Source organism: Aphelocoma coerulescens, chromosome 4, assembly GCF_041296385.1.
Source record: "Aphelocoma coerulescens isolate FSJ_1873_10779 chromosome 4, UR_Acoe_1.0, whole genome shotgun sequence".
Classification (NCBI taxonomy): domain Eukaryota; kingdom Metazoa; phylum Chordata; class Aves; order Passeriformes; family Corvidae; genus Aphelocoma; species Aphelocoma coerulescens.
This window is the reverse complement of record NC_091017.1, coordinates 33,598,942-33,743,120: the sequence shown is the minus strand read 5'-3', so window position 1 is coordinate 33,743,120 and position 144,179 is coordinate 33,598,942. Positions and strand designations below refer to the sequence as shown.

The following is a 144,179-nucleotide window of genomic DNA, read 5'->3' as shown; positions in this document are numbered from 1 at the left end:
TCATCTCATCTCTTATGCTCTTCCCACTGTATTCCTCCTTCTTCTCTCTCAAAAAAAAAAAAAAATAAATAGCAAAGCTTTGTTTCCAACATGCGGCAGTAGAGCCAGATTCTTCACTAGGAAGCATCAGGATTCTACTTCTCAAAAGCTCAGAATATCAAAAACTACCAGAAAAGCAGCACAGCTTTGTGAAACAGTCTGAAGAAAGGAGGGAGTCTTCAGGATATTTTCTATTAGATACCATAACCATACGCATTTCCTTCAACCAAAGTGCCTTCACATAAAGTAGACCTCTACCTTGTATTTTGGACACCTCATGGTACATTTCACTAGTTAGACCCAGGTGCATCCCAAAAGGAAGCCCTCGGTTCACATGCTGGGCTATGTTGCAGTGTCAAGCAATTAAGACGTCATCTGGCAGTGAGGAGTCCTGCAGTCACACTGTTAACTTCAGGGTGTGCCATTCACATGGCCCCAGCTGGCCATCCTGAAACAAGACAGCTTGGCTGTGACTGTTGACTATTCCTAGCGGATACAAGGCACCTCTGGGATGGGCCAAGAGGAACACAAGCATAATCCTATTATGACAAATAAACTGATAAAAGACAGGGCAGAAAAAAAAAATTGGGGCACACTGAGCTTTCTCATCCATGAAAACAAAGTGCTTGCATCCAGCTTGCAGAGCTGAGCACTGATTTGGGGGCACTGGGAATAAGTTTGCTGGGGGTCCAAGGCCCCAACCATGCTCACCTGTGTGCCCCTCTGTGGGGAGGGCAGAAAGCAGAGGTGGGAGCTATACTGCCTCCTGTGCCTGGCGGGACTGTGGCCTCGGCTTGGTCATTGCTAAGTATCAGGGATATATGACCTGTGCTTCACCTCTGTCAGCCTACAGTCACCCTGGGAGCATCCCCTCCCCAAAGGATCTGCTCCCTGGCATGAGGCTCTGGGGCTCCCTCCAGCAAGCCAGGCAACCGACCAAGAGATCTTGCTTCTTTGTCTTTCCCCAGCCCTGTGTAGCTCCTCAAAAATCATTTATGGCCATATTTGTGCATAAAGCAGGCCTGAGAGAGCTGTGGGATCATAAACAACTTGTTTCCTCTGTGCTCAGAACATTTCCAAACACTTTGGCTTTTCAGCCACTTCAGTGAAGAACATCTCAACCCCCCTCTTCCATTTATAGCCATAATGCAAAGATTTTAGCTCCTTGCCCACCTCCTCATCTCTAAAGCTTTCAGAGAGCATAGACCACCTTGGGGAACCAGCTGCCAGTGCTGCCCTTCCATCCCCCGTAGGAGTGAAATCTGGAAAGCAGCAACTACCCCGCACCCCTTCTCATGCACACACACTCTGGCTTTTTTAAAGTGGGCTCAACAGAAAAATATCAGAATTTTCAAGATTACCCAACATGCTGCAGGGAAAGCTGTTGAGACACCTCTCCCAATGTGCAAGCCTTGTGTCATTTGCTGCACTTGGGCAGCACCACGCACGCTGTGGTTATGACTCAAATGAGCGAGCACAGCAGCTAAGGAAAGTCCTTTCAAAAGGCTCCAGATTCACCTCCATGGAGCAGGCACGTTCAGAGTTCACCAAGCCTGAATTTGATGTTAGCTGCCTGATGTCATCACAATTGCAGTTCACTTCCTTAAAACCCTGCAAGCCAGAACAGAGCTGGTATTCGCAGAGGCTGTGCAAATCGTGCCCTTGGTGCTCCAGCTCTGGCTTGGGCCATGCCCAGATGCACCCTTCCCCAGCAAAGTAGCTCTCCTGGGAAAGGTAGAGAGGCTTTAACCTGATAGCTTCCATCTTACCTACAAAATCATTAGAGAGCTTCTCAGGTCATGCAGTGCATCCCACAGGCTTCTTTGTTCTAGTGTAGCAGCTCATCCCTTTTACTAACTAAGCAATTCAGCTGCCATGAGATCAATAAATGTTGAAACCAGAAGCTGAACAGAAGAAGGAAACAGCAGGCCAATTTTCACAAGTGTTTCAGGTGTGGTGCTTGATACCATTGCACCAACCTGCTGCTGAGAACCACCACATTCATCCTCATTTGAGATTTTCACAAGGCTTTACCGTGACACAAGACATTATCAGGCCTGGGGAAGGGAAAATTAATGGATGTGAGCTGGGTGGTGCTATTTGATGGTCGACAGTGAGGAAGTCCCTTCTGGGATCATTTTCTTCAGTCCTATCAGTGCTTACCCCAATGATTTCATTATCTAACCCGTGCTTGTTACATGTGGTTAGCCACCAACATACACCTAACAGAGTCAAGGAATGGAAAGCAGCTGCCAACATACTACTTTGGGGATTGTCAGCACTATCCAATTAGCACCAACACGTGTGGATGCCTTGCCCAGGAAGAGGGATGATGGCCAACACTCACAGTTCAAGGAGTGAATATGTGCAGGAGTTGAGCCCTGCTGACTGCTCCTCACTGCCGCCCACTAGCTTCCCACACATGCTTTAGAGCCAGCAGATATGGCATCTGGAAACCCCAGGGATCTCTGGGAATAAATTTCCTCCACTTTCTCCTGAGATCTGAACTCCAGCTGACAGCAATAGCAGCAAGAAACAGCTTTGAGCTGCTTCATTGTCATAGATGCAAATTCCAACTTCATCAAATCCACCCCCCAATCTTTCTTAACCAAAAAAAAAGAGTTGATTTTTAATTTTTGTAAAATGATCTGCCTTGTACAATTTCAAGATGATTTTAAAAAGTCTACCAATTTTCTGCATTGGTTTTGATTTTAGAACTCCATGCATTTAAAATAACTAACACTTTTCATAGCATTTAAAGATTTGTCTTACAAGATGGAGCACAATGTTATTTTTTATATTTGAAATCAGGGAAGACCACTTGATGGCTGCTCAGAAATCAGCAAGTTCCTAGAAATAACAACAAATTCAATGGAAATGGAAAACTGCCACAAATTAATTATTTAGAAGAGACAAAAGCACTTTATTTCAGCTGGAGAAAAACTTGAGTAAATCCTTTAGCTGGGTTTGGCAAGTGAGTTTGAACCGGTATTACAGCAACTCAGCTCCATGGGCTGGACACAGTGTGCAAAGATTACATCATCAGACTTCACGTTGTGATCACTCGAAACAGGCAGTACCACTTGGAGAATCATAAAAGGAGACAAAAACAGTCAATGCTAAGAGAGTTGCTTAAAGCTAAGTCCTTTGTAGACCCTGTGCCATATCATTCCTCCTGGCCTTACAAGCTTTGTTATGAAAGCCACTTCAGGTCAATTCTTTGTATATTGCAGTATCTTCCTGTCTTCCTTCCTTTCTTCCTTCCCTGCGAGAAGGATCTTTGCCGTGTTTGGTCCTGTAACATTGAATCACATGCCTGATTAGGTCACCTGAAAGCTCTTTGCTGGGATGCCATGTTCCTGGCTTCAGGAGCAGAGTTCCACGTGACTTTATCCTTATTCCGCTCAGCAGGCAATGAGATCATCCTTCTGGTGGCCCAGGAATTGTTGCAAGTCCTCTCAGGCTGCAGTGATTCATGGGGAGGCTGCTGGAGGTGGCTTTGGTGGAGCATGGCACCCGTGACTCACCGCAGTGCTGGATAAACACCTGCGCTGGCAGGGCGCTGGCACCGGCTGCAGCAGGGCTGGTCCCCACCAGCAATCGCAGAGTCCTTCATCCCTCCGCCCCACTCCAGCTCCAGAGGGTGCAACTCCTTTGGTTGCCATAGCACGGGACTCTGCAATAACATCAATAAAGGAGAATGACCCGAGATGAGGGCACCTGTTTTATAGTCCCGTTGAGGCACTGCAGCAAACACGTTGTGCTCAACTGAGAGACGTTTCACTTCCATAGCACAGGGACCAGGAGCAATCTGGGAGCAGCACAGCTCCTGTTTGCTCGAAAAAAAAAGTAAAAAGATTGGGGGGAAAAGGAAAAGAAAAAAAAGAGTTCCCTCTTCTAAAATGCACCCTTAAAATAGAGAAAATGGTCACCAGTCAAAAAATGGTCAAGTGAGAAGGAAGTGGAATAGCTGCCATTTAATCTGTAGGATAGCTCAAGGTTTCTCATCAGCTTTAGTGGAAGGGAAGGAGGGAAGGAAATCCAGGAGAAGAGGGGACAGAGTTCCCTTTTAAAAGGATATCAGTAAATGAATCATTAGACATTATCACAGTCTCCTTAATTATGGAATGCTCAACACAGTCATGAGGGGAAAGGAGAGAGGTTTACTGGAAAATACATGTTCCTTGCTTAGGGACAGGGGGACCAGGCCAAAGAGCTGCAGGCCAGCTGCAGAAGACAACAAGGGGAAAGTCATAGGGTTTATCAGCATCCACAGTGTCCCCATCAGGGAGAAAGGAACGGCAAGTACAACAGGTCTGGCCAAAGACGACCCTGGTGATTTCCAGCAGCATGAGAACTCTAACTGGCCAGATAGTGGATGCCTGGTTAAATAACCTTTTAAACACAACCATCATGTAGTTCTGAAACAAGTCCCTTTTGTTAGGCACATTTTTAATGCAACAGAGACTGAACTTGGGTTACCTAGAATGGTTTTAAAACCACTGCAGGAAACAGTGATCACAGATCCAACCTCCCAGAACTTCCGTTTAACTTTGCTGTCAAATTTAACTCTGCTGAACAGGTTTCTAAATTGTTCCTGTGGGTCTCCCAAGGCCAGCGGGCAGGCAGCACCCTGCCAGCCAGAGCTGCTATCCCACGGCAGCCTCCGACTGCATGGAGCTGAGGGGGGACCAGCCTGAGGCTAAGAGCCAGTGCCTGTGAGCAGCAACAATGCCCCCAATGCCAAAAGCCACCATGGCCTGCTGAGAACAAGGTTCCCCCATCCCAGCTTGGCAGTGGGAGCACACTGGGACTCCATCTCCCAAGTGTTTCCACACCCCACGCTGTCCCTGGAGCACGGGCTGACACCTGAGCCACTGTGGATCCTCAGCGGGGCAAATCACAACTCCTTTCCTGCAAAGGCTTAATCAAGCAGAAATATGATAATAAGAGCTTGCCAGTTTGGCACACAGCAATGTAACAGATCCAGTTACCAGCAATTAGACACTCCACCCCGATTAATTTGTGCTAGAAGTCCTATGACAGTTTTAAACAGAGAGCGTGATTATGTATTCGAACTATTTACCAAAGGTTGGGGTGATTTTACTGTCATTTAAAATGTTGTATATTAAGGCTGGACATTTTATTCAGAGATATGTACTGCACTTTCAATGAGACTTATTCAGAGAAGTACTTTCATTAAACAAGAGTTTAAACTCAGTCATACAATGGACCTCTTGATCAGCCATGGACCCCAGTGCCAATTTATGCTAAATTTTCAAGCTACACATTCTTGCAAATCTCTGCCTTGTGGTCTTTTCTAATATTGTTGGTTGCTTCTACAATTACAAAACGTCTCCTGCTGTATTTCCATATGCCCTTCTCCCATGTGTTGCTTGTGCCACATCTCACATTATTTCAGATTCTGTCTTTGGGCAGGGTTGGGGACACCACAATGTCTGGGATGCCATGGACACAGGTCTGTGCCCAGGGGCCTTGCTCCTCTGCTTGTTGCACAGATGAGGAATAGACGAAGATTCCAGGGATATTCCTCACAATTGTTTAAAGAGCTCCCCTTGCTAACACTCCACTCACGGCCTCTGTGCTGTACCTTCAACTGGCAAATAATTTGTAAATTGTCTTGCAGAGTCTGGTTTGGTGGTTACATCTTTTAGTAGATCCAAGTGGTCAGTGAAAATTGGTTACATTCCTACTGCAAGGCACACACAGAGAGGGCAGGGATTAAGATCTGGCTTGTGCGATTCATATTCTCCCTACTGCCATCTCCTTTGCTGCCTTACTCCATATGAGGTCCTTCAGAGCATGAACTCTGATCTGGGACCATCTCCACTGGCATATGAACCAGTCTCATTATTTTTTAGATGCCACTAAAAGCACCATCAGGAGCTGCCAGATGATCCAGCCCATGCTCCATCCAGTTGAGTTTCAAGTCTCTGGCAACAGATTGCATAAAATCCATCACAGCAGCTTGGGCAGTATTTTGCAGCAGTGTAGAAATAGTTGCTAGATTTCTAGGCTTCCTGGTTAGCTGCCATTTTGCACTCTCCATATGAGTATTTGTACTACTTGGGATGACCACAGCAGCTCTACTGTAAGTGTGAGGGTGCTGGTTTCATTCATAAAGCCACACTGCAAGAAAAAACAAGCATCAGAAGTATCACATTTATCAGGAGACCTGCTGCTTAACTGTATATGTATTTATATGTATTTAAAGATGTATCACATCCTGCAGGACACAAGTTAGTCACTGGGAGCACTTACTGTAACTTACTATTCTATTTGGCACTTAATTCCTTTAAGAAGAGGGCAAGTAAACTTTTGCCAGGAAGAGTTGAGCTGTTGAGCTCACAAGGGTCATTCCTCAGTCTCCCACAGATCGATTATGGAGCTGCCAGCACCTGTCCACATTCACCTGTGCTCAGGTTAACAGTGCTGGATCGATTCTCAGCCTGGCTAGCCTGGCTCACCTCTCCTCTTTCTGCATCCAAACTGCAAATGTCCACTGTTCCCACAAGCCTTTGCAACATTCACTGTTCTTTTTTTTCCTCTGGTGTCCCTTAAGCAACAAACTTCTTTCTTTCTTGCATTCAGTAGGTTCCCTGCTGCTTTTGAGTTTTCTCTCGCATTTCTTGCCAAGCTCCTGTCCTTACTTGCTTTATTGACTTCACATCAGCCTCAGACAGGCTAGCATTAAAAATTGCAATATATTCCTTGAACTAGGTGGCAAACAGCTTTCAAGCCATAGCCTACAGAAGACCAGCATTTTCCTTAGGGTTTTCCCATCTTCAGAACCCTTATTTCAGTAGCAAAATCATACTCCTCCCTCTTATAACTACTTTGTGCTAAGAACAACACCCTATGGCCCTCAGCAAAGTGACCTGTGTGTGAAGTTAGCTTTTCTTGGAGCAGGAGGCTGGGCTGGGCGACCTCTGCAGACGCCTTCTCAGCTCAATTATTCAATTGCTTAGGCTATAACCTGCTGGGAGGAAAGACTGTCTTAAACAGGATTCCATTCTTTTCAGAAAGAACACATGAGCACCAAGTACTTGCAGCAATAAGCAGTGCTTATTGTATGAATACACTGCATGTGTTCCAAGTGCTCTCCCTTTCACAGAGTGATTACTTTCAGCAGAAGGAAAATTGAGTATACGTTCCTCAAGAGCCATCATTGGGCTTTCATGTGCTCTTATAAAAAGGTTGTTGTCCTTACCCTATCAAAGAAACCCAAAATATACTGGAGCCTTAGTCCATACCATGAAAAGCTACGTGCAAATTTAAGAAACAGTAATACAATTATTTTGCTCTGGTGCGCAGGGAAGCAGCACCAAACTGACAGCACAAATGTATTTGCTTGTGGTACCAAGACTATGGGTGGGGTTAGAAATCACTTCACCAAATGGCTTTTGAAGCTGTCGTCGACAGTCTTTCATTAGGGCTTTTTAGACACCGCAAAGCTAAATTAGTCACACCTTTATTTGAACAGACTTTCCTCACCCACCTCTGCAAAATCACCCCATGCGCTCAGATTCTCAGCTCCATCATGAGCTGCTCGGCGTAGGGGGTGAGCGACGTTCACACGGAAAAGATGCAAAGATGCACTTCTCGGTAACAGCCTCCCCCAGCGACAGGGACAAGGCAAAGCTGCAAAATACAGACATGCGAGCCTTAAAAGCCTGACTTCATTTTGTTCCCTTATTCCCACACCTCACTGGAAGCTGGCAGCAAAAAGTCTCAGTTTGCAGATTTTGCAGACAGACGTTTGGGAAGGACTCACACTGGCAGAAAGAAGAAAGCGATGGAGCAAAACAGCCACTGGAATTGAGAAACGGAGAGAAAGCAGGATGAAGCAAATGGAAGAGTACAGAAAGCCTGCCACGTGAAAATAAGATAAAGAGAGGGATGAGTTATTAGCAGATGATGGAAAATTTAAGAGGAAGATGGAAGATTATAACAGAGGAAACAAAAGTGGGAGGAAGCAGTCATGGGACATATAGGGATAAATACAGCTGTAAAAGGGTGGGGAAAAAAATCAAAACCACATTTACACCCATTTTTCTTCCTAACAACAGGGATTAAAGATTTGCATAGGGAATACGTCTGAATCAGTTTAAAATGCTGCGTGAGAAACACCAGAAACCAAAACATGAGGTTAGCAACGTGTCCTGTTTTCAGCCCCAGAACTCAAGCGACTCCAGCAGCTCTCAGGCAATTGCTTTCTGCAGTGATTCAGTGGAGTCAGGCACAGGGGAGTTCTGGTTTCTCCTGGAGACTGTAGTTTAAACCTGGAGTTGCCAGAAACAGCAGACAGAAAGGGACCTGTATGGGCTCTGAACACTTGTCTCCACTTGTGCTTATTTTTTGTTGTCACTTTTTTCCTTATGCACTTTTCCCTACAAAGCACACCAGTTACTGGGCTTTGGTAATTCCTAACACCAATTGAGCCTTAGATATATATCTAACACCAATATCCACCGTAGATATATATTTAGTTTCTTCCCACAACTTGTGCTAGCCCACCTGAAAGATGTAAAATCTTACTCTTTTGAAGAAACTACCAAAAATGCACATAGAGGGTCTATTAATCTGCTTCCCCAAAACTACAGAAAAGGACCACGAGGAGCAAGCACCAGGGAAGTGAAGGTGATAGTAGGTTTGCAGCCCTCAGCCCTGCTTTACTGCTCTCTTGAAGGTCACCTTTTTACTTCTAATGACAATGAAATGGAAGAGTAAAGGGAAGTAAAATTAATTGTAAATAAATATTTAGAAGTGGAATAAAGTATTTTCTATCCAGCTCCTCTTGGGTGCCCAAATGAACATTGTCTGGGTTCAGTTGCTAGGGTTTGTTTTCAGAGCAAAGAGGAAACAATCACTGGGATGTGCTCTGGAGCTAAAGAGTTCTTGCTTTTGTGCTTATTTTGCTGCTGGATCACTGCAGCCACTGAAAATATCTGCTGCCCCTGTGCAACAGAGAGTTATTTGAAGCTAACAGCTCTATTTATGAGTCAAAGTCCTATTGTTTAAAAAAGACAAAAACCAAAGTAGGTAGAGTTCGTATCTTTGCTCCACTTGACCCACAATGAAGCATCAAAGTTTCTCGCTTTTTTCCACCTCCTCTTCCCAACAAATAAGGATAGAATAGGACAAACAAGGAGCTATTGTTCAGACCTGATCAAAAGCAGAAGAGGCACATCTCTGTTCAAAGAGAGTCTGTCTGCTTCAGATGGTGTGAACGGTCTCAGAAACTCGTGGGACTCTCTCCCCTCCATGCCGACAAGGCCACCCTTGCTGAGCATTTGCTCAGCCACTGCCAACCTCACCCTAAACACCACCACTAAGGTCAACATGCTCATATCCCCAGTGCTTCAATGCTGAAAGTAAGGACATCAACAGCTGGAGATCGAGGATTTTTGTTCTTTTTCTTTTTTTTTTTTTTTTTTTTTTTTTTTTTAAGCAGAGCAAGTTGCCAGCCGAGGCAACCATTGCCTACCCTGCAACCTCAGCCTTCAGGCTGAAAAGGCATTGGAAACGAGTTACACAGCAGGGAACAACCACTGGCTAGAAACAATTTTCTGAGTGCAAGTAGTTGATGCTGGTGGTGCCAATCACACACCTTGCAACAAGTACCTTCACATGTCTCTCGCCTCAGTGTCACTTTCTTTTAGAGTTACACAGACTATTTGCTCAGCTGCCAGTTTTAACAGCACACAAGATTTCCAGAAGGCATCTTTCAACCAGGAGAACATGACAGAGTTGTTAATATCAGCTTACAAGTAATAAAAAAGTAACGTATTTTTGGCTATTTAGATAGTGACGTGGCTAAAACAAACTCCTTTGTTTCCAGCAGCTGTTAACAATACCTGTAGGGAGCTGTTCCCAAGGCAGTTATCTCTGGCACTGGCCGCAGTAGGATGTAAACAGCATGTATCAAGTTAATGGAAAACATTGTGCAGCCAAATCTGAAAGGAGCAGTGTTTAGCTGGGCCTCTCTCACAGGGATTGCGTTCTCACACGCAGCAGCGGGCAGGCCTTGCTGGCGGCGGGCAGCCGGGGCTCTGGGCAGCGCTGGCAGAGCAGCGGGGCCAGAGGCACCGAGCCCGGGAGGATGTGCAGTGACAGCCCCGGGGTGGGAGCTCAGGGTCAGCGCCCAGGGAACGCCTCCAGCACGGAGCTGGCTCAGGAAGGGTTAGGCTGGAGCCAGCGTGTGGCTCTCTGCATCCATCCACGCAGACGGACCCTAAGATTGGAAAGATACTGATGGGTTATTTTGAATGACATAGTCCGGGCTTGTACACTGTGGGAGGTGTGACGGGAACCCTTTCTGTCTTTCTTGATAATTTAATGAGCTGTTGTAATGAGGGATGCACTGAGCCCCTCATTTGTATGCAGTTCCCACATGAGATGTGAATATTAAATTCCTCCAAGTATGAATCAGTACCTCTTACTCCCACAGCTTCCCTCTATCTCTCAATCTTCACCAGCTCCACAGCTCCAGATTCCCCTCACAGTCCCCTGGGCTCCCCCACTTCACTGCCACCTCAGTAGTGACCAGAGGAGATTGATGCACCCTGGTCACAGTCAGAAGCATCAGCCATTCAGTAGAACAAAGCTGGAGAAAAGGCATTGGTTCTTTCTTGAAAGCCAACTGCAACCAGGTGAGTGCTGTGCCCTACTAGCCTTCAGGAAAATTGTATGACATGGGAAATTTAACCTACAGGGCATCGCTGTCTCTGACACCTGGTAGTTTAAATAATGAATTGGTAATTATAAACCCTTTTGACATAAAAATGAAATTTAAAAAGCATAAACTTTTGAGACACACCTTTTGATGGTGAAGGGCTTTCCCATGTAGATTCCACCAGCAGCCATCACTCAGCACTGGCAGACAGCAGGTGCTTGCCACTCCAAATGGGGAGAGACACTCACCAAACTAGAAAAGTCAGGGGCTAAACAAGTTTGCAAAAAGCAGCAATTCCAGTCCAGAAATCATTTCCATAGCAGAGAGGAGGAAGTGCTCCCTGAGGACAAGGAGGCTGGCTGGATTTCGCTTTTTTTCTGCTGAATAGATGTTCTTTTGTATGCAGTAAAGAAGGAAAAATAATGGGAGAATGGGACAAAATTGAAAAATTCACAATTGCAGTGCAAAAGTCACCACCCGCTCCTGCAAAACAGGCTGTTCTGTATTTCCACAGTCCTGGGAGTTGTAGACCAGAATTTCTCAATAAAGTGTGCTAAGCTCAAAGGCATGAAGATAGCGACAGATCCAGACTTGTTAGTGCCATGAACATTTGTCTTGGCCACAACATCCAGTGTGTACACAAAGTGCTGCGTCTACCATCTAATGCCTTCCATGTTATACCCAAACCCATGCTGAAAGTCTCACCCCAAAAACGTTCAGAAACTGAAGTTCAATTGCATGTCTTAGTATAAAAACAAACCACAGTTTCTGCTATGAAGTCCTTCCCACAGTCACCCACCCAGATTCAGTTGCTTGAGATCTTCAGGACCAAAGCCAAGAGTGTAACAGGAAGGAGAAAGTACAAACCTCATACCCAGTAAATGGGAACTTTATTAAACTACTCAGTTACTCCGAAATGTATAAATGTTCCATTAAATACAGTCAGTTTTCTTTTACACGGATTTATAGAAATTTATTTACATGTTCCAAACACATTTAAATTATTTTTCAAGCTTGCTACCAATAAAATTTGTTGGTTTCTTAAAAAAAAAAAAGGAAAAAAGTCAATCATCTGCTCTTGCAGATGTGCATACATCCACACAGGTACAAATAAGAAGGGAGATGCTTTTGTATCTAACCCACAAGGGAGGCAGTATCCGAAAAGCTTATCCAAAAAGCAGAATATTTGCCCTTGCAGAAAAGCGGGCTCTATAAATTCTCCCTGTGGGACAGACTCAAACAAGAGGCCCTATGCAATACTTTTTGGTGTTTGGGTATGATGTCTGCATCAAGATTGGCTGGTATGTGGGAGGAACTAAAGGCCCCTTGCCAGATTCAAAGTTAGCTGTCCCTGATACCAGCCCGTGAGAAGCATGTGAGCTCATTCTCACTGAATTACACTCTCCCAGCACGAAGGGATAGAGCAGACAAACAGCTCTATCACTAGTATGTCAATGCCACTTGTCCAAAGAGAATTTCCCTTTTTAAAAAATTTTATTCTTAAATGAGGCTTCATTTGTAAGTGAACAAAAGGCAACTCTTTAAATAAAATGCTTAGGAGAACAGCACTTTCCCCACCTAAATACATTTCTCTTGGGAAGATGCACAGCATGCTGAATGAGTTTTCCCTCATTCTCTGTATCTTAAGTCTGGCAGAAGTTAAAATTCGTATCTGCAGGGAAAAAGGGGTGTTTTTACTTTGCAAAAAGCTTATCAAATGCTAGTTTAATTCCTTTAAAGTCTTTTAACATTAAAAACCACATTTGAAGCAACCAAAGAACTCTACAAAAACATTGTCATGCATAAGCTCTGTGTTTCATGCTAAATATTCTTGTTGACAAGGAGAGGGAATGGAGGAGGAGGAGGAGGCAGGGAAACTAATGGCTCAATCAGAGCCATTGCAACATTCAAGTAGTTTGGTAGTATACAAACCAGTGGAAACATGGAATGGTAAGAAAGTGCTCAGCACTGCACTGCAGCTTTCTAGAGCTGAACTGCAAACATCCTGATATGTATCATAAATATATGGCACTTCTGTATGACCAAAAGCTGGCAAGTTTGCTTGTGATCAAAACAAGTCAGGAGTAGTCGTCATGCCAATGGCCCTTCCAACAGGCACAGCCTCCAGCTGTGCTATCCTATGCAGCACCGGCCATATCTACTTGTGCATGCAAGACAATGCTGCCACATTCTTGGAGAACAAGCCTCCTGCCCAGCAGAAAGCCTTCCCCAGACACACATACACATTCATAAAACATGCCATAAATTCTTCAGGGACGTGAAAGACAGCCACAAACAGCAAATGTCTTGTTTTACAATTTTTTGGCCAGCAGTTCCCAGTCTGTCCAATTGCCAGCAATGGACTTTGCAACAGGCAAAAAGAGCTCCCGAATCCAAGGAATTGAAAGCAATGGAAAGCACAATCGCCTAAGTTCATTTCAGTACTGTTCCACAGAATTCATTTTGACATCAAATAAGAAACCAACAAGCACAAAGGCTTGAGTCCTAGGAAGAATCTTATGTACACAAAAAAACTGGCCTTTATCCATGTTTTTTGTCACAAAGTGTTTCATCTTGTAGTTAAAACTTCTTAAAACTTTCCGGCTTTTGGTGACCTTTTTTATCACAAATGCAAAGATTTGCTGTTCTGCTCACATTCCATCACAGTAGCTTTAAATACATTCAGATTAATAAAAAAGGATTTAGACCAGAACACAACTACTTGCCCTTTTCCAACAGTGTGCTGTACTTCAATGAGCACATGATGCCATGTATTGGCAAGGTTACTGTTTTAAGGAATTTCACTACACAGACATCCAGTGCTTGGACAAGTGTTCACATTCCAAGGTTAGAAAACCCCTCTCCCTTATTTCAATAATGGCTTTAGTATTTTACCAATTGTGGTTCGGTTTGCATCCTTCAGTTTAAGAGATGCCTTTTCCACTGTTCCCTGTTCCTTTGGTGCAGGCTCTGCTTTTGTGCTGACAGCTTCTCCCTGCAGGATGCTCCTTCCAACCACTCTGGCACTACTCGCTCTCTTTAAGGTACTCACACTATTCTCCTTTGGATTTGGATCATCAGAGGTTGCTGCTGGCTTCACTTTAGGCAGCCTCTGGGACACAGACCTGGTAATGGGTGGAGGTCTGGATGAGCTGGATAGATCCACTTTTGCACGCTTTGAAGAAGAGGCCACTGTATTCCTCGCAAAGTTTGGGACAGCGGGTGGTGCTTTGGGAACACTGACTGTGGCAACCTTGGTGTCCTCTGCAGGGGTCTGGGGTTTTACACTGGAGCGACACATCTTTGTTTCATCTGTCTTTGATTTGACATTACTCCTAATGGGTTTCGAGCTTGGCTTCTTGAGAGCGACTCTGTCCCTCTCAAAGTGAGCACTGCTTGAGGTGACAGTGCCCCTTCGTAACTTTGGCTCTTCCACTGACATGCTGTGCCTGTAGGGACTTCTTGGCAGCGTGTCTGTTGTGCCTCGGACAGAGCTGCGGTGAGACAGCCGGCTTTCCACTGTACTGCTTTCACGAAGGGCTGGCTTGGGTTCTGGCTTTTTCACGCTGCTTGGTGCCCTGTTTGACCGAGAAATAGGTACCACTTTCCTCATACTTTCGTTCTCAGAGGCATTCAAAGTTCTGACAGGTCTGGAAGGAGCTGTGTGGCTAGGCCGAGTGCCACTGGGTTTTGTGGAGCTTTGAGATCGATCTTTTAGAGAGTTTGTCTTTGGTCCTGATAGATCTTTATTTTTTATGGGTTTTTCTTTAGGAGGGGTGTGCTCGCTATCGGCATCATCCTTATCATTTGCAGAAGCGGGAAGTGGCAGCTCCTTGTCAGAGGTGGAATTCAGATTTGAGAAGAATGACCTAGCCTTGTGTTGAGCATCATTGCCAGAAGAGCATGCTTTGCCAGCCTCACTTCTTATTTCGTTGCCTGCTGATTTAAAATCATTTCCCTCTTCAGAGTCCAATGTCAAAGAACAATCAGTCGTGGTATCTGACATGTAGCACACTGGCCCATCTTCCCTACTTCCTGAAACACTTGTATCCATAGACATAGGGCTGCTGCTGCTGGGCTCTAAAGCTTCATTCTTGCAACCCGCTGCCTTGGCTTGATGGTTGCGGGCGTCTCTGGAACTTCTGGAAGCTGGAGGCAGCTCATCATCGGCAGTGCTCAGGGAATGAAAGCTGAGATCATCCAGAGTCTCCAGGTCTGTCCCACCAGCATCCTCTAAATATGTTAAAGGTGCATTCTCTGCACGCTTTGCTCCTCGAATATCAAACTTACATAGCCCTTTAACAAGTTCATGCTCCTCAATTGCAAGGGCCAGAGCATTTATATCTGTGGACTCCTCGCAGGACACGTTGGAAGTGTGCACGTTGTAGTCAGTGCTCCTCTGTGAGTAATGGGCACCAGGACCAGACGAGCCACTGAGGTGAGTGGGCTGAGCTGGAGGCACCTGCTCTGGGCCACCATTTTTCGCTTCCATTTCAGACTGTTGGTGTAAGTGCAAGGTATTTAAGTTGAGATCTCTTGTTTCTTTGGATTCCGCCCAGGCTACATTTGGTCTTGCTTGTCGGGTGTTTGCACGGGGAAGGCTGTTAAACTTGTTTGGATCCTCGTCTTTTGAGATTTCCAGGAAACTCTGCAACTCCCTGTCTGCAGTCATCCCCAAAGAAAGTCGAGAACGTCTGGAATTTGTGTTTCTGTACAAAGGGCTTTGAGGCCTCTGCTGCAAGAAGGGAAGAAATTCTCCAAGTCCGTTTTTAGCCAACATCTCTACATCATTTTCACTGCTGCTCCGCCCAAAGCTCCCAAGCTCTCCAGCTGCCCAGGATCGACGCTTCTCCTCCAGCTCCTTTCGTCTTTGCAGACTATGAAGTTCCTGGATCTCTCGTTCCCTGTTTTCCTGAACGACAAAAATCACAAATATATGTCTCAGAGGACAGTGTCCTGTGCATGAGAACAAGACACATTCCTTTCTCTCTCCCTTTGTTTCTTCCCATCTAAGTTAGCTCCTACTGCTATCACCCACTCCCAACCTCCAACACGTACACACACATGAAATCACCGTGGCAACCACAGCCTGCAACCATTAACCCTATGGAGAGCAGCTCCCTGCATAACTAATGGTGACGAAACATCCAGCCAGTCAGCGTACGCAAAAGAAATGCACCAGACCTTGCAAAGACCAACAACATGACCCATCAAACCCAAGCAGATGTCACATCTTAGAATCACAGAAAATGCTGAGTTGGAAGGGACCCACAGGGATCACTGAATTCAACCCCTGGCCCTGCACAGCACCACCCCCAAGAGTCACACCATGTGCCTGAGAGCGTTGTCCAAATGCTTCCTGAACTCTGTCAGCCTTGGTGCTGTGACCTCTTCCCTGGGGAGCCTGTTCCAGTGCCCGACCACTCTTTGGTTGAGCCAAAGAGTTGCGGATGTAAGATGGAGAGCATCAAGCCCCCACTAAGTGTAAAGGTGGTGGTCTTATCAGGTGAGTAAACCTCTACCTAATCATTACATTCATATTTTAAGACAAACTTGTCTGACCAGCGCACAGCCAACACGGTTCTTCCAACCTACCTTACTACAATTGCAATCATTCCTCAACAAGTGCAATTTCTACACAGTGCTACTTTCCTCTAACATTACAGATTGAGAATTTTGCAAAAAGGCATTGCTTAATTGCATATGAAAGCAAACAGAAAAGTTAACACAATGCTTCACGATATTTAGATATCAAGTGACACCACTCAAGGACCATTACTCAATGTCTCGCTCAAATTTTGGATCTCATAATCACTGTTGGTTTCAAAAACGGGCAACTGTTGTACAGCGATTGCCCAGGGTAGGATGGAGATTTTGGCAGCTAAACTGAGGGATTTTGGTTCAGGAAGCCATAGAAGAGGTAGTTTGAATTTGAAAGACAACACAGTAAATGCCTTTTTAATAAAACAATTAGCAGTGATTTACTGTGAATATCAGCATTTCAACTGTTACCTCTAGGCTTCAGATTTAATCTAACTGTACCTTTGGTTGAACTTTCTGCATTACTTTCTGAAATGAAGAACCTGGCTTGCTGCAGCCAGTACAGCTGTAGCAAAAGAAAGAAGGGGGAGGCTAGTCTTGACAGAGGATTCAAAAACTGCACGATTTTCCAGCATGTTGCTAAATCTGTTCTGATCAATGACACGCTGTTTAAAAAATCACACCTATATTTGTCTAAAGTTCTGTGTAGTTTGATCTTCCTGTTGTTGTGACAACAGAAGAGCTGCACAGCTAGAAGAAGTCACCTGAAAGCTTTCAGTAAACAAAAGCCTAATGCTTTGTGATGAATGGATTAATCTACACCTCTTAAAGTGGATTTGAGCCTACACTGGGCTCTGAAAGATAAGATGCATTAGAGACCTAAGAAACCTGAACATCTAAGAAAGGAAAAACTTGCATTTCAGGAAAAATGTTTGGCAGGAGCTTTCTTTCACAGGTATGGGATTACAGAATTTCTTGCCAAATGCTAAAGCTCAACTTTAAATATCCCCTTGTGAAGAGAAATGGTTAAAAAAAATTGCAGATATTATTACCATATTCCATATTAGAAAAAGAACATTTTAACCTCACCTAGAATATGTTTCAGGAAATTTTATTCAAAGGAAAAATCTACTTTATGCACATAGTTAAGCATGTCAAAAAACTGCAAAAAAACGTTTAAACATTTGAAATATGTACACATGGCCACTGTGGTACAAGCCATCTTTTTAGACTGTTGGATGTGCTGTCTACCCATGACATTCTTTTGTCAGAACTGCCATTTTTATTCCCAATTGTTCTGCTAATTTTGTAGGAACAACGGTCAATCCACAGTTAGCAAGCAAATCTTCTCAAAATTTGCAAGCAAGAGTCTAATTTGTAATTTTTTTGAGTCTAATTTGTAATTTTTTAGAGCGTAGCTGCTTACTACAGAGAGAGGACCTCAAAAGCCATAGCTATCCAACAACCACTTGTAATATGTGACTATGAATGAAATCCTCAACCCCAAATATTTGAACATATATGGATGAAGTCACCTCTTGCTTAACTGACTGCAATAGCTATCACCATTTGGTTTTATACATTTGTGCAATGTTCACCCACATGTAACTACGTGCTGTCTTGGGTGGTAAAGGTTAGGTAAGCTAATGGTACCACAGACACATTAGCTGAACATCCTGTCAGCTCACTACGAATCAGGACTGTTCTCTTCTTTCTGAACTAAAGCTTTTATCCAAAGTGCTGCCGAATGTAGATTGCATAAGGGCATGGATCCAATTAATGCATGCTATTTGTAAAGACCTAAGAAATATCTGTAACAATAGACAGACTTTGCTGAACCAAAACTGTAACCAATGCCAATACTGACTCCTCCACCTTAGTACAGTTCCTGAATTATTTAGGACCAATTCAGGGTACTTGGTGAATGAATGCTCACACTGGAGATAAGGTATCTTGCTGCCATAGGCCCGTTCCACTTCTTAAGTTTTCGCCCACAAAAATCATTTGGAAGGACAAAGCAGAATAAACAGCCCTTACTTTACTTGGTAAAGTGCCTCTAGTCATGTAAAGGAAGGCAGTGGAGAACCCGAGCTAGTGTGGATTCAGGCTGGTAAGTACATCCAAGGAATGGCGTGCCACACCTCAAGGCCTTTCCAGTGATCCAACACTACCAGTCCAAGCCCTGAACAGCGAGCAATAGTCAGGAAGTCTGTGCAATCTGTCTCACAGCTCAGCTTAGCAGTCACCAGGCTTCCTCACCAAAAGAGGAGGAAGGGGCCCACTTACAAGCAGGCAAATGAACAAACCTGATGTATCATCCCAGTGGTCTCGCCTGCCTGAAACAGAAGATGCAGAGCTGCTCACAATGGCCATTTCCTACCTGGCTTCTGGCAAGGAATGCTTACAGGAGTGCAGTTTTCTGTAGCCATTTGAGCAAATAAATCAAATACTACAAGATAAAAAATGCCCCTTAAGCAGAAAAACCAACTTAATTCACATGAGCCAATATCCATTTGAAAAGAGTGAGAATCTCATTCAACGCTCTTACCTTAACAGCCGTGTTGAATCTTACACAGAAGTCCCTAAATATCTGGAAACATTCATCCAACTTCATAGTTTCTTTGTCTTCACAGAAAAAGTCAATGAGAGCATTTCCCTCCTTTTGCAATTCTCGTTTCTGGTGTTCAAGCTCCTTTAGATGCCTTACAGCAAACTGTAGCAAAAACCATACACACATGAACCAGACAGAAAAATTAAAGTCACAACAGGTCATGTATATATTAGGAACTTAAGAAATTCATGTTCCAACCCAGAAATTGTTACAGAGCCCAGGAAATTAACATTTTGAAGGAGAGCTCCTACTAACAAAAGAAAACATGCCATTTCAGCAAACTGAGTAAACAAGGTCAAGAAAAATGGACCGATCAAAATGTCCACTCTAGTGACTAGGACAGAAACCAGGAAAAAGTTCAAAAGCCCTTGAACAAACTTACAGCTTTAATTTTTAGATGAGTAAAACCAAAGACTCTACTTGAACATTGACAGACCACCTGGGAGATCCTTAAAAGCTCCTCATTCCTTATTTTCCCAGTTCCTCTTCAACCTTCAACTAAGCATAAAGGATTAATTCCTCCTCCTCACTTTTCCAAGAACACATGTGACCTGATTCCTGGATACACATCCCAAAATCAATTCCTTCCTAAGGTGACCCTAGACCACAATAAAAAAGGTTTTCATGCTTGAAAGGTAAGGAACCGCTGGAAATATGTATATTTTAAGACATCCAGAAAATATTCCTATAAAGTAGCATTTTGAATCATAAGTGTAGAGCAATACAGACAGGATGGGAGTAGTTTAGTGGAAGAAGATTCAAGAGGAAGAGAATAAGGCTGTGATTAGACTTTGAGCAGCAGACTGCTTAAAACACTTTGATCAGGTGCCCCTGCCTCTTCTATCTGCATCACCAGCTATCCACTTCCATTCTTGCACAACCCCACATCTGATACCACCTGTCGCTCAAAGTAACCTGATGAGAAAAGTTAATTTTTCACACAAATCTGCTCTCTAATTCATGGTTGCCTAAATATTTTTCATAATGTAGCACTGGGGTGGGAAAATGCAGCTGGAGGCACTTGTGACCACTTAATCCAACCCTGCTTTCAGGAATTACTTGGAAAATTATACCACTAGGATAGGAACAAATACGACTTGCTAGTCTTAAGAAAAAAAAGAAAAGAGAGGAAAAAGAAAAAAGCCCACAATAAAACCTGAAGATAAACTGGACAACTGATAAAAGCATACATTAAAAATTAGTTCCTCCACATATTTCATTAATTATTTCACAAGGGTGAAATAATCAAAGCTGACTTCTATATCAGCTTGGTTATCACCTGTAATTTAGAAACAAAAACTGGAAGTGTTTATGTAAGGTATGCATTTGTAAATTTTTTTTCCCCCCAACATTTCTTTTGGAATGTGGCCTAAACAAGATTGTCGTGTTACACAGAGCAAGCTATTAAATTTTAAAAAATCCCAAACATGTTAAAACATAACATTAAAGAGTCTGGGTGCAATGGATAAAAGCCAACAATTCAGAGTGAATGAGGACAGGTATCTCAATCTTAACCTGCCCCTTTCTTCATCAGCTTTTCATCTCCTGAAAAACTACAGAGACTATTAACTACATTTGCAAGTTGAAAATCAGGGCGGGTTAAGTTCCAGATCAACACCTGCCTCCTTTTAATAATTACCTATAGTGTGAAACAGAAAAAAATCATTTAATTGAAGTATAATATGTATCTCTCCAGGCATCACCACGTACTCAGAAAATCCCAAGAACTCTGCTTCCACTATATGCATCCAGACCTGTAAAATCTCTGCAGTACCTAATAAAAAAAAAAAAAAAAAAGGAGAACCCACACAGAAATAATGGTGTGTCTCTGAATAAGAGACTCTGTGCTAAGGGTAAATTAGTAGAGAAAACAGTCCCTTAACCTTACAGCTTCTAACAATATCTCTTCAGTCACCCAGCAATCAAGATTCATATGCACAGCACAGCCTCAGCTAAAACTGATGTGCTCCAGAATAACATCACATGCAGACACTATTCTTTGGGCAGCTGCAAAATACAAAACCAGAGACCACTCCAAATTGTCTTGTATTTTAACTACTGATCTTCATCAGTAATTTCGCACGCACCAAACGTGCTTGCCTAACAAGCCTAGGGCAATGTACACTCAATATCCCTCCCTGTAAAAACACAGTCCTTCCAACACTCTTACTCGACAAACAGCAAGAGGCTGGAACACCTTTGTACAACTGACAGGGCAGGCATATAAAAACAATGCTTCTGTTTATTAACAGGTCCACACAAATTACATTCAACTGAGGAATGTTGCTGTGTTCAGGCGACAGTAACACATTAAACACGGATATCCTACAAACCTGGAGAAAGCTTTCCATCTGGTGAAAGAGCTTTGGGTCTCTTCGGATGCTGTCTTTAACAGATCTTGTCTTGACAGACAGTGAGTGGAGCTCTGCTTCTACATTATCAATGGATAACCTAAAAATAGCATATACAGAGAATGTTTATCAAAGGAGAAGGAGTGGCCCACAGGTTAGCCACAACATGCTGCAAAAGCGGATGCTTTACATGAGGTGCAAACGGGCTAACAAGACCTGCCTGTTCAGGAAATCTTTCCACAGTAGACACTGAAAGTTAGGAGAGAGATAAGCACATTTCTCCTTATTTGCAACCTGAAAAGATTCCCATGGGGTGTGGTTTCATGATTAACTCCAGCCAGTCCTACCCACCCTACCCACCTAACCTTAGAAAGGTTAATGCTGCCCTGCCTTTGACTAGGTGTTCCTTTTCTCTCCTGGTGCCTGTCCTAGCACTCATTTTTGAGATGGCCAGCCATATCTGTGAACTGAAAATTAACCTAGAAAAAGTAAAAAGCCAATTTGCTTCCAGATGGATCCTTTGCTTGGTCCAATTGATTACATGACTGTTTGAGTGCAGCAGCTACCACAAAAAGGGGGCCACAAGAGACTGTCAGCCAGGAGTACCAATTTTGGCAGTAGCATTTGGCATCACGAAATTGCATGTTACACTCTTCTAAGCAGTCATAGCAATGCAACCTACACAGTCTCAACACAGTTAGAATATTTCATCCTTCTACCATATACCAGCAGCAGAGCTGCTGCTGTGAAAAGGGAACTCAGAAATTGAAGATCACAGGAAAGAGCTCTGATCTGGTGTAATCTAAGTGTTCTCCTGGGAGACCCACGTTCCACCTAAATGTCCCAGTCACTTCAAGGGTAAATGCTTCTAAACCTATGGCACTTCCTTCATAAGAGAACTAAGCTTTGCCTAGGAATTGAAGCACTACAGTTTGCCAAATGATAAGAACTAACAACTGTACACGTGCTCCTCCTAAGGTTGTTTCACCAGCAGCATGGCTTTCAAACAGTAAAGCTGAAGAACTTGTGGCAGCCTGATTAAAATGCACATGGCAGCAGACGGTGACACATGTGTAAGTTTGTCAGTAGACACATGAATATAATGTGTGCTGGTTTTTCTTTGCTTACTTCACCTGCAAAGTTTAGTTCCCTGTTTTGGGAAAACATGGTGTTTCTGCAACTAAGGAAAGCAGTAGGAAATACAGGCTACATTTTTCTGAACGTGAAGGAGGAAGAGGGTGGCCTACAAGTAAAGAAGGCAAGACAACAAAAAATAAAGAACATAATGGTAGTTGTTTTAACATGCTCTAATTGAGAAGATTTATGAGCAACTTGTACATGACAGTTCTCTCTAAAGACCTTCCTCATGCCCAGTGGTGAGGTACATATTTAATTTTGTTTCATTTTCCTGTACAGAGTGCACTCCCTGAATAGACTTCAGCATGAGTTACAGCAGAAGACTTCCAGCATTAACAAATGTGATCAAAGGACAAAGTGGTTAGAAAATAAGTATCACGAAATTTGGGATTCTGCCTGTTCCTCTCCTGTTTGCCAGGGGGATTGGATGCTGAGGAAAGCCACATTCCCCAGCAGGCCACATGGCAAACTGCCAAAAAGGTGTGTGGGTTGGATGGCAGAGAGCCACACAGGTGGTCCCTCAAAAATTTTCTGATTAACTCCACGGCCACTCCTTTCCTCAGAAGATTTCAGTCTTTTGCAGACATTATTTAACCCTCCATCAGATCTAAGAAACGGGATCCACTGTGCAGCTGGGAAAAGAATGTAAATAGATTGCCCTAAGCTCAAGAGTAAGGAAGTAGCAAAACTGGGAACAGAACTTCAGCATTGCTAGCTACCAGGTTTCAGACTTAGATCACACTGTCTCACAAAAGTAAGTACAATTATCGAGGTACGAATCAGGTTCAGTTTAAAATTATGCAGCTTAGGAGTTGAAGCTGAAAAAATTCAGAGCCACAAACCCTTCAGATTTTCCAACCAAGACAGCAAATGAAACCTCAAAAAGCATCTATGTGAAGCCAGGACCAGCACCTGTCTCTGGTACCAGATTTGGAAAAGTATTGTAGCCTACTCAGAGACTGATGAAAATTGGTTTAAGGAAAAACAGTAAACATGCTTTTAGTTCAATCCCTTAAAAGTAATGAACAGGCACACGTATTTGACAGAGACAGAAATACCAAAAACCTATGGAGATCATGTAATAAAAAAACCTCATACCTGAAGGCACATTGCAGGCATACTTCTGCTAGTAAATGGAAATGAAGACCTCAGAGCTGCAGTAAACATTTGTAAGAATCTGTTTTTGAGCCAAGACTTTCCTGAATAAGCCTCACTGCTTCACAAATGAGAAAATTCCAAGTCACAGTGTAACCATAAGTTTTCAGTTTTCTTTTAACTCACCTGGCAGCATCGTGAACACTCCTAATTTTTTCTGAGAAGTTGAGAAGAGCAGCATCTTTCTTTTGAGCTTCCTGAAACAAACAGAACAAAACCAAAACACACACAATCCATTAACATTCCACCACCATGCCGAAGTCCCTAAGTCTGGCAGTTCTAAAGCTTCTGGGAGGGCACTTAAAGGTTTCTCTCCTGCACTGTTTTTCTTCCCATTCAATCCTAACACCACTGAGTGGAAGACACCCCTTAAAGAAAGGCAGGGATCAGAACTGAAGACTTTAAACTACAGCTTCCATTTTGCAGTGTACAATAATAGCTGTTTCTGCCAGTGAACACAAGCCAGATGTATCAATAAGGAATGTTAGGGAAAGAATGATTTACTGATGCCATTGTCTGAGCAGATATGATGCTTCCTGCACAAACATCAATTAATACCCTATTGTTTGCTGGTTGGAAATCTGTTAAGCCAGTTTATACACAGATAACCAAAGTCATATAGATGCATTTAAATTCTCTCCCTTCTAAAATCAAGACATTTGAAAGGAAGGAAAAATAGCTTGAAAAAAGACTTCAGCAGCTTTAAAAAACACAAATCAGTCATCAAGGGAGAAAATAAAGCTATCAAAAAGGCTGCTCAGAAGATTCAATGGGAAGATTGAGAGAATATTTATCAAAATAAGACACTTCTACAGTGTAAGAATTTGGGACAATAAGAAAAAATCTAAAATGAAGAGGTTTGATGAAGGCAAGTTTCTACATGATATAAAAACTAAAGCTTTCCATGAGGTTCCAGATAGGATGACCAGGTAGAGGTTATTTTTCGTGAATTCTGTGGCAGGAGAAGAAAGGTGAAGATTAGATCAAACCTGTGAGAAAGCTGCTTTTTTTCTGAGGCACATGGTCCCTTTTATTGTCTATCAATTAATGGACCTATATTTGTAGAAGTTGCTTATACCAGCAAAATAGTTTTTCTATACCAGAGCAACAAAATGCAGCAGACTCATCCCAGGTTTGTTTGCTTTCGTGTCCGCCAGCTTGAGCAGTGACGACAGTTTAAATCCAACAGCATTGCCAGCATAACCTCCCTAAAAGACACAGTTTGCAAAAGAGCACATGAGAAGCTGAGGAATGACATGAGAGCACTGCAATACTAACAAGGAAGTATGGTCCATCAGCCATCTCCCTTTGGGATGTCACTTACCGCATTCATAATATTCCCAGCCTGAAGGACCAAGTGCAATATGGAATGCAGTTCCTCACAAGTCATTAACTCTGTAAGGAACAAGAAAATTGCTGTCTAACAATTGTTTGTTTAGAAATATAGTCAGTTACCAAGCTCCTCTTCAGCTTTTTTTTAAAATTTGACAGGAAACTATAATAAACTGAAGAGGTCGTGGGAAAAATAATGGCACTATATACTTCCAATTCACAAGCACAACTAACAGACCTCAAGTGTATGTTCAGACTTTAACTTAGCAAGTGTAGTATTTCCAAGGCAACCTCCAGCAGCTAAGGAAACATTTGGGGCCTAATCCTGCAATGTGTGAAGTGTCTTATGCAAGTGGTTCAGTATCCTCACCACCTACTCATTGTTCCAGTATGAGGCAAGTGCTCTGCACCCAGCAGGATCCATTTGCCATCTGCCAGGATTGGGCTTTTGAACAATTATGCTTTTTTTAGGAGACTTGGCCATAAGGCTTGAAAAGATAACAGGCAATGTTTAAATTTCCTTGCTTATCCCGCTCCCACTATGAATCATCATTTTATTTCTGTATGATCACCAACTCAGAGCAGCATTTATTTTACTTGTCATATCAAAGATGATTTAGCACAAAGTTATGTTCTGTGTGACAAAGAGTCAAATGGAATAAAACTGCCTTTTAAAGCTTTCCCATCACACAAGCCATTTGTAACATTGAACATTTGTAAATATGTTCATTCATGTGCAAAATGCACAGCAGTGTTCCATCTGAATTCATACACTTTTTCACCCAGCTATATATGAGCAAAAAACAATATATGTGCAAAAAAAAAATATATGTGCACCAGAGGGATTGCCTTAGAAATAACATGTGGAAATTCAACACTATAAAGAGTTAATAAATGTGGTACAGCAAACCAAGTAACTCCAAATTTGCAAGTGCCCATGTTGCAAGAAAATCACCATGAGCTGGTTTTAATGTAAGGTACTATATTTTACATTAATGAACAAAATAAAAGGTGGAATCCTTTTGATTGCAGTGTAAATACTTTTAAAAACTATTTTGCTTCCAAGTCCACATTCTATAATCTACCCTGCATTCAGCCGCTCAACACAATACAGTAATCAATCATTTTGGAAGCACACAGCCCTTGTACATTTGGATTTCAATACTGACAGCCTAAAGACACAGAAATAATTAAATAACCTTCGATCTAACAAGCTATAGGTGAGGAAGCAAGGAGGAAGAAAGAGGAGAGAATAAATCAGAGAATAGCAAATTTCACAAGGCCAAGAGGAGAAGGCAACTTCTAAAGACTTCCCACAGTAAGAGCCTGCTCCGCATCACTGTGACCATACATCCATTTGCAGGCTAGATGAGAATCCACCAGGCTGTTTAGACCATCCTAACCCTTAGTGATTACCAGCATTAGAATTGAAGTAAATATTCTCTCAGTTTAATTACAGGAAAGAAGCCTAGGAGACAGCAGTAGAAAAGGAGACATAATTCCTAAACAACTTCAGGCTATCAACAAGCCCTGAAGTGAGAAGAGCAAATGGAGAAGTGCACATGACAAAGTGGACTGAACACAGGGACAGCCCAGTCAGTGATTTGTGTGACTGGCCTGATGCAGGAGTTGGAGACCAAAGTGTCTCCTCTCTGGAGGGAATTAATTCACCAGTTTACATACGTCCTGGGTGAAGGACAAGAAGGACATGAAGGCGTGGCTGCTTTTATACATTACATATTCCCTCACATACGTCTGTTGCTCAAAACACAAAGAACAATGATTTGAAAGAGATCCTAATAAAAGGCCAAACTCAGACCTAATCCTAAGGTACTGCACACTTTCCTGAGTCAAGGACAAGTTCAATCCCCACTGGTGGGAAAAGGCTTTTTTCCCTTTGCTTTCACTTGAAAGGACTATTCTAATCACCAGCACTCATAGTTGAATATTATACTTACTGCACCTTTTTATACCACTAGAAGCAGTCTAAGCAGTGATCTACTACCCTGTCAAAAAATTTCCAACATGAAATAGGAATTTCATAGTGAGGGACAGGACAAAGAGGTACTCAAGACACTGTAAAGGGTCAACATTAATGTTTAACTGAAACCAGGCAATCAACTGTTTTCTTGCAGAGTACAAGACACTACATTACCCCAAAAAATAACCAGCTGCAGCAGTTCAAAACTTGTGAAATGTAAAGAACAAAACAGGTAGAGAAACACAGAAAACATTAGCAGAAAACAAAAGAATAGCAACAGTATTCTCTACAATAAGATTTTAACCTATCAATACTGACACCTCAAAAGGAAATGGCATACAGAGAAACTTAGAAAACAGTCATTTTTTTATATGGATCTCTGAAAGAATGAGCAGAGAGGTGTAACAACCACATTCCATCAGAGGGAGAGCAGTGCAGGAATGAGCAAACTGTACTCAAAAGATGACATCCTAATTTGGTCATGGACACCTTTGCTTCTGTAAATTTAGGATACATTACTTATAGGCTTCGAAAATGAGTTTGTTGCTAGTGTATGCAAAGTCTCCAGATTCTTGATTTTGGATGGAAAGATCCACCCTGATGGCATTTGTCATTTGGCATTTGATGGGAGTTAGCTTCCTTTTAATAGCTAAGGTACCTGAAATTCAAGCTCTGGTCTTCGTAATGCAGACTAATTAACATGCTAACAAAAACAAGAGTATTAGGCATGTCCCAACATATTTAATTACCTTTTGTTGCCCGTCTTATAATTTTCATGTCATCCTGTAGAGAAGCACAGGAGGGTGAGAACTCCCTCTCCAACACCATGGCTTCAATCCGAAGAGCATAGCTGGAGTACACAAACAGGTTTAGAACTGACAGCCAAAAAAGAACACTTATCATAAACAGAATAAACCTACTATCTCCTTACTTTGGCACCTGGATTAGTAAATACATGAAGGAATCAGCTTGAGACAGTTTTGATACATCTCCATCAAAGGCTTTTAATTTCTTTACCTAGAAAAGAGAAAAAAACACTAGCAAAGAATTTTATCAAAGATCAAGATTAACTTGACTTTGGAAGGCAACACCTTGAAAAGCAGTAAATTTAACAGAAGGCATTGAAAAGTCCACCCAGTGACTGAATGGCTTCACTGTCCCAAGCTCCTGTAATTTGCACACACCCCAACCACAAAAAAATCTAAAAAATAATGTCACTCTTCTCCCAAAAACTAGCGACACAGTCCAGCAGAAAAAAACATGATGCCATCACTTGGATTGGTGATTTTGATTTCTGATCAGTGATTGCTTTCATCATTATGTTTAGGATACTGATGATGATCTGAAAAATGACCCTCAACTCTTCCACAACTGTGATGTACATAATTTAACTGTGTTCAGAATATCCAGCATAGGACTGCCTTGATCTTACTAGCATGATGCAACTAAACTTTAAGTTACGGGGTTTTTTCTCAAGATACTTGCTTCAACCATTTCCCCTAAAATGCTCTTAAGGGGTAAACTTCATCATCTTGAGTTTATATTTTTTTCATTCATATGAAATATTTTAAAGATAAATGCACTCTTGCATTTTAAGTAATTTGTTGTCAGCCCTCTCAGTACTCTGAGGACACCATTTACATGCAAAGGAAATACCACTGCTTTAATTTTGTTGATCTTCCTTCCCAGCTCCACCAAAATCCATATATTTGCATGATCTGGAAGCCACTGATCCACCCACATACTTACTATTTGTTTATACAGAAGAACTGAAAAATACATGCACATATGTTTAAGCGTAACTGGAATTTCTTCCACATCTTCCAACACAGCAACTGTGTCCAAAAGCAGAGCTCACTCTCAGTTACACTATTTCTTCATTTCTTCATTCTTCATTCAACCAGACCAACAAGTTCACACCTAGCAGCACTTGTATGTTTCCACTGATTTAGACACCAGCCCATCATCCTTCCTGTATGTAACATCACACTTAAAGCCCATTCACAGCCACATTTACACAGATGGTCTTCAGTTTTAGAAAGCATATTCAGCTATTCGAGAGAGGGACACTACACCAGGGCATCAACAGTTACCCCACTGCCATGATTTAGCAAGATATCCACAACTTTTTTTTTAAAGAATCAGCCTACAAATTAATCACTTGAGGTATTTTTCTGCTTTGACAGTAAAAAAGTAACTGATCTGCAGTGAAAGACAAATACGCTATGCCAAATCAGGGTTCTGAACTAGTAGCAGAAAAGGATTCTTTTAACAGCTTTTTTCTGCTTTATTCCCATTTTTCCACATCATAAAAAATGGAAATGCTGAGAACACATAAAGAGAAAACAAAAAATACAAATTAAACCCAGAATAAAAAAGAATTCCTTTTCGAATTAAAAAACACATCAACAAGCAAATGAGCAGGAAAAAAACCTAACAAACACTTATGACCAAGAAAGAGACCTCTAATCAGAGAGCAATTTTTATTCAGGCTATCTAACTCCATTTCCTAACACTGCCAGCCCCCCATTTAACTCAAGACACTCAGACAAAAGCTCCTTCTAAAGATAAACAGCATACCCATTTTTTTTAGGCCTGAGAAAACTCCTAATTTACTGAGTAATTCAAGAAGTCTGCCAACAAAAAAACAGGAAAGACCAGACTTGACATTCCTGATAATTCTAAGGTGTTAAACGAGCAAGAAACAAACCCAAAATAAACACTTTTTCTACATCATTAAGTGGGGAGTGGGAGATGTCTCCTATCTCAGTCTTTCAAGGTGTTCTTTAACCTAGCTTCCCAAAAATAGTGGTCTGCAACCTAAACAAAAAAGCCTGCAAGTTCTCCAACTCATTTTAGTATCTTGCAAATATCAGATTTTGCCTGAAAAGGATACAGGCATTCAGATATGGGAGAGAGGGAGGAAAGAAAGAAAAGCAGCCCACCAAAAAAACCCACGCCACCTCATCAAATTCATAGCATATAAGCCATAGGTAATTATAGGAAGATGCAATTTGAAGACTTAAATATACAAAAAGTGAACAACAAGAGATCCTGAGACACTGACAGGAATATTAAGTTACTCATGCTACCAGTACTATATTTAAATATACTTTCAACAGTAAGTAGCAATCAATGTTTTCTATGTGGAATTTTAGTTTTACATGCACTAGATGAAAACCTCTTTCTTCTACCCCAGTAGGAAAAACGCCTGAAGTGGTACAAGGGATTCTAAATCCCAGAATTAGTTCAGAGGAGGAACATTCCTACACACGCACAACAGAAGACATTGACTGAGCCTGCCTTCTGATGGGTAGGATGGGGTGTGAATGTCACTATGCAGAAAGCTTTGGCCAATAGTCAACCCAGAAGTCTGTGTAATCAGACTTGAAACAAAAATGTGCTCACCACCCGCTTACACTTTCCCCAGCCTACATCTACCACCTAACCCTAACACTGTCTCCTCCTTAGATACCCCAAACTACCTTTGTAAGAAGCATCAAGGCAGCTCACCCAAGAAGCCCAAAACCCTAGGATGGTGGAGAACAGTGACCCATTCCACAAACAGACAAAACAGGAACATGACAGAGTTGTAAGGTCCCTTCCACCATGGAATTTGGCAAACATAGCCTGGTTCTCCATACATGTCTTAAGTTTTTCACAGACAAGACTAAATAATCTCTTATCTTGGCCTTAAAACAGTAAATAGTCTGGGAAGTAGCTACAGTAAAGATAGGATAGCAATCTTTGTGTTCCCTCTTTCTTAAAAATTTCATAATTGAAAAATAATTCTCACCATGCAGGAAAAAAAAAAGTTATTTGACTTTATCAACACTACCAATAAACTAAAAAAAACAACTTCTGAACCCCAAAGCTAAAAATTACAGGAACACATTTTGGATGTCTGCCATTACACATTCCTAGGGAGACTATTCAAAATCCCATGGGACTGTCTCTACTCGCTGCTGCCATATTGTCCAAGTATTCCAGAAGAAAACTTAGATTCTCTGATGGCTCCCAGAAGTGGGGGTCAAATTCAAATACCAATTGCAGCCAGGAGCTGCAAAGAAACTATGTTCACTATTAATCATGTTAACAGATATAGTAGATAGGTTTATAATTAGTCCAAGAACATAAGAGCTAAAAAATGTGGTTTATTATAAAATTTTAATGAATAACCCTATCAGTTCTGTTCTTGACCTCCTCTCTCCAAGCACAAGAAAACTTTTCCACGAGAGTAGGCAGGCATGTACCAAGATATGGAAGTGTAATGTGTATATGCAAGAGAGAATAATTACATTGTATGCTCAGCTCTCTACTACTCAAATTGGGTGCAGAGCTACTAATTTAATTTTTCATTATATTTGTATATGGAATATGCATTTGCACTGTCCATGCATGCCCATGCACACTAAGTCTGATTTTAGATACACAAGGTTCTCACATCTGTAATTTGCTTAATTTCAAGAACACTTATGAAACATAGAAAGCCTGATCTTTGATTTGATTTGTGAACAATTGCAGTAGAGATGCCCATTGCAAGTATGTCATTATACCTTGCAGATACGAAAGCTACTGTATTCAAGTTCTTGGTAATTTTTGAGCTACCAGTAGCACTTATAGTGGGATTTTACTTTATGGCATACAACAGGTACCTTGCAGATCCTGTATCTATGCAGGATCTTTGAAGAAGAGGAATAAACATTTTCTCTGTGTTTTTTTTATTATTATTTAATATGTCCATACCTCTGCAAATAATCAGGGCACTAACAAAAAAGAGAGTTAAAAAATACCAAAGCCCCAAAAGGCATCACAGTGGAATCCAACTGCAAGGGCATGTGGGAAACCAGCTGATGGATGAGGCAGTGAGGTACCATGGGGTTCACAAGCCTGGGCAGTGGCAAACAACTATCAGCAAATGATAAAACAAAATGGAGAAAAACCTGCAGGTAATCATAAAGGGCAAAAAAGGAAGAGGAGATGAAAGCTCTGAAGGATGGTCAGCCCTATAAAGCACTAGCTGAGGAAAGGAGGGAGCAGTTAACTACAGACAGGGTTCATAAAGGGTAGAGCTGTTCCAGTAAAGCAGGTGACGGATGACCAGGGTTTGAAATCAGAGTACACAAGCAAAGGACAGGCTTGAGACATTATTAAGGAAGTTAAGACATTGTGTTGATAACCTGGGCGTGCATGTGTGTAGGTGAGCTGATTGCCAGTATGATATGCTCTCTTCTGTATATATTTTAAGTACAAATTCTGGCTACTCTAGCTCGTTAAACACTGGACTCTCTCAACTTTTTCCAGTCTGGGCCTGCTGAAGACTGCAATGATATGCACATAAAAGCAGCTAAAAGCTTCTTCTCTGCTTTAGTCAGGATTCCAGTAAATTAAAGCTGTCAGCCATTTCAACAGGATATCATTCAGAAACAGCTAGGAATCTTTTCAGAAGTGATACAGCAGAGAAGACCAGTGCTTCAGTCAAGGTTCCCTAGAAAAAAACCAAACTGAAAAAAGGGATGAAGCAGATGAGATTCCAAATAGGTGTTTCTTTCTCCTTACAAAACTTCTAAGCACAGTATGGTACAAACAGCAGGAGGTCTAAGAAGGCTTAAACAAAATCAGTGATCTTATCGTACTTTTTAATGTGTTGAGAATTTTTACACGTTTGCTTGGACTTTTTTCTAACCACTGTATAGTGGCCAGGCCATACACCCACAAACAGCCCTGAACAAAACGTTGACTGGAGCCTTGCAGCAAGCTCCATGATGGCCAGCTTCAAGTATTTGTCAAGTTTTTCAAATTAAACATTTGAAAATACCCAAACGTTTTAAGTTGTAGGAAAGACTTCACAGCAGTGCCAATACTTCAATTATAGTCTTATTCAGTTTGAGAAAAACATTCAGTAAGGAGCTGGTATTTGTCATTTACATGCAAAAATCTCAACAGCTTTGATAGCTGTTGGGATTTTTCATAGAAAACAGCTAGAAAATTAGTAGTACTGACACCTATTTCTGCGTGCAAATAGAGTTGCCACATTAGAGTACTGCAAATAGAATAATTTTAAAGACAACAGATATTAAATGTATTTGTTAGTCCAAGTACCTGGCCTCCATTGTCAAAAATCTGGAATACCATCTCAGGTGCCTGAGATACTATAAACTGAAATGATCTAAAATATGTCAAAAACATCAAACAAGTGACATGGGGCACATTCATGTAATGTGACTGTGTATCACAACACTTCTAGAGAAGATAAGATTGGAGTTCAAAGCTGGTGTTTATTCATACTAGGTAAACTGTAAACTTAAACTTCTTGCTAAGAAAGAAGAAACAAAATAGTTCAGAGTTGCCCTTGCTAAAGCTTTGAGCAGGAATGGCATTCCTCTCCCTCCTTTCACTTTTACAGTTTAAGAATTTATGGTAAAATGGTAAAGAAAAAGCAGAAGACATCTCAAAGCACAGTTACTGGTGCAGAGCACAAGCCTAGCAGAAGGCACTTGGCTCTCCTTCCAGCTTGCAAGAAACCTGTGCACACAGGCAAATGTGACTGCAAATACCTGAGCTACGGCAAAGGGCATACAGAGAGGAACTGCAGAAGCCCACCCATGGTTACACGAGACAGTTTGCCCTGGTAACTGAATAGCCACCAACCTTTTAGTGCTTAAGTCTCTGCTCAGAGTAATTGCCAACTCTTACAACAACAAAGCAGGTCTTTAGGAGAACAGGAAGTATCTAAAGGGCAATCCCAGGGAATCCTTGCTGAGGATGGGTGCAACATTGTGCAACGCCAATGTGATGACAGCTTGCCAAAGCTATCTCATGTGATATGGCAAAAAGACATAAGTGAGTATTAAACAGAAGAGGGAACAGCAGAACAAATAACACCACTTCACCTGGTATCTCTAGTGATTCTGGATTATTTGTATATGGGGCCATAAATTTCTGATGCCTTTCCCTTAGCAAATGGTGAATCACTATTCTAGGAGACAGCTATTCAGACTAGGAGCAGACAATAAACTAAGAAAAACTAAGGGGACATAGCACGAGAACAATGAACATACATTTAGGGGGAAAATAGTGAAAAAGAAATCAAAAGCTCTGAGGCTCCTAAAAAGAACGAATTTTTTAACTGCCTCCACTAAAATTTTAGGAGCCACTGTAGTGAGCGACTTACTGGACCCACTTATTCCTTGGCCACATCAAGCATGAAGACGTGAAGGCATGGAAACATTTTTCCATACCAGCAGAAGCATCAGTCCCTTACATTCAGGATTTTCTCCCTGTCTTGCCTGCCACCACCCACCCAGCTCTCAAGGGGAAAAATCCAAAAAGGTTAAACAGTTTCCTTTTTCTGATGCATGAAATCAATTAAATACATACAAACACCTGCACACTGGAAAGTAGCCTCTTTCCACCCTTCCCATGGGAACAGCATGTCTGATATCTCATGTCTGATATCCCTTTATTTCTAATACTCTCCTGTATCACAGAATATCTTCCATTAATTTCTCAAGTGACTCCTTAAAAGCACTTAGTAAGTTCTCTGGCCCCACGGGACAGATCTGTTGTCAAATCAATAAACACACCTTTTTACTCTTAGCAGTACCTATTGGGTAGCTAATGCATCCAGCTGAGCATTGCAGACAAAATTGATAAAATTCAACAACTTACATTACAATTCTAGCTGAATGACAACAGTTATATCACACAGACTACATTAATAGAAAGATTTTCTACTTGTCATAAAATAACAACCGAGATCTAAGCCAGAAAGAGGAAAAGAAGAAAAAGTACTTTTCTTTCAGTCTAATTTTCTGACTATACACAAAGTTAACTAGAAGTCACTCTCTTTCAAGTGAGCACTCCATTGTTCTCCTCTGTCTGACTTTCAGAGGAAGGAGATAAGTTCTGTTTATATAATGGAATATGTACTAAAATGCAAACAAAGAGGGAAGAGGGAATAGTTTTGAGGTCCCAGAACTACTGTCACCTATTTTTTTTTGATTAATTACCTTTCAACTTGTTGATACCCCCCTAACTCTAAGAGATATATTAATCAAGTATAAAATAACACAATTTTTACAAGATTCTCTGCAAAGGCAGCCCAATTTAGGGTCATAAATTTGACAGCAAAGATTGTAACATGTTCTACTGATGACTGGACCTGAGATTTGCTGCTGTACAGAGGAAACAAAGTGCTTTGACAGTATGACCTTGAAATAGTGAAGCATGTGAGTTGAGGTTGATCTGTATGTGGACCTTAACTTAGCAATTTCCCAAGTTTCAGCCACTCACTTTGATGTGAAGCACTCAGGCAATTCTAATGCTAATTTTGTCAGGTTTGTGGTTTACATTTCTCTCAAGTACATACAAATGGGTCAGTGCCAATAGCGAGTAGCCAAGGAACTGTACATCATTAAGCAGGGCTCCCAGGTCAGTTGATGAAGCTTCACCTCTTTAATCATGTGAATAGACTTGAAGTTTGGGACTGGAAGGGGAAAAGCTGCTCTTGGATGTTGGTCATACGGTGATCACAGGAACATTGAGAAGGTCATGCTAGTAATTCTGTGCCTTCTAACACATCTCCTTTGAGCACTAAGCCATGGTAGCAAATTCCATGGGTGCTGCACTATTGGAACCCAGTGATCAGGCCCAGGAACAGACAGATCCCGGATGCACCAAGCAGGCAGTGAACCAGACGGCAAAAAGGCAGCAGCACAGGGCTACCAATATCCAACTCACAGGCACTGCAATGAGACAGCATGAGGCAGGTGCCTAAGAAGGGAAATTTGTTTGCTTAGAATATACTTGGATTCTGAATTTTCTGACCTCCCTAGAGCAGTTACCTGCACATAGGAAGGTTCCAGGTCTTGCTGTCTATGGGACAAAAGGGACATCATAAAAACAAAAAAATGTCTTATCAGCTCCCTAAAAGCAAGTCAAATTACTTGATGTGAAGGGAATGACTACTGCGACCTCAATACCACAAGTCAAATGAAGATTAAATTTTTGCACTCAGTGGTTCCCTATTCCCTAGCCTCAGGAAGGCATTGAGATTCCTGTTTTACAGAGCTTCATGTTGGAATCCCAGTAAGCAAAACTCTACCAAAAGTAAGTTCCATGTAAAACCATTATTTTACCTCCTCTGCTTCTGGTAACAATTTAAGAAATTCATGTAGCAGTTCAGAACCATAGGGCTGACTCCTTCCATGATAAATATCTTCGATGATGGATTCGGCAGACCTTGAAAAAACAATTGAGCATATACATTTCTAACACTTGCAGGGCAAACAGTTGCACAGATTCAAAAAGCCATGCCTGGGCTACTCAAGGAGTTATAAAGAGGTTGTGGATGCATCAGTGTCCACAGCAGCACTGCTCCAACACCATTTCGGTGATGCCTTTATCAAAGGGCAACATTATCAGTGAATACAGGCAGCAGTGAAACAGCTGGCTCTTAAAAAAGTTCCTCACATTACCCCTTTCTAATTGTTTCTAAGAGAGGAAAGGCAGTTCACGGGCAGTGTTACATGAGGTTACATGAGGCTTCCCTCAACCATACCTGAAAACTCCCTTCAACTGGTTAACATCAGCAAACTCCAAATGTTTGCTGCTAAGTCATAAAGGCGCTCAAAACTAAACATCCTAGAAAACAAATTATTTCAAATTACTTTTGAGAAAACTACACAAAACTGAAAACCCCACAAGGAACAGAGCACAATGTATATATTTTATGAGAACTACAAAGAATTCTTACTTTTTGAATTGTTTGAGAAATATCCCAATGTTCATACTTCGTTTTGCATCCAAAATGGAAACCTGGGAGAGAAAGAAAGAGAGATTAATCTAACAATACCTAAGAAAATAGCGTATAATGCAGATATCATTTCTTAAATTGCTACAGATAACTGTTTGCAGTTGCCACCAAATCCCAGGCCAAATATACAGTCACTTCTTATCAACAAAGCTCCTATACTGCAAAACTAGTTTATACCACAGAAATACACAGCACACTCACATCACCTTTTTCCAAGTGAAGCAAAAAATTCCATAGCAACATATAAGGAAGGAAGGAATCAATATTTCTATTTCATTACAAAGTAAAAACATTCTTCTTGCTTATTTCATAACCCTGCATCGGCAAAATGTTGCTTATGCAGTAATACACTATTGCAGTATTGCATTTGAAGGCCCCAAGATTAGTGAACACCACACTTCAAAACCCATGTAAATTCAGAGGTTTTCTGAAAAATGTGAGGATGGGATTTCTAAGCAGAGGTCAGGTGGATTACTGATTTAATTCATGCCAACTAACAGCCACACTGTTTCAGGGGAAGGTAAGTAAGTCAATCTTGAATCAAACCCTGAAACAGATGATGCTCAAAACTGTTTGCTTTACCTAGAAGCAAACAGAAATCCGTAATAAAATAACAGTCTCTCCCAGCTTTGTATTTCAAAGTTGGTTTGCTGTATCATCTTACATGTACAATTCTGAGGATTAGGCAGAGGGGAAAAAAAAAACCAAACAAAACACCCCGCAATATTCTCCCCTAATTTTGTAAAAAAATTTTAAATAAAAGTGCCTCTTATACTACTTTTTCTTCCTGTAACAGCATACAAGTTTAAACCTGAGAGGTTTGCCCTGTTTCAGCAAATTGTGTCCTTAAGGTTAAAATTTTACCACAGCTATTCTAGTGATAACAGCTACAAAAGTCATGAGATTTACAAGGACAAGAGAATTGTTTCACCTTAACAGTTCCACCTGACTGCTACAATAAAAGAGCTCAGTACATATAGATGTTCAAGACTACTCTTGGACTCGCATGCTGTTTGTGGTTTTGACAACTGGAAAGGCATTTTGACCTTTGTAACAGTGCTCAGATTAGAAGTAGATATATAAATGCAACATTGGCATTGTCACGAAATTGAATTAGCCTGCAGTCAGCTGGTGACAGTGAAAATAAAGGTATGATTAATGGGCTATCCTCAACATACACCTCTGCTGAAATAGTGAGTCATATTGAAAAGTTTTCTGAAATCCTGGAATTTCCTCTCTTCTGAAAACAGCAAAGACTAGAAAACACAGGAAATATCAGCATATTAGTTTTAATTAGATGATTGGTAGCCTGAAGACCTTCAGTTTTGGCATAGGCAGAGATAAGGGGACAGATTGTGGTTTATTCTCCTGTTATCTTAAGAGCTGAGAGGCCCCCAACAGATCATTAAAGAAAAGCCCCTTAACACAGGACAGGTTCAACTATCTCTCCCCCTGCAGTATCTAATCTTTTTCAAATGTTTTACTGCAGAGACCTCTCACTGACCTCTCTAACTGTAGCTCCAGTCTCCAGTTGCTCCGGTCACCCCTAATTCTCTGATTTCTCTGTACTACTTTAAGCCTATAAGCTTTACCATCATTTGGCTTTTGGTTTGTTTGGGGTATTTAAGCATACTCAGAGTTAATCTTGTGCACATTTTTTAAATCACAGTCAGTAACTGCTACAAGAAGACTGATTGTCAGCTGAGTAAACCTCTGTTTTCCATGGCACAACTCAGATTTACAGTACAACCTCAAACAAATTACAGAATTTTTTTTTTAGTATCTTCCCTTGAAGAAAAACAACAGACGGGAACATACACAGCTGCATTTGTCTTATCAGCACAACATAAATATGTCATAGCTGTTCTCAAGTACCAGGATTTTACACACACTTCTTGCTCTGTATATGACTGTACTCTATTTCTCCCGATTTCTTGTTTAAGCACACAATCAGAACAAGGCTCAGTTTTTGGTCACTCTTTGCTTGGTGTCTACTTCAAGCTTATCAAAAGTGTTTGAAAATGCTGTCATCATGTAACTACCTTCGAGGAGTTTCCAGATGGGAGCACAAGGAGGAGAAAAGGGGAACCTGGCAGACACTCCATAAATACAAGTTCCTACTCCTTGCACACAAATACATTATCTTCCATCTCACATTCAGTTGCATATTAGATTCATAACCTCAGCCTGAACATCTGTTCACAATGTCCACTCTTCTCCACTGAGATTTCATTTGATTTCACTCATGCAGAGCACTGTCTGCCGTTGCTTTTTACCCTTTAAACATTACTGCAGCTTTTTCTAAATTCTGCTCAGTCTGCTCCTGTCTTCTGCTCACACATTGCTGCCAGCACAGCACGTTTCAGGGCTCTGTTCACCACCCAAAGAGGCTTTGAAGTGCTGTCCACCAGTAATACCTCCGGAGTTCTTGACTCAAAAAGTTACACTGGAGTGTAACTAAGAATTGAGAACAGGCATTCCTAGTCTCACCGGCATTCTCTATAGCAAAAAACCCTCTCATATCGTTTCTTATGATTTACTTTAGATAAATTCATGAGAGCTTTCTCCATTCTCATCTTCTACTCTCTGAAACTGGAAATACTGCAGTTCTCTCAGATACCTTCCACCATCTCCACACCTGCACTTTGCTATCCAATGCAAAGCATCACAGGTCAGACACTTGCCACCTCTGCTTTATAAACAGTGCAATCTTTAAACCAAGGACAGCAATTCACTCATGAATCTGCTTTTCATCACCAGAGTATTCAACCCAGCACATTTCCAAAATCTGCAGTGGGCATAGATCACACAATAACAGGCCTCAGTTTGACAAATGTTAATCCACCACAGACATATTCAGTTTTCCAGGCACTACGAGAAGGGGAAAATTAGCCCGAATACCATGGTGAAGCTGTGTTGATGGTAAGAGGATAGCTACTCCTGAACCCCAACACAAATTTGTAATCAATGCAAAAGATTCAGAGGAGTGTCCTGGGAGACACAAAAAGACCCACATCAAAACTGACTTTGTAGTGACTGGAGAAATGGAACAGAAATTTCTTGCCATTAAACCATCAATGAAGAACAGAAACATGACAAAGTGGATTTGCTTTAACAGATCAGTAAAACAAAACATTGTATGTTTTCTTTGCATAAGAACAATGGGGGCTCACATGGTGGGATACAGTTTACAAATTACAGCAAACGTGGAACAGCCTGGTGGCTCAGGTTTGGTGCTGAAGTTTAGGGAGGATATAAACAACTTCCTGTTTCAACTTCCACTTCACATTACAACACACTACCCATCACTCCATGCCTGGAGTCAAGGTGCAGCAGAGCAAACCTAGCAGCTTACTAAAGCGCTGTCCCACTCCGTGTAATCCTCCCTTGTCACATTCCCAGCCTGCTCTTTCGCTTAGGCAGGTACTGGCACTCATCTCATCTGGTTCTTGCTGTTAGTTCTTCGCTGGATTAACAGGTTGAATCAGCTCTCAAGAAGGTGGAATGAGTATCTGAGCCAGCACAGGGAAAACAGAGAGAGGGCATATCTAGGGGAGGGGACGAGAGAGATTCTGTTCACTTCTTCCATCTTCCTTCTCTCTGTTCTCGCTATCCTCTTGCACAGGTTCTTGAATTCACTGCACCCTTTCGCAAAGTCATCAAAACTCACCCAAACAGCAGAAGACTACTGCAGTAGAAAACAAACTAAGAACCTCACAGCACTCTGCTGAGCTGCTTACTTAAGTATGTTTACAGAGGGTGCAGTACCTGTATTATATTATCCAGTATCTGTCCAGAGCCAGCAGACAGATGGGGTGAGGTGAGAGACAGGAGCAAAAACACAGTTTGAAGGAGAAAGCAAGACTAATTCCCCTGGCTAACAAGAAGCTGTTCTGCCCACTCCGCTGCCAGGCTGACGGCAGCCTGGGTGAGTGTATGTTGTGCCACACTGGGACACCACTGAAGGATGGGGAAAGTAAATTGGTGTGTAAACTTAATCTTGCACCCCCTATTTTTCAGAGCCTCAAATTACATGGAACCATAGGGCAAATTAAGTCTTTAGTCAAGGAAACATGTTAATTAATCTCCTAAGGGCTTGGTGAGGACTTGTTTACAAAAAGGAAAGCATTTGCTGTAGGAGTTTGACTCAAGCGTCAAAAGGGACTTCTGTTATAACGATGATGTTACATCTAAATTCCCTGTATAAATCACTGTCAAGTGAGGAATTAGAAGGACATGCAGTCTTGTAAGCTCTTACATGTGTAGAACTTTTACCAAAACTGCTCATGATTTCATAATCAACAGCGATCTCTGGCAAAGGTATGAAATCCTAAATCTCCTCCACAGTCTCTGGGGCAATGCCCTCAACACTGGCTGTAGAGTAACTCTTCCCCACTCCCACGGAAACTTCGCCGTTGCACCAAGAGGGACTCCATAGTGACAACAGTGCACTCTCTGGCCATGCACTTCTGCACAGCACTTCAGACATGTGCTACTTTTTTCAGATTTGGATCTAAGCAAAAGTTGAGTTTATGCACTTGAAGTTATCTTGAAAATTCATTGCTGATATACTGTGCCAGCTAGGCTAATTCTATTATGTAAACTTCAAAGAACAGTTTTCATTGCTAGACCATAAAGGACTGTCTAAAATCAACCGTGTTTTACACAAAAGGAACAGAGGTATCCGAAACACAAAATGTCTTGTCCACCTGCCCCTGCTGGCCAGCAACACGGCCACAAACAGAACTAGAGCTCCCTCAGCCCCACACTAACGCGCTCTCCACAAGGTCACACTGATTCTGCGCACCTCAGCCTGCCCCCAGCTCCTGTCAGCCTCTGTAGGTTTTACCAGAGCGAGCTGAGGATAACCATCCCACATTAAAACAAGTGCTGGCAGCAGACAGCACCGGTGGCAGGAGTCACAAACAAGGCCTGGGCCTCCGACCTCCAGCCCCTTGCTGAACCATGCCTGCAGCAGGGTTAAGCACGTGAGCTGCTGCGCATCTGTACTTCCGCACTTCCAATAACACATAGCATATTAGGAGGGAAGGATTATCTCCTTCCCTCCTCCCTAAGCAGATAGGACTGCAAAGTCCATTAACGCATCAGAAATTGCTCACCACTGTCTGACACACTGCTGCAGCACGCTTGACAAAGCTTAGCGAGTGAGCTAAGTGAGTTTTGTCACTCAAGGGGCATCACTCAGAGGCAAGTCCTGTTGCCTCGTCACCTGCCACGTGCAAAGTCACTGTGGAAGCCCTGAACCAGCGTGCACAGGCATCAAGCAGTGCAAATGCACTGCACCACCAGATCAGAAAAACAAACATCCAGACAGACAAACAAAACCAGTAACTTTTAGCAAGGCAGGGTTTTGTTTCCAAGGCACTGTATCTTGGAGAATCCCTGGTTTTGCAGGCCTCTGATTTTAATCTTTAACATTGCATTGAGTTCTGGAGCACACTGGGGTTTTCTCTGACCCACCTACTGCACTCTATGGGCCACATTCAGTTTATGAAATTTATTGTAATATTTACTAGAACTAGATCTTTATCACACAGCAGTCCTGAAAGGGGGAGCTTCTGAGGAAACACAGGAGGCCAGAGCTCTGTACATCTGCACATGGCACAGGAAGTCCACTCACCACACTCCTGATTCAAAGATGAACATAGCCTGAAAACAGCGCAGAGGTTAACGACTACCTCTGATGATGGCCCCAATTACTACTTCCCAATGTCAGGGTTTCAGAGCCTGCAATACACATGCCTTTTTAAACCTTTAATTTTAATATGTACAACATGCACGCTATCAGTGCACTGGTTTCTCATCTTGTCCCTTCTGATCTTATTTTGACATCTCCTGAATCCTGCAAGATATCAGCAACTTCAGGTCCCTATTTTCTCACTAAAAATTGATGCATTGCTACATCTCTTAACCTCATGCCCTCCGTATTTTGTTTACAAGCTAACACGTATGTAGACACACACCAGTGATTAAATCTGCATTTCAGCCCTCCAATTACTTCAGAGAAAGATCACTTCAGACAATTCAATTCAGGCTTCACAAAGAGGCTGTCTATAAACGAGGATTTAAGAACTAGAAAAGCTACTTATCAGTTCCCTGGAGAGTGTCTGAACCTGAGAGTACTCATTACAGAGCACTCCTCGCCACCAGAACAGAAATCAGTGGCAATCTTCAGACCTTCTTGGAAGGTTATCTTCATGTCCAGAAAAAGCAGGGAAGATGAAATAAAGTTTTCCTTAGCATGAAAGTCATGCTTATGAAAGTGGAAACTTCAAAATTATCAAATAACAAGTACTCTTAATCACTATATTATGTTCTATATCCTTGGTGTCATACTTCCCTTCCTGATGTCTCTAGGATACTGTGGGCATATACAGCATTAACCCTTGCAAATAGGACTCTCTTCTCTCCTTCCTGGTACATGTTTGCATGTACAACACCTTGTTTGCATCACAGACATAGAGGAAGGGCTGAAAAGACAATACAATTGTGTTCCACACTGGAAACTCACAGGCCATCCAACATGAGTAAATACAGATGCTTTCAGCTCTCTCCACTTATTCATATTTATTTTAACAGGTGATCAAATCACAGCACTTAGCAAGTTAAAATAATAAAACACAGTTAGCTCTTTGAAAAACAAATATGTGCCACCAAGAACAAAGAGTTTATGCTTCCCATCATTCCCCTCTCCTTTGAATCAAGACAAATTTGCCATAAGGATGAAACATGACAGAGAAAGAGACAAAGGCAAGGCAGAAAAGAGATTTTACTTTAATTCTTACCTCCTCTTTAGTCTCTTTAAAAGAAGACTTTAAAGATCGGTTTCTGGAGTCCTGGGGTTTGGCTTCTTCCTGCTGCCCAAAAAGTTCCTCAATTGTCTTTGTATCAATTTGATACTGTGGTCTTGCAGCAATTGTCCAGATATTGTTTTTACCACGGACTTGTTCTTCAGGGATAGTTTTCCAGAAAAAGCTCCGCATTCGTTTTTTTTTGCCGTGGCTGTCGTGCCCATTTACCAGCTGTGGAGGCAGAGGTATGTTGGGGCCAGGCAGTGGAGGAGGGGGTGGTGGTGGGGGCGGCATTCCCGGGGGGAGCGGAGGGGCCGGGGGAGCCCCTGTGAGGGGACATGGCGCAGGGGGCGGTGATGCTGCAGGCTGAGAAAGTTGAGGTGCTGCCGTCGTATCCTCGCTCATTAATCCCGTTGCGACTGGAATAGCCCCATTTTCTTTATCATTGACCAAGGAGAGACAATTCATAACATGCATTTTACAGCCTCCCTGAAGAGGAGAGTGTTACTTCCTTGGATGGGTTTGAAACATGGAACAGTCAGCGCAGCAGCCACTGGGATCACGCCCTCTCAAACCCTATCTGCCAGCAGCAGCAGCACAAGAGGGGACTGTACCATCTCCGCAACCTGCAACAAAGGACAATAGGGACACTCAGATCACAGACACTGGACATTGTCCCTCGCACTGAAAAGACACCAAATCTAAGGTACAACAGCTATCAAGTTCTCAATCCAGAAGGAAAATGTAGTGAATCAAAAGTCTTTCACAGGGCAATTGTTTAATATTTGTCCACACCGAGATTTCAAACAGCTTTAGGTGCCTAGATTTCAAGAACATATAAAAATAAGAATACCTCTAAATCACCCACAGTAGGTACCAAAACTACCTGTTAATCTCAGCTCAGAGCAATTTTGTAAAGAGAATATATTTATCTCAAATTATTAAAACAAATATTATTCCACTGCTAATTTCAGATATGCTTTTAATGCTGACTGCACACAGTTCTAACTATGGTACTGGATTAACTGGATCAGACCCTGTTTGAATCCTTTGAATTCATGGTTCAAATCCAAACTGCATTAAAATACCTAACAATATGCTGATGATTTAACCATCTAGGCTAATGTACTACTTTTTTTGCCTTTGTATTTTTCATACGATTGTCAATAAGTGAAAAAATAGTGTGCAGTCCCTAAAGTCTCTATGTTTGCTGAGCACAAACTTACAGTATTACTGGTCTGGCTACACTACCTCCCAAAATACACTCAGAGAAGAAAGACCACAGTTTGATCAAGCTGCCCTTTATAATTTACTTCAGCATCTAGGTTAACAGAGCCAGTTCAATAACAGAGAGAAAGGACAGAGAAGCTGGTAGGAACAGGACCCTACACATCCTAAGCATTGCACATATGCAAAGCTTTAAATACTTAGGAGAGTTTTTACCTGTAGATTGCCATGAAACAACTTTAAAAGAATCACAATGGGTTTTAGCATTTTTCTTACACAGTCTCCTTCTAAATAAAAATGCTGTTATTAGCAGCAAATCTTCAAGTAAGAGCATGACTTCCACAAACCCCACAATTTTGATAAGCCAAATCTATTGAAACAGATTTAATTCATAAGTCTCAGAGAAAACAAATTAAAGTTTTTCAAATACATACCAATGAGGAATCTCATGATTTTATGGAAATTTGGAAGCTATCTCAAAAACAAAAGGGAATTTACAAAAAAACAATTTTAAAATTCAAAGATGCCACACAATACAAACTCAGATAGGAGACAGACAGCCCTTGAGCAAAAAGCAGTCACAGGAAAATTCAACAGAAAAAGCTCAAGTTCAACTAATGCACTGGCACAAGAACAACATCAAATCAGAAATTTGGCACTGGCTTAGTGGTATGCCTCCTCAGCAGGGTTCACATGGAGCTAATAGCAACCCAGATCAATTTGACATTGTATAATGGTGATGAAAAAACTTCACTGTTTTTGCCAGAGATCCATCACTAGACTGTACACGAACAAACAGATCCGAATCACAGAAACGAGCCTTAGGGCAAATTCTCTCTTGGTCTGCAAGGACTCAGCCACTCACAGCTTCAGTGAAGTCAATGGAAAACAACACAAAATCATCCACTGTACCTTTTCTTCTCAAAAGCTTGCACCGGTAGCAATGAACTCCTCTCTCCTGCTTCAGATTTTCTAATCTTACACCTTACGTTATCCGTGTGTTTACAAGAATAGAAAACATATATAAAAACCTGTATGAGGTTTAAATCACAGGAGTGATGGAAAATACTTCAATGGCATGGTAAAAAGGAGAGAAGCTACAAAGAAAGTAGATCAGGATAGAGTGTTTCAAATTTAAGTCAGCATTAATACCCAGCTGCTATTACAGGGCTCTGTATGTTCACACCTCTCCTCCCAAGTTCATGATCATAGAAGCAGAGAGGCATAAAAAAGCAGGTGCAAGGTGGTGGAAAGAGATTAACCACTCAAAGCAATGAAGTGTTGCATTAATTTAAAGAAATACTCAACTAGGAAAAACACTTTTCCTCCCTACTACTTATTTAAAAATGAAAAATGTATTAGCTAGTTTTCCACCATCACAAAGCAGTATTCAACATTATTATTATTTTCTAACTTGGGTTCCCACACATCCATTTAAAAAAAAAAAAAAAAAAAAAAAGAGACAGACAGACAGACTGACCGACCATGCCCCAGGCAATGTTCAAGAACCTCATTCTGAAACTTTCAATAAATCCATATGCTTTAGGAAAAACAGGATCAAATCCTAATGAAACAGAGTTGCAGGCAATGAATCATCAGAGTCCCAGCACTAATACACAAGAGTGGAAAACGACTGATCTCAGACCTGAGTCCTTCTGAGCTAGACAAGAGACACTCCTAGTGAAAGGAGTGGAGAAGACACGGGGAAGAAAACATCCCAACCTAGATGTGAAGACAGATAGATAGACAGATAGACAGATAGATAGATAGATAGATAGAACAGGAAAAACTGTTTTCAATCCAACAAGCCCTGTACTGCTTTAGATGAGGTAACAGTCAGCCAGAACCAGGAAAGGGGAGGAATCAGTATTTGGAAGGAAGGCATGAAAGGAAAGGGACAGCATAAAGGCTGGCATTCAGCTTTGTTTTCTGACAGATAAGCACAATCCAGGTGACAGAGGTCACCTGCTTGTAAGAGGATGGCGGTCTCGAGTTACCAGATACCAGGAGACTGGTCAGAATTCCCTTCTCGTGCTGCCTCTCTGGAGAAGCAGCTCGAAGTTGTTCCCAGCGGAGGCTCCCACCATTACCGTGGGTGGGAGAGGAGAGAAGCTGGCAGCCAGGACAGGTTCTGGGCTGCTTGCTGGTATCAGCAGGTGCCTCTGAGCAGGAAGCACAGCAAGAGGAGGTGGGGAACAACACAGTCGTTCCAACTGTGAACTACAGATTACCAAGACGCGCTGGGACTGGGATGCGTAATAGAAGCCAAGCAAAATTTTAACTCCTAAGGAGCCTCTGCACACTTTTCAAAGGATTAAAGGGGGAAAAAAAAAATGGACCAAAGAACAAACGTCGCAATTATACCTCATTATTGTATGTTTGTTATCCAAAACAGCCCGAGAAGCACCAAAGCTCTAAAATAACCGCTTTACTGCACGTTTTAATTGTGTCCATATTTGGCATAACAGAAATATTTTATTTCTTTGTCTCATTCATTGTTTTAGCCAAGCTAATCTAACTTGGAAATGTAATTTAAAAGTTAGAGCGTGGGGACAACTTTCTCCCCAGGTAAGAAGAGAAGCACTTTAAAGTAATTTGTTTCTTGCAAAAAAGGCAGTTGCCACTGAGACGGACAGAGATTGTCTTTGCATACACAAATTAACAGGTGAAGTGCACGATGCACTGAAGGGCATTTCATAATTCATGCTGCAAGACACGACTCCCTTTAACCCACACCTTATGTTCTCCCCTGCCCACGTTTCTGTAGCAGGCGCCCTCCAAGTTCTCATGAGAACAACGCCGAGCCCAACCACAGCATTTGGGTGTCTGTGTCTCAACAACAACCCTCCAAAGAGGCAAACGGAGCAACTAGTTGCTGACTGCAGACAGAGAAGCTGCAAACGCCGATAACCAGCCCCTGATCCTGCCAAAACCTGCAGGTTACAAAGAACACGCAGCTTACGCTATACAGCGACTTCGCACTTCCCCACTCAATGCATCCCACAAAAGCCCTGTAGGGCACCGCATCCCTGCCAGCCGGCCCGGGCTGGGCACCGCGCGGGGCAGCGGCCCGGGCCAGGCAGGGACCTGACGGGGCTTGGCCGGGGGGATCCACTCCGGCTATTTTTTGTTCGGGCTCCCCAGGGGCCGCGCTCGCCCCGCCGCAGGGAAAGGGCTCCCAGGGGAGCAGCCCCCAGCCCCACCGCCGTGCTCTCCGCGCCGAGCAGGTGTCTGGCTGAGGTGCCCACGCGCCCCTGTGGGGGGGCTGCCGCCGGGACCACCCGAGGGGCCGCGACGCAGATCCTCACTCCGTAATTCCCTTCCACCGACACCGCAGGCCACGGGGCACCGCGGAGGGCGCTGGCGGCTCGGCTGCACCCGGGGTAACACCGCGCCCGCTGCCCTCGGGCTCCCGCCGGACCCCGGCGCCCCGATACGCGCCCTCGGGCTCGGCGGGAGCGGCCCGACCCCGCTGTCGCTCGCAGGACGCGGCGGGGGCAGCGCTCGCTCCGCCGGAGAAAGCCGGGGCCCTCCGGGACAGCGCCCGCCCCGCCGTGCGAGAGGAGCGGCGGCTCTCCCGCCGTGGCAGGGGCCGGCCGGACCCGGGGTCCCGCGGAGAGGGGAGCCCGTCTCCCCGGGAGCGCTCCCCCCTCCGCCACCCCGGGAAGGCGGCGAAGGACCCCCGGATGCGGATGGCAACCCCCCTGCGCTGCCCGGCCGCGCCCCCGGCAGCGCGGAGCCCCCGTCCGGCCCGGCGGTCCCCGCGCCCCCCGCTCACCTCCGCGCCCGCGGGAGCACGCGGCGCAGTCCGGTCCGGTGCCGCCGCCGCCGCCTCCTCCCATCGCGCCCGGCCCGGCCGCGCCGCCGAGCGCGGGGCGGGGCAGCGCAGGCGCGGCCGGGCGGGGCCGCGGCAGGTGACGGTGACGGCGGCGGACCCCGGAGCGGCACGGCCGCGGGGCAGCGGGGCCCCGATCTCCCCTGCCCGGCCCCCGCCGCCGAAACGCCCGTGCGGGAGGACAGCGACCCGCGACCCAGCGCCGGTGCCTCCGCCGCGGCGAGCGGAGATGCGCAGTGGCGCCTGCGGGGACACCGGCTCTAAGCCAGCTCCGGCTGAGCTGATCCATCCACACATCCATCCATCATTGCCCGCACGCTGTCACCGCACTCACAGCAACTATTTCTATAGAAACAGGACAGCGGTGCTACCGGCAGCGCGCCTGGCTGGAGGGAACGGGCTCCTCTACACGGCTGAAGCCTTTCGCCCTCTGCCCATGCTCCCGAGCAAGCGCATCCCTCGGTCCATCCCGCATCCCTCACCCGGACGCTCCCCGCCGGCTCAGCCCTACAAGCTCGAGGGAAGCAGGCAGGCAAGACGGGCCCCTTGTGTCTCCAAAGCGGACGGTGTGAGAGACGTGCAGACGAATTTGTGATCACAGCTCTGGGTTACAGTGCTCCAGGCAGCAGCGCACGTGAGTTGTGGATACCCGAAAGCCAAAGTACCATCCACTGATAAGGCAGCAAACAAATGCAAACGGTTCTAAAATACTTTATCAAGAAATTGAATCCTATTTATAAAATAAAACCATTTTCCCAGGAAGAGTAAAGGTGAAGAACTTCACTCAAGTCAGTAAATAGTTCACCCACACACCTCAACACTCCTTTTCACAGAAGGCAAATTCCAAGGGCAGAAACTCTTCCTTTCCTGAGAAGAGAGGGAGGGAGGAAAAGAAACCCCTCACTTCCAGTCTTGCTTTTGTCACCCCAAGACAATAAGCCACCAGAGCTTTTGAGCTGAGCACAGGAGAGAGAAAACACCTTGGCACAACCAGGGATGGGAAGGCAGGAGCAGCAGGACAAAATCATGTCTTACCTGAGTATGTAGCGCCTCACCTGTCCTATTGCCTCTGCTCAGGGGTTGGGAGGCAGGAACCAGAGGAAGAGAGGGAGACCAGGTGGCCTCCTCTGGCCCCAGGCCTGAAGCCCAGGCCCATGGTCGCTGAGGTTACACCATTCCTGCTCACAGTTCTGCAGCCAGAGATCTGACCTAGAGGTCTGGCAAGACAGCCTGCTTGAGTCACCTCAATTTGAAAAAATAATGTTAGAACAAAAGGCAAATTTAAGGAATGCAGTGCCAGAACCCAGTCATTTAAGCTGAAAATTCACTGCGTGAAAAGAGTTCAACTGCAGTAAAAGGCAATTCCCATCACAGCACACATCTCTGCCTGGCAGGGTTAGCAGCAGCTGGGGAGGACACGCTCAGCTTTGAGCCAGCATGGACATTCCTCGAGAGTGTCAGGTCACCCCTGAGGTCATCGGCGAGGAAGCGCTTTGCCGCTTGGACTGTAACTGCTTGTGCTGGAGCCAAAGGGACTTGTTTTCATTGCTGCCAGCCATGAGCACAAACACTCGCTCAAAAAGACGGAAAGAGCAAGCCAAACAAGAAACTTGCATAATGGCATTGTATTAAAAAAGTCAGAACCCAAACAGGACAGCAGAGAACCTGGGAGCCAGTCCGGATGTGAAGTTAAACTCTTCACTTTTCCTCACCCTGTGGGTTTGTTCTCCCCAAACTTTTCCAAAACATGTTAGCACATTAATTTTAAGTTTTTAGCTGATTTTTTTCACCTAAACATGTAACACTCAACAGGCAAATATTTTGCCCACATGGCTAAAATTAATTGGAGTTATAAACAACTGAAAACAGGTCTTTACAGTAGGAAGCATTAGGCAACTTTAATAATAGGTAGATCAAGCAGCCCCACCTATAATAAACAACAAATGCACCTCCCTAGAACAGATAGCATTTAGATGAGTTGGTATACTACAAAACCAAATCATATTGTTAATTTTTTAAGATTTCTAGTTAATGAAATGCTCAAAACAGTTTTCAAGATTACTACTTTTTTAAAGGCTTTTTTTCTTATGAGAAGAAAAAAAACACCTTGTCTTTTGTAAACTCTGCTTTTCTTCAGAGCACAAAGAGCATCTAAGTCTTTAGGCTGAATACAAATTTAATGACTGAACAGATCTAATGGAAATAAAGCAAATTATACCACCTGAAAAAAAGGTGTCATCATCTTCATTACAAGCCCTCAATTCTACACAGTTTGGACAAAGGTAGGAGAGAAAGTTAATTGTGACACTCCTATCACATTAAAACCAAGTTATATTTGGTTTCAAAATTAAGCACTCTGTTAGTTAAACTCTCAAAACAAAACCCTGCAATTAATTACCACCATCACATAAAACTAAAATGATGCATACGCATATGTAAGAAATGCAAATCAAAACTGAACAGGCAACACTTGTTGTTAGCATTATTTAACTCTTAAGTGCTTGAATTTACAGCCCTTAGTATTCTTTAAAAGGCAGCAAGATGCAAAATTATTTAATTAGCACAGTAAGACACACCATTTGTTAAGTACCAGGAACACACTGCTGATAGCTGAACTGCTCCCAACTGAACCAATGGATTTATGCTGCCATAAACAGCAAGAACAGGGAAAACCTGAACTAAGAAGTTGTTTTGGGTTTATTCTGTTCTCTATCTGATCTCTGCACTTAATTAAGAAATGTTATCAGACAGACACTGGGACCCATCTCAGTCTTACCAACCAATGTTACAAGGGAACTCTGCAAAGATTCCCCTGATCTCTCTTTCTGCTCCTCCTGGAATATCAAATACTCCCTTCCTCCAGTAGCTAATCTCTTTGAAACAGATTCCCATAAAGAGATGACACGGAGTGTATTTGCTCAGAAAACAAAGTTCTGTTCACCTACAGCCATTATAAAAAGTTAAATGCTCACTTTATGCTGAGAACAAGTACTTCACAGAAATACACCACCAAGAACAGACAGCACAGATTTGTTGCTGCTCCTGCTCCCCCTTCTTACACTTTTTTTTTAGAAAGGCAGCTGAAGTGTAAAAGGCAGTGCTTCTGTGCCAGCACTCCCAGCTGTAGGAAACAAAGGATTTGCAAACCACAGACTGAGCTTTTCTGGCCAGGGCCACTGCAGTGCAAAGTTCAGACACTGCTGCTCTGGGCCGCAGTGCTGGGGCTCTGATGAAAACAGCAACACATCACTTTCCCTTTCCACTGCTTCTCCATCAATTGATGCTCTTCTTCTCCAAGGCAGGCACAAGCCATCCTACTTGCTGCTCCTACACCGCAGGGTAAGTTACTTCCTTCACTCACTTCAAACTATTGCCATGATGATAAAAACATGTAAACGCCCTTTGTCTCCCTGGCCATTTGGTTTCCACACAACATTAAAGGAAATAAAGAGGAAGGACCTTGGTGAAAATAGGTGTAGAGAGGTGAACAAGAGTGCTGTCACAGACAGAGAACTCTTGTTTCCTATGTGTCCCTAGCTTTAACACCAGAGCACTTTCTTATGGAAAGAACATAAAGATGTCAAAAAGCAACTGACAAGGCTACGTAATAAGAAATGAGAGAAATATAAACCAAGCAATAGTCAAATCCTGTATAGATCTTCTAATAAAAAAAACCACCTTTCAATTTGACACAACTTAGCTACCAGTAGTTGGATAAGTTTAGGGTTGGAGCTGCCACAAAATATTAAAAGATTAATGACTAATATAAAAATTTTCATGACTAGTACCACCCTTAAACCAAGCAAGCAACATGGAAAAGATAACTAAACCAAAAACAACCAAAACCAAACCTAAAGATAACTGCAGATCTGGAATGCTAAATGAGTACAATACCTTACACTTCTTGTAACACCACAACAAGGAACAAGAGCAGATAAGCAAAGCATAAAAACCAAATATGCCCCCCATTCAGTTCAAAATGGAGTTGAGGGCAACATTTAGCTTTCCTTTTACATTACTTTGATCATTTTTGAAAGGACAGACAGACTAGAGATAAGGTTTCTGGGAAAACCCGTTGACGGAGGATTGAAAAAAAAGCTGTTACTTTAATGATGCTAGTATGTTACTGTACTCTGCTTGTATAGTTCTCTTTCCAAATAAAAATACAGATACATTTTGTAACCAGAAAGGTTGTCTGTAAGGGACTTGTCAAAGCATGAAGTAGGCCAAAGAGCATTTTTAGAGCAAAAAAACTGTTTGTAGAATTCGGATGAACAAAATAACAGGAGCAACAATTTTCAAACAAGCCAGGAGTACAGATAACTTATAGTATGGTCACTGAGAATCAAAACAGCTTTCCAAGTCTTTGGTACAGCAGCTACAACAGTGTATCTGAAAATGTTATTAATTGCTTTGAATTCTTCATCCTAAGAAACCTCACAAAACACCGTAAGAATTAATGTAACAATTTCTTAACAGAGATGAAACCTTTCACAGACAAGTCTCTCGTAGGTGGGTATGGACTCCTCTAAAAACAACAAAAGCACCCCCATCCTGACAACTGTCCACCTAGATAAAGGCTATATTACAACCTTAAGATATTTATAAGGCTTTCTTGCAAGCATCAGAAAGCCTGACAACCATAATTACTTCCCATTGGAAATGTTGGAAGCGTCTTTTCTCTTACAGTCTCTTGATACAAGTTTCTAAATTTGGTTAGATCTAAAAAGCTAATTTTAAGAGATGAGCTTCAATTATTTCATAAGCACATATATTTGAGTGGTGACAAAGAAAGTTCTAGTACTACAACAGGCTACTATCAGTTTAATAATCTATTGACCAGCAGAACAGAGAACCCTCCTCACCAAGGCCATCCATTAGAACAATTGCTTTGCTGAGCAAAGTGAAAGTAGTTCTTCCTTCCCCCTGATATTAAACAACACACAGACAGGTTTTAGCAAGTAATCTCTTTGGTCCAACCTTTTCTTCCAGGTGAAGAGACTCCAGCAGTTTTAAGCCATTGCAAAAGTTTGAGGGTTACACAATGCCGCATGGGTCAGTTTTTCATAAGGCAACTGCAGATTCGAGTTCACTCTTACCATTTTTGACAGATGAGTTCCTTCTGAGCAGCAACTATCCCAGGCAGGAAACATGTGAATCTGAGGCAGAAACCAAGAGCACATGTTCCTTATGTACCCTTTTCCTGCAGTGGTCTGAAAGCTGGTACTTCAGTTGTGGTCAGTGGGTTTGATTCTTCACCCCTGCAATAATGCATTTCCTGGCTCAACCCTACAGTCACACAGCTCCCTTTCCTTGCACCATCATACCACACGTGTGCCAGGATTCAGAGACAGTGGAAGTCAATGGCTTTGTAAAAATTGTAAATGAAATTTCATTTCCTTTAAAAGTCCAAGTCAAGAACCGCATATACTGAAAGATTTGTTTCATTATGGATTTAGTTTTCAGTTGAACTTGCACATTATTAAATCAGCATCACCACCTAGCACTGCTTTATGAGATATTCTTGGGCAGGGGTGACAACTCACAAAAACAGGACTAAGCTTTCACTGCAGAAGCTCCCTTCTACTTTTAACCATCAGAAGTCAACAAAGTTTGACTGCAAACACGTTTAATATGAATACAAAATTCACATAGGATATACATTCTAGAGAACGTAACTGAGCTATTACAAGAGATTCTGACAGAACAAAAACATAAAGAAGGCTCTGTCAGGCCAAGAATTTAATGAGGAATGATTAAAAAGTTTGATTTACAGTTACATTACAGTTGTGTTAAGCACTGAAAACTTTAAGAATGTCAGCTGAAAGGCGTTTGAACATACAGTACATAAATCATACAATCCACACCATTGTAAATAACATATTTGAAGTATTTCATTTTACTTAATATAACATAAAGCAACATAACATGTGCAAATGAGGACTCCAATATACTGAATTTAAAATGTCTATGATAAAATGGACATATAATTTTACATTTAAGGACTACAGAAATTATGAAGAAATTAAAAATGCATCCTCCATTTTACTCCCATTACTGAAGTATGCTTTTCAATTAAACAGAAAAACATACTGGCCCGATTATCTCTCAAAATCATACCTGTCCATGAAGTTTAACTAAAGCTTTAACTTGCTCTAAGTGTACAATGACACAGCATTTACACAGTCCTCTTCCCCCTGTTGGGAACTGACATACTATTATGTGAAAGGGTTCTTGGATTATGTACACTGGTGGAAAATATTATCTTATAAAAAGGCACATACCTGTGATTTAAGGCTAGTACGGTATTTGTTTCATAGACAAAGAAACATTTTAACTGAAATTAGTACATTTCATGGTTGGCCTCACTCAGCAAACCACTTGGTGCAAAGCAAAAACGTGTGCTCAGAAGCCTCAGACTGACAGTGATTCTTGCTTTAGTGTTTTTTGTTTGGTTTTTTTTTTTAACCCTTTGATGGAAAGGTCTATTTTTTAAAAAGGCATTTGCTGCAATTCCACTTGTCAATGAGCCATCTGCTACTGTTGCCTTATAGGCAGATATCACATATAGGCCTTATATTATTCATCTGCAAAATATTCTTTTAACTTTCTCCTTCTCTAAAAGTCATATGAAAATTACTAAAGATGTTTTCTATATTCATCTATAAAATACCAGATGTTGGTACAAATAATGTAAACCTCCATTTGGAAATATTTTGACTAGCCACCAAAATGACCAGAAATCACAAGTATTATTTGTCAGTGCAAATCTATAATAGTTTTGTTTCCCCTCCCTTTTTCCCTCCCCCATCCCACTTACAGAAATAACCACCAACCTTTACATACAAAAGGAGTGCTCTATATTTGAAATTACAGAAATTACATTTGGTTACCTTAAAGTCACCCACTTTCCTATCAAATTCAATTTTACAGTATTATAAAAGGGGAAAAAATTTAAAGCTGTCCATTCAAGAATCACTACAACAGTGCTTCAACCCCAACCCTTAATTATTCTCAGATTTAAAGATTTTTAGGTTAACATTGGGTCCTCTTCCATGATCTGATTACTGTTCTTCAAGCCAGGATGGGGCATCTGCTCCAGGAGTTTTCAATTTGATGTGGAACTGTTTAAGTGTCTGTTCAAGCTGCTTTTGATTGCCAGCAAAGTACGCTGCAATGGCATTGTGGAACAGAACAAGCTGATTGTGCAATACCTTCACCTGCAGGCAAGGAGAGAGACATTAAGAGGAGGAGGCTGATGTTAACATCAATCAGAGGTCAGTTATAAAGAAATAGGTGTATTTCAGATGCTCAGACTTCCTATAGATTTATTTAATAAAAGCTTAAAAATACAGATATGAAATGCAAATACGAAATTCTTTAACATTAAAGTGATTCAGAGTTTTCATAAAGTATGTTTAACAGTCAATACCAACTCAGCACGCACAGAGCAAACACAATTCACTAAACAGCATAATGTTATCAAATATCAAACACTTGATTACAAGTACTTGATGCCTTGAAATCAGATGCCAAACCTCTAAGATACGTGCCTGCAGGCCAAATGGACCTCCCTGAAACAGTACATGACAAGGGCATTATCTGAGTACACAGTTCATGCATTTGCCACCCTTGCAGAGTTGCTGCTTTCCATCTCATGTATACCTAAATCAAATTAAACGGATGTACTTCTCCCAACGATATTTCTTGCCCATCTCCTGTAACACAGGGTCATTTACAGCACTTTGTCAGTATCTTGACTAACATTTGTGCAAAGTAGTCATGAAACACACCTGTCAGAGCAGCAACCAAAACCTGGGGAGAAGAGCACAAGGGCAGCTGGAGTTTTTCTCTTCCAGCCTAGTCGATGATAACAAGCTATAGCCTGAGTGATGAAGTCAAAAGTCAAGCAAATGTTACGTTTCCATCCTAGCACAGCAAGAAACCTGAAGTTGTGAATGGACAGCAGTATGCTGAAAAGGCATCTGTCCAGTTTCTCCTGCAGCCAAAACCAGTCTTTTTTGTTCCTGAGTGTACTTTCAGCCCAGCACCACCTTACTCTTGTGTCAGACCCCAAATCCCCACAGTGATGGCCCTGTACCTGTTTCCAGCCTGGGTGTTGAGCCCAGCAGCAGGTAGCCAGTGTAGAAGGGAACAGAGGAACAAGGTGGCTGACTGAGCCCCAAGGGAAGAGGTGGGAGGTAACAGATTAAGCTTTCTCTACTCAAATTTTAGATCACTGCCTCACCTCTCAGCACAATCCACAAGAAACAAGTCTACTTCTGTCATGTTGGGAATCAAAACTGTCCTTGGGCCAGGTTTGGCCTATGCCTACCAGTGGGCCATGCCTATTTTAACAGGTTATTTGTTATTGGTTACTGTGCTTCTCTGAAATGCATGCAACTCAATACAGAAACACTTTATGGTCTTCATTTAACAAAACATCTCAAATTAAAGCCCCCCACCATTATATCTGACATGCTATGACACCTGCAAGAGTGCACATTTACTCAGAAATGTAATAAAAAAAATTTTAAAATACCTTGAGAAAAAAGGGCTGAGCACATGTGTATGCATCCATGCAGGAATATCTGAAAATTCTAACACAAAGCTAAAATTTCTGATTATATCCTTTTTTTTTTAACTGAACATAGATGCATTTTAAACATTAAGCGATAACCTCTTCTTTGCTGGCCCAAATTTTCATCTAAGTTGCTCTGACAATTTGAAAACTGGTACACCTATGTTTTCTCCTTATGTTTCCCCTAATAATTCAGGCTAATTTATGCAAATACATGCCAAAGAGGCTTTTTGCCTCATTAACAGGGTAAAATGATCCATTATTCCACCAAAAGGCTCCCCAAGAAAATACATGAGATGTGTGAATGGTTAGAAAGGAATTCCCCATCATACCTTGAGATGATTTTCTTTTTAATTTACAATAGAATTTACAGAATTGATCACATATAGACATTTTAACATCTAGGAGAGACAGGATTTAGCTAACTACACTTGTTCAAACATAGTTCAAACTCTTTTTTGAGTCATAAAAGATGGCCTCTTCTTCAGTTTGTGTGGGCAAACAGGAATACAAATACATGGATTTTTCATCTATAAAAATGTTCATTCCCAAAATATTACACTTCACAAGTGGAAAATGTCACCACAACATGAAGGCTTTGCTTTTAAAAGTTTAGATAGAAAGTACAGTGCTTTTCTTGAGCAGATACTTTCATCATTGTCATGCAAGACTTCATGCAATCCAAGCCAGGAATTCTACAGAGAAGTACACTCACTGTTATACCATATTATTAAAATGCTATAAGAGTTTTACTCATACAGTTAATAGGAACTCAAATAAAACAGGGGTAATGAACCTCCCCTCCCAGCCCAAGTTCATCAGTCTGAGACTAAATTGGGTACTTTGTCAGGGTAGCTTTTAACATAAACCTTCTGTGAACTGCCCCAAAATTTTCCGATAATTTAAAAAATTCAGTCAGGCTTAGGCTCAAGTGTGTGTGTGTGCACACAGACACACACAGAGGTGGGAATTAACAGTGTAGAGGCAGATAATCTGGACTGAAAAAATATGGTTTGTTTTGGAGGGATTTTTTGAACTACCAGAGATACCTCACTGTATGAGGTTCTATCCCCTAGATCATTGTGGTATAAGTTTTGTTATCAAACTGGTTGCAGAAGTTCAAGGTGTTAAAACTTCTGCTCTCCTCCTTCAGAAGTTGATTGCAAAGTGAATCCCAAAAGTGATGGTGGGATCTTCTTTTCCATAGCTTCATTCAAGTAACTTTAAGATAAAGTTTTTCTAGAAAAAGACCACCCAAACTGTCTGACACTGTACAAAGAAGCTCTACTATGAAGCAGCAGCCAGCAAAGAGAAAAAAGCTGTAAGACCTCAAAACACCTGATGTCCACAGCAAAACCACCTGCAACCACAGCTAAGGACTAGACAGCAAGTATTCACTTAAAACCAAATTCAAATTTACCCACTTCTCCTATGAAAGCATCTCACTCCAACTTGGGGAATGGGAAAGTATCTTACCCACTCCCATATCCAGTCACTGATTCCAACTTCCACACTGTATTTCACCTTAGCCCTCTGTTGGCAAAACATTCATGCAGATAAGCAGTCAGTTGGATCAGGGAACAGATCTAGATCAAAATTAAGCAAACAATGTATCTGCTTTGACCTGGATCAGTTCCCCAATCTGATTCTCTACACAGCTGCAAAAACACTTTTACAAACACCAGAGAGAAGGCAGTGGGGGGAAGAGGGGGGATGAAGGGATCACATTTTTTTTGCAGCAAAGCCTTGAAACGATTGTCAGATTACAGCACTAAAGGCCAACTCTTGATCACCAAGCTGTAGCACCAATTCCAGGAAAGGAGTGTTTGAACATTTGCCTTTCAATCAATGAATGCTAATGGTATGCTGCTAAAATACAGCTAAAATACAGGTTCCAGTGTGTGACTAACATGCCTGTCAAAAAGCCATCATGCTTTACAGCTGAACAATAGTTAAAATCTTTGCTCCTTGTTAATTAACTACATATACCTATTTGTTCCTAAATATAAGCAGAGTAAGCACTCCATAATACAATTGACAAACATATCTCAAAACAGAACTGAACTTTGTGGATGAGCCTAAAAACCAGACACATCCCACACAGGAGACTTAAGTGTCATACACAGAAGATACTATAGGTTGGATTTGACTTTTCACGTGGATGCTGTTAGCATTTTAGTTTTTTCTAAATATTGTCCTCTTTCCCCACCTCCCGCTGAACATTGTATTTTCCGTGGCACAGTAAGTGCATATTTCTTTATCCCCTCCTCATTCAGCCTGTTTCAGACATCTCAACGACCAAAAAGACAACACCTCTTCAAGTCTTTCTGTGAGTCTGTACTTCCTCACAACCATCATAATCCTTTCTCCAAGCTATCTTAATTTTAAGGTATTTAGTCTGAACAGTTTCATCATCTGGGTCTCCACTGGATTGCAGAGTGCTTTCATTTGTAGAAACAAGCATTTAAGAATCAAACTCCTGAAGTACAACTCACAGAAGTGCAGTCAATTTTTTTCTCTACACAGAATGGTATTTGGCATTTCTCAAGTGCATCCAAGAGTAACAGGGTTTTTTTCTCAAAATGACAACACCTTCTAAAACTGTTTTCAGAAATGACAGAAATCTTTCAGCTAAGAACAGGACACCATCCTTATTAAAAAAAAAAATATCTATTTGTAAGATACAGATTTTGAATGCAACTATTCTTACAGCCATTAGCAAATGCTACAAACTTCTATGGAACTCTGTCAGCTGGGGATAGCACCAATAAAACTTTGTAACAGCATTAAGAAAAATGAGTTCTAACTTCAAGATCAAATGCTGTAATAAGTCAATAGAAATCTTGTGTATCTTGGTTTTACAGACAGAAACTTGCAATTCCAGCTTTACTGTAATGCAGCCCTCTGAACCTCTGAGGGCTTTTAATTAAAATACTAGCATAGAAAACAGGCACAAAGAGACTGCAACCCTGCGATGCCTTTTCCCCATATAGGGAAAAGCTAGATAGGGCCAGCTAGATTATGGGTTCTTTGGTGACATTTGCAGCAACACAGACCAGCTAGAGCCCACCAGCCAGTTAAACTGGCTTTAGAGGTTCTTTGTAGCACCATTTACTAGGAACACACTGCTGATAGCTGAACTGCTCCCAACTGAACCAATGGATTTATGCTGCCATAAACAGCAAGAACAGGGAAAACCTGAACTAAGAAGTTGTTTTGGGTTTATTCTGTTCTCTATCTGATCTCTGCACTTAATTAAGAAATGTTATCAGACAGACACTGGGACCCATCTCAGTCTTACCAACCAATGTTACAAGGGAACTCTGCAAAGATTCCCCTGATCTCTCTTTCTGCTCCTCCTGGAATATCAAATACTCCCTTCCTCCAGTAGCTAATCTCTTTGAAACAGATTCCCATAAAGAGATGACACGGAGTGTATTTGCTCAGAAAACAAAGTTCTGTTCACCTACAGCCATTATAAAAAGTTAAATGCTCACTTTATGCTGAGAACAAGTACTTCACAGAAATACACCACCAAGAACAGACAGCACAGATTTGTTGCTGCTCCTGCTCCTCCTTCTTACACTTTTTTTTTAGAAAGGCAGCTGAAGTGTAAAAGGCAGTGCTTCTGTGCCAGCACTCCCAGCTGTAGGAAACAAAGGATTTGCAAACCACAGACTGAGCTTTTCTGGCCAGGGCCACTGCAGTGCAAAGTTCAGACACTGCTGCTCTGGGCCGCAGTGCTGGGGCTCTGATGAAAACAGCAACACATCACTTTCCCTTTCCACTGCTTCTCCATCAATTGATGCTCTTCTTCTCCAAGGCAGGCACAAGCCATCCTACTTGCTGCTCCTACACCGCAGGGTAAGTTACTTCCTTCACTCACTTCAAACTATTGCCATGATGGCAAAATGTCATCTTACACAATAAATAGAAAAAAAATAAAGCTTACCTCAGAAAAGCTCTTAGCAGGTAATTATACTTAAGCCACTATTTAGGTGCAAAGGAAGTCCTTTCTATAGCTCATTTGGGAACAAAATTACATACACACTTTAGTAAGTATTTTTACATCTCTAGTGTCAAAACTGAGAAATGTCAACCACTGATAAAAAGGCTTAAGCATGTGAGATTCCCTACTGTATTAATCTAAAAGGCAGGAAGGAAAAAACAATCTCTTTCAGAAACTATTTGTGGCTGTGACTGCTAACAGGATGCTTGGTCTAATTCAAGACTGTCACTCGGAAGACAACTTCTTCAGTGTTCCCTAAACCATCTAATTTAGTTTAAAAAAATTATGGAAACTTGTTTTGTACAAAATGGAAATAAAATACTTTTGCTCTGAAGCCTTCCTATACATACAAACATAAATTGATCAGTGTGTTATACAGATAATGGAAACCATGAGGAAGAAGGGTAAGTCCTATTTTAAACTAATTCAAACTTAAGCATCAGAAATCCTGTACAGAGATGAGCTGGAAGGATCAAACAATTTTAACAGAAGTACATTGTAGCGGTAGCAAAAACTTACTGAAAAATGAAAACAAAGGCAGGGAGAGTGGGAAGACACCTTCAGCATATCTGTTTTCAACCTAGCATAGTTTTAAAACTCAGTTCTTAGGAGCATTTTCTAATTTAAGAATCAGTATCAGCATTTAGATTAGACTTCAGCTTCTTCAAGAAAATTAATTTTAATATGGATTTTTTCAATCCTTTTATTTTCCAATTTTTTCAGCAAGAACCAGAAATAAAGTTGGGCCAACCCCAATTTTTTAGTCACCTGATCATCTGATCCATCATAAAGCCAACTTTTGATGGCTATGTGATTCCAGCCCATGGAGTCCTAATGCAGATGCCTTTATGAAGGAACAGTGCTCAGGAGCTATGTTTTAAGCGTGTATTGTTTTGGAAACCAAAATGTTTGCTTATTTTCTCGATTTTTTTTTTTCTGTTATCATCTGTTGATGGTTCACATTTCCTCCCTGACCTCCATCTTTATTCTAAGAAGTGGATGCAACTGCATATGTGATAATATATTCAAAAATACAAAGTAATAATGCATTTTAGTTTGTCCCCATGATTTTTCCCTTAAATTTTCCTCCAAGGAACATGGTTTGCTATTGTTGTCATCTGGGGCCAGTCATGTATTCTTTGACAGGCTATTGTTACCTGTGTTTAAATTTTTAAGATAAATTCATCAAGTCATATTGAAAACGTTAATCCACTGAGAGACCTGGATAAACTGACAACTATCTATCTATATTTTAATCACATTTTCCTCCCTCTGAAGACATGGGAAATACAGCCACACATGATTATAACTATCTCCCTTACCATGACTAGGAACAAAAATCAGATCTTGAAAGACGATACTTTTTACATCTAATTAGAGACAATTTAAAAGGACTCATTTATCACAGAACAATTTAAAAGTTGTTTTGCATGGCAGTTTTATTTTTGCCTGGTAGAATAAGAAGGGTAAGAATACCATCATTAAGCGGGTATCAATGAAATGGTAGGGTTGAAATAAACACTTATGGAAAAAAACCCCACCCTTCCAATCAACAGTTCAAGAGTCCTGTTTTAAATTAAGAAACTATAAGGGAATTAATTACAGAAAGTAGTACTTCTCAGTTCAAATTCTTAAAGCTTAATTTTGAAGAAGCCTCTTCATAGTTCTCTCGCTTTCATTGTGCATAACCTCCACGACAGTGTTGCCAAACATGCATATTACTTTGAATATTAAATCAGTAATTATGTGACTCATTTAACCATTAAATGTGGTAAACTGGAAAAGTAATGCTTTTGCAAACTTGAAACCTCTTGTATCAACAAGAAATTTACTGCCATAATATTTGCCATGTGTAGCTGGAGCAGCTTGCTTAGGGACTTCTAAAGCTGCCTGCTCTAGAAGTGTGTCCTCCAGTGATACAGCAAGTACTCAGAAAATTCAGCTTATTTTCTTTGCTTGCTCTACTTTTAAATGAATATTTTTTCAAGATGTAACAACTTAAAATATTTCTAGAAAGCAGTAACTTCTAGAACAAAACTTCTAAACATAACATGAGAATTAGCAGCTTACCTTATTTTCTTCCAAAAATTTCAATTTGATAGATACGTCATTACGCATTTTGTCGTATTTCTCTTTATGCACTTGAAACAGTTGCTGTGATTGTTCAATCTTTGGCAGAGTGTTTGCATCACGAGGGCCAAGATTCAGCTCTTCCAGGTCTGTTCGATAAGCATCATATTCAATCCTGAGAAGGAAGAGGAGAATTGGGAAAAAACCAAAAAAACTCTAAGGGTAGTGTCTCAAAACTGACCTCACAATTAAGTACAGAAAAAAATTTAAAAACTGGTTAAGTTTTTTTTTTCCCTGCTCCTATTTATCAAACAAACCCACCCTGAAGCACATTGTATAAAACTGCCTCAACAAGCACCCTCCCTTTTCTGTTTCTGCCTCAGCCACGTGCTCTCAGCCCTCTGTTTTGTACAGGCTTCAGTAGTCAGAGCTTTTCCTGGGACATCTCAACCTACTAACCCAGAAAAAGGTAGCAAATATTTTTCAGGTCATTCTTCTGCTGTTGAATCAGTTCAATGGAGAGCTTGTGTTAAGAGCAAGAGGCACATCAAGAGCATGACACCCCCTTTAAGCAGATGTTTGAGGAACAGGTCACTTATACTAAACTCTGACCTAAAGCACTTTCAGCATGCTCCACACTTCTCCACATGCATTAACTGGACAGTTTCATAACTCTTCCACAAACACTTTTCTAAGAACTCGTCTGTCCTATGGAAAAACAGACTGCAAAAAGATGGTGCAGCCCTGCCCAAAGCATTACTCTTCCTTCCACACAGAGTTTTCTGTAGCTGTCAAATGATGGAACCTAGCATATCCACCAATTTTAATGTGACAAACCACACTATTTCTGGCCTTTTAAACATGCTTTCTCACAAACATTTCTTAAACTGCAAACAAATGAGGATTAAAAAACTGTTATAAAACACCAGTTTTCAGTTGATATAACTGCTCAAAAATAAAATACAACCTTTTCAGAGGTAAGAGGAATAACATTCACAGGGCTCTTCCTGATTCTCATTGCCACTATAATTGAGGATTTATATGTAATTTATGGCTTAATTCCAAAAAGGAAACTATTAAACTAATAGAGAGCAGATAAAAGATGGGACCAGATGAACACTAAAGTGCAACTAGGGACAGGAAAGAAGAGGCACAGAAATAAATGCAACCTATTTTCACAGTGCAAAATGACGAACCGGCCTTGTCAGTGAAGAACCTTTGTAATTTATTTGCCTTATTAAAATGGCAAAGTATTTGATTTCTTTAGTGAACAGAAGGAGAAAGCAATGAAGGTATTTCAGGAGGGAAGAACCATACATAGAAAATGACTAACAAAAACAACCGCAGCAGATGTATTCTGCACAAATTTTCAAGGGGATACCTGGAAAATGTATGAACCAATTCTTTTTTTTTTTTTAACGTGTCAAAAATAAAGCAATACCTTATCTACACATTAATTCTGCCTTTCATGCCTCTGAAAGTTTACCTAAATAGCAAAACAATAACTTACTATTTTGCTTAAAAATAAGCACTAGAACAGAACAATTAAAAAAGAGCGGGAAAGACCTTCAAAACTCAAGCAGTTTTCACTTTCTGACCTAAAAAAATCCCCAAAATCACAAAAAATTATGTGCATAAACTACATCCTTTGTCAAATTAAAAGAAATTGTGAAAGAAAGTCAGAATGGAACCACTCATCAGAAATAACTACAAGTTCCTGGCAGGAAAAAGGAACCCAGCTTTAAAGTGCTATGCCACATCTAAAAGTACCCTTCTCCAGGGTAGGAAAGCCATTACTCGCTCACTGAGAAAGTCCGGTTTTATTTTCCCCTTTCTGACCAAGCCTGCAACTTCTGCATAAAATCTGAAGTGTGAATTGCAGGCATTCATCAACAGAAGCACAAGAGTAAATGTCTTTCAGTCAAAGAGATTATTTTACCTATTGCAATGCAGCTGGATAGAAGGGCTAATCTTCCACTGTCACGCTACTTAGAAAGCTACCTTAATCTAGCACGCGGGAAAAGCCAGCTATAATTACTCCTACAGCTAACAAGTAAAATTCAGTCTACAAGGGAACATGTACAAAACATTTGAAGATCTGTGCCATCAGTTATAGTTAAATGGAAACTGTCATTAGATGAGAGCTGTGTTACAAGGTTTTTATCTGACAGGCTAGTCACTCAAATACACAGCCTAAGCTGCTACAGAGTCTGCTTCCCAAGAATTAATTCATAATGAAAAGAGCTAGACACAGGACAGCTACCTGGCACTTTCATACTGTTTCACAGTCAACAACGTATCCTCAATTGTTTTATTTACCAGTGTATTCACACTGGCAATAAAAAAGTTAATAGCCCCGAGAAGTGTTTCTCCATTTTTGGCTAGAAGTTTCTGCGTATCTGCATTGTAGCCAAACTCCTCCTATAAACAAAGAACAGAGAAAACAAAAGCTGTAGATCAATTGAAATCATAGCATTCATCAGCAAATACATTAAAAAATGCAAACACAGATGTGGCAGTTCTTTCACTTCTGTTTGGGTATGATTATGATTAAACCAATATGACTTTGATACCATTCAGTTCACAGTTCTTATGAAATCTCTCCACCATCAGTAAAACATGGTTTACGATTTTGTTACCACATATGATGTTAAATCCTATTTTATAATGTGATTTTTCTGCACTCTGGTATCTTGAATGCTACTTAAAAGTAAGTGCTAATGCAATCTTCGCATTGTCATTCAGCAGGGTTTTAATCCAGCATCTCTCGTGGTTGTCTAGGTAATGCTTTAATATGAACAGAGACACCACTACATTAAATACAGTAATGTAACTAAATGCACAAGGGCACACAGCATTAATTAGTTATTATGTTTTAGTCTTACATTCTGGAAAGGAGCACTGCAAAAAAACCCCCAGCATCTATCACCGTTTAATAGGCTGTAAATAATTGAAGAGCAGAGCATTATAATGAATAGCAAATAAAAATATTAATGTAGCTCATCCATAAATTTCAAAGGGACAAGGGCAAAATTATTTCCAAGGCATTTCAGTCACATTTAGATATATGTCTGTCCATGTCTCTTTGTTAACAGCAGTGCAGACTGACCAAAGCTGCAAAGATTTTTCTAATGCATGGATGCCAAATGAATCCAATTATTATATCTATGTCATCCATATGGCATCTCCGTATTCTACAGATGGGAGTTCTCACAAAAGAGTACAATCTCTGGTTGTAATGACTGTAAAACATACTAGGTTCGTATTTGGAACTTGGGCCTTTTTAGGCTTGCACACTGCCAACAACTGACTCAGAAGTGCTGTATTCTCCCAGTCTCCTTTCATCTGTCTAGAAAATGAACACCAGAGCCAAATGATATTTCATGTTAAGAAGTTCATGACAGTAAAGGTAATGCGTAATGGGCAATGGTAAGAGAAGAATCCTCTAGAAAAGAAGGTGCAGTGGAAGTGAACAACTGAAGGAGAAGAAAAAAGAAAGAGAACTTAGTGCAAGTTTTCATGAGCTAAGCCCTGTAAACACTGCTAAAGATGTCATCTTTGCTTTGTACAGCTGCTTTGGGCAGCAAAAGCAGTTGGCTAAATTGCTACAGATTTTGCTGGGAAAAAACCCCAAAACAGTATTTTCCAGCTGGCTTTGCTCTAACATTGCCGGCTACACGGCTAACACGAGTGCTAGCACAGAGAAGAAATAGCAGCATGCTGGCAAAGACAACAGCAGCAGGACTGCCCCTTGCAGCAGCTTAGTCCCATCTCTTTTTCCTCCTGCAGGCAAGACTGCAATTAGTTTTCCAGCTGGTCCTCTCACTCAGATCATCCCAAACGAACAACACTACCACTTCAAAGGGGGAGGTAGGAAGGACGGGACTGCAGCAGCCTGCAGTACTAAGGAACGCGCTAACCAACAACCGTGTCCTTCCAATGGCTCACAGTTTCATACAAACTTTTGAGCTTCGTCCATGATCTCTGCAGATTATCTCTTATGAAACACACAGGAAATCCCTTCTGTACCAAGAGTCTACACTCATTTCACACCTTATGCTCAGGTCAATTAAAATTTGGATTCATCTGCCTATATAATTAGAGGCACATGAGCCTGGAACTAGGAGTTACCTTTGTATCCAAAAGAGAAACAGCAACCCATTCACATTAAGTAATACCTCACCAGATACCACATTAAAATTTCGTTTTGTTATCATTTATAAAAGAAGAAGTATTATCTTGAGACTTGGGGTTTTTTTAATTTTATTTAAGCTTATATACTGTTATCACATTAAAGACTAACTATTCAGAAATTTTACTTTTAGTCCTGCACAAGTTTTAGAGGCAACAATCCAAATATCCAAAAGTAGGCCAGGCTACAGATGATAATACATTGCAGATTAAACAGAGGGAAAATGCAAAGAGGAAAGAGACAAACACCAGGCAAGTCTCCAAGAGGCAAAGGTCAGATAACTTTTATTACAGCAGCAGAAACCTTTATTTTATTTTCATCAACAGCCCCATTCAATAATCTACACGAGATGAATGACGGAAACAAATTCCAAGACCAATACAAGACGCTGACAGAACCTGGAAGATCAGTATTCCCATTAGAAGTTACAAGCTAATCATGGGAAAAAACCCAAGATTCACTAAATGAGCATGATGCCAGATTCCATCCAAGTTTTGGAAGAAACATCCAGCTTCAGCACATACTTCATAACAACCACTAAGTTCTGCCACAAACCACATGCCCATATTTGTGTCAAGAATAAACTGATTATTAAAAGCTTCTTTTAGCAGATAATTTAATTTCTTAGCTGCTAGAAGTGTGCTACATTCACAGATTTTCATCTGTCAGACTAATATTAAAAATTCCTTCACATCAGTGTAGGAGTTTTAAATTTTTTCAGCTAGCTATCACTTGAAGTTCCTCTGTGCAAGCATGAACTCCACCTACTCCCTTAAAACTCAATGGGAAAAGAGAATGATGAAAAGACAGATGTTTTTAAAATCACAAAGATAATTTGAGCTGTTTCAGCAGCTATGTTTTAGGGAATCATTAAGCCATTTAATACTGGTTTTCCAAAGGATCGAATTGTTTTAACTTTGCAAATGCAGCACAAGCAATGTAGAAGCATGTCAGCTACTACACTCTGTAAGCAACATCCACGTTCTCTCTCTTTACAGCAAACAGCTTTACTACTGGCAACAGAAAGTGCCAGTACTACAGAGACTTCTAAACCATGGAATCGTAACAACCCAGATACCTCAAGATTGCCTCTCTTGCTCAGCAACTCCAGACAACATAAGAATACAGATTAGTCTTATTAGTAGGAAAATTCTGATTAAGAAAGGACTTTGAGATCGAATCTCAATGCTTAAATATGCTACAGAAAAATAATTTACTCACATTCAAAGTGCACTAGTGAAGTAATGTGCCCTAATCTACTTACTCCAAGGCACATTCCCCAAAGACATCTTGTAATTGAAATGACGTAACACTCTGGAACACTTTGATGACATTTCATTAGAAGCAAACTTAATAGTAAAATGCATCCTCTCTGCAAAGCCTAATTGCCAGTTCTTGAGTTCAACCATCAACTAGAGGCTAACATTTAAGAAACAATAAAGAACTACGGTAATTTCAATAATTTCCTATAGTTTTAAGTGAATTACATAAGCTTTCAACACAAAGCATGTAATATATTGTTAACGACAATGTTTGTAAACGTAGAGGCTAACAAGTAGATACCCTGCACGAGTCAATTAGGCTTATCTTAATCTCTGCCACTGTATGTTTTTACACTGTAAAAGCCTTACATGAAGTTCCAATGATTTCAAACTCAGGTCAGCAAACGCATCTCCAAGTTGCCTTTGGGTATGTACCATCTGGAAGAGCTGCGTGGACAGTGTCTGTGCCAGTCTCAAGATATTTTCATATTTTTTTTTGTTATCTCTCAATATATCTATCTGAGCTTCTAGTTCCAGGTCTACTGTTCTTGAGCCACGACCCAGTTTTTCGGAGATGATCTGACGTGTACACTGCAGAAAAAAAATTAAATTATAAAGATTCAAGTATATTCAAGACAACACAGCATACACCCATTTTCAGCTTCAAGGGACATATAATTACACACAATTCTTTCACAACCACCCCTCCCAATATAAGTTTGCACAACAAACTGAAAAAACAACACAGTCTTCAGAAGTTTATCAGGACTCAGCAAGAACAGTTGGACAAGTCTCAACTGCTACTAAGATGAATATTCGAGTTAGCAAATCAAGAGCATAACTAATTGTTTCTCAAGTAAAAAGAACACTTATCTCTTTATAGGTTTGGTGAATCTCATTAAGTTAAAAGAAGCATTTTAGCGCACTGCATTTAAGTCAGTTAATAGGAGCATTACTATTCTGCATAAAAATGTCTAGTTAGTAATTTTCTGGGCTTTGTCTACCAATCATCCTATTCCAGAACATCCATGTTGCATTTTCCAAAAATGTTCTTTTTGAGGTTTTTCTTAGGGGTTAAGTAAGAAGGTGGTGGTTTTCAGCATGCTTTTCTAAAGCTGACTAGAAAACTGGGAACTCCTACTGAGAAATATGCAAAAGTATTAAAATGCACTTATTATTTATACATCTATAAAACAGAGACGATTGACTCAGACTATTTCTTTTCTGTCGAAAGTCAAATTCTTAGTAGATTTGCCGTTCATTAACACACTGAGCAGGAAATCTGCTCTTACAAGGCTGTAGACACTTTCACCCAGCCTATGGCTGTGACAGAGCAGGCTGCTACCACGTTCCACTGATCTGTGACACCTTGTCTGCCAGCAATTCGAGCCCAACTTGGCAGTGAGCCTCCCAAGATGCACACTGGGATTTCCCTTGACTAAGACACAGGAGGAGCCATTTGCAAAGCAGATGTGTAGCAAAGCTATACTATTGCTCTATGGAAAGCAGAATTATTTACTGCTGTAGTAAGTTACTTGAAGTTAATCTGTGGTTGGCCCCATAGGTGAAGGGATAACCAACTCAGACATATGAAAAATTACTGATGGAAACAAAAGTTACAAGGAAATTAAGTTACTCATCAAGGCCACAACTACTCTGAAAGGACTTAACCTAAGTACAAAGCTGCTATTTTTATCTTTTTTATGAAATAATGTCCAAGTTTATCTTATAATATACTCCCCAAATACACTACAGCACTGGATTTCCCAATTCAAGGACTCCCCAAATACACTACAGAACTGGATTTCCCAGGGTTTCCCAATTCAAAGACTTTAGTTTAATCCTGCCTTTACTCGTGTCCAAAGGAGATGCACATTCAACCTCCTGGAACTTCCATGTCCTTTCTAAATGATGAACACAGGAAAGAGTCAAGAATGATCATAGAGAACAAGTTGGTCATGACCCATAAGGTTTAGGTTGGAAGGTACAGATTATTTGGGCTACTTCGTTAGATTCAAATAATTCACAAGAAAAAGCACAGCTAAGTCTAGGTGATATTTGTCTGTCAAGCATCAGAAATTTGGGCAAGCATAACAAATCACAACCTAGAATATGACTTTACTACCAAACTCTCCAAGAGACATTGCAAAATACATCTTGGCAACGAGCGTGCTCAGAGCATAAATAAGTCTTTCATTAGGAACTATGAAAGTGATGGTCAAATTTTGGCTATTTTCCAAAAGAGCTGACACACACACACACAAATCCCCAAGGAAATGCAAGAGAAAAACCTGAATAATGGAAAACAAAATTTTTGAAAGCAAGAATAAATTACAAATGAAGGGATTACTTTCAGCCAAGGGGTATTTGCTTCAGAAGTTACAGCAAAACACCCAAAAAAGCCCAGCATTGACAAGTAAGGAAAACCCAGTAACTGGAAAGACTTACATTGCATACTTTGTTAAATTCAGATGTAGCGAAAGATAAAGAAGATGCCCCAATCTATTTTGATTTACTCCAGTTCTATGTGGACTAGTACAAGCACACAAGTTGCTCTATATTCTCACTAGCAAACAAAGAAGAATCCACTCATTAATTTCATCATGCTTTGTTCTAAGAGTATCTATAAAGGAAACTGTTATGAATAAGACCACGCTACTCAAAAACAAGTCACCCAATGCAAAGTTTAAGAAAAACAACTCAGAGAAAAAAAGTTACCAAAATACATTTAAGAGAACTATGTTTTAAATTGCATGTTAAAGATAAACAGAGGCATTACTGGACATGTCTCAGAAATAAATGTTCCACTAGTAGCCCAGTGTTAAGAGAGATTTGTAAAACAGGTTTGCCTTTTTCCCCCTCAGAGTTTAAGAAGTTGTATGAAAAACAAAAAGATAAGCTTGTGAGAATTGCTGAAAGTCAAGAAGAGTAATGACTTTCTTGTGCCTAAATGTTTTTGCTAGACTGAAAATCTCTTTCTCATCCAAAGGAGAAGACAGGGGCTGAAGAAAGAACAGAAAAAGATCTTGTCACTAGACTATGGAAAGAAGGGCAATTTCTTTCCATGCTAACTCACTAACTAGGAAGCATACGACTGGCAAATGTGAAGGGGGATGGTAGTTGCAAAGGCATTTACATATGGGAATGACTTCTGAACATATCCAATAATTTAGATTTCTCAACCCCTGATACAGACACCATGGCACAGGAACTACTCATGTCAGATTCCTAAAGAACTTCCCAACAACAGATTTCACCACTAACTCCACTTGTAGATTAATGTCTGGTACAGGGATTTTAAGTTCAGAGGGATTCAAGTGCTGACCATTTACTCCTTCTCCTTATTTCTGCATCTTCTAACCTATGAACAGTTAGCTATTATGAGATAAGGAGGACACTTCTTCCCATGATCTTTCTGATGGGAACCAAAGCAAGCCAGTATTTCCACAAATTTAAACACTGTCCTTAACCATATTAAGTATGCTTTTTGTACATAGCCTACTAAACAAATGTATGGCATCTCCAGGTACATTTGCATAATACTCCATCAACTCAAAATGAACTTGTAAGTTCTCTGAACGATCTTATACCTCAAAAAAAGAGCGTAGAAGAAGTCAATATGGAATTCTAGAAAGATCACAACTAACATATCTCCTTAGGCATGTTTGGGAACAGCTAAAAGAAAACATTAATTTAGTTTTCTGAAAATGCTAGTCTTTATTTCCTATGCCATAACTGGTGTGATTCTGGATTTCAGGAAGGGGGAAGCTTCAGCCATGAAAGAAATCTAAAAATCTGGACTTTGCAGAGACTACAGCCAAAGAAATAATGTTCTAAAAAGGATCCAAGACCCCTTTCCCAACATTTTTCATTAGTCTTCTAGCTGTTGGTTCATGTCAGTGAGTTTGAGACATTGTGAGTTTTTTTGGTTTTGTTTTCTAAATCAAGGTACCAAAAATACAAAATAAGGTCAAGTCCTGTCCTGTCTAGTTGTGGTATAACAGATTTGATCCCAAGAGTCAATGTTTTAAAGAGACAAGAGAATTTTAAAGAACAGCTTCAGCTCAATAGCATGTATTCTGACTGGACCACAGCACACTGTCAGACTAGCTGATAGAATCAGAGAATGGGTCAGGTTGGAAGGGACCACAGTGGGTCATCTAGTCCAACCTCCCTGCTCAAGCAAGGCCATCCTAGAGCACATGGCACAGGGTTGTGTCCAGACAGTTCTTGAATATCTCCAGTGAGGGAGACTCCACCACCTCTCTGGGTAACCTGTGCTGGTGCTCGGTCACCTGCACAGTGAAGTTCTTCTTCATGTCCAGGTGGAACTTCTGTGCACCAGTTTCTGCCCATTGCCTCTTGTCCTGTTGTTTGGCACCACTGAGCAGAGCCTGGCTCCATTATCTTGACACCCTCCCTTCAGATTCTTTATAGGCATTCATGAGGTCCCCTCTCAGTTGTCTCTTCTCAAGGCTGAACAGGCCCAGCTCCCTCGGCCTTTCCTCCTGAGAGATGTGCTCCAGTCCCTTCACCATCTTTGTTCCCCTCCTCTGGACCTGCTCCAGGAGCTCTGTGTCTCTCTTGTACTGAGGAGCCCAGAATTGCACACAGCACTGCAGATGTGCCTCACCAGGGCTGAGTAGAGGAGGATCATCTCCCTCAACTTAACTGGCAATGCTCTTCCTAAGGCACCCCAGGATACCACTGGACTGCAACTTCTGCAGTTGCTACAATTATTTCAATGACAAGAAAAGTAGACATTTAATTAGAGATAAAAAAAAAAAAGAAACTTCTGATTCTAACAGAAAGACAGCATAAGCATTTGCTAGAGGGTAGAATGCTTCCCATTCTCACTAAGGAGGATGTCCTTATCTGGACTTAAAGAACACTGGAGATCCACAGATTCTTCATTTCTTCATGGTTTGATGTAGACCCTACTAAAGCACCTGCCCACAACTCCATCATTTCAGGTGTAGGCACAACATAAACTAATTTTTCAAAACTGGTATTTGTTTAAAACTTGACAGGAATGCACTCCCTGGCAATTGTTCCTTACTTTATAGCTTTTTAATGAGAGTCGCTTATAGCAAAGTTGTGTGCTTTAAGCACCTTTTCAATTATTATGTTATTTTTTAAATTTCATCAGATCTCAACTGATCACGAAGTAGCAGCATATAAAACACACACTAATTGAAGCAACTATTACAACACTAAGAAAAAACAATCAGCCAAGACAGGACAAAAACATCAGAATACCATGTAACAAGTTTTGAACTTAGAGATGGCCCTGATTTTTTCATGTCAACTAAAATCTTATTGTATCAGCAATCAGCTCCAAAATAGCAAAAAGATTTAATTCTGAGCTTTAGTGCTGAAATCTCTACATTCAGAATGATGAAGGGAACATTAGAAATGGAACATTCTTTACCTTGCTAAATCAGTAATACCTATTAAAGATTTTCCATATTACAGCAGGGATTTAACAAAGAATGCTACACTTGGAAGAAAACTAAGCCTTTCCTATACATTCTTGCTTATGCTCACTGCAACAACAGCTTATTTCATACAGTTCTAGTCCTACCTATTAGCAATCTCACTTACAGAATACATACACACACACACACATATATGGCTGCATACCTTGTAAGTGTTTAGGCTCCACTTTCTCACCAATTCCAGTTTCTCCATTGCTGGATTCTTTACTTCATCTGCTAACAGAACAGGTCCACTCTTCTGCTGAGCTCTGCCCCCTGTGTCACACACAAAGCAAATCTTCAAGGCCTTGGGTCTGGGCTTTTTGTTTGTTTGTTTTAAGGGTAAGTAGCAGATATGGAAGATTTGTGCAATTGCAAATTCAAAAGCAGAACAAGATGACAGTATGAATTTAAATGAAGAAGCAGATTTTTGAAATCAGTTCCAGAAAGAAAGACTTACTTTAAAAGTGATATAAAACGTATGTATATCTCACTATTTCATATAGTAATAGGCTGAATTAAGCGTACTGAAAGCTTAAGACAGCTTTTGAGACATGTTTATTACTTAATCTATGCTTAAAAACTCCAACAGTTGAACGCTCTTTTGCATTTAGTCAATCTAAAAGCCTGTTTACAACCTGAAGGCCATTAAACAACAACTATTGGTATCCTGTTGTCATGAAGTACAGAGTTTTTAGATCTTTTCCAATGAAAGTCATTCTTTCCAGAAGATGTGTTCAGCCAATATTTAACTTACTTATTTCAGTTTTATTAGCTCACTGTATTAGGAACAAATAATTCTACAAACCAGGAGAATAAAACCAGCAAAGAAGAGACTGAAAGCAACAAATTAAAATACCTAGGGCCAATCACCACACACAAATTGCCACTATCCAGCATTTTCAACTAGGATGAGATATCACGTGGATTCCATGTTTCAATTTTGCAAAATTCCTAGTGTCCAAAATATTAAAAACTGCTAAGTATCATCACTTATTAAGCAACATTTTTATTCATTCATGTACATCATTTTAAGTACTCCTGCTTCTGATCCCTACTGCTACTTATGGCCACCTTAGTCTTGCCAAGTTATTTACGTAAGCAAGAGTTTGGAAAAAAGGCTATACCGATGCCCCAAGATACTTCTTTAGCATCAAGTTCTGCTGTGCTCTTTACATCTTCAACATGCTGTGTAAACATTAAGTAATTAACCCTCTCAACATCCTTATGAGGTAACTGAGTTTTCTCCTTTTATGCAGGAGGAAACAGACTAAGATGTTAAGTAATTTGCCCACAGGCACAAAATGAGTCAAGTGGCAAAGCCTAGTTTGGGTGTTGTGAATTCCTAATGGACACCTCCATAGTCTATTGCAATATGTGACCATTTGGGCAAAAAAATGCTAAAAGTTTCAGCTTTAACCTAAATAAAAGATTTTGGTCACTCCTATTTTACCTACTGTTTGTTATTATTAGGATTAGTTATAATTTTAATTTTATAGAGTAAAAGCAGCTTAGAGAGAGGAAAGCAGAGGTTAATTTGTAAACTGCTGAAGTCAGAAGTGAGAGCCACCAAAATCCCCCCGAAATTTTATTTCCAACTGATAGTAAATCAAATAATTAGAAACGTGGAGGGGTTAGTACACTGTCAGCAGAGACAAGGGCGTTATCCATTCAGTGCTTCGATACCTGTGGGAATAATTAAATCACAACCTTGTCCAGCCAGTCTGCTAGCTGCTGCACTGCTAGGAGATATAACAGATGATTTGGGTGATGCTGACGAACCTGAAAAGCGGACATTTAACCATGAAAATCCATCATCTTCCCTTAGAAGTGAACATGCACTCTTACAGAAACACGTTTCCAAAACAAAGAATCATTTGCTTCAGCAACTATAGAAGTATTCACAGAAAAGTTGCTAGAATTTCTGATGGAAATGCTTTTTAGGAGGTGCATCTCTCCATGTGAACTACTCCAAGTTTTCATGATTTAATCTTTTTCATTATTTAATCTCTAGATCATGATGACAATTTTTTTTTTCTGTAAGAGCAATCAAAATACAACTGAGGGGCTCATCAGTTAAGTATAGACCATAAACAGAAAATTCCATGGAAGATGGTTATATAACAATCCACAGCTGAAACATTCTTTTTCAGGTCTAGGTAGAGTTCACTCTGCATTGTCACTGAATGGAACTTAAAGCATTAAGGGGTGAAGTAAGCCCCAAAATCTCAGCCAGTTTCAGATACACTTATTGACATCAGCTCTTAAGTCTGTATAAACAGGCAGCAATAAGTTATCCTGAAGATCATACAAGTCATTAGCTGTGAAAGTGTGTAAACTCATTCCCAAAAGAAAGATTTTACAGCACTTGCTTTTTCTCTTAAAAAAATAAACAAAAAAACAAACAAAAAAACCTCAAACCAAAACAAAAAACAAACTTTTAACTAAGTGACCTGCACTCTGTGTGTTCTCTAAGCTGTTTTGGGATTATGCTTATTATGCTCTTCAGAGCTTTGCCACTCTTTCATAACAGATAAATCTGAAGTGGCATCCTTATGGAATTTTCAGGATTTAAAAACCAAGTAAGCTTTTCCTCTATAGTGATGACCACCATATTGGGGGGGGCGACATTTACTGCTTTTGCTGAGAAATTCCAATGTACTTCAGGGCTAACAGTGTGCTGAGGGGAAAGAAAATTAAACCTGAACTTGGCAGTTTCAACAAAATTTAGTTATCAGTAACACCAAAAACATCATTTAAAGTAATTGGATCAACAATCAGCTTTAAAATCTTCCACAGCGCACTACTAACACGGGGTAAATAAATCCAATGATTTGGATCCAACTGCACAGAAAGGATGAGACAAAGACAGCTAACTTGCTGTGTCCTTCTGTAGAGATACATTGCATAAGAGCTGCAACTGAATTCACCCAGGCATAAAAGTTTGACTGCAAGATCCTGCCTGAATCATTTCAGCAAGCAAGCCAAAACAAGCAGTTAAAAAAATCCTTATCATTTGACAGAGTATTAACACAGCCTTATGCCTGCTTCATCATTCAACATCCCTCAAATCCGAAAAGCCCTTCCCCTCCACTACTGTCTACTTTGCATTCAAAAATGAAGCCCTAATAAGGACACTCAAACAGATGACAGAATTTTCAGAAATAGGGCAATCATTCAACTTTTGTTCATGGTTTCATAGGAAGCCCTAGCTTTTACCACTTTCTCTCTCTGATTTTGTTAGAGCATCAGGAAAAATCTGAAGAAAATATCCTTGGAGAAAAACTGTGATATCTAAAGTGTCCAAAGCTCATAATTTGTGTACAGAAATTTCCACAGAACATTTGCATTTCAAACATATTAGTGTAGTTTGAAAAATCTTAAGACATTTTTCCCTTACAGGCTAATACAATTAACAGCTGGAACAGTTATCCTGCCAATAGAATGCAAAAAGGCAGGAATGGTGAGCAGTTTGCCATCTGCTCCAGTTTTTAGCTAGATATTTTGCTAATTTCAAAGGCATAAAGAAACACAGCATTCACTTTGTAATGTATGTAAAGTACAGCATGTAAATCAACTGCTTTCATAAGCAAAGAATTCTACCAAACAGGAAATGAAGCAAAATGTAAATTAAATTTATGACTACAAAGAGACTTATTTTCACAGCTGCACATTTGAGATAATTTAAAATCTTTCAAATTCAGAAACTGTCCAAGGCACATAATACATTAAATACCATTCATCCATACAATATCATGGTATTCTATTGCTTTTAGACAGGAAACAGTGACATTATTGGCTTGTTTATCACTTTGCATTTCTCATTGGTTAATACCACATAGATTCTCTAACAAGAAGAATCCCACTTTTTAATCTACTCTAGGTAAGTGAAGTGTGTATCAAGAAATAAATAACTCTCCAGTTATGTTTCAAACCAGAACAATAACCTGCAAAACCTAAAGAAAACTTCAACACAATGTAATAGTAAAATTCTTCAGCCTGACACCAGTTCAAGGTGCTCAAGGCCTTCCCTTCCAGTAAGGGCAGACCAACTTAACACTAAGTAGTTTCCTTTAGTCCCTTGACAGATACTACAAGTGAAGCATATATTCTCTATTTTAACAACCCAGCTGCCAGAGAAGATAAACCAGTAGTCACTAATGCAAATCTCATTGTGTACATTTATACCAAACCGCTCAAAGCAGCTACAGAACATTGTATTTCTGACCATTTAAGAATATGCCTAAAGATTTTAAATTGAGAAATACAAAAAAACCCATTTACCTTTACTTGGAAACTGTCCTGCCTCAACAACTCCCTCTTTGGCACTGTCAAAGCCACGAGATGTTATTTTGGTTTCAGAAAGTCCAAGTCCAACTGGTAATGAACATTTCAAGTCCTGGAAAATATATTAATAAAAACGGAAATTTAATGATTTAAAAAAAAAAAAAAGGATTGAAGTGACTCAAAAGTATTATAATGCAGTTTCAGCAGCTCTCAGACAATCAATTCTGCCTTTAGCCTGGAAAGTCCTTGCTGGTGTCACAGCTTTCTACTGCTATGCACAAATAAAACTACAAAAAAAAAAATAAATGAATGAGAAACACTATAAGTATAGCCTGAGTATTTATTCTAGAATTTTTTGTTATATTGATGACCAAGTAGAACTGCTTCTCTCATAGAAGCAGTTACCAAACACGTGGCCAGAAACATCATGTTATGTGGTCTGAAGCTGGTCCAAGCAACCATATCAGTTTAATAAAGTTTCCAGTTAAAAACTGACAGGGGTGCAGAATGATGTAAGATTATCAAGCAGAAAACACCTTACAAACCAAAAATATGGAAGCAACTCTCATAATGTTGAAAATTTTAAAAAATCACTAAGCAAGAAATAGCCTTAAAATTCATAGCATCCTTATTTTTTACAAATAGCACATGAAATCTTTTTAATATTTGACATGGGGAGTCATCCAGAAAGGCATCACTTCAAAAACTTCCTTCTGAGCACCTATTCTACAATATAAATACTCAGAGCACAAAGTTGCCACTTACTTTTGTTTGCTTTTGAAACTCCTTCATTTAAAATTGCCTGTGATCACCTAGTTTAACTTTTGAGGGCTAGTTTAACTACTTCAACCAGCTCTCAAGGAACAAAAATCTTCACTGAAAACACAACACAGGCCTAAGAATCCATACACCACAGCTCACATACCATCCTACTGCCCATTTTTGCTGTCTTACCTACCTCTACAAAAACCTCCCCACAGGTTTCCTGGACTATACTGCCAGCGATCTAATTGAAGTTTAAGCCTCTGGTGTTATGGGATTAGACATAGTGCTTTAAAAAAAGTTCAGGTTTTACAGCAATTTAAAACCATTAATTAATAGAAGGAAAAAGTGAGTGAAAAAGTACTATAAAAGTGAAAGCGAAAAGGTAAAATACAATTACAAAAAATAAAGCATCAAGAAATCAGAACACTGTCAGCATCTGGAGTCAGGTACTATTTTGTATCCCCTCTGCTTCCATATAGAGGTAAAAAAGTGGAAAAAGTATGGAGGACCACTAGAGAAAAGCTATACATAGCTTTAAGATGTTTGTGTCTAGACACATGTAGTAACTGTTTATCATCCATACAATGCTTCTAATTGCAAAAAACCCACAACCTTTAAAATCTAATCCATGTGTGACCTATTACTGTAGTCACTCAATCCACAAACCAGAAGCAAAGTAGTGCATAAGAATGATACTGATACTGCCTAGAGGCTCAGATTGTCAAGAAATAGTTTTGGATCACATCCCCCAAGATTTATTTAGATGTCTTCAGTTTAGAACTGAAAGAAGAAGAAGAAAAAAGGAAGAACTACAAACACATGAATTCCAGCAAATTCATTTTTCCATGTGAATTCCAGGAATCTCGCTGACATCAAAAACCCAGCATGTTACTGCAAAGAGCAACCAATTCCTACAGCCATGCTTTCACTTACATGAACAGGCTACTTGATAATAGATTATGCCATATTTGTGTATCTGAAGCATTATACCAAAAAAAAGAAAAACAAACAGCAAGAAAAAACAAATAGTAGTCACATGCAGAACCTGATCTCACAAATTAAGCATATCAGAACATTGCATACATACTGGTTTCAGTCTTCACAACTGACTTAACACTGGTCTTCCATTTAAGTACTCGCAGTTGGTGGTATGCTGGAAAGCCTTTGCTTCAACTTAGTTTAGCTAACAGACAGAGGCCATTTAGCTCAAAATGTAGCAAGTCACTAGAACATGAAAAAGCAGAGACACTTGAAAAAGGATAACCAGATTGCAGAGAAGATGCACTGATTTCACTAAAAGGACACAGCGTGAATTATTTTTTTCCTGAAGGCACCTTGGCATGTTGTGTAGTTTTCAGAAATATCTAAACCTGTAGCCAAACAAATGTAGACAGCTAACCTGCTTAAGCCTGTTTGCAATAGGAATCTAAGCAATCAACTGTATTTAAGGTTAAAATGCAGAACATCTGCTTTGTACAGACAAAAGTTTGTATCTAAACCTAAGCAACTGCACTACTTCTGTACACTCAATGTAATTCTCCTTTGAAGTTAAACACAAGCTGAAAAAACTATAGAATTAAGTAAATCAAAATACAATGCATCCATCTCTTAAATAAAAACTTGATATTTGGATTATGAAAATTTTAAAGATCTACGATTGTGTATATATACACACCAGAACTTTTTACATTAATATATACATATGTATATGTATACAAACACTTCGAAGAGATCTACTTTTTTCCCACTGTCAGAAAGGCAAAGTTCAATGTAAAGAAAGGCAAAGTTTAATTCAAACCTCTTTTTAAATACCTATAAACCAGTTCAAATATATCTTTATGAAGAATGATATTCTTACATATGGATTTAAAAAAAAACCTTTACCAGGTGTTGATTTGTACATGACCAGAATGAAGAAAAAGTCAGTGATTATCAAAATAATACCTTTTTGTTGTTTACAAACATGCAAGTTACTGTTCAGGGGAGACACACTGCTGCATGAAACTACATTTTTTAATGTCATTCTTGCAACTGATTGTGCTTGCTTTTTTTCTTTCTTTACACAAGCGTAAATAAACAAAAAAGATGGCAAAAAGTCTGTAAGCACACTGACAAAACAGTTTATCCCTTCAATAACTTACAAAGAGGGATAATTTAGAAACACTGCACAAAACGTCACACTTAAGGGAAGGTATGACTGTACTTAACGTTTGAGTGGTAAGAAGACAACATAAATAGCTTTCTTTTTTGTTCCCATTAAAAGTAAGTTTGCTATTACAACACAGGAAGTGAGGACAGACTTCCCTACTACAATATAGGGATTATATTTTGACAATGTATTGCTCTTCTAGCTAAGTTTAAGATTTCCACCCTTCTTTGTAAAAGGTAAATTCAAGTCTTTAGAATTGATCAAAATTTATTGATATATTTCAAGTATACAAATCTATTAAGGGATCACCATCACCAAAAAACAAATACAAAAATGCTTCATTAATAATTTTCATTTGTATGAGGCTGAAACCATGTTTATGCAATTATCATCTAGCACAAATATTTTAATATTGTAACTTCACTGAGACCCAGAGCTAGAGGTACAAAAAAACCCACAACTAAGAAGATTCCTAAGTTAAAAGGCTGCATTACCTATCCCATTCTCAGACATTTGGCATGCTAAAGGCTCCAAGAAGCAAAGGCATGAAATATACCTACACAGAATAGCTGCAATAGCTTAATTAGGTCTACTCAAGACAGTTCAAACCTATATGTCATAGAACATTTAAGTCACTTTAACTGTTTGTTAAAATCCAATTTTAATTACTTCAAATCACTATATTAAACTAAACATATTTTAGTCAGGTTAGCCTTATTTACACAACTCTATTATACAGATCATCTGATGAACCAGTATGAATTTTTGACATAGCAATCCTGTTGAGACAGTAGACACAGCAAAGAAATCGTTCTGAATGCATGTTCATGAAAGAATGTTGGCTGAATTACAAGACTATTTCCACAATGATACTTCCCAATCATGCTATCCATAATAATCCAAAATGAAGAGGGGAAAGACCAGAATTGTATTGTTTCTCCAACAGCAGAAACCAACCTAGCCAAAACTTAATTTATTGAAACTTACTTAACTAAGGAGGAACTAAGGAAACAACTAATAGTAATGCATCACTAAGCATTAATTCTGCTTAGTACTAGCAGGAGGTTTGACAGATACAGTTTTACTTGCCTTTACTACCTTGAATTAAGGTATTCTTAAAACCTCACACCAATGGCTAGCTTAGCAGGGGAGCAACTAATAATCAGACTAATCACATGCTTGCTTATTTTTTAATGGTGGATGACATTTTAAATAAAACTACTCAAGTTGCCTTCAGGAAAAATTTACAACATATCTGATTGTAAAGTTCAGTTTAAAGTGTGATTACAAGTCCTATGGAACAAAAGGTTATATAGATAGACACAACATCTATCCAGTGAGATACATGGGCTCTGAACTTTAACTTCCTATCAAAATCACATGCAAGTAGAGCTCCTTGTACATATTGAGCATTTTCTTCTTCTCTTTGCCCCATTACATCACTCAGCTCCTATTTTCCATCAATTAAGCCACTAGATCCTCACATCAGTATAAATTCAACATAAATAAAAGGGAGGAGACCTGAAGGCTTTAATCTTTGATGAAGTGGCAAAGAACAGACGAACACATTTCTTCTACTCTCCAATACACTGCTCTTCACTCAGAAGACCGTTTCTACTACATTCCTTTTGATTTACCTAATGTCATACTACAATCCAGTTTTAAATTAGTTTCCCTTCTACTCTCATCATTAACACACATATTTTTAGTTTTTCAGACTGTATGAAGAACATTTGACTTTTTTATCTCCTCAATCCAGTTTTCTAGAACTGACACAGTTCTAGAAATAGATTTAAAATCAGTTCTACATTAATTAAACTATAATTACCCAAAGTAAAAACCTAACTATGTCATTCAACATAGCAAAACCTAATAGATGAACTCAGACCAGTTCAGTTCAAACTCAGTTGCAGGCAGAATGTGAGTGACGAGGCTGGCATTTTTTTTCAGAAGGCAAAACACAAAAGAGAATTGACCTTATCTATTTGTGCAGTCTGGCAATAAAATTACAGAACAAGAAAGTGAACACATGCACTCAGATTCATCAGATCTCAGACCTTATTTCATAATTCTGGTAAGATAAATTGAAGACTCACAACAAAGTTCATTATCTTTTGCATCCTGAAGTTTATTACTGGTATTATACACACGCTTAACTATGGTTTTGTTCCCATAGGAGTACAATAAGAACCACAAGAAGAGGCAATACTAAAAATGAAATGAAACAAATTCAGGTTCAAACTGATAAGAACATCATATAGACTTTGTGCAGTACTTTAAACATAACAAATTGCTTACAGCTGCTTGAGTATCTTTACAGGCAGACCAAACTGTTTTCTGAAAAATTTAGTTTATTCCTAAGCAGCTCTCACACTATATGGCATGTTATTGCATATAGGAATAATAGCAATAATATACTTCCCTCACCCCTTCCTACATTCCTCAGCTCCCAATCCCCCCGGTCACATTAAAACACCACTGTGCTAATCACATAATTACAATAGCATGGGTGGAAAACTGGGCTCTAGAAGTCGGGGGTAAGTGAAGTAAAACAAGTGAATAACATAAACCAGCTAGACTTTTTTGTATGTTGGGCTTTCTTACAGAAAGTAGTAAGAAAAACTTTTGGTTAGGAAATGCTGAAGTTTTGTCTAACATTAGTGAATGGTTCCATAGACCAAGTTCTTAAAGCTCAAATGAGATCCAACAGAGCTTGGGGAGTTAAAAAGCACTATGTCAAGCTTTTGTGTAATGAAAGAACATTGGATATATGTTCCAATGCCGACTGAAGCTACAGCTTTTCAGCTTTTTTTAGTAAAAGAGTTTCCATCCATCATACGGGCAGGACAAAACTTGTCTGAATTCCATGGGCATGTCTTATTAGAGAATTAGAATGTAGCAGCATATTTCTGACAGAGATTTTACAGTTAGGGGAATACTTAAGTTACCTTTTAAATATGCATTATACCAAGAGTATGCATCAATTAGTGCTATGTAACATTCTCACAAGAATGGAACTAACATGCTTCCTTCTGAACTGCCATTATGACAATCTATGCTGTCTGATGTTCTGAAAAACTAATGGCAATTTCCTTTAAAGGAGCAACCCTACTTGTCATTTCCAGGTAAATACATTTGCTCTGCACTGCCTTGCAAAATGAAATACTTCTCATGCTTGAATGCCTATTAATACTGCATTGGTAAAACCCAAATGTGTATTTTCATGCCAGAGCAGCTTATGGACAAGGTCTGATGGAAGTGCTAAGCACAATGCAAGTCTAGAGGAAAGTGTAGTTTTGTAATTAAAGAATTCTAAGGAAAGGTTGCACAAATACCTCTTACTCAAAAACAAATAATCAAAGCTGTTCAAGTCTTTGTGGCAAAATAGCTGCAGAAGACCAAAAAATACAGAACAAGTAGTATTTTATTCTTTACATCTGAACTGTACAGCATCTAGATGAATATTTCCCTGATCATAAAAATAAGGAAGCAGGAAATTAAAATAACCTTATTCCCCAGCTTCCCAAGAAGGTGCAATCAAAATCAGCACGCTGGAGTGCTCTGAATTCTACTGTGGTCACATACTCCTACTGAGCACTGTGGTAACAGTACAAATTATAGTGGTCATGGTTTCTTGCCCCTTTCTTAAGTGACCTCATAAAAATCACTACTTGGCTTGCCATTTCCATAAGCTGATATGAAAAAAGACCCCAGAAATGTTGTGGTACAATGCACACTGCTTTAGGTTAAAGCAAAAAATTACCTGGCAAGGAAAAAAAGAGAAAGCAGGCATTAAGCATTAGAAATAACAAACATGAAGCAAGATGAATAGAAGCTAAATATTAGAATTTGAGACTAACAGATTAGTAAACAGACCTAGATGTTAGTTCCAAGAAGTTTATTTTCTTTGTTTTGTTTATAAGAAGCCTTGATTATCACATATTGAGTTTAGGTCACACATGCAGGTGTGAACTTGTACAAGACAGTTCAAAAAAATAATTGAAGTGCACTTCTTCATTGATCTCAGAATAAGCACTGCGAAAATAATTACAGCAAGTTCAAATATGCTTGCAGAGTACAGGTTTTTCTGCACTTTGAGCAAATATTTGACCCATTTTTGTCAAAGTAGTTTCAGAATATAGTGGACTCCAAGCCAGCAAAATGATTAGTAGAAAAATCTACTCCAACTTTTACATATGGCCACAGACAGAAACTACCTTAATATTCCAACTTTACACTTTGACTAAGCAAGGGCTCCAACACAGTCATTTGCTGTACATAAGTGTTGCAAGCACTGCACTGCAGAAGCAATCACTACATAAGGAAAAGGTAACTTAGCAGCCAAGTCATAGCAGCAGCAAGGTCATCAAGATTAAAACTACTAAGTCTGTTTCCCTACTTTGAGGTGAACCCAAATGCATTACCACTTCAAGATGCATTTCCCAAGGTTGTCTCCCTAAACACACATCTTCATAGAAATGTAGTTTTAACTTCATTTCATTAAACACTCTGCTAATTTTTACATTATGTCACTGGTAGATCTTAGCTGAACAACAAATCTTATGAAGGTTCCCCTCCTCTAATCAGCATTTTAATAAAACAGAATAAAATGTTGAAGTTCTGCTGAGTATTTCTTTTAAGAATAATTCTGCACTGCAAGTCAGTATGGAACTGTTAAAACTTCAGAGCTTTCCTTAAAATCTAAGCCTCTGCAGATACCAAATAAACATGGACAATTAACTGGCCTCCAAACAAAAGGAGCCCGACCCCAAATTCCACGCGCTGTGCCGTAGCGCACTCTGCTGGACGCCTGAGCACGAGCAGAACTGATCGTTCACCTGCACCAAGCTGAGGGGGAAGAACTCCGCATTTGCCACTGCCAACGCGCCTTTTGTACGGAAAAGACCACTGCAATATGCAATCACACTGTGTTAGTCAGCTCTGACAATAATCTATGAGCTTCAAAGGAGTTTCTTCACTAAACCTCCAGAAAACTATGAAAAGTGAAGTCTGCTGTGCATTGCATTGTGTCTTGGGGTGATGTTGTGATGTGTATCCCATATCGCTGCCCCATGCCCAGGAATTCATTTTGTGCCTTTCTATGCCTTTAAACTGAGCAAGAGGGAAGGGAAGCACCCGGTTTTTTTTTTCTCTCCAGCCAGCTTTCAGCAGTTTTTTTTCCTCAGCTCCTTTTCCTTCGGAGAGTTGAAATTTTGTTTTCCTGGGACTTGATTTTTTTCCTTTTCTCTCTGCTGGACTGTTTCAACATCAGAATACATTGGGAGGACTTTCCACCGAGGCCTTGGCCCTGGAGGTGGGCCCACCACCCCATCCCAGCTCCAAGGAGGGGGAGAGAGAGATCTACGGAAGGACTCTGAAGTTTTCCCAGGTTTCTCTCAGCAGATCGAGAGGTTTTATTATTTAGCATCATTATCTCTTTTCCTGTGTGTTTGTTCAATAAATAGTTTTTATCTCTTTCACTTTCCTTCGAGAAATAAGGGTTTTTTCCCAAACCTGGTGGGGGAGGGGTGGTTATAGCCTGCCTTCTCTCAGAGGATGTATTTCTAGATTTGGCCAAACTGGCACACATTGTAACTTCAGCATTTCTGATAACCATACCATGGCAGACAGCAAAGAAAATTCTTACCCTGTTAAAGCTGTGCTCATGAGAATCTTCCAGCTGTCCATTGCTAGTCACAGGAATTTCTGCTGCTGAATTTTTGGGAGATTCTTGAGCCATTGCACTTTCCTATAAAAAGAAACAGATTAGCATTTGTCTTACATTTCCAATGAGTAATCCATATGAAAATATTTGATGTATGGGTTTCATAACAGTTGATTTTATTTCAAACACCAACTGGAAATAATCTGATATACTCAGTCTGTATATATTTATTTAATCACATCCTCAAATCACAATAATACTCTAGCACAACTCAGTCAGAAGTAATTTAAAGTCTCCAGATATAAGAGAAAAGAAAAACTAAAATTTAACCCATTGGCATTGGGGGAGTAAGACACAAATGAGACACGTGGGCTCACACAAATATTTTGCATGCACGCTTGAGCCTTAGAGTAGTTTTTGTACCTCAAACTACATTGAGCTTGGCTAAAAAAATTGTATTAGCTATTCATAAGCAGTAAATACTAAAGCAGAGCAATATGTTTAAACATATGTTACAAGAAAAGCAACAACTTCAACTTTAAAATAGATTGTTTCTTTTTATTTTACCATAATACAGTGCCACCTTCTGACTAAACTGTTGGTATGCAACTCTTCATGCAGTCAACAGCAGCAAACCTGAAGTGAAATGCAGAAGTGCCAAAAGAACTCAAAAGTACCAATAGAATTCAAAGTTAGTTTCAAATGCAGCTGCATCAAGAACAGTAGCAGCAGCTTTGACACCACTGCTTTCAAATACAACCTAAGGTAGAGCCTAGAAGATACATTCCCAGAAGAACTGCACATCATTTACTGCACATCATCTCAAGAGAGAAAGGCAGCTTAACACTCTCCAAAATTAAGAGGAACTGAAAACTTCATCCCTTTCAAAAGGCTACTCCTAACTCTGCAAGGCAGGTTCATCAGTCATATAAAGTGTAAACAGTAGAAAAATCAACACACAACCAAGATAAAAGTTGTCACTTAGATAAAAGTTGTCTGAAGTCCTCAGACCAGCCCATACACTTGTGCAAGACTGGCAATACAAGGTATAGCATCAACAGATACTTGAGAATAGGTACTCTTCTACCTCTAAAGCTCTTAAATCATCAAACTGAACCAGCTTTTTTCAGTCCAAAGCCAGGAAGAGGCTCAACCTGAGATCAGGATCTGAAGTACCATCAGCTTCTCCAACCACACGTGAAGCTTCACAGACTATCAATATAGAAGGAAGATTCTGCTGGTACGTATTGAGCATCACTTGCATCATTCTTAATTGAAACACCTTCTGGCATACCCCCATTGCTAATATTTCTTCCACTTTCACATATCACCACTTAATTTACATTATTGAGTCTGATTTCCTTTATTAGTTTTGAGGCCTCTCAAGACTTTTTCTAAGTAGTCACTGTCTGTGGGCTCCAATAAATGTGCTTCTACTGAAGCACACCAAAAGGTCTATGCTTATTTCATGAGTACTTTTAAAACAGCTAATTTGTTTCATTTCATAGAATATAGAATATCCCAAGTTGTAAGGGACCCACAAGGATCAAGTTCAACTCCCTGCCCCTCACAGAGAGCTGCTATACAACACCATTAGATTAAATGGTCTAGTTACTGCCACATTACATTTTGATTTGAGAAATCTGTCCAATAGCTCAAGTTTCTTAAGCTTGCTCTAAATCTCATGTGTGCTTAAGCTCTGAGACTGCTAAGAACTATACTTCTACTTGACACAGTCAAGTGAGGTATTTTTCAAAATGCTTGGCCTGTCACAGCTACTTGCACAATACAGAAACATTAGCATAGGCCATGTCCTGTTCACAGCTATTTTTGTTCTTCTTTCTGCAATTATCAGAGAACACAGTGCAAAGGGAAAGTCCTCTACTGTCAAGGGGCACTTTGCTAGGGATCACAAACAAAACTGCATCTCTAATTAAAGAAAAAACAAATACTTGACTTAGGTGCTTTTCAACAAGAATCCCAAATAATTTTGCAAGTATTTACATTGATATATTTTTATGCTTTTATTCCGAGATCTCAAGCTCAGTGCATATGCACACATCTCTAGTAAATACATATACCAGAAAACAAAAAATCATCAGCTTCTCTGGACAACCAGAAGCAATTGACATATTTTTTAGGCACTGCTAGTTAAGTCAGACCTATATATCTAGTTCAGAGAAAGCAAAAAATTACTTGCTAATGTCAGTTCCATGCCATGTTTGTACTACAACAATTTCCTATTGCTGAAAAGAGGACATTTCACCACTCTACTTTTCCAGTCCAGTTCCATTGTGCATCACATCCCACTCACTCACCTGACTACAATCACCACACACAACTCACTAGCCTGGCAATAGACCTTTTCACCAGGTAATTTTCCAGTTTCAGTGAGTTGAATCAGTTTGCAATGAGGTCAGACAAGCACCAAAGCCATGAAATGAGCAGCTGAAAACAGGAAGTGGGATAAATTGCTAATTTGACTCAGACATAACAAGAAATGACTGTCTGCATTTTAGTCAATAGTTTAAGCTTGCACTGCTGTCAAGAATGAGTCCTTGCCCTTTGCCCCCAGCTCTTCCCCCCAGCAGCTTTCACCATCCCTTCACCTTCTTCCTGAGCCAGAACAATGTATTTGTACAGCAAACAAGATTCCGGAAACACTGCAGGTGAAAAGAAAGCGACTTATGCTCAAAATGAGGATGGGTATTTTCCACTCCCATCAATTCTCCAAAGCAGGCACAACTCCAACACTTGCTCCTATGAAACAGAGCAGGTAGTAATGCAGTAAAGAAACTACTTTCTTTGAAGGAGAATGAAGGACTGCCCACAGCATCAAGCTTACTTCAGCAGCGCAGTATCTCAAAATACTTTTTCTGACTGTAGGCTACTGCCAAATCCAGCAGCCATTTCTCTTTACCTCTGTATGTGTGTTCCTGTAACTCCACACAATCATGGTAAGGTTATTCATCTAAGAGAAGACTAAACCACCAAATCACATTCTGTTCCAGCATTTCTGCTGAAACAGGGAGTATGATTCCTGAATCAAGTGTCTCTTTGGCAAGTGTAGCCCACAGCTGACTTAAACTAAGCATACAAAGAAATTGGTTCCTCAGAAAAAAATTTATCATATGTATAAACAACCTAAAGTAAATCTAAATAAGTTCCTAAATTTGTATTGATGTATTAGACATGGATGACATAAGCACTACAGAAAAACATCGTGTTTCAGATGAAAGTTTTATTTTGAAAAAATAGTATCATCCTTTAGTAACAACCAGTATTTTCTTTGTACATCTCTGTTTACAAATATCAGATCTGCAAATATGCTAAATAGCTGTGGAATCACTATTCTGTTTTTGCTGGAAGTTCAAAAGCAATTCACTGTCACTGAAACTCCAATAAAGTTAGCATTACCTTTTTTCATTTTTACTCAAGAAGAGTCAGAAAAATGTTGACTCTGTCTTTCTGAAAGAGCATCCCAAACACACCTGATTAGCTAAATAATATTGGGAACCTTAAGAATTTGTTCACAATTCTCTCCACAGAGAAGGGGCAAACTGTATCTGCTCCCAGGGAAAAAAAGTCACTCCTTCAGCAGTAGATAGAATACCTTGTTATAGTGAGGTTACACAAAGATTGCTGCCCTTTAAACACCAACCCTTTCTTCCTGCAGTACTCACACATTTCAGACTCTTCCTGCCTCAATCTATTCAATTTACAAAACAAACAGTGCAGCACAGCAGCAGGCTACTGGCTGAAGTAATCCTTTGCTACGAATTAACTGGACTGTTCTTAATGGTGTCTCAAAACCAACCCCACCCATTCAAGATGCTGTGCACAAACTCACATCCCCATACTAACAGCACTGTACTGTGCATAGCAGAATTTTTGGGAGTCTGAAACTTGTTAGGATTGGTTGATTTTACACTAATATAACTATCACCCAATCACCTCAGAGCCAGACTGGACCTCTTCTGCAGCTGGATGAGATTCATCAAGTGTTGTGGATTCACTGCTGTGTTCTGACATACCTGAAAACCAAATAGGTTTGGCATGCATTAATTAAAGTGAAAGAAGCTGGATGTTGCACCTCATAGAAACCAAAGCAGGCTTTCAGAAAACATTTCTTTTACAAGTTCTGCTAAAGCAAAGTGAAACCTCCTTCTTTTGATGGTGACCAGGTCTTTAGCTCTCCAAAAACATGAGAGAGATTAGGAATACAGTCTAGTGTAGCTTCCATTGCCAAAGCAACCTTTCCTCACAGACAACTAAGCTTGCAACATAAAACCCTGGAAGTCAAACAAGATTCTTCAGCTGATATGTATACTGTCACCTGCAACAATACACTGACTGTATCCTACCACTGCAAAGATGACCATTTCATTAAGACATAAGATTTATCCAAACATTGCAAGATTATATTGATGCTAAGCCACTGAAACCTATTAAGCTGTTAAATCTGTTGTGTTTACTAGAAACAGAATCCCTTTCATTTTAGTCTCAAAAAGATCTCAGCTACAGAGGCAATGAAAGACTTGCACAAACTCGCATATTTCTTGCACACGTGCAAGAAATCAACTCTCTGAGTACAGTGATCATGAAAGATGAATTACATACCCAGTTTTATCTTAAGTAAGAAGAGTATCTAAGTTTGATTTCAAATAGCTGGTAACTACTGGTGACATGGCAATTCACTCAGCTGTTTGAGAGGAGGAGACAACCAATCATTAAAAATTAATCAAACTGTCAGTATTGCATATAATCACACATGACTTCAGTTCAGTAAGTCTTGCACCATTTCGTACATGTCCAGACACATACCAGATTAAGAAAAATTATAAAGAGATTACTATTTGTGTTTATATTGTACTTCAAATTCTTAAGCTATAAAACATTCTAATTAAAGCAAATAATTAATAAGGTAAGCAGCTCACATAGCAAGGGAAATAAAATAAGGACACAAAGGCTGAGAAACGGAATCACCCAGATCATCTAGATAATATTACATTGGATAACCTATTACTTTGTTTTGGAAAGCCAAACATGTAAAATAAGAGATTTTCTACAGAAAAACTGTTCATCCAGGGTTATCACTGAATGAAGTTAGATTTTTCTAGGAGCAATACAAAATTCCCTTTGAAGTAATTAAGAAATAAATGAAACATCCTTATATAGCTTTCTTAATTTTTCAAATTTCTTTTGAACATGAAAGACTGTACAGCAGAGGTGCTGTTTGCCCACATGGTCCTGTCCAAACTCTACTTGTGGTTGAAAACAACCTCTGTGCTTAACAGCTTATTTCTGAGTAGCTAAAACAATTACATTATAGATTAGAAGAATAAGTGTGATTTCCTTGCTCTACTGGGTAAACAAAAAGCTAAATTCATCTTGTAGTGCAGCCTTCATTAAGACAATCTGTTCTTCAGTTCTACCACATCAGTGTTCCTGGAGTTACATTTGTACATCGCATACAAGCTTACATACCACAGTAACACTGTTCTAAACTATTAAATGCTATAGGCAAATATATTTTTGATAGATTTAAGAACTTGTAATAACCTAATCTACAGGCAAGAAGCATCTCACAAATCCATGTAGAGGACACTGCATAAAGGCAAGTAATTAATTTTTAAAAATCCAAATCAATTCTCCATTTGTGTTAAACACTCTTCCATGATTAATGTTTTGTACAGTATTCTTTTCCTACCAATGCTTTCAACACAGCTCTGCAGGATCACACTGTTCAACTTTAAAACACAAAAAGGTGAAAAAAATGTAGTTCAAAGGTGGCTTTCATAAAAAGTTCAACTGCACATTCTAATTTATCTAATTGCACATTCTAATAGCATTTCCTGGTTTCTACAGCAAAAAAATGGGGATGTAAACACCAAATACTGGATGCAAGGATGAAAGCTTTCTATACCTTCACCAAGATTCAGAAGTGAAGACAGTCATGTGAAATTGTGGTAATCATGCCATCTACATACATGTATCATTTAAGGTTCCAGTGCAGAAATGCATACAGACTTTTGCATCTCTGCAGTTCTGGCAAGTGCCAGACAAAGGGCTGTTCTTTATAAGAGGCTGCTAATCCCCAGTGCGGCGTGGATTCTGCATTATCGAGGGCTTGGTTTGTTTCTTCACTAAAGCAGCCACAACTTTAGAACACATTAGGTGACTGGTATAGCAGGACATTTGCTACCATCAGCTACAATTAGAACAAATCAAAGAGGTTCTACTTGGAAAAACACATGCTTGATCCATATTCTGACAAGAACTGAAACCCCGTCCATATCTCTCCTGACCCTCTGGGTTTTCTTTTTCTCTACTATACCAATTCTGCAAATCCACACAAATACTGCACCACAGTAGAACAGAGGACACAGAATAGACTAAGAATCATTCCCCCCATGGTGAAGCTACCTTAAATGCATATTGAATTACAGCCTCAGTAATTTTAAGTTTTGCTCACCCTAAATAAAACCACACAATTTTTAACTCCTGGGGATTTAGATATCACTTCTTTAACTGGCAAAGTAAAAAGCAAAACAAAGCAAGAACTTACGAACAACATAGTAAGATTCCTCTCAGATGGAGACGTCAGAGATATTTAACCATTTATAATTAACTGTTATAAGAGCATGCTTATGTACTTTTCATTTAAAAGGCAAATTCGTATTTGCTTATTCATGAAAATATGAAGTAAATGTCATCAACAATAAATTAATTTTGAGTAAGAAGTATATTCTTCACATTCTTACATCAGTTAGGTAAAAGATTTATGGTGTCAGAAATAAGACCCATGGGATTCTCAAGAATCAGATCTGCTTCTCTAAGTAGGATGCACTGGCTCCTTTGCTTATTTTCCTCCTAAATTAATTGCCAATAAGGCACCAGCAAGATATCTTCTGTCTAAAATGAAGTTTATTACACACCTTTATTGTTGTCTTATTACTTAAATGCATAGACAAAGAATATGAATTTTTGTAACACTGCAGAAAATTCCAGTGCTCATGGAAAAATAATGATTTTATGGATGTTTTCTTAATTTCAATTTCTAACTAAGAACACTTCCACTAATTCTTGTCAAGATAGAGATCAACCACTTTTTTAAAGTGACTGTAAAGAGTTGTATTAAACACTTCCGGCTGCAATCACAAAATAATTTCCTCTTAAGGGTCTTGAATTCCCTGGCTGTTCCACTTGCAAAATCTAGTTATGCCTGAGAGTTACAAGATGTGATTGGAGACAAAAACTGGAGAACAGGGCTGCTGCTGACTTTCACACTCCTCACACTTCATCAACCTGGCCCTAAATGCTTTAATGCTCTGCTCGTCTCCAGATTAGCTAAGCCATGGACTCCCATTATGGTTTCAACTTCTACCAAATCAGAAAAAAAGCAGCTGATCAAGATACTGCCTCAGCTTCCAGTTTTCCCAATCTGACACTCTTCTGTGTTTCTTATTCCTGACATTTTAACTGCATGCGTACATACATACACACATACGTAAACATACACATGACTCAAAGTTTTGGAGTTGCACTGATCAAATAACATCCTTCTCCAGCCCTGAAAAAAACCCCCTTCTGTTATCTTGTCTAGTGAATCAATTCTTAGGTAACAGAGCCACCGACTGCAAAGTGATAACTCCTTGCTACCTTTTCCACCAAGCATAAAAAGCACATGTTAGACACTGAAACTACATCCTGGGCTGGATGTTCAGAACGATCCCCTTCAAAGCCTTCCACGCAAGATAAAAGGCTATTAGGGAGTTTCAGTTAAAAACAACCTATTAGAGAGGTACTGTAAGTAACACTGGAAGAACTGCCTCTAGTTTGCAAACAATACCACATGCAACACTTGCTTGTCACACAACACCAAAGCGATTCCATACTTTAAGAACAGTAAGCAAAACACAAATTGGCACACTTAAAACAGTAATTGCCAGGGTGTGGAGTAAGTCCCAGGGGCACAAAATTTACACAGCATCTACAGTTTTCCTCCTCCACCAACACACAGCTTCCCTTTCTCTCTCGTGGAACCCGCCTGCTCCCGAGCTCAGGCGCTGCCCTCCCCGTGCGGCCGCCCAGCACCCCCGGCGCGGGGCCTACGAGCCGGGCCGACCTCGGCCCGCTGGGCACTGCCGGTGCCGCCGGGAGCCGAGAAGGGGAGGCCGCTCCCGCGGGGTGACACGTCGGACGGGACGGAGCGGGAGGCGCGGCCCGGCCCTCCCCGAGCCCGGGCCCAGCGGCTGGCCCGGCCCGGCCCGGCCGTCCCTCACCTGCCGGCGGCGCCGCTGCGGCCCCGGGGGCGTCGTGCTGCGGGGGACGGGAGGGCAGGACGGAGGGAGGGAAGGGGGGATGGAGGAGGCCGGGCGGGGCGACGCCGGCGGCCCCTCTCCAGCTTTATTTTCTTCCTTCTCCGGTGGCAGCAGGAGCCGGAAGCGCCGGGCCGGAAAGGGGAGGACGGCGGCGGCCTCTCTAGGCTGTCATGTCTATGGTCGCAGCCATGGCAACCACCGCCAGCACCGCCCGGGAGGCTGCTCCAGCCCCGCCGAGTGCCGTGCCCGTGAGGTCGGGCCGCCGGCTGGGAGGGCAGCCCGGAGCGGCAGAGCAGGAGCGTGCCTGCCCGGCTGCGGGCGCGGATGAGCGAGCCTGGGAGACGCTGCTCGGTGCCATGGCAGAGGCTCTGCCCGAACCCTCAGTGAGGAGGAAAAAAAGCATATCTATCGAGGAAAAAATTGACATCATAAGCGCTGTGGAGAGCGGCAAGAAAAAGGCGGACATTGCAGCCAAGTATGGCATCAAGAGGAATTCCCTGTCTTCGATTATGAAGAATAAGGAAAAAGTTTTGGAAGCCTTTGAAACTTTACGGTTTGATCCTAAAAGGAAAAGACTGAGGACTGCTTTTTATGCCGACCTGGAGGAGGCACTGATGAAGTGGTACAGAATTGCACAGTGCTTGAATGTGCCGGTCAATGGCCCTATGTTGCGCCTCAAGGCGAATGATTTTGCCCAGAAGCTTGGACACAGTGATTTTAAATGCAGCAATGGCTGGCTCGATCGTTTCAAGTCGAGGTATGGTTTAGTTTTCAGAGCTCAGCCTGTCGAAGCAGCTGCTACTGCTACAGCGGATGCTCCAACTCTTTGGTACCAAAATGTGCTTCCTTATTATTTAAATGATTATCAGCCGAAAAATGTGTTTTATATACAGGAGACTGGGCTGTTGTATCAGATGTTACCACATAACACGTTTGCATTTAAAGGGGAAACTTGTTCTGTAGGTAAACAAAGCAAAGAGAGGATCACTGTAGTGGTGGGTACAAATACGGATGGCTCTGAGAAACTCCCACTGCTTGTTATAGGAAAGAACAAAAGCCCACGCTCTTTCAAAGATGTGAAATTGCTGCCAGTGGATTATGAAGCAAATGATAGGGTGTGCATGACTTCAGGAATCTTTGAACAGTGGATGCATAAACTTGATGACAGATTTCAAGCACAGCAGCGCCGAGTGGTGGTTCTTGTTGATTCTCTCCCAGCTCACACAGAAGTAAAGAACCTGAAGTCTGTCAAATTAGTGTTCTTTCCTCCAGACTCTTCTTCATGTATACCTATGAAAGAAAGGATTATCAGAAGTCTGAAGGTTAAATACAGGCACTGTCTTATCAAAAGATTTATTGACTGTGTAGAAAGCAATAAAGAGTTTATGCTGACCCTTCTTGATGCAATTGAGATGTTGTACCTGTGCTGGAGGGAAGTAACACCAGAGACTATTGTAAAAAGTTACAATGGAGCAACTTTCAAATTAGAAACTGAGACAAATGATAAGGACAAAGAGGTTGAAAGTGATTTTGATTTGATTGCATATGCACGGGCAGCTGGAGTAGAGTTTCCAGAAGGTTTGTCTTTGGAAGAATATGCAGCTCTAGATGATTGCTTAGTAACTTACGAAGTGCCCACAAATAATGAAAGGATGTGTGCCAAAGAAAGCGCATCAGATAAAGCTGAGACATTTGTTGGTGATGAAGATGAGGATGAAGGTGATCGACTTCAGGGAGCTGAACAGCCTTTACCATCCAAAAATGAGGCTTTGAGTGCTTTAGATACTCTTCGAAATTTTCTCAGAAGTCAAGACACAGATGATTCTCTTTACGATTCCCTAGCTGACTTGGAGAATTTTATTCAACATGTAGCATGTGAATAGATATTTTAGTAGAGTGGGAAAGCATGTAATTGGAAAAAAAAAGAAATAATATAAGCAAAAAAGATAGGCAGTTTAATAACAAGCATTGCTGAAATGTTCTCTGGTGTATTTTGCTCAGGTGCCTAGATGTACATAACAAAACAATGAAAAAGGGCTGTGAACTGAAATTTTCCACAAAATCAGAAGCAAATAACACATTTGAGGTGTAGAGAGGGAGTAAGCTGAACCCTTAAAATCCTAACTCTAGTAAGTACAGTGGAGGCAAAAGAAATTCTTTGAGCAGTTCGGTGCACTCAGGATAAACTGTTGACTACTTGGAATTCTTTCTTCAAGGAGAGACTAGCACTGCTATACATCAATAACGTCACCAGTGTTTTTGGGTTTTTGTCAATGGAGTAGAAAATATTTATCACCCTGGTGCTTTTGATACATAAACACAGAATTTAAGAACATGGAAAATACATGCTGAAATTCTGAGAAGTAAGGCATTTTAAAAATAAATATTTTTCACCCTTCATCAGGAATTCTGGCCATCATTTACTCTTGCAGCAGATGATGAACAGCAGAAAGTTACCACAGCTTTCGATGTGTTGTTTTGTTTTCTTAAAACTGCTCGTGTGTGGCTACACTCGAATGGCATAATCATTTATCCAAGAGTCAAAAGACAAATAAACCTCTTTACTTGGTCTCTGAGGAGGTCAAAAAGGAAGGTTATTCTCTCTGCCTCTTTGGTGCATGGATTTGATGTAGGTCTTTCTGTGCAGCTCCGTGTATTTCTACAGTAAATTCAGAAAAAAAAAATCAGTATGCACTAAAAGCTCACTGAGCTCTTGTTTTATTTTCAGTACTTGGAGGCTTTGCTGTAGGATTCAATGCACTAATGTGGTTTATCACTACAAGTCCCATTAACAGGGTTGCTGCTTGCGTGATTGCAGTGTGAAGTTGTGTAAATCACGGTACATTTACATGTCTTCGAGTATGCATTTCAAACAGTGTAATCATATCAGAGCCAAAATCCACCGTGTATATGACCTTGTGGATTTTTTCCAAACCTGTTTTAAATCGTTTCCATTCTATCAATTTAATTTTTTTCAGAAGTTAGAGATACTAATTTTTCTAATTTAGAGGAAGAAGAAAATATTTTGTGGATGCCCTTTAGGCAGCTTGTGTAATAAAGAATCTATTATGCTGTGTATAATTAAACCATGAGAAAAAAATTGCATGCATATGTGAATCTACAGTTTTAAATAAATAGTTTGGCTAAAGCTGTGTTTACTGGTTTTTTCCGTAGGACAGTTTATACATTTATGAAATAATTTCGAAAATTTATCAAATTGTTAGAAGGTGGCAAAAATATTAGGGTGATTTGTTGAGAAAATGCTTATAGCTGTATGAATGTTTTACTAGACCCCCTACCAAAAAAACCCGACAAACTTCTGGTTTCTTGTTGTGAAATATCTGATGTGAATTCCATCCAAAGGATATTCTGATTAAATAAAAAATTTCTGTTGAAATCCCAATAAATAAATTCCTACATGGAGACTTATAGATTCTGTGAAAAAGGTACTCCTCTGAATTATCTCTTCTGGGTATTTATTACTTTAAAATACAGATGCACGGTCTTTTAAATTAAGAAATTCTGTCACATTGACTTGCTTAAATACTTTAGAACAAGCTTATGAAAAGCACTTTCTATTCTGATTAAGCTTATTTGAAGTTCATATTAGTCCCACAGAGATCTGTAGATAATTTTCCTGTAGTAATCTTTTGATTTGAAAACTATTTCTTTGCAACAGCTTCTCCTGCTAAAGGGAAGTTTAGGGAAAAGTTGCTCTTATCCATATACTAAATGTGTAATTTGTTATGATTTGACTCCACGAGGCCCTCACTGGCCCGGGTTCTGGATAAAGACTGTGTTTCCTTCTGAGAGAATTCAGAGTGTGAAAGTGATGGATCTGAAGGAGAAAGACAAGTGGCAAATCTTGGTTAAACAAGAGTTCACTCCACAAGAAGCATAGTTTTTGCAAGAAGAGGCCTAGAAAATCAGGAGATGGGAAATAACGTCGTTAGCTGGAAAGGAAGGAAGTGACTTACTGAGTGTTGTCATACTCCCTCATGAAAACAACAGGAAGGATTTACTAATTTGGCCTGGACTTTGAAGGTGAGTTGTGGAACTTGCTTTAAAAAACATACAGCCCATCGAAATCCTGTATCTCTAGAGAATATATGACTTTTTCCTAGCCTCTTAGTTCATTCTGAGAAACCAAGATAAAATGCACTCACTGAAACTGGTTCTGTGAGACAGACACTATATTCTAACACTGTAGCTTTCAAAATTATTTAGGAGCCCAAACATTTCTCCTCGCTCGGGTTTTGGTCACATTTATAGTGCGAGAACGTGAAATCCATTCTGAAGTTGTTGCTGTTTCAGGTGTTTGTCTCAGGGAGATGCAGACTCCCAGATCCAAAGTGCTAACACTGAAAAAGGAAGCGGTGCTCTGTGTAAATGTTTGTCAGTTTAGCCTGTGCACACAGTTTGAGCTGGAGATTTCTTTACATTGTCTGGGTAAGCCACCAGGACGCTGCCTTTTTACATCTGGGCTGGTATCTTTTGGAGGGAGAGGAAGAATATGGCTTTAGATTGCATCATATTTAAAATGAAGAACCTTTTCTACAGAAGGCAGGTAACTAAGGCTGTCATTTGCTTTAATACTTTAATAGTAGTATGGACAACTATGTGCATTTTCTCTGTAGCTTTTCTACTTCTTGCTGTGGTTAGATAGTGATTAGGTTCTTCAGCATCAAGTCAGTGAGGTTGCTTTCAGTTACCCAAAAGTGACTTCTAGAAGTGGGAACTGAAAATATGAAGTTTTAAAAATATAACTGATTTCTATACAAGGCCAAGATAGAAAAAATTATTTGGAAAAGATGTTTGATAAAATCGAAAGCATCCTCAGATTACTTCTTCAGACAAGTAATATGTGAAATAAGTATGCTCTTCAAATGGCACAGGTTTCTGAAAACGGTAAGAAATATTACTGTGGGGTTTTTTGTTTGTGTGTTACTATGTGTGCAGTTTTGGATATCTTTCAGGTCTATAAAACTACATCTTCTTTTAAAACTGTTGCTGAAAGGAAGATTGCTCACCCCTAATGGTAGAAGGAAATAACAACTTTTTGCACCCTGAGGCAAAAACAGAAGAGAGGAGGCAGTCAGGGATTTATAGGAGGGCAATCCATGTGTGCCTGTATATCCAAGATTTGTGACATTTTGATAGCTGAACAATCAAGGCAGTAAATGAGTCTATGGTTTCACATTATTATGCAATTCTTGAGAATAATACCTGCAAACACACAGAATCTTTAGAGATTTTAAATTTTAGGTGCAATATATTTGTAAACTTAAATTAAATTAAAACATTAGAATATTAGTAAAATATCTTCAAGTTTTTTTGGTGGCTGTGTTTATTGAAATGGTAGAGTAATATTGGCCTACTCAGGACTTAATGAAAATGTATGGTGACTGGGCAACCATGGAATGTAATGACAGTGTTTCACATTATTTTATTCCTTTAATATCAATAAAAGCTGGTGCTTCCTATTTTTGGGAGGCATTTGTTAAATGAAGAGTTTGCAAAGTTCTCATTGGGAACTGGATGATGCTGGGGCCAGAGAAGAGTTTTTATATTTATGCAAGGAAGTCAGTATGTGTATCTAGATGTTTTAATATCCCTATTTTGGGGGATCCTTCCTTGAAAATCAGATACAAGCCCAGTCAATTAATAAGCAAACAAATCTAACTGAAATTTTTGCACTGGGATGAGTGACAGCATACTTCTGTCAGTACATTCATTAACAACAGAAAAAAATCTTTGCAACAGATGAAAATATAACAACCTTATGTCTGTCAGCCTGTTTTTACACACAGCCTTTATGCTGGTAAAGCACTGTGGTATAGACATGTGATTCCCTTTTCCTGATATAACTGCACTGTGGTATAACCACATCATTGGTTTTTAGAAACAGGAATTCAGGTGTAGCTCATTTCCCTTCTTGCTAGCCGAGTTACTCCATTTGAACTGTATTTTCTCCTTTCAAAGGTAGCTGTCTAACCACATTGTTCTAGTTAAAACCATGCAACATCCGGGTTAAAGCAGAGTGGGAAAGCCAGTAGTGTCTTGCCAACTTATTCATAGCTGTGTCACCTCTGTTCTTTGAGCAGAATGGAAAAGTGTAAATTGCAAATTAGTGTGATCAGTAAAATGAACAAATAGCACACTGAATTACCAAATCTGTTGAGAAGGTGCCGTATTTTTGAAAATTTTTTTAAATGGCTCTCTGTGTTTTAGAATATTTCAGCTGAAAGTCACATTCTTCCTAAGGTTTCATGTCATGCTATCTCTGTCACAACATTCCAGCCTTGTGCATGAACAGCACCAAGGGGAACAGGTCACTCCCCTCAGCACACAGGTAGCTACAACCCATGTGAGTTGTCAGCCTGCCCACAGGTTGGCGGCTGTGTCACTGGGGAGGTGATCTCTAGAGCTGGTTTGCATCCTCCCCTTCCACGCCTGTGTTGCTTTGTGTGCTGTGCCAGTGCTTGGCTGTAATCACCAAGGTAGTGACTCATCTGTCTGAGAAAGTTGTGGTCCAATGGGATGGTGCAACCTCACCCCAAATGCCAAATGAAATAATTAATGGTTTATTGTTTGAAGACGGCGGGACTCAGGATTGCTGAGGAGGGCATTAAGATGTCTCAGCTCTCCTGGCCCCTGCTCAGTAGCAAAGCTGAAAGAGAAGTTCTTGCTCTGGAGAAGTTCTTACAAAACACTCGCTACTCAAGAATTACTTTGACATGTGATAACTAGTTGTTGGTTTTCTCATCTGAAGTCATCCACTTCTCTTGAGAGATGTGCTGTGAGGCTGCCTCTGTATCGTGTATACAAGGAGACACCCTACTGAAAGCACTGCTTTTCTTCTAGCAGCTTTGGTGCCTCTTATTTCTAACCTGTATAAATGACGCGATATGACGCTCTGCTATTCAAAATTCTATTTCTTTTCCCTTCCACCTTTTTTCATCCATTGCCCTTATAATTTTATATTCATTGATATCCTGACAATTCTAGTGTTAACGTTAGGATTGTCGGCCCAACATTCTGGCAAGCTGCTTTCCTCCTTACTCTCCCTATTTCTAATATTATCTTTTGCAGGTCATATTTTTGAATCATCTCATGTAACAGCCAGTATCACCCTCTTGGTACACATCCTCGTGATCTCTGGCCCTAATTTTTCCAGTGCTGTATTTAGTGCCTTTCCCAAATTCTTTCTTCATTTAGCTGAGAACATTTAGTATGTCTTTTTGTCTTTTCCTTTTGTAGAAGAGGGTGAGCAGTGCTTTTTCCAGCAGTCCCCCAGGATGTCCGAGAGAACTGGTAACAAAACACATAATCTCTCTCTCCTTTCAGGTGTCTCCATTTTCTATTTCTGTCGGTGGCCCCTTCTGACCTGTTCTTTCAAAACTCTCAATTTGACATTTAGTATCTTTGTTTAAACTGCTCCTATTTCTCTTTCATCTCTTACCCCTACCTGCCTGTATAGCATCTTTGCTACACTTCACTTTTACATTTCCATTTCTAAATATCATATCCCTACCCTTAGCTCTTTGGATCTTTCTTCTCTCCTCTTTTACTGGCCCCATCTAATATTTAAACTACATTTCAAACTCCCTTGTCCTCCTTTCTGTGACTTCATGTCCAGTTCTCTCCACCAAAAACAAATACTTAACTCTTTCTGCACACAACCAGCTTTTTTACTTTCTATCTTACTTGGCGTGTCTCCATGATATTCTTCCATCAAAGATTATGTAATAATTAAAAGTATGTTATCGTCCCTAAATTTACCTCTTTGCATTTTATTTTTTCTCCCATCTTAGTAACTTCAAGTCTTGCCTTTGTTTGAACCTTTCTTTTGCACTCCTGATCACTAGCATGAATTTTATTCTTTTTTTTTTAACCTTGTAAAAAAATAAACTCACAACCAAAACCTGCACAAAGATGGAGTTTGGGACTGTTTGTTTATGCAGCTAACTGTGTTACAATGTTACATTAAAAAGTCAGATTGAAAGCCAGCTCAGACATTAGCTAATTTCTATCAAGGATTTTATTTGAACCTTCGTCTTTTGTTGTTTATTTTGCTCTTTGCTATTTCAATAGCTGTTTGTGAGACTTCAGATATTTGTGCCCAGTTCTGCTTTGTAGCCAATGCGTATGGCCTGAGATCATGGAGAAAGGCAGGTAGAACATAAAAAAAGAGGAGTTAAAAAAGGCAAGGTCCTGGTCTATTGAGATTCCCCTGCAGGAGGTCAAGGAGAATTTAAAGTCAGGTTAAGCAGAACCTTTTATTCCAAATCAATATCAAGAGTCCTCTGTAAGTCTATATCCATATATAAATGAGCTCACAGAAATTATTATGAGAGGTAACACCACAAGTTCTCTGAATTCTGGATGGCAAGAAATGGCCACGCACAATTCAGCACCACTTCAAAATTGACACAAGTTTGCATTTGGCTTTTTTTTCCCAGAACTAATGACACATGATCTGTGTAAATGGTCTGTCACTGCCCTGCCCAGGACTTGTCCACATTCAGTAAACAAATAAGACATTTGCCTCGAGACAAGGCAAGGCTGAAACAGCATTTTTGTGTAAGAAGTGTTTCTGCAGAGTCTAGAAGTTGCAGTAAGAGTCAGATGAGCTTGAAAATTGACATGGCTTTTCAGAAGTTAACCAAGAGACACTTTGTAATAGGAACTTGGGATCTGAATTAGAGATACTTATTATGTGCTGTTACCAACAACTGCTGAACTATTTTTGAAAAGCTGGCTCAATGCATATCAATTTTACTGCTCTGAGAAAAAGTGGCTCTGAGTATTACATGTATACTCAACACATGGCCCAGACAAACATTACAATTCAAATTCTAGTAGAGACAAACCCTTAATTCCCTGTGAGAGCTGAGGGTGGCCAGACTCAGTGCATTATACAGTGACTGCCCGCACAGAAGCAGGAGCAGATGTGGCAAATGTTGTAGACATGCAACAGCAAGGCAGAAATACAAGTATGGGCAGACAGAGCTACAGGCTCTTGGCTCTGCTTGTTAAATGAATACAAAGAGCCATCCAATGCCCCATCAGGAGGCTTTCCCTACATGTCCTATTACCAACCCAATTTTTTCAAAAAGCAACAGAAATTCTCTTAGAAACCAAAAGAAATTCAGGGTTTGATAATTTCTTGCCAAGTTCGCAATGTTGTTCTTCATATCCTTGCACTGTGTAGAAGTTGGCAACACAAACCCAAACTAGGAAAGGTAAGGCTGAAGTAAATGTGCAATAAAATTTGTACGTTTTTGTGTCCCATTCTCACCTGGCCTTCACTCATCTCATGTAGATTTAGGTGCCCTAAATCATACAACACCTTCAAAGCTTTTTCAAAGTCTAATCTGTTGCCAACAATTTACCCACCAGAGCTAACAGGAGACCATTTGGCAAACAATGTTTGGGTGGCTAAAAATCATCTTGCAATTTCATCTTAAATATTCATGGTTAAATAGCTTTAGTAAAATAACTTGATTGTTCCCTAACAATATCTACACCATTATCCATACCCAGCCAAAATGCACATGTGCAACTCCAAACCTGCATTCCTTGTGAAATGCCTGCATCTGCAGTGATGATCTGTTGAGGACTAATGCTGGCATGGCAGATAGCACCCTGGATAATGAGATTATATGAAATTTACATTCATGTAAGATTACTAAGGGATTACTTGGAATGGGGATTAGGTACCTTTATCAATTTAAAACTTCCTTTGGATTTCTTCATCCTCTCACCTCATCTCACAGGGGAAGAACCCAGTGGCTTGCACTGGTGCAGCCTCACAAAGGGGATCATTTTGAACAGTGTTCTTTTGGGGGAGCTCTGCTAGTGTTCAAAAGCATATTGGTCTGCAAGGATTAGGAAGAAATTTTGCAGCGTGTGGAAAACAACCCATAGGATCCAGCCAGTAGGAGGTTTAACTGCTGCTCTGCCTCCCAAGTGGGCTGAGCCAGCCTCTTACGAGGATGCTGACTCCTCAGGCAAGGCACATATTTGTGAGATTACATCTTCCAAAAGCTGTAATGCAGGTACTGGTTTGCTTTTAATCATTCATCCTTCTCTCTTCTTCCTGTCTGCCATTCCAGCTCCTCAGAGATTAAAAATTCTCTGTCAGCCGCCTGCCTGATCTGATCAGTCCCCCGCTTTGGAAACCTGGGATGGTTCTGTGCCATCCACCCTCCTAATTTACAGGCTTTAAATATAAAGCCTATATTTGGCAGGCATATTTTTTGGGTTTTGTTTGGGGTTTTTTTTGAGTATCAGATACTTGCATTCTCTGAAAGCATTTCCAGCTGTAATGTGAAAAGAATGAGTTGTGAACCTCAAATGAACTCCACGTTTCTTTCTGTGTGGAGATACAGTTATAAGAATTTAAACTATGCTGAGATATGCCCTTATTGACATTCAAGAAGGGTGTAGACACAGGCTAGGTGTGGATTGACCTTTGCAGACATGGTAGAAGGCATAAAGCTTCACAAGTACTCAGAACCAAAATGGATTAAGAGAGGAATTATACATTCACTTCCATGAAGCTCCTATTTCCTATAGGATCATATCTACAATTCTTTCCATCAGGGGTTTCATTAGCAGCCATTAGTTAGGACTGACCTCTTTTATTCTTGCTGCATCTGCCTGTAACTGGCTGAATGCCAGTTCTCATAGAATTTCTGTATTGCTTGCCTTGTGCTAAGGGTGCACCTAAGGTAAACCTGTACATTCTGACAGAAGATCAAGCTTCAGAGAGCAGGATACAGGCAAGGTAGCAGCCTGTCAGAAACACGATCTTCTCACTTCAGACCACACTTGATGCACCTACACTTCGGCACAGGGGTGTGACTGTGGATGCATAGAAAAGGAGCCACAGGAGTTAAGGGGTATCAGTCTGTGTACTGCTATTAGGATGTGTAATTGGGCTGCTAGTATATATACTGCAGTATATTTCACTGTCACAGCTCTCTACAGCAATGAAGTAAATATTTAATGAGGTTATGCCATCCTGTACTGCCATCAGAGATACTGGTCAAAACATGGATCCGTCTGAAAATATGCTACAGTACATCCAACACAGCTGTTTGATAAGGATTTCTCCCCATACCAGACTCAATCAGAAGGCAAAATTTATGATTTTTTTTCAGGTAGTCTTGCAGCACTACAGTCAGCTATACTGAACTGAAAGTTAGATTTAAGCACAGGGTGTTGAGAGGCAATGCTTTCTGCCACAAATACCCTCAGCATATCCCTCCCTGGGTTGTGACTGATGGTATTTTGGATGCATATCACCAAAAAATACTATCACCTGTGTGAAGACCTGGTCAGTGGTTAAATACACCATGTGTTGAGACAGGGTACTATTTTCAGAGAAGTAAGGATTGTAGGCAACTCTGCTCACATTGCCATCTGAAAATGAGGGTGCAGATACATGATTTTCCAGGTTTCAGCATGGTGTCTGATTTCAGATTCTAGACAAAAGTGTACCATTTCTGAAACAGCATCCTTGCCATTGCAAAAGCTGTTGAAAACTTGTTGAGTTAGTGATGTGTGGGTTTAACACAATCACCCTGACAAAGGGATGTGCCATGTATTAGCATCTGTGATGGTCAAACCAGTGTTAACAATGTAGCGCCATATAGAAAATGCTTTACCTGCATATTTTTTTTAAAAAAGATGTATTTCAAAAATATGATCCTTTTCAAATCATCAGCTATGTTTCATTGCTTCAGTCCTAGCTTCCCCTGGCATAGAGGAGCAGGCAAAGTGCCTTTAGGAGCTCCAACACATTTTGATACAGGGGCCTGAAGTTAAAAAGGCACATGCTCAAAGCACAGGCTGAGAGCCATCCAAACAGCCTTAATTTAGCCTCTTGCTTGCATATAAATTATAAATACAGTCTCTCTACAGACTATCACACTTTCTTCCTTTAATATCTGTCTGGTTTAAAGCTGGATGCTGTTTCTTTAATTCTACTGGGATTATTTATATGCTTAAATATGTCCTCAAATTCTTCAGAGCTGGACTATGACAGGATTGAAGGCTGCTTCCATGATTTTAAATGTTGTTTCACAACACTACACTAGAACTGAGTACTTGGGTTAGGTCCTTTAAAAGTATTTAAATGACAAACTATGAAAAATAAATTTTTCAAATCATCTAGGAACAAAATTTGCCCCAGATCAGATATCCATACTCTTAAATGTAGGTAGTGATTATTTGCATCTTTAGGTACCTGAAAAGCTTTTAAAAAGCTTGTCTTTTATGTTTCTTTAGAGTCTGGACTCTATATTAACTATTTGTGAAGTAAAGTTCAGTAATTACAGTGAAAATATGCAAAGGAAAAAGACAAGAACATTTAATTCAAGAATAGAGAAAGGGACCTAGATGGGAGGATCAAATGAGAGCTGTCACAGCCTAAAAAAGTATCAAGCAACATTTAAGCAGCATTATTTTAGGACATCAAAGATTATCTTCAGATGCTTTAGGTGTGGCTGGAAAAATCTTAGTACTCACATTACAGTTTGGATGTGCTGGTGTGTTTTTTTATGGTCTAGTATTCCTGAAGGAATGTGCTTTTCAGATTTTATTCTCTTCTTATGAATTGTTCACAGCTGAAACAATACCTTCAGACATCCAGCTGAAGCACCCTAGAAATGAAAGTAAGCAGGATTTTAAAAAATCTAGCTTACTTCCCCTCAAGTACCTTGTCTCTCTAGTCTTCATTTTACTAAATTCCCCAGTGATTGCACCCAAGACAGATTTGTGTTTGGTTTTCAATCCTCTACTTCATCAATCTCACTTCTTGTTATCTCTTTAAGAGAAATGTTTCGATTTCTACAGAGCACTGTGGGTTTTTTCAAGCCAGATCTTAAGCTAGCATTGACTCGGAAGTGACAACTACTGAGTAGGCACCTCCATGTAGGACACGCAGCACTGATGTTTCATGCAAAGATAATTCACTGGCTGACAGCTTTTTTCCCTGTTTAAGTTGCTGACCATGCATCTATCAAGCGAGCTGGCACATGAAAGCCTGTGACCAGACAAGGCTCTGATCCTTCTGGGGACACCCAGGCTACGTTTCTTCTCTCACACCCAGTAGCAGCCACAGAGAATTTCCATTCTCTGAAGTGTTATTCTAAATTGCACAGATACTCCTTTTAGCATTACAGTTGTATTGTCTGCTGTGTATCTGTGTGAGCTGTGAGGTCTGCTCCCCTCCTGTGTCTGCACAGTCATTTCTGTACAAAACAGCTTTATTCCAGATACTGGAGACTCGGGAGTCAGATCCTGCTCTGAACAGGCTTTTGAACACACTTGCATCCCTCTGCAAGGCATCTCAAGCAAATTAATTCTTCCTACCTTATCACATGGCTCTACTTTTGGGGTCCACCTCTGGTCAGATGTGTTCCTCAACCCCTGACTGAGAGTGGAAGGAGACCCTCTCCTGACAACAGTTGCCATGCCCGATGACCCATTTGTTCCTTTAACTATGACTTGGGTTGTTTGTATCAACTGCACGCTTAATACAAGTTTGGGATACATTGCAACCCTGCAGAAAATTTGTATTTCTATTTATATAATTTCAGTCTCTAATTCCAGCTTAAACGCTAATACAACATGTGCATCATCATTTTTAAAGAATAAGACAAACCTTTAACTAATAAATCCCTGTGTTGTTCCACAAAGAAGTGAAAGCCTGATTTATTCATAAATAAAAGGTCAGGAAGGTGACCCAAGCCTTTTTAAAAACTGATGGTTTTTATTTCGGTTTCATTCCAGCCCTGGTCTCAGAAGAACAAAATATAAAAGATTAATAAATTGTAGATTTCTCTCACAGTGGTGATATGTTAAAATGAATGAAAGTTCCTGAAAATTTGATTCTCAGAATTGCATTGCTCAGGCCTTGGCTGCTTGTCTGGATGTTCATGGCTTCATATCTCATGCACAGTTTTGAAAATAAGTGGGGCACAGCATCCTGGTCCAAACACCTAGGTTTTACATGTTAAGCCAGACAGTTTTGGGTACAGCCACTGTTGGATCCCAGGAGCACTCTGAAGTTGCAAAGTTAGGACAAAGCACTTATTTTTTATTTGCCAAGACGAATGTGAAACTGGTAATATTGAGGTAAGTGAAGGCTTTAAAAAAAACCCCAAACCCTAAGGTTGTACTTTGGGGTGTTCATCCCACCTTTATCCAGCCTGCATTGAAAAAAAGATAGACCTCATGGAGTCCCACCTAGATTTCAAAGATAGGAGTCTAGGAAGGTTGTGGGTGAAGGATTTTATGGGTAAATCCCCACTAGGCTAAAGGAAAGCTCTGCTGGGGACTACCTACATCAGCTAGTAATTGTGTTTCTCTAGTGGTCAAATAACAAGATGATTTTGCTCACCAGACATCATCCTTTTGGAAGTGCAGTTTCAGCTGTGGATTTTGCCTGAGGGAAAGCTGAGCTCCCAAGAGGATGCATCTTTCAAAACACAGTCAGTACTACAACAGAATGGAGGCATCATCTATTTTAGGATTTCACACAAGTCACAAATGACTTACGAATCTTTTAGCATGTGCAAAATGTATAATCCATGTACTGCTTTCCCAAAAATGAGTAGAAATTAAGTGTCCAGCTACACTTCAATATAAAACTGCCAGTCCTCTCAATGCACCCTGAGGCCTCTTCCATTTCAGACATTTTCGATCTTAAAAGTCTCTATTTGAACCCATTTTTTGTTTTGTTAAAGGAAACTTAGGTGCAAACATCTGAATATTTTCAAGTATGATTTTGCAGATACATCTGGATATTTTCAAGTTTAGTTTTGTATTTTGTTTCTGTTCCTATTGAAGTATCCAAAATATTATCGGCATGATATAACAGCCTGTGTTATGCACAAGGAAGAAAATAAAAGACAAATAGAAGTCCAGTTGTGCAAAGAGATTCTTAAAACTGGCAAATACTTGTTTATATGCTTTTATTGTCACTCTCATTTTAGTTATATTACGTTGTCCAGTTAGGGACAACATCTTATTGTTCTAAGCTTTGTTCTAATTTATACTGGTGGCATTGGTTTCAGAAAGATGTAAAACTTTTCCTGAAGCACCTTTGTGGCTGAAATAAAATGTAACTTGTCTTTTCATATAATCTAGAATTCATCTGTTGGAAAGAGAGCTTTGTCATCTGCAACTCAGTCAGGCATTGCTTGCTCTGAAACAAGTGGATCTGTGGATGCGGTTCCAGATCCTCATGAGATTTCTACACAAGGATGCTCTGGATTTTAGCCTTGATTCTGCAAATCTTACTTAGCTCAGCAGCCTGCAGAAGTGCCATTGCAGCCGACACTCTGGCTGACTTGAGAAGATTCCTGTGGGCTTTGCACAAAATCTTTTGCTTTGATGATTTTTTTTTTTTTTTAATGTTGCAGTGAATTGCAAGACACTGCTATTTTCCATTCCTTCACAGCAACTTGTGGGAAAATTTTATCTGTCCTTTCTCAACATATGTCAGAGACAGAAACAAGTCATTAAGGGACTAGCAGAACTCGGCTGGCCCTAGCCCCTGCCTGCACTTCAGGGCAGGTGGATTAGCTGCTGAAGTCTGCAGCAGACAAGCTGCACTAGCATGTTTGTAATAAAGGCCCTGTAACTAACCATCAGCTTGCCACATCACTTGCAAAAGTTTAGCTGCTGTCATTCTCACAGGAAAAAGGAACAAGAAGAGCATTGGCCAAGTGGCTGCAGCATTGCAATACATTTCTGTTTTTCTGAAAATGTCACTCTGATGACATCCTGTCATCTCAGTGATGCAAATCCTTCTCGATTAGGGAAGAATATTAGCAAACAGCCCTGCTTGGTGGTCAGACATGCCCTTTGGAATATAAAAATCGATGAAACAGTAACGTTGAACATGCCCAAATGTTTCTAGATTGGTAACATACATTGTAAGCACCCAGAAAATTTTGTGGTTTTACCTGTGAAAAGACACTCCTTCTTGCTAAGGTGCATTGTGGATCCTAGTAAATGCACTAAGGCCTATGAAATTATCAGATACACTCTACCCCTCTTACAAAACCATCCATGACTGAAGCCACATGGATTTCCAAATACACAAGTTTGTTTTGCGGTAAGGTTGTCACTACAGCATTTGGTTTCTGTATTTCTACTACGAAGAGAGACGCGTGAGGCTGAAGACAACAACCAAGGCAAAGGTACTAACCTTGCTTCCCAGGCAGGCAAAAGGGAGCCTGCTGGGAGTACTTCAGGGGAGCATGATCCCAGTGCTGCTGGAGATGGATCAAGGTAACTGCCCTTGCTTGAAAGCCTGATTTGTCAGCATCCAAAATACCTCATTCCTCTTTCTCTACAATTAAAAAAAAAATTAAAATAGTCAAATGCATGCCAAACTGCCTTTGTATCCCTCTAAAATCTTAATTAAAAGGTACTGTGGCCAAGAGTCACATTTTCTGTACTTTTATGTGCCTTAGAAATCATACTTGTATACACAGCAGTAGATGGCTATCTTGCTTTCAAGGGCAGCGATGAGTTGTTAGCCAAACATTTGTCAATAGTAGTTGATGGGAACTTGAGGGGAAATGCTACAACCTATGTAGAAAGGCTGAAAGGGAAAATAGAAAAGGATATAGTTCTTTACATTAGAAATATGAGGTAAAAATGCAGAAAGGTACAAAAACCCCAAATCCTTTCCTGTTTTCCCTTCCAGTTTCTCTGTCTAGGTTTATGTTTTAGTAATGGATGAGTGTGCTGGGATAAGTCTACAGAATGGGGTAAAACCACAAATATGCAGGGCAGGATAAATCAGCAGAACATGTTTGCAGGCCATGTGGTAACAGAGTGGCAAACTTGGGAAGGAGATGGGGAAGAAATGGAAAGCAGTATAGCACATCTTTTCTGTACGGTAAAGCAATGAAAATACTGTTAAATAGTAAGACTTTGCCTACTGTTGACCAAAGTTCAAGGAAAGCTGAGGATGGACAATAGTGACAGCCCTAGGATCTGAGATTCCACTCCTGAAAACACATCCAGGCTTTGCCTGTGCTGGGCACTGACCCATTATCAGTTTTCCTATTGCCAGACTAGACAAATTCACCTCTGAGCACATAGCAGATGCCTGGGTAGCCTAAATTTCTGGACTTCCATCATTCAAACTGTCTATGTCAACTACACACTATTACTAATCCTTGGAGTTTCTGTCATTTTTTAACAGAAAAATCTTAAAAGTATTGGCAAGTCTCACCTCTGACACTTTTGTCTGACAAGCATTATTGTGCATGACTATGACATCATACTAAAGAATATATCCTAGAAATATTTAATTAGTTGGTCAGTGTAGCGGTTTCAAAATTCAGAGCTCCTCTTTATTTTCTTTAGGTGCAAACATTGTAACTTTGCTTTTCTCCCCCACTATTTTATGACGTTCATAAACATACTTTGCCAATACTAAGCAACCGGTTCAGATTTTTAGTTAACTATATCATTCAAGTGGCTTAAACCTATCAACAAGCTGGTCATTAAATGAATCACTGACCTATTTCTCAGCTACTCAAGCTAAATAACCTATAACTGATGACCTATAAAAGCATCAGTGTGCTAAGAAAAATTATTAGCTGGAGAAGCAGAGCAGCAATTGATCGCTTCCCATCAATCTGAACAGAAAGATTCACCAGCTTCAACAAATTCCAGAACTCAACAAATTCTGATGAGAAATCAGATTTTGACAGAGACTGGTGTCTAGGGGAAGCACTATGAAGCTCCTACACAGTCACCATTCAACCCTCCTTCCTTAGATTATTACTGGAAAATTTTATGCAAGTATTTAAAATGACTCTAACCTGGGATGCTCCAGAGTAAAATCTGGAGCACAGATTATCCTCAACTCAGAGAGAGATGAATTTTAGATCTAGCACTTATTTCTACAGTGGAACAAACCAAATCTGTGGTCCAGCCACTCTCCCTGCTTGGCTACATGTATGGTTTAGATCCAGATCCAAATCCCAGGCTTTGGGTAGGCACACTCTATATAGAAAGAAGATTTAAAATGTTTGGTTTAATTTTTAAGTCCCCCACTGCTGTTACCCAGCCCCAGCAACAGGCGATGTGTGGAAGCCCCTGGCCAGCCCTCACGTGTTTCTAAATGGTGGAGAGTGATGGGGTGGTGGGAACAGAGGACAGGGCAGTGTTTGGGGGGGCAGCAGCCAAGGTCTGCCCGTCCAGACAGAGACTGCCAAGGGGAAGCGAAAATCAACAGGAGTGAGGAAGGGAGGCAGGATTACCTGCCCTTTGCCACCTCCATCAACCATGGCCCTGTGGACCCCCATGCCAGGCCCTGCCTCCTGGTGGGAATTGAAACCTTCTGTCCCCTGTCATCTACAGCCATCATCACACTGGTGTCTAAGCACTTTCTAGCTAAGCCACCTGCTCATAACAGAAACTGATGTGGTTTTTTGCTTTTTCCTCTTCCTCAGCACAAGCCAGCCCAGAATACTCAGTTACAGACTGCTAAGAGAGCCAGCCATTCATGCCATTTGCTGAAAACAGCTCACTTGGGGGTTGTCTTTTGGGACTGTAAGTTCATGCAGTCTCCCAGCTGAATGGGGGGAGAATTGCAGCTTGAAAACCAAGGCAAGAGGGGAGGCACTATTGAAATTTTCTTGCTCAACCACCCTGAAAAATGACCTAAACCCTTCCTGCTAACATACATACATGAAGTTTTGTGTCTGATTTGTATTTGTATGATCTGTGGCACTGTGTGTAGATGAAGACAGAAGGTAGTAAAGTCAGGAGTGAAAAGAGAAGAGAGCGGGAGGTCCCTCACCTACAGCATAAAGGTGCTTCAGCCAAGTGCGTGCCTGAAGAGCAACTTCTGGGTTTGTTTTTTTTTTTTTTCTTCTGCTTTCTTTTGCAATCATTGCTCGCTTGACAGGCCCAGACGGAATTACATCACTTCCTAAAACCCATCAAAGAGAGTCCATCTCCTGAAGAAATGCAGCTCAGATGCTCCCCGGCAGGAAGCAGGAAATGTAGATGTTCGGGTGCAGCAGGGAGGCTGCCCGAGCGCCCCTCAGGTGGCAGCGCTGCCGGGGCAGCATGCGGAGCGCCGCTCTCGTCTCCCTGCTCTCTGCCCTGGCGCTGGCTGGAGGATCTGCCGGCGATGGTGAGTAGGAAAGCGCCTTTCGCCTGCCGAGGTGGGACCGCGTGCCTTGCCTGCAGCAATGGGACCAAGTTGGAGGGCAACACCCTCCAAACTGAGCACTGGGAGGAGATCTGTGGGAACTTGCTCTCTGCTGCTTTTTGCTGTGTTTACCCTCTCTGTTTTCAGTTGCCTGTCGTTTTCAAAGCTTTGACTTTTTTTTCCTCAGACCTATCCCCGAACAGCAGCAAACAAATCCTACAATTCCTACATTTCCTAAATTGCAGGTGTGTAGAGAACCGGAGTTTCCATGTTGACCTATCAGGCATTTTGCTTCTAATTTTAGTTATTTGTTGAACTTTTTAAACTCCACACCCATACCATCAGTGTTTAATAGCAAAGTTAAAGGCAGAGCACTGCTTCCATTCAATAGGTGACTGCCGATTTCCGCAGTCCCGGTGCACTGAAACTGGTTTAACAAAGGAACAGCCGGTTCCGGAGGCAAATATTTTGAATTCTCATCTGCAGAACAAAGTGGCCGGCACCATGGACTTAGGTCCTGACCCTCTGAAGGGAAGAACCATGAGTGGAGAAGCCACTTGTGACAAAATGCTGAGGCGCTGGGGTGTCGTTGTAGAGGCTCTCTCCTGTTTGCCAGGGTCATTGGTTGCACTGGCATTTTGGCAGCCAGCGACCGAACATGACAGGCAGCTCTTGGTGTGAAACCTTGCCACGGTGGTGCTACATGCCTTTCGGTGTCAAACAAATCCCTGCCAAAGTGCCTCGGTACGGACTAGAAGTATTTGCTGCCTCCGTGCTGCTGCAGCGAGCGGGAGCTCTACAGAAAGCGGGGAAAGAAGATGGTCACTCTCAGATATCACTGGACTTCTCTTAATGTCCTAAAATGCACTGCTGGAATTGGTTTGGTGTGGACGCTTTTCCCCTGAAAAGCAGTACTATAAGCAGGGTGTAGAGCTGGGCTGCAGGCTCCTGGCATGCTGTTGAGCTGCTTGCGCTTAGGAGACTAGCGAGGTATAAAATGGTTTGGGTTTGGCTGCGTTACTACAGCCCTGCTGCATTGCAGACACGTAAGGAAAATACGCTGCAAGCATTGAATGTAGCTCAGAATCAAAGCGGTCAGGGGAACAAAAATCCTGCCGTGGGGCAGAGCAAAACAGAGGTCCCAGGGAAAGGGAGGAGTACAATGAAGGCAGTGCAGAGTGATCAGGCTCCTGCTTCCTTAGCTCGTGTGCAGGGTACTGAGAGCTACTATTTCATCACCATGTCCCCCGGGGCTCCTCAGCCTTGGTGCCCCCCTGCCCTTCTCTGTAATGGGCATTAGAGGCTGCAGGAAGCACCAGGCAGATGTCACATGCCAGGTGCCCCAACCCACTCCCCACTGCCTTCAGAGCCTTCCTATCAGTAGGTCCACCTTTAAATTCTGGTTGATTTTGGAATGGTTCCTCTTTGGGAGTGACTCAGTCCTGCCAGAGCCCTCCCCAAGCCTTGTCATCTCTGACTCTACAGAGCCAATCCACAGTCACAGGGGAAGGGGAGGAGAGCACCCACCTTTGCTCCCCATACAAAGGTGGATTTTGCTTATGCAACCACCCTCAAAATGTACCTGGGGGCGTACTCTGACTGCAAGGATGGGACAGGGAAGTTGTGAACTTGGGCCTTGGGGATGAAATTAAACTGGTGGGGGGAAAGTTTATGTAGGACTTACGTACCCCACAGGCACTGGTGGGTCAGGAACCCCTCTGCTGAGAGCAGCTTCCCAGGGAGCTCCTTTGCTCTCACTCTTCCTTGCTCACAATCAACAGGGCAGGACCTTTAAGGGAGCTTTTTTACCCTCTGCCAGACGTAGTCTTCACCTTTTAAGTGGTCTACTGTCTAGAGACCATTCACAAAATAGGCAAACAGAGAATGATTAAATCTTGCAGCACAGACAGATTAAAGTCTTTATAAGTCCTGTTCCCATACCATGCCAGAGCCTCATAAAAGCCTAGCCTTGCCATTTGGATTATGATTTATGGATGGTTTTCTTCCTGCTACGCTACAATCACTCTAATCCAGTAGCTCTGAGAGCATTCCTGAGGTCTCAGCTGTGGGTGCTGGCCTTCTCCCAGCTCCTTACTGAGGGGATGTTGGGGTTTGCACCAGCTCCCTTCCCCTTGCTTTAATGCAGTCAGGAAGCCCTACAGGTAACAGTGTAGGGCATCACCCCCATTGTAGGGGATGGTACCCAGAGCTCAGCCTTGCAGCAGCCCTGAAGACCTACCTAGGTGTGTGTGCTGACCCTAGTAACAAGCATTAAGAACCTTACTACAGCTTATAGGAACAGACTCTGACCCTTGAGTCATTTCCCAGGCTATGGTATCTTGCACTGTGTTCGGTGAAACACATGGAAAATTGCAGCATAAGTGGTCTGAAATAGGGAGCAAGAAAATGTGTGAGGGAGAGGATCAGTAAAACATGTAAGATCTCCAAGTGGAAGAGCTGGGATAGTTGCAGGTAGGGCTTTATTTTGTCTGTGTCTCTGTGCTATTGTTTTGAATTGTCATTCAAAGAAACACTACTATCAGAGATCCAGATATTCAGCAGCTTGTACCCTGAGCACAGACAGCAACTCTGTCCTTGGCAGAGAAGTGCCTTTTAGGCTGCCTCCCCTACAAAGCCAAGGTCCCTAAGGGAGCAGTAGTTTTGACCTGTTCCCCCCCGAGTAATGAACTGAGAATGGATTTGAACCCGTTACAGTCACCTGTTAAAATTTTCTAGCACAGCAACAATGCAAGGAATTACAGAGAGGATTTGCTACACTTTCCAAAGTGCAGTGTCCTGAAAAGCAGACGAAAAATCCTTTCTACTGAACCACATCAATTTCTCCTAAGTATTTACTACCATTCCTCCCTTTTATCCACACACATGAACCATCACTGTTTTATTCAAGTGCTTCAGGGACATTTCAGAAAATCTCTCATTTACATCAGCAAGATTGTATACTAATTTTCAGTCATTGACACCAGTCTCTTTTCCCTCAAGAGATTTTACTATAGCTGGAAAGCCTCTGGAGCTTTTGAATCTTTAATTTCAGGGTCCTCCTGAGAGCAAGGAGCAGAGAGATTTGCATCACAGTGAAGTCACACGGGTATCACAGATGCAGAGCTAGAAGGCCATCAGATTAAGTAGAAGCAACTAAATGCATAAATTGGTCTGGAAAGCCTTTAGTACTGGGGGTGAGAAATGAGACTACAGGTTCACAGTTGGACTCTAAGATGTGTGACTAAATTTGCAACACTGGCTGTTAATGCAGCACTTCAGCTGGATAGAAATACAGTGAGGAAAAGCAGTTTCCATCTTGTATAAATGAGCTTAAACAGTTGTTTCCTCTCTCAGGTTATACCTAGATAACGCTTTCTAAGCACCTAGTTTAATAGGATCTTGTCTACAGATTAGCCACCCTGAAATGCTTGTGCTCCCTCATCAGAGGAACTTAACGCTCCCAACAGCTAGCCTGCAGGCTTTTAAGGATTCCTCTTCCAGCCAGACTGACAGGCAAGACCTGCCACAACAGGCAGCTGGGCAAGCCCTGGCCATGGAAAGGAACAGCCCTTCTTACAGCAACCTGAAATGTGGGGAGAGGAACAGTGCAGGGACGAGCCAAGCAATACATGAGAGGATCATACAGACCATGTGGAGTGGTATGACTGTACCACCAAAGCAAGGTGTGTATGGAGCAGAATGATATAGGATATGGTAACTTTTTTCCAGCTTTATAGCCTTGTTCTGTCACCTGCCCATGAGCCTTCCTTTCACTGCATTTTTATAGCTTATGATAAAGTCTGGAGAAACAAAAATTTTCCTTTCAAACTAGTAAGCCTGGCTATCCGAGTGACATAGCTCTTGCTTTTTCTCTCATTGCTTTTTCTTCTGTCCGTAGGCACTATAGTGTAATTTGGAAAATTCCCTTGAGAGAGCCCAGTCCTTGAGTCTGATGGCAAGGCAGCAGAGAGACCAACGGTTCTACAACAGAACTGAATGTGCTGACTGCCAGCTATTTTCCTGTGCTATTTTCCTTTGCCTTGCATCCAAGTGAATTCAGAAACCTGTTTGCCTGCTTACTTCATCAGGAAGCCCATATCACCACCTCTGTGTGCTGCAGCACAAACCTCAGAGGAAGAAATGCTGCAACAACAGAAATGTTGTTTGATTGAGATGTAGTTTTTTGGACTCCAATCTGTAAAACCTTGGTATGTTCAACTGCCTCTGTCTCCCATGAAAAGCAGGTTTAGGAGCACCTCCAAAACTCAAGCAAAGTCCATCAGTGACCCAAACATATTTTTAAAGTAGAAAATATTGAGTAATACCTTATACTGTGGTATCTGCATACAGGGACATAGCTTTTTCATAATTTGTAAGAACTGTTAATTGGACCTTTTGTGAGATGCTGCTAATGCTTGCTCAAGAATTTCGGTTCCTTGAGTACTAGATCCTCTAGTATCTCAGTTGTGGAAACCTGAGAACTTCCTGCCTTCCAGCTCCAGCTTTTTAACTTCCAGTCCCAGCTGTGTCCACCTTCCCATCAGGATGGGATGCAGCTGCATGCCAGCCCCTCTCCCTTCTTCTCTTGAAAGCATGGGAAGTGGCAATACAGGCTGGGCTGAAGCTGTGGTGTGTTCCCATCCACTTCCCTTAACATGGGAAGAAGTCACCAGCATTCATGCCCCAGGTGGTCCAGACAAAGGTGAAGCTGATGTGGTTGTTGTATGAGCATTTGCTCCTTGGACAACATGTGCAGAGAGATGAACATGGATGTTGGACTGTAGCCAACAGCATGAGGCTGAGCTCAAGAAGAAAAAAGGCACAGGCTTTGTAAAGTCAAGGAGATATCTCTATGGTCACGTGTGACTTGTTCTTTGTTGCACTCCACTGGCCTTGCTTTTCCATCCTGAATGTCATGCTGTATTGTAGTCAGATTCCCATTTGCAGGGAGCTAGTAGATCTCTGCAAGATGAAACCACAGCACAGCTGACAAGACATTTCATGGTATGCATTATCACTGCAAATCAGGCGTGGAGAAAATGTACAAACAGCACCTCACAAAATCTCCAATTTTCAGATGCTCTTCTGCCCTGCTCCAAACCTTGTAATGCCCAGCTTTAATTCACCCCACAAAACAGCCACTGGGGCCAGCTGCAACACAGCACACTTGCTATTCTGAGCACTTTAAATTGAAACACTATGAAAAATAGCAACTATCTTGAGGTCAATCACGTGTGTCTCATGTGGCCTGGGCGGGTAGCTCTGGCAAGCACTACAGCTGCACCAGACTCTCCCTGTTGGAGTGGAGGCACAAATCCTTCCCTGGTGCAAGCCACTGGGCCAACACAGGTGCAGGCTGTGCTTTCCTGCTGTGTAAAAAGGGTGATGTGTGGGTGGCCTGAGAGTGAGAACAACTGCTGGGTGACAGGTGAGGCATCCCTTGAGGCCGAACTCTGCTCCTCAGAGGGGATGGGGGAGCAGGATGTGTTGGGGCAGCAGGTAAAATGCAGGAAATAAGAGCAATATCCTTGCAAGAACATTGTGCAGTTGGCTACCCTTCTGCTGAAAGATGTATTTAATTCAGTCAGAGAAAAGACCTCTGTAAGAGGAAATGGTGTTCCCAGAGAGATGCCGTTTTGTCCCTGGAATTATGCAAAGTGAACAAAAATATGTCAAAAATATCCAGCAAGGTCACTCTCTGTGATTCGCCATTTTCTTTGCCTGGAGACTAGAAAAGGTAATTCTATTTCACACAGAGACAAATGGTTTGAAGTCTGTTTCATAGTTCAAAACCAGGCAAAGTAGCAGAGATACTGGAAAAGTCTCTCTCAGAAATCAAGCACAGCATACTCTGCAGCTGAAAGTTTATCACTGCAGTTAATGAGGTGTGACTGTTTGCTTTGCTTTAAAGCCACACCATGCTTTAGACATTTGAAAAATCCATTTTAGCTCAACGAGTAAATGAAAAGTAAGGTATTTTCTCCACACCCTTTCCCTATTTTAAGCAACAGGGCTTGTCCCTCTCGATATATCAAATGTGGCAGGCAATGGGTTTCAAGGGTGATGGCCATAGGAGGAAAATGAAACAATGTCATTGAAGAGGCTCAGTGAGGCTGCGGTGGCCCATCAGCTCTGCCTGTAGCACAGTCCATCATGCCACAGTCTGCAGCACAGACATCGCTAGTGCTGCCTCGCCGCGCTGTACAACAGCAATTGAAACGGAGTGGCTGCAGGCACTGGGAACTACAAACTACCTTGGAAAAGAAATGTCAAACGGCCAAACTAATAAGGGAGAGGAGCTCTTCCTCCTGTCCTCTGCGATAAGATTAAGGACAGCCAGCAGATCACGGGAAGGCATGGAGCAGCACACACCTAAGGGGTCATTACCTGCAAGGGAGGCAGAGATAGTGTTTTGCTCTTGACTGAAATACTAAATACAGAAGAGAGACTATTGATACAAAGTGCTTTGCCACAGAAGAGATATCATTTTCATTGTCCTATTGTGGTGCAGAGTCTGGTGACCTTCACAGTATTACATTAAGTATTCAAATTCTTTCCTAGTTTTCAGGAAAGGATGAAACAATCAGATGCCTGTGTGATATGTGCAGCATAAAAATCTAGATAAAACACTGCTGTCACACTCAAATCATTTTATTCATCTGAAATTGGGTTTCCTTGAATACAGTCTCATGAAATACTCATCTCCTCTTTGAGACGAATCTGGTGGGAGAGAAGATGCTGCAGAGTGGATTAAGCAAGAGATAGCGCTCTAATCCCAGTTTTTCTCTCTCACTTGGCATCCCTGAGAAGGACAGCATCCCCGTCCTTCTGATTTCTCATTTGTAAAATGGAGATGATAACTGCTCATCTCTCAGGGCCATTATGAAGATTAATGTGTTTACAAAAGCATTTAAAATGCTAAGTACTTTTGGTTCCAGTCCTGTGAGATTGGAAATGCCAGCACTGAGGTGCTGAAAACCTTAAGCTCTTGCTAACTCTAGTGGAAACTCTGACTGCCCAGCACTTTACAAGAACGAGGAGAAACATGTAATTGCAAAAGTCATGAAATCCCATCCTGCTATATTGCATAAAATGAGATGTGCACCATGCCGGCATTGTATCTGAAAGGGCAGATAACACAAAAAACCCATAGTTTAATTTCATGCCAAGAAAATTATTGAAGGTTTTGCTGTTGTAATTTATCTAAAGACTGATTCTTGCCCCTTTGGCTACAACAGGATTTTTGGCATCAGTATCAGCCCAGAATTTGCTGTACTTCTTTTAAGCTTTTAGACTCTATGACAGTCAATAGACTCTTACCTAGACACACAAAAAGCACTTGTTTCACTATTACCAACACAGCCAATTTTAGCCATTCTTCTTGCAAAATGCATGATAAATGAAACCAGAACTGAGATCAAAGTCAAAATCCCCAGTCTTAGCACTTATGGGGAATACCAAGCACTGATGCTTTGCCACACACTCCTTCAGCCAGCCTGTAGGATCAGACAGAGGAACAGCTAATTGGACCTGTATGCAGTAAAGTCCCCATGTTACTATCACCTCTTCTAGTCCATGCGGAAGTGGAAGGCAGCAGCTTTTGCATCCTTCAGGCTTCCTTTTGTCAGTTCTGTTTTTCACAGTAAGACAAATTTAACAGATTTGAGAAAGGCACAGAAACAGGGAGATCAGTGAACCACAGAAGTTGGTGAACCAGGGATAATGGTCTCCCTGAAGGCAGTACCTTACTCCTTGGGTAAGGGTAGGGATGTATGTGCCAAGACTGAGACACAAAACAGGCTGGTGTGGTTTACTGAGAAGTAGAATAATTTCACATGAGAGCAAGACCGGATGCCAACCTGCAGGAAAATAAGTCTGTTTGTGCAAGGCAGCTGTGTGCAGATAGATGACACATGCTGATGTGTCCCAGTAAAAGTCAGCTGAAGAACATGGTCATGACTTGTACAATTTTGTGACAAATTTGAGATCTAATTTTACATCCGATGCTCAAGACTTCAAATCTGTGTGTATGGGGCATCCGGTGTTTCGGTTGGTTTTTTTTTTTTTAATACATCAAATGGGAAGTAAATACTAGAGCTGTACACTGTGACTCACTGACAGTACTAATGAAACCTTTAAAATGTTAAGTTGTCCTCGTATATTTGGCAGGCCCTGGAACCGATGGATCAGGAGATGGATTGGTGATATTACCCACTTTTACAACAACACACCTTCCTGCTACGGGTCCTTCGACTGTGGATGACCATGAGCCAGTACTTGTAACAGCAAGCACTACTGAAAGCAGCTTTGAAACACAGAGTTCTCCAAGTACTGAACTGAATGCTGTGAATGATGAGGACAGCCTAGAAGCAGCAGAACAGTCTATCTTGATATATGTTGTCCCTGTGGTGTTGCTGGTCCTGCTGATCTTCTTGATCACATTTTTTGTAATGCATCATAAAAGGAAAAAGTCTAAGCAAGGTAAATTTGTCTTCTTGTGCATCAAAAGGCTATTTTCAGGATGTGTTCAACATTAGCAGAACATTATTTTGAGGCATGGGATGCCACATTTAGAATGCCCTTCTCTGATTGTAGTTGCACATTTGACAAGTAAGAGAGGGATCCTCCCCAGCCAGCAGTACCTGGTCATGCACCTCTCCTTGGGCAGGAGCTACTTCTGCTTCTTGGCAGCTCTTGCTCATGCTGCCACACCCATGGGAGCTCTGGCACCAATCTCTGGCTCCTGGAAATGCTGAGAATGCTCAGGGATGTAACTGTGGCTGCAAATGCTTGTTCTGTCTTTCTGCTCAACAACTTTACGCAAGGTGAAATTAATGCTTCTATAGCCCATAGTGCCCACAAGGTAAAGCTGCTTGGAGCTTCAATAAAATAAGAACAAGCAAAACCATTTTAAGGAACAATTTTAAGGGATCCTGATTCCATAGGGTGGTGGCTGCTGTGAAGACATCACAGCAAATGAGCTAGGTCAGACTGCCTGGGTGCTGCAGTAGGGTGAGCAATGCTTCAGGAAGGTGCCATTATCTGTCAACAAAGGAATTGGTAACTTGGAGTGTCAGGCCACAGAAAACAAAGTGAGGTGTCATATTAAAACCACATAGTTGGTAAGTGAAATCCTGAAATAGTCATATCAGTGTCTCTACATGGTCAGAGTGCAGCTCTAAGCTCATCAGCCGGCAGACAGTGCAACACATTCAACACAGATTTTAAGTCAAGTTTTCAGGGCATTTTTAGGCTGCATTTGCCTGATCACTGGGTTTCCCTCTAACAAAATCTGAATTTGCAACCAGACACCCAGTTGTCTACTTGTTTCTGGGTGACTGAAATGCAGGTACACTCTTCAGAGGGTTAGGAAATGTGGTGCCTTTCAGGAACACAATCCCTTTCAGGAACACAATCCTGGGATCTCATGCCCCGTGCCAACTGCTTGGACCTGGAATTTTGAGCATCCTCAAGGTCAAGGCTGGGGCAGATGGCTCTGTGGTACTGGGGTGGCTCTGCAGTCTGGGAATGTGCTGGAACAACTGGGAGGTATCACCCACTGGCAACAATGAATTAAAAGTAAGGTGATTTAAGACAGGTTTTTCAGTCACTTGATTCCTGGAGGTGAAGATATTTATCAGAATTATGTCTGTGACACCATTGCTTTCCCCATCTTTACTTTGTCTTGGAGTCACAAGTAGCATTGGATCCCTTTTGACATCTGGCTAGTTCAGCTTCATTTGCCTAAGATCAAATCTGCCATGCAGTCCAACTCCTCCCCACCCTTCTCCCCATGAGTGGCTCCCAGAGTCTCCAGACAGAGCTGGATTGCCTGAGTGTAATCTGTAGCAAAACGTCCCAATGCTTCCAGTAAACAATTTTTTCTCAGACGTGGTTCCTTTTCAGGATACCATTTCCCTCAGCACATCTGTTTTGCTGAGGGAAGTGTGCATCTGCCCTGTCCTGCCCACTGCAACACCAACACTGGGCTTCCTCCCAGCATGGCTGAGCTAATAACAAGCTGCTTTTAGATTCGAAATAATGGGGTCCTCTGAAAATTACAAACAGGATAAGATGCTTTGTCTTTCATCTGCAATTTAGTTTTTATGCCTTTTGAAAATGCAACCTATTTTACTTGACCCTATTCAAGGCTTGCAGTCTGGACCTTGTAAATACAATGGAGTATATATCATGAAGAATTATGAACACCAGTTCTCTTCTTTTCCAGATGAGCTGGGAAGTGAAAATGTGAAAAGGTAAATTTTATGAATTCCATTCTTTTTAAAAAAAAATTCTTTTACTCTAACCTTTGTCTCCTTCACCATCTCTTTTAATTTAGCTGTATACTAAACATCATTGCCTTTTGCCAAATTGAACCAGCTATCTCAACAGGTGGCTAAAGTGTGACTTCAGTACCCAGCTGAAGGTGTAAGACTAGAGCAGGAGAACAAGACTTAGTGGTGACTGAGGCAAGGGCTGCTCCACAGACACCCACAGCCCACAGCCCTTGCTGCACCTGCTCTTAGGCACCTCCACCAGCCACAAGAGGTACACGGTGCCCCATGAGCAAAGGGGATCAGTTCCCAGGCTCATCACAGGCTTTTACTATTTAGAACAAGCTCTGTGTCTTCCTCTCCTGTTTTTCAAGTTTGTCTTCTTACTCAGAGGTGAGGCAGAAAGGCTTGCCTGGCTGCCACAGGAGCAATGCCTTAGCTGCTTGGAAAACAAGACAGAAGCTGGGTGGCTCATATCAGAGTGATAATTTTTATTGGTACCTTTTACTGAGCTCCATCTTGCTAATCAATGCTGAAAGTTCATGAATTGGCTCTACGAGAAAAAAAAAAGTTTTCTTGCTAAAAATATTTTTTCTATCATATGACTGCAGGAATGATAAGCAAAAGGGAGCTAAGCAGAGGCATTTAAATAAATGCAGCTACTCCACTCCTGACCTTTCCTTTTGAAGTCACTGCACGTCAGTCACAGATATGATGAAACTTTAGGCCTTCAGCTTTTAACACTGGAGCAATGGCACTTCTGTCATGTGTTCCAGGAGGGCAGGAACAAATTTTTTTTTAGTTTTCTATTTACAGCAGGGAGAGTTTTCAAGAAGCTGCAGTGACCCTGTGCTTTGGCATGCCCCTGGCTGCACTATCTGAGTCCCTCTGCGTGTTATGTCTCAGCTGGCCCTACCTCTGCCCAGGACTGGCATCTCAGCGCCGCTCCCTCGCATCTGTTGGTGGCCCCTTAGGTTCACACCCACTGGGCTGACATCTTCTCAGATTACTAGGCTAGGATGGCTTTCCACAGCTAATACATGTGTCTGGAATTATAGGAGAGTCATACAAAATCACTACATTGTAAATTGTTTGAATTAAGCATTTTGTGTAATGGTTTTTTGCCCCGTCTCTTCTCTCAAGTCCTATTTTTGAAGAAGACACGCCCTCTGTTATGGAGATAGAAATGGAAGAGCTTGATAAATGGATGAACAGCATGAACAAAAATGGTACACGGTAACCCCTCTACTCCATCCTCCCTCTCTTGCCTGCTGACGTAGATCCCATGCATAGGAAATCAATGGAAGGCGTTTTGTAGGCTTATCACTGCTTTTCCTCCAACATTTTTAGTTGTGCTCTTGACTCCCTCCTACTAAAATAACTGAACAAATGTCAGGGATAGAATTTTTCAGAGGAGTATTTTAGTTTGTGTGGGAGGTTATTTTTAATATGTGATGGAAACTCATAAATGTTTTCAGTTTTCAATAGACATTTCTATTAAACACACTTATAGCTGTGAATGTTATTTGTATTTTTAAATACATCTTTTTAATGCTAAATACTGGTTTCTCTAAAGTATCTAGTCCTTTCAGTCTCCAGAATTTCTACAGTTTTGTGCTCCACATTGAGGCATTGTAGAAGAAATATGCATTTGCTCGTAGTTCAGACCACCATTTATTTAAAATTGCTGCCAGGAACCTGTGAATATGTCTTTCCCCTCCCTTGCAAAGCTATCAGCCCATGGAGCAATTAGAACATACAGTAACTACCAGCAGCTGCTTCTTCAGCTCCCTTCTCAGATACTTCTAAGTACCTTGCATTTTACCCCCCATTTTTCTCCCAGGTGAATTCCCCAGTCAAAACCTCTAAGGGGCCTCCATTGTCCTCAAAAAGTTGCAGGTTGTTGGTAAGCCATGAGTTAACCAAGGCCTGATTTTGAACGATGAACAGCTTTTTATTGGCCAGGAAATGCTGAAACACTGTTTTTTTTTTCATTCCTGGTCCCTTGCCTTCTATCCAAATGGCTCATTTGCCTGACCTACTAGGCATGCTGTGTTTTTCAGGACATAAAGCTCTTTGGAACATTTCTTTGCATTAGCACAGTGCTCCACATGATGGGGTTTTGACCTTCGCAGTCTGTAAGCTCTTGTAGAACACATGTGCTAAATGGCAGTAGTGAAAGAGAGGCATTAAGTGTATTGCATGGGAAAAAAGTGGTGTAAAATATAGTTTAAAATTTTGTGGAGAGAAGGAAACAAATATTTTACATACTTTTTTTTGTGTGTGTGTGTTAGCATTCCCTAAACTCCAGCCCCAAATTCCCAGCTGGACTATAAAGTATAGCTGCAACTGTCAGCAGTGGAAGATGAGCAAACTACCCTCCCTGTGGCAGTGTGTAGGAGACAGTCCTCAAAAGTAGCTGATTTGTATAGGTGTACATAGACAACTGGAATATATGTAATAAATAAATTATGGCAACACCTACCAAAGGGAAAGACATGTAAGATTTATGCTATGGGGACTGTGCAGATAAAAGGGTGCAGAAGTGTATCTGCAGATCATTATTCTAGAGTGACTGCATGATAAAAGTTGATGCATTTTTAAAATAAATGTAGAACAACTGCCAAGAGTAACTATAGTCTTGTTTCTTACCCTTTTCCAGGTGACTGTGAATGTTTGCCTACTGTAAGAGAAGAAGAAAAAGAATCAATTGCCAACCCGAGGTACTTTAATTCATTATATTATTTGAAGAAATATTGCCAATGTCATTCTAAAATAATCTAATTTTTTTAAGTAATTATATAATTATTCTTTGGTCAATCTCAGTTTTAAAATTTTTATATATAGGGACCTTGACTTCAACTTAAACTAAAGGCTTGACATGCTTATTTCTAAACAGGTCTCTTCCTGTAAACTGCACTTCTAAATAATCTTATGCCTTACAAAGTGGTGAAAGACAGACAACCAGATTGCACAGATGGAGTTTCACTCACTGATCAGACTTTAATCACAGTTTCCCAAGGTGTTAATACAAGCATTCAGCATAGCTTCCTTGGCACTCTTCACCGCAGGCACCCAGTTCCCCTCTGCCACCTGGTGCCTATAGGTTCTTGGGAACCACTGCCAGATGTTTTGGCTGGAGCTGTGACCTGACAGACAGGGACTTGTCTGACTCCAAGAAAAAAACAAGAATGAGAACCACCAAGGACCTTCCTGGTGCTCCCCTGCAGCACTCCCCCAGAGCTGGCACGAGTTGATAGTCCAAGCAGAGATCCCAGTGGGATGCAAAACTGCAATCCTGACAGCTTGTAAATTTAAAATCTTTCTGGTTGGTTTCCTCAGGATTTTGCCCAGAACTCCTAAACCAACCCCTCGCAATTTTCCCTAATTAAAAATTCTAGTTCCAGCTGGAAACAAGAGGCTGTACATTGCCCTTGCCTGCACCCTTGTGTTGCAGCTGCATTTTGAGGAGTGGGCAAAGCAGCTGCTCTGTGCCAGGCTATGAAACAAACAAGCCATCCTGTGTGCCAAGAAAATCCCTGGTGCAGTGGAAGCAGTGATGCAATCAGGCAAGGCCAGGAGCAGGGAGACGACCTAGGTCTTCTGCTTCCCATGGCATCAGAGAATTCAGCTGAACATGCCACTCTGGCAGAATTTCACCTCCCACTGCAGACTTGTCATAATATTCCAGTTGTCTCTTCTGAGTTTCCTTTCTCAGGAGTAAAATAGGGATGTTAAATCACCACTGCTGCAGACTTTGCTACTCAGTTGCTCCAAAGTTGCAGTTTCAGAGGAACCTTTGGATGGGGCTTGTCACCTACAGCCACTTGTATTTAAAAGGTTTCTTTTTACACCTGTTGCAAGTGAAATCGTCGTTGTTGTAGTTCAGTTTTGTTTGAAAAAAAGAGGCTTAGTTCCTAGGTTCCAGATGAAAGCAAGCACATTAATTTCACCCTTAGAAACTGGAAAATATCCTGGATTTGTTAGCCATCTGGGTCTTCCCTTCCTGCCACTAGATGATAACTCAGAGGGGGGAAAATTGTTAAGGAGAGGCAGCTGCACAGCAGTTCTCTAAAAGCAGATTTGCTGAGCCTACCACTGACTATAGCAGGGAGTATAGGACAAAGAATGCTTGACCCATAGGCTAACACCAGCAGAAGTCATACTGTAAAAGGCTTTTTGGGCACAACACCACCCTTAGCATTGCTGACTTTCAAAATCGTTAACAATTCATTTTAAGGAAAAAAAAATCATCATGACCTACCAGCTTGAGCTGACATTTTAAATACCATCCTTTTAAAAGGAGTTTTTGTACTGGATTTGCATTAAGCCCATCAGAAGAAGGGGGTTTTGCTCCTGGCTATCAAAAGGCATCTTTGGGCTACACCCTACCTCAAGCTCCCCACCTGTAAAACAGAGTTATTTTAGAACACTACAGTGAAGCTTAAGCCTTGATACAAAAAAGCAACCCTGTTCAGATAAGTATGCTTCAGTCAGAACAAAGGCACACACATTATTTAACCAAATTTTCTTGTGAATGGTATCTTAGAATCAGACTAGATTAGAGAAGTTTATGCCCTTAAATTGTTGAAAGGCAAACAAATGCAAATAAAAATAGGAGATTTATCTCTAAAACATTCAGAGCTGCTCATACAAAGGATATTAGTTGAACACAAAGTGCAAGAATATTAGATTCCCTTTAAGATTCTGGAAGACTGTTTTGTTTGGGCAAAATTCTTCTAAAATTAAGGTAATTTTATTTTTTAGATTTTATAGATATTTCAGTATGGGAAACATCTTGAGGCTACACTGAACAGAGATGGTATTTTCTTGCTTCATAAGGATGCTGAGGGGGAGTTCATCAAGACCCAAATGTCTTGAACTATGAATGATTTTGATATAATTTTGAAAACATATGAGACAAAACATTTCAATAATGACACTCTGACATTTTCAGAATTAAAGTTGTTCCAAAACTACTCCTCAGAGTAAGTGAATTTTTAATATAAAAATTTTTGAAAGTTTAAAGAACAGAAGTGTGTGGCGGTAAAATATTTCTAAGTCGAGTGTTTCCCTTACCCCAAGGCTACTTCAAATTTAATTTAATGTGAAATTTTGAAATATGCTTCATTTCCATGTGGAAAAATATTTGAAGTGGTGGGATTTCTGGGTAAACAAACAAAAAATTGCTTCCTATTTATTTCCAATTGAATCTTGTCAATCCAAGATCTGCTGCTTTTCCCAACCAAATTCTTAGATGAATAAATAATGTCAGAAAGATAATTACTTACAGATAAATAGACATTTTCAGCAGCTCTTTTGAGCAAGGGAAGTGAAAGACTAAGAAGTAAAATGAAGCAAAGCTATGATTATGGCAAAATCTGTACTCATGAGCATCAAGGCTGCACGTTTGTGCACAGGAGGCAAGATACGATAGCCTGGGCTCCCTGGGAGGTGGTCCTCTACCTTGGCTTTGTAGGCTAAGATACAAACATATGTATATGCACATATTCAAAATTTACATTCACTTTTCAAAAGACATATTTGAAATAAAAACTCTTGCCTTTGAAACCTAGTGCTAGAATCCTGATTGTGCCTGAGCACAGAATTGCAAAGCCTCTCCAGCTGCCCTGGGCCAGGGCTCCCATCCCATGCGTGCAGGAGGGAGCAGGCAGTGGGTGCAGGGTCAGCAGGCAGGGGATGATCTGTGGTGCACAAGGGGGTAGAGACCAATCTCTGCTCCAGGGACCTTTACTCTCCCAGAAAAATAAATGCAGCCTGTCCCCTTTGCAGCATGGGTCATTTGAGGGTGTGGAGTACAAGCAATGCCCCTAAGGTTTATCACCTAAGAGATTTGGTTTATCTTGGGTGCTGCTGGGCACCCTCCTAGTCTTTCTGTCTGAGAAAGGATGACTCCTTCTTGTGGAGAGGTGTTTTGGGTGGCTGCTAAGTCGGTACACAAAGAAGTACTGCATTCCCAGGATGTGCCTCAATTTGGCTAGAGAGTTAAGAAAACTTGTAAAATATTACGAGTGGCCCTTTTAGCTTCAGAGGTGGTTTAAAACCTTGCTGTTATCCCTGCTGACTGAAATCAAATCAGCCAGTATAAGATGTCACATTTTTAACATTGGCATGAGCCAAACGTTATTAAGAAAGTGCTAGGGAGCAAGCTACTTGGGCAGAAACCAGTGGGACAAAGAGAAAATGCACCTGTTATGAGGTCAGATGTAAACCAAAAATTCCAAAGTTATCCTCAGCTGTGGAAAGAGGGCCAGGAGCAGGAGAAAGGCTGTGCTGGGCTGCCACAAACCATCAGACAGAAATCAGAGCAGCCCTTGCTGCCAGCATCGGTTCATCCATTGCATGAATGACAGATTTATTTTCTGGTAACATCTTCTTCTCATGAACTCTAGATATAGTCTTGCATGTTATTTCCTTCTGAGACAACTAACCCAACAGTGTGACACTGGTGTTTTTTTCTTTTCCTTGTGTTCACAGTGATGGTGAATCATGAAGCCCTCAGAACAGCAAAGAACTGGCTAAAAGGAAGCAGCACACAAGCTCATCATCTCCCAGATATTGGAAAAACTGGATTTAAATATAATTCCTCTCAAAAGGCCAGGGAAGCAAATGCTTTTGTTGTGTCCTGCTTTATATGGTCTTCAGAAAGGAAACATCACCAAGGGAAAAGAAGACAAGAAAAAGGAGAAAAAAATGAAAAGAGAAAAAGAAAAGCACTGTAGCAAGATTAAGGACTGATTTAAATTCTTTTTGCAATGAGATTCTCCACAAATCAAGAGCAAACTCTTTTTTTACCCCAGCTAAAAGTTCTCAAAGTAGTCCATGTTTCTGTCTAGTTCTGCAGTTGTGTATTGTGCAGCACTTAAAACCAATTCTGATCCAGGCTTGGTGGGTTTCTTTGTTTTGTTTTGGGTTTGTGGGTGTTTGTTGCAGTGTCCATAATTCTGGACTGCCCTGGTTTGGTGAATGTGAAGCTCATTCCTATGCAGTGTTTATTTCTCAATTTTCTTTTTCTGAATGGTGCACTGATTTGCACAGGACTGCTGCTGGGGAGGTACCAGTCTAGGACTGACAGACCAGCTCTGAGGACAGACAGCAGCTGAAAAGCCTCTCAAAGGAATAGCCAGAAGTGACTGCAACCCAGCGACGGCATGGACTCTGCAGAGTGCTTTTTGATTTTCAGATTAAAGGCACTGTAGAAGTGAAAAGTATTATTTTGAGACTGCCTTTCAGTTTGTTATCTCCACAGATGAGTGCTCTGGGCTAGCTCTCCCCATCTAACTCTCCTCCCTGCCCAGGGCTGTTCTCTAACCACCTACTTCGGGAATATTCAACTTAAAAACATTTATTTTTTTAAAAAATGACTGAGGTTGAAAAATTGAACAATTCAGTACTCACAGTTCAGTACTCACATTAAATACAGGTTTAGATAAGTATGTTATGCATAACTACTTTGTCAAGGCTTTCAGATGCAGGAGGTTTGCTGCTGCTTCTGCTTTTAAATACTGAGCCTGCAATATCTGAAAGACACGGACTTCCAAGTGTGCCCAGTCACCTTTAGTTACAATGAAAAAAATCAGACTCGTGGGATACCTGAAGGTGGGAATATGAATGTTGTAACTGTGTCCATTGATTTTAGATAGCATATCTCTTAGGGATGTAGCTTAAATATGTAACACATAAAAGTGGATCCTTGTCTGGGCAAAGCTTCTCTTGCCTTATTTAAAATAGCAAATTCATATCCTACCGTATCTTATATCCTACCTATCCTCATCTTCTATTTAAATTTGTAATGCCTTCCCACTCGCTACGTGTTTAATATGATTAGGGTTTTTTTGCCTGCAAATAACTCACTGATACATTACTATGCATAGCTTAATTAAAGAGAGAAAACAAATGCCCCAAGCCTCCGTGATGCCGTCTAAGTATCACTAACAGCTGAGAAATACAGAGGATGGTTCAGCTTTTTAAATACTTAAAGACATGTCAGAATACAGAAGGAGAAAATGTTTAGAGCTAACCATATTCATTCATTACTGAATTTGACTTGATTAGTAATTTCCTCAAAGAATAAAAGATTTCTTCATTGTTTCAAAACAATTTATTGCAAATATTTGATTTAGTAGATGAGTGATGGTAAATAAGTTTTCCCTGCTTGGATGATTTTTAACTTTGAAAAAAGTGTTTTAAGTTCATCTTTCACAACTTTTTTTTTAAATGTTTCCACTATTTCCTGACAGTGAACCCATCCTGTAGAATATTGCTTTAAAAGAATGCAGTCACAAGGGGAAGAAAAAGTGCAAGATTGAAATTTAGAAAGTTTTAAAAAATGGAAGTAGATATTTTCCAGTAGCAGCTTTATTAGCAACTTCTTTCCAACAGACAAAAATGTTTTGCTCAGATTTCCTACAATTTGCAAAGCAGTAACCTGAAGATGCCCAAAACAGAGAGACTGGTTTTTTTCATGGTACAAGATAAAAGGCTGTATTTTAAGACCATTACCAGCCGTGTGGTTGGAGGGCAGTCAGTGGGACCTAGCAGTTCACAACACCAGTGTCCAGTGGTGACTCTCACCACACCTTGCTCCAGTCCACACAGCTCTGTGTCCAACAGCCACTGCCTTCTCCCTGGAGAGAGCTGAAGCACAGCTGGACATGAAGAATAGGAGTCCTTGCCTTTCATAGTTTATTTTTTTTTGCTTTTGAAAATTAACCAACTCCCAAAGGTGACTCAGTTCTGGCACACTGGTGATCCATCACCTTGTCTGAGCCACACATCGATAATAGTGCAATGCACTCACTCAGTGTGCTGTGGCGTTTGAAAAGAGCCTGTGTCGTGCATGTTGATGGTTTGGGATTAATGTTAACTCTAGATGGTCCTTCTGCCAGATAAAAGGCTGTACAGTTCCACATAAGTTTCTCAGAGATTAAGTTTCACTTACATATTTTATTTTTCAAGTTTACCTTGAGAGAATGTATTTTCTGTGAACTTATGCCATTAAGCATTAATTCTTATTCCAGTGTTCATGCTTAATCAATCTCTACATAAAGCTTTAAAATAAATTTTTTCCAGAACTAATGTCTAGGTTAGAGCTTTATAATTATTCATGGTATGTCACTTACCCTCTCTAAATTCTGGCATGCTAGAGAATTTATTTGCCTCTTCAGGAACTTTTCTAGGCATTTAAAAATACAAAATAATGCTTTGGGCACTTCCTTGGCCAAAGGAAGTTTTGTCTATCTGCTGATTTTTAGAAGTACCAACTTAATATGTGCTGTGTTACTGTTGAAAAATATACCATTTCATCAAATCTCAGCTGTCGTCAGGTCTGTTCTCCCCGTGTGAAACAGACCAAGGGTCAAGTAATTTGCTCTTCAGTATAGTTATGGATATTTCCAATAGATTCCCTCAGTACTAGACAAATATAATTTTCAGTATTTCTCTTTTCCCTGAACATTTTTACATCATTTTTATTCTTCCCCTAGCCCTAAACTATGGAGGGGATCACTCATTCATCTGATTCCTCAGCCCAGCTCTGCACTGCTCCGTTTCACCCCACTGGTCTCTCTCTTTGATCACAATTTTCACACTGAGGTCTGCATTTGCCATGGCCACTGCCCAGCACCCACTCACTCGCTTACAGCCAAGCCTTTCTGTGAACACCAGGTTCAGGGATGCAGCTTCACCATGGGCATTGCTTTGGTCCCTCTCCTCCCTCACCCCATTTGGTATTTCCCCCTTCTGCTTGCTCATGCGCCCCTTGCTCTCCTGTTTGTTTTACACTTGCCATCAGTTCCTGGTCATTTCCTTTTCCACAGTTTTGCCTCAGCATTTTAATTTTGTAGGTGGATTGAATTACAGGGGATTTAGAACATTTCACACCTACATTAATACAGGCAAAACATTATAATATTCCAGTTCATGAGTATTAACTGTACACCTTCTGTTGATGTACCTTTATTTTTCCTGAATCATTCATACAGTCAGGTCCTCTAACCCACAAAATAAAAAGGAGAACAACCAGACAGCACATAAGATAGCAGCAGACTCTAAAATATATTTTTCACCATGCATTACACAGTGTTTAAGCCTCTGTGGTAATATCCTCATTGTTAGCCTGATCTGGGCCAACCCATCTCACCGTCATCTTGGAACATCTACCAGTAACTGGTAACTCAAGTTATCATCCCTCAGTAGAAAATGAGAAAAACATGGAAACAGGAAGTGTCTCTCACTACCTATTGTTCTAAAATGTTTCACAAATGTGATGATCCCTAAGGAACTGCTACCTCTTCTTCCCCTTCCTTCAATAATTTCAGTACTTATCCAGCACTTCAAGAGAATTTGACATCTAATTTACAGTGTGAGGCCTTTTTATCCTGCAGAAAAGCTACAGATCCAAAGGAGGATTTGTTTGAGAAATACATAGGTAATAAGAAGGGTAATTAAGAACCAACATCTCTCCTAGATATGCTAAAAATCAGTATCTTAACAAAATAGAAATAACTCCTGCATAAAGTTACAAACATAAGGTTGCTGACATTACCAGCAGCTAATTAATTCCCTAAGAGTCCTGCACTTGTAAAGCACATAATCCTAACATCAACCTCAGCAAAAAGGAACATTCTTTTAGTTTCTAGATAATCATAAGTTATAGATTTGTAGATAACTCTTGCTCTGAGATTAAAAAATAATATTTTTTGTAATGCTAAACTCATTGGGGTACTCTAAAATGAACTTTTGTTAACTTTCTTATGTGAGACTGCTTTATACCCAACTGTTTTATCAAATAAAATGTTCCAAATTATTTTGTCATGCAAATATTTGAAAATCTCAACATTACTTAATTGTATATAAGAGTTTGAGATTTTAAACAACTTGTTCAAATAATGTTTTTAGTGTCTAAAGGTTCTGTTTTTTCCATAGTTCTGGTAATCCACTCAAGTCTATGGATGCTAATTACTTGTTATTGATGTCACAATTACTAAGGCCTTAGAAGATGTACACATCTGTATATGGTATGTAGGTATCTTACTCTCATCAGCTCTCTAAAATTCAGGCCAAGCAAAAAAACCAAAACAAAACAAAACAAATGCTTCTTTATATTTCATTATATTTTTGTTGGGATGTTTCAGATTGTTTATATTAATGGACCAATTCTGACTCCAGAAAAACCAGTGAATTACTCCCATGCTTTGTTCTTGGGTGGCTGTTGCCATCTTTCTTTAATGATCAATCATTTCTCAGGTTATTTCAGTTAAAACACTCAAATGGGAGTCTCCAAGTTGATAGACCTGCTAAAGTAATTTTCAGTGGATTTAAGGGAAAAAAAAGACGAAAAAAAGACGAAAAAGAGAGATGTATTTCCAAATAGAGATTTAGAAAAGATGAAAAAAGTAAAACATTACTTTCATCTATTTTTGCAACAATTTCATTAGAGAGGTGTATAATGGCCTGGGGGTATCCAGAAAGTTCGAGACAGTGTTTATTCTGTTTAATGCTTTTCATGTTCAAACAACCTCAATACGAGAGCGTCCTAGCAATGACCAGGCAGAAATTAGTCATCTCTTTCTCTCTTTCCTAAACAGCACATCAGCAAGACACTTGTCTAAGGTACAGACTTAGAAATCTGCATTTTGGGTCAATGCTTGTCTAGTTCTCAAGGGAGGTGCAAAAGAGGACTTGATTACAAAGTCCTAGGAAGTGTGACACCTTGGGGAGTACCACAGAGTCACTCCCCTGTCCCCAGGCACTCGTTCTTGCCCCACTCTGCCCCTTCCAGTACCATCATGCTGAACCACAGAGCAGGGGCTCCTCAAATGTGCACTTAAAAGAAGGCTGGAAGGAGTTGTGGGAGAACTGGTTTGGCAGGGGGTTTGAGGGGCGAGCAAGGGACACATCCTGCACCAACATTGTCAGCAACATGCATGGAAACACACCCCAAGCACTAACTCTCTGCTTTGGCTTTAAGAATGGTTTAAGCTGTACTTTCTGTGAATATCAGTGACAAGAAAACAGTACCAGCATGGTGTGACACCACAGCAAAAGGCAGCACCGGCTACAGACTCCCATGCCCTTCCAACGAGGTTGCTTCAGGCCTGGTTTTGTACTGGATCAGTTCTCTGGCCTTATTTTGAGTGGGATCTCACAAGTCCAGTAAACTATTATAAACAGGTGAATTATGCACCAAAGCAGCATCTTTCCAGACAATGGCTGGCTTGCCCAGCTCTCAGAAAAGGAGCATCTTTGGGTGCCCAGCTCTCAGTGAAGGAGCATTTTTGGTTTGCTGGGGTCTCTCCCAGACGTACCTCGGCTCAGGGCACCCACTTCGCTCTGCCAGATGCCTCCAGCTGCGGTCCGAAACGCTACTGTGACTGCCACCCCCAGGAGGCAGTCCTGACCTGCAGCTGCATGGAACCTTCTCCTGCATGGAACCGGGACTCGCATGACGGCGAGAAGGAGCCCGGGGCTGGGGCAGCTTGCCCTGGCAGCAGTGCCTGCAGCACAGGAACACCAGAGGGGGAATGTTCTTTCCCCAGGACACACTGGATTACCCGCTCTGCTCCCTAGGGTTTGGCCCAGGGTCGGTACCAACCGAGTGAAGCCAAGGGGTACCCAAGACTTCGTGGGGAGCAGCGCTGCCCTTCACTCTGGGGCTCGCTGCCGCTGTGGGGCTGCTGTGAGGGTGATCACCCCAGGGGAGGAGGCTGCTCAGTGCCACAGCCGGAGGAAAACTCTTCCCCAGAGGGGGTCACCCACAGAGCAGACGTACATGGGAGCATGTGGTTTTGACTCCCACAGCACACCAGAGTAGTATAATCTTCACCCTGACCTTTTCAGCCTGACTAGTCATGCAGACCAGTCCAAATTATACAAGAATATTCTTGTTAAAGCATTGAAAATTATACATACAGTTTGTATTTTGACCATTTTCCTCAAGCAGGACTTCTCTCCAGTATAGATTGCAAAGCTGGACCTGATTCTTTAACTGCAGCATTTACTTTCCTGATACATTAACTTAAATAAATCCTAATAATATTTTGTAGCAAAATAGGAGCAGTTTAAGAAAGAACAAAAAGATACAAATCTTTTGCTGCCTGGAATAAATATAAGCATTTTCTTTGGAAAAAATAAATACTTCTTATCCACTCGGCTGTATGGTGTTCATATAGGAAGTTAAAGCAGAAGAAATCATAGAGCAACTTCCAGGAGCAGATTTATGTAAGAAGCCCTGTTTCTTTCAGTCACTATACAGCCAGACCTATCAAAGAGGTCTGTCTTTATTCAGAGGGAAAATAGGACTCATGCAATAGTAAAGTGGAAATCTTTCTGGAAGTGGCTCATCCAGCGTTTGGATGACAATGCTACAGGGGTACAAGAGCAATGGTATAGGTGCAATGAGCTTCACTGCCTGGGGAGCTGTGACCGCCAGAGTATGCAGATAAAAGGGGTAATGAAGGAGAAATAATTAAGTGGATATATAATAAGGAGTTTATAACCCTAGAGGAAAAAAAAGGATTTGTACAGCCATGCATTACTTGGATTCACAGAAGAGATTTATTTTTAGAAAACACATGAACAATAAAAGGCCTCTTTGCTGAAATTAAAATACTAAGGTTAACTGTACTGCTAACACTTAATTTAATCATAGATAATTCTTTCCAGTTTTCAGTGTTGTGAACAGCTTTGTAGGAAAACTGGAAAATATAAGAGCAGAACTTGTCCACTCATAAAAGACCATAGTCTAAAAAGGCCAGATCCTTGTGTTACCTCACTTGAGCCAAATCACTGAACTGAAAGCACAAACCAGAAGGAGGCATGAATCGAAGTATTATCCTTGTGCATTCCAGGAGCACGGGAAGAGCTGAGGTCTGGGGGAGGACTCGTAGGTTCAGGCAGGCAGCACACTAAACTAGCTCCTCTCTGTTTTATTTATTTTGCAAAGAGTGCATCTATTCTGTGAACACAAGATTAATCACAGGACCCTCAAGTTATTGCTATTTATGGATATGCATGTTAGCAAAAAATGCTACCAGCCTCAAACTCCTCCCCCAGTTTTTGACTAAGAGTTATTTATCTATTAATAATTAGGTTTAATGCTCCCATATACTAGACTTCAGAACTTGTTTACACCACTTCATGCCAAAGCTTCAAATGCATTAAAAGGGAAGTTCATTATTTTTGATTTATAATTATCTATGACAAGACAGATCTTAGACAAGAGCAGAAGAGAGCGGGAAATTATCTACTCATCCTCTGTTTATGCAACTACTACAAAGAGGCATGTGATGGCTTTGGCCCCAATCCAGCTACCATTCATCTCTATAGGACTCTTTCAATGACTATCATGCAAGAATCATGAAGCCCTTTTTTATCTTCAGCTAACTCAGGTGTAGAGAGGCCATCGCTCCCAGTCTACAAAGATTCCAGGATGGTGCCTCATGGCCAATGAGCTATCAAGTGACAGAACAAAACATTTTGTTGATATATGGCATTATTGTTCTCCTGAAAATAAATTTTCCTGTAGCCTCGGTGATTCATTTCCCTCCCATCCCCATGTCATTAAGTATCAACTGGGAAAGTCAGCTACATTTACGTAGCTCTGGGAAACCTAAGCCAAAAAGAACCCCAAACCAAAAAAAGCAATCAAAAATAAACAAATCAACCAAAAATTGTTTTAAACCAGGAACACTTGACACCTCAGTTACGCCAGCTCTGGAGCCAATTTGTTCCCTGATGCAACCCCTGTGACCCAAGTAGGGGTGCCCCAGCAGCAGCCACCTTGCCCCTTCCTCCTGTGCAGGCAGGGCTGTTCCAAGGGTTCACCAGCCCGGGGGGCTTTGGCAAGTGCCTCCACACCCCAGTCAGTCCCAGAGCCCCTCAAGCACCAACCCTGCAGCCCTGTGGCAAATATGACTTGACAAGCAAGCCTTGGCACAGTCCCTGCCCGGCTCACTGCATCCCATCTCTGCCTGCCCCCATTCATTAAACCTCACAAAGGCATGGAGCCATGGGGAGCTGTGGGGAGTTTGTCCCCACAGGAGACACACAGGTTTGACATCTACAGTTTTATTATTAGGGTCTTTTCCACATTACACTGGAGAGCTGATTCATAGTAGTTTGCAATTTTACACTTCTCAGCTCTTTGCCCTACCCAATATCTATGTGTTTTTCCCTTCTCCCAGTCTATTAAAAATCCTAATGATTTCTTTCTCTCTTCTAGAAATCCTTTTTAGAGTTTTGACCTCATCCACACACATAAGCATTTTATTCCCACTAGCTGCTAGTCTCATTACCCTTGTCTTACTTTGGAGCACAAATTTACGGTTTTGTTTGCTGTTTTCTTGCATGCAATTCTGAGCCTTATTTATTTTCCTGATGTTTCTCTGCCTGCTGTCTCAACACAGTCCTTGATCCTAGACAGACATGGCCTGCATCTTTCTTGCTTTAAAAAAATCACTTCCCCTAGTGATTTTCCAGCAATAAACCTCTAACCTCTTTCAGAGTAATATGAAAATTCACATATATTGTTTTTACTTTCAGTCTGCATATTCTTGCATTTGTGCATATAAAATATTTTACACTTGAATATAAGGCTGAAATTAAAAATAATAAAACAAGTTAATTGCTTGCATCCTCCCATCCATTCTAAACTACATTTATAGAATTTATTCCATTACTACATGAGCATCTCACTCCCTGGCTCCTAACCCAGCTGCCTTATAAATATAACAAAGCTTTCCTCCTGGCATAATTTGCTGCTCTGTTTTTCTTCCCCTTTCACCTCACTCTGCAACGAGATTATCCATAGGGAGTGGCACTGGGCTGCAGCAGGGAGCTTTGGCTGTCTCTTCTGGCAGCAGGGGATAATTCAGAACAGGATGGAGTCTGTGCCAGGTTATACTGGGGCTGGGTTTTACTCCTCCTAGGTTTAAACTGGGGAGAAGCAGAAATACGGCATAAAGCTCTGGCACTCCACCCCTACAAAGGATACTAAAATCACTACCCAGTTGTGAATTCAATTTGTCATTTTTTCTGAGACAAAGGCAATTGAGGCATTATACCACCCCCTTCCCCAAGGCAGGGTCACCTCCTGTAGCTGCAGTGTGGTGATTTTCCAGCTGCATCCCTTCCCTCCTGGGCAGCCAGGGTGGGTGGTCACACAGCTTCCAGAGTAGGGCCGCACACCTCCTCTCACCCAGCCCAACAGCTTCAGCACCTGATCCGTCAGTGCTGGGAATTACTGACAGGATTCAGCCTGAGCAGAGCAGCTAAGAATGGCAGAGAGAACATTTCAAATTCACAGCACCAGCAGCATTTGAAAGACAGAGTCAGAGGATGTCTATAAGCAGATGGGGGAGAAGAAGATCTTTATATACAGATTGCACAAGCATGGTTAGGCCTGTATTCATCATTAGTTTTAAGAGAAAGCCAACTAGGTTGTTACTCCTTTCCAGTTAAAGCTACACATTTTCAAACCCAAGATCATGCCTAAACCAATATGTTTTAGGTAGAGGCAAATGTGTCCACATTTTGTACTGTTGTACTGTTGAAGGCAGTTGAAAGTTAACCCAAGGGAAGTACTGGGATGGGGATAGGTGGGAAGACAAGGCTGGCTGAGTTCACATCCAAAAGGCAGTGTGCAAGAAAGACACTGGTGTAACAGCCCAGGAGAAGAGGAAGGGGAAAAGCAAGAGCCAAAGAATCCAACTGCTGCCTCAATAAATTCTTATTCCATAAAAAGGCACCAAAATTAGATGACATCCCCACATCATGATAGCTTCCTTTATATATAGGCATGTAGCTTCTAGTGACTGATAGAAAGTAAGCAGAGCAGTTGCTAATTTTATTGTGAAAAAAAACCCTCAGAACAACACAGTGATTTCAAATTGTTCAGTATAAAAGTGACTAACACAGAAAGAGAAAAGGGCTTCTGATTACAGCACCTGCAAGAAGCTCTTCAGGCTCCTCACCCCTGTAAATGTTCTTTCAGCATTGAATGTGCCTAGAGCTCTAGAGTGCCTTGATTGAATGCCATTAGAAGATATTTCCAGACAGATGCCTTAGACAAAGCCTGCAATTCTCCAGATACAAATGTGCCTTAGTGAAGAATGTTTATATATAAAAAAAATAATTATATTTTTCAGATATTGCCTTGTCATGTGACGTATTCCAGTTGAAATTGTAGCATTTTCTGTGTCTCAACACTGGGAGATTTTCACCATAGAGCATTACTGAATCTATAGTCAATATTAAAATATTCAATGGATGAAAGCTGGAGCTAGACAAATGCAAAGCAGAAATAAGAAACATTTCAAATAAAAAAGGGTAAGTGACATAGGATAAGGATACATTTGTTATTCTAAGGCTTCTTCTGAAGAAACCTCACTTCCCCTCCATGACCTAGGAACTCTGAATTACCATCACACATTGGCTAAAGTAGAGACTTTTTTTTGCTGAGATGTGGTTAGAAGAGTTTCTAACATCCCTAAGATCCTGCAGTTATGAAGAGGCCTCCTGTGCACTGTCTTCTCTGCACCTGGAAAAAGTCTTTTTTTCAAAGACACACATGAGTATGGCCAGAGGATCTCAGCACAGGTGAAAGTCCAAGATCTGGGAGTTATAGGCCAGACTCATGCCTTGACTTCCATTTATCTTTAGACTATCTCGAAGTCACTAAATTAAGAGTAGTTGAACTGGGAGCCAGGGCTTTTTTTGAATGAGTGCTTTTGAGACTTGCAAGCCCTCAGCACATATCACACTGCATTAAAGTTCACAATGAGCCTCTTTGCTGAGGCACCCCCCATCCCCAACTTCCACCCGAGCCACCTGGTGGGTCATACTATAGTGCATCCTACCCTAGAGCTTCTTTTCAAACTCACACCACAGCAAGCTCCCAGTGCACTTTCTACATTCCTGTTGGGAACAAGTGCTGTAAAAAGATTTTATCCACTTCCTAGCTGTGCAAAGGCAAGTTTCATCTTTACTTCTCTGGCCACAGACACCTGTCAAAACATTAACCTAAACATTTCCAGAGTTTGCTGTCTTCAGCCTCCTTCCTATGTAGGCAAAAGAACTGCCCAAATTTGAACCCATACCCTGCTGCTTGCCAACATGCCTAACTGAACCATCACACTGGTGTCAGATGTTCCAGCTGTGCTATTCATTTATTGCCACTGGGTTACTTTACTGAAAAAACACAGAAAGTTCAGTTTGGAGTGTCTTTCATGTTTGGGGATGGGGGGAGGTTTGTTTTCTTTTTTTACGTTACTGAAATATTTCTTCCAGTTACTTTTTAATCTTCAGCAGTTCTGGTTTTTTGCTAGCCTACTACATGTGGTTGCTCCTTAGTTACCATGACACCCACTAATGTGCAGAAGGTTAGAGCCCAAGAACAGAAAACAGCTGAATCACATGAGAAGATGGACAAGTTGTCAAGCAGATAACTCTGAACAGCACACAGAGGCTCCTTGGCTGACGTAAATCAGTGTGGCACCATTGAAGTCAGAGTTATAAATCTCTCCCTCTGACTTGGTAAATACCTTCAGGGATCAGAGCCGCACCTGCAATTCTGTTGATGTAGTTGAGCTTTTAGGAACTACAGCTACAGATATCTGAATAAGCACAAATGCAGATGTAAGTATGTAATTCAGCATTTATCAGAAGATACTCAGTGACTTTCCTGGAGGTATAACCAAAGAAAGTGTATGGAATATGAACACTGAATGAAAAGCAGAGACAAAACTAAATCTCAGATCCGAAGGACATGGAACAGACTTGAATTTCATGGCACAAGCTTCCCCGTGCTCCAGCCAGAGACTCAGCCCTGAATATCAAGTGCTTAAAATCCAAGTGGCTGATAGGAGTTTCACATTTTCCTTCTTGGGGGAAAGTAAAAGTTAAGATACGTATGGTCTTTCAGCTTCTGCATTAGAAGATCAGGATGTATCCAGCTTGGAAGGCTTTGTGGCCGCCGTGGGACAGGTAAGTTGATGATGACACTGCATGACATATTGGATTGCCTTTTTATTTAAATGGGTGAAGTCCCAGCCCTAGCAAGGTCAAAGTGACTTCTGCCAACAGCTCAGGAACCTCTGTGTTATGTTTGCTTTAACAACCATTTAAAGAACCAAGTGAAGCCTTTGGGAATGAAACACAACCTGCCTCACGTTAGGTTTGACTGTGGGCTGGGTTTGGCAAGTTCCTGCTTCCTCGGTCACTTGCTTTCAGGTGGGCTCAGCCCACCAGCCCTCAGCATCACCACATCATAGAAGAAAAAGGAGCAGTTAGCTGACTGAGCTCCAAAATAAACCTCCTAAGAAAGGGTTATTTCTGATCTGTTTTTTATTAAGGCTGTACAAAAAGCTG

General features: G+C 40.8%; 4 protein-coding genes and 1 long non-coding RNA gene across 12 annotated transcripts in view; 2 read left to right on the top strand and 3 right to left on the bottom strand.

Annotated features, from left to right (window-relative positions):
* Positions 1-2,138, bottom strand: part of LOC138109015 (uncharacterized) — a 6,250-nt gene extending 4,112 nt beyond the window's left edge. For both annotated transcript variants that reach the window (XR_011150201.1, XR_011150200.1), the window contains exons 1-3: positions 1,809-2,138; positions 298-487; positions 1-47 (exon numbers count right to left, since the gene is read on the bottom strand). The exon at positions 1-47 is cut by the window's left edge. This is a non-coding gene — a long non-coding RNA (uncharacterized lncRNA). The remainder of the gene's footprint in view (positions 48-297; positions 488-1,808) is intronic.
* A 9,491-nt stretch (positions 2,139-11,629) lies between these two features.
* On the bottom strand, positions 11,630-43,992 carry FHDC1 (FH2 domain containing 1). Its single transcript, XM_069012113.1, has 11 exons — positions 43,467-43,992; positions 36,601-36,662; positions 35,984-36,086; positions 27,775-27,860; positions 27,593-27,693; positions 24,855-24,925; positions 24,631-24,738; positions 23,657-23,727; positions 21,221-21,338; positions 18,825-18,989; positions 11,630-15,647 (listed from the first exon to the last, which is right to left on the bottom strand). Exons 1-11 carry the CDS (start codon positions 43,947-43,949, stop codon positions 13,602-13,604), a joined length of 3,414 nt encoding a protein of 1,137 aa, XP_068868214.1. The 5' UTR covers positions 43,950-43,992; the 3' UTR covers positions 11,630-13,601.
* Positions 43,993-54,146: 10,154 nt separating this feature from the next.
* Positions 54,147-95,431, bottom strand: ARFIP1 (ARF interacting protein 1). 6 transcript variants are annotated; one of them, XM_069013502.1, is made up of 10 exons: positions 95,277-95,431; positions 90,946-91,025; positions 86,974-87,075; positions 78,410-78,524; positions 75,812-75,907; positions 74,292-74,401; positions 69,018-69,239; positions 65,458-65,615; positions 63,195-63,369; positions 54,147-55,754 (listed from the first exon to the last, which is right to left on the bottom strand). In XM_069013502.1, exons 2-10 carry the CDS (start codon positions 91,021-91,023, stop codon positions 55,599-55,601), a joined length of 1,212 nt encoding a protein of 403 aa, XP_068869603.1. In that variant the 5' UTR covers positions 91,024-91,025; positions 95,277-95,431; the 3' UTR covers positions 54,147-55,598. The 6 variants fall into 6 exon arrangements, with proteins under 6 accessions (XP_068869603.1, XP_068869605.1, XP_068869604.1 ...); XM_069013504.1 differs by having other exon boundaries at positions 75,836-75,907; XM_069013503.1 differs by lacking the exon at positions 95,277-95,431 and adding an exon at positions 91,612-91,693.
* Positions 95,432-95,493: 62 nt separating this feature from the next.
* TIGD4 (tigger transposable element derived 4) lies at positions 95,494-98,445 on the top strand. The gene has a single exon (XM_069012112.1). It carries the CDS (start codon positions 95,504-95,506, stop codon positions 97,196-97,198), a length of 1,695 nt encoding a protein of 564 aa, XP_068868213.1. The 5' UTR covers positions 95,494-95,503; the 3' UTR covers positions 97,199-98,445.
* A 15,883-nt stretch (positions 98,446-114,328) lies between these two features.
* TMEM154 (transmembrane protein 154) lies at positions 114,329-132,874 on the top strand. 2 transcript variants are annotated; one of them, XM_069012111.1, is made up of 6 exons: positions 114,329-114,498; positions 122,686-122,997; positions 124,745-124,772; positions 125,934-126,019; positions 127,453-127,513; positions 131,289-132,874. In XM_069012111.1, exons 1-6 carry the CDS (start codon positions 114,369-114,371, stop codon positions 131,302-131,304), a joined length of 633 nt encoding a protein of 210 aa, XP_068868212.1. In that variant the 5' UTR covers positions 114,329-114,368; the 3' UTR covers positions 131,305-132,874. The 2 variants fall into 2 exon arrangements, with proteins under 2 accessions (XP_068868212.1, XP_068868211.1); XM_069012110.1 differs by lacking the exon at positions 131,289-132,874 and adding an exon at positions 127,690-127,779.
* Positions 132,875-144,179: the final 11,305 nt, after the last annotated feature.

What these genes read in the sequence shown, in the direction of transcription:
- FHDC1 (XM_069012113.1), bottom strand. Translation starts at nt 43,949, where the DNA reads ATGCATGTTATGAATTGTCTCTCCTTGGTCAATGATAAAGAAAATGGG. An exon ending in TTTCTCAAACAATTCAAAAA is followed by an intron (nt 36,087 to 36,600) that starts GTAAGAATTCTT and finishes TGTTTTTTCAAG; the next exon opens with GTCTGCCGAATCCATCATCG. An exon ending in AGATGGAAAGCTTTCTCCAG is followed by an intron (nt 18,990 to 21,220) that starts GTTTGTAGGATA and finishes TTTTTGCTACAG; the next exon opens with TTTGCTGTAAGGCATCTAAA.
- ARFIP1 (XM_069013501.1), bottom strand. Translation starts at nt 91,053, where the DNA reads ATGCATGCCAAACCTATTTGGTTTTCAGGTATGTCAGAACACAGCAGT. An exon ending in GGAGCCTAAACACTTACAAG is followed by an intron (nt 69,240 to 74,291) that starts GTATGCAGCCAT and finishes TTTTTTCTGCAG; the next exon opens with TGTACACGTCAGATCATCTC. An exon ending in TGAAATCATTGGAACTTCAT is followed by an intron (nt 65,616 to 69,017) that starts GTAAGGCTTTTA and finishes CTTTGTTTATAG; the next exon opens with GAGGAGTTTGGCTACAATGC.
- TIGD4 (XM_069012112.1), top strand. Translation starts at nt 95,504, where the DNA reads ATGGCAACCACCGCCAGCACCGCCCGGGAGGCTGCTCCAGCCCCGCCG.
- TMEM154 (XM_069012110.1), top strand. Translation starts at nt 114,369, where the DNA reads ATGTTCGGGTGCAGCAGGGAGGCTGCCCGAGCGCCCCTCAGGTGGCAG. An exon ending in TGGAGGATCTGCCGGCGATG is followed by an intron (nt 114,499 to 122,685) that starts GTGAGTAGGAAA and finishes TATATTTGGCAG; the next exon opens with GCCCTGGAACCGATGGATCA. An exon ending in GAACAGCATGAACAAAAATG is followed by an intron (nt 126,020 to 127,452) that starts GTACACGGTAAC and finishes ACCCTTTTCCAG; the next exon opens with GTGACTGTGAATGTTTGCCT.